This window comes from Pleurodeles waltl, chromosome 7 (assembly GCF_031143425.1).
Source record: "Pleurodeles waltl isolate 20211129_DDA chromosome 7, aPleWal1.hap1.20221129, whole genome shotgun sequence".
In the NCBI taxonomy this organism is placed as follows: Eukaryota; Metazoa; Chordata; class Amphibia; order Caudata; family Salamandridae; genus Pleurodeles; species Pleurodeles waltl.
In genome coordinates, this window is record NC_090446.1 from 1,251,616,934 (window position 1) to 1,251,761,112 (window position 144,179).

At 42.9% G+C, this 144,179-nt stretch overlaps 1 protein-coding gene across 1 annotated transcript; it reads left to right on the forward strand.

The window, feature by feature from the left end:
* The first annotated feature begins 40,215 nt into the window (after positions 1-40,215).
* Positions 40,216-85,996, forward strand: LOC138246134 (myosin-4). The gene is made up of 40 exons (XM_069200405.1): positions 40,216-40,252; positions 40,488-40,533; positions 46,990-47,239; positions 50,993-51,136; positions 51,235-51,391; positions 53,742-53,769; positions 57,171-57,270; positions 57,363-57,455; positions 58,634-58,697; positions 58,779-58,877; positions 59,926-60,029; positions 60,111-60,249; positions 62,206-62,324; positions 62,414-62,563; positions 63,797-63,967; positions 64,599-64,908; positions 65,018-65,088; positions 65,224-65,311; positions 65,395-65,512; positions 65,605-65,728; positions 66,216-66,352; positions 68,454-68,709; positions 71,184-71,426; positions 72,202-72,378; positions 72,459-72,604; positions 72,697-72,787; positions 73,075-73,464; positions 73,971-74,097; positions 75,652-75,770; positions 76,699-76,895; positions 77,004-77,187; positions 77,272-77,437; positions 77,549-77,673; positions 77,904-78,212; positions 78,330-78,533; positions 79,236-79,361; positions 79,448-79,618; positions 79,696-79,800; positions 83,255-83,350; positions 85,733-85,996. Exons 3-40 carry the CDS (start codon positions 47,036-47,038, stop codon positions 85,883-85,885), a joined length of 5,805 nt encoding a protein of 1,934 aa, XP_069056506.1. The 5' UTR covers positions 40,216-40,252; positions 40,488-40,533; positions 46,990-47,035; the 3' UTR covers positions 85,886-85,996.
* Positions 85,997-144,179: the final 58,183 nt, after the last annotated feature.

A 144,179-nucleotide genomic window follows, 5' to 3' on the forward strand; every position in this document is an offset into this window, starting at 1 on the left:
GCCCTCCACGGGGCCCTCATGCTAGGTAGAAAGGGCCCGTCACACCACTCCAGGTTAGAGTGGTCTCCAGAGCCTATGGAGCACCCACCCAAACCTTCAGGGCTGCAGGCAGTGCCATCCCATTGGGGTTGCTCAGGGGTCTGCACAGTATTGGTGCAGGAGCAGGTAAGGAGCAGCAGCAGTAAAGAATTCAAATAGGATGTTGAGTATTGGTGTAGGGGCATGTAAGGAGCAGCAGCAATAAAGCATTCAAATAGGATGTCCAGGATTATGGTAGGTGTTAGAAATGGGGTCTCTAGTTGGCAGTCGGTGACTCAGTTTTCTTACTCTGCCTAAACTGGTCCCTGTACTTGTCAGGAGTGAGACCATACCGAGTGAGAAGGGGCTCCTTCATGTCAGCATAGGTGAGGTTGTACCCCTTGTCCAAAGCTAGCAAAGTATCCCTCCCCTCCTCTGTGAAGTGGTTCCACAATCCTGCTCCCCAATTTTTCTCAGAGACCCCATTCATGTGGATGGATGCCTCATATCCCTGAAACCACCTCTGTATGTCATCTCCCTTCTTGTACTCTCTCCCTACATTTTTAGGAATGTGCACAATTCTGTCTGACTGCACTGAGGAATTTCTGCCACCATCCTGGCTGGACCTGCTCCTCACATCCAGCTCTTTTAATTAAAGCTCATGGTCCTAAAACATCTTTCTTTCCTCCATGGCTCACTGCTCCCTCTGAGCCTCCATTTTTTATCTCTCCAACTCAATCCGGTGCCTCCTGGCTTCTCTCCTGTCCTCCAGCTCCTCTGGAGTCTGGCCTTTTGATCCACCACTGCTGCTTGGCACAGGGGGTACCTCCCCCCAGCAGCTCCTGCACCCTCAGTCCATCTTTCCTAGAATTTGTGTCAGCAGACTCTCCATTTGGATCCTCAGACTGCCCACTGGTAGTTCTGGCTGCTACTCAGGCCCTCAGCGCCTTCTGTAGCTCCTCCTTTTTGGTGAGGCCTCTGATATGAACTTTGAGGTTTTTACAGACTGCCTTCAGTTCCTTTATGGAATAGGTTTCCAACCCATCCTCCTTAAAAACCAAATCCTGGGATGCAACTGAAGATGCTCTTGATTGAGACATGATGTCGTTGGGGTTCACTTAAACTCAAGATAAAAAATAGGTCAAAGAGAAAAAAAAAAAAAAACTGTATGTGGAACATAATGGTCTGCGATATGGTAGCAGTGTACACCAATCACTGTAGGTCAAGTACAAATGCAAGTCCTATCCTACCGCTGCCACCAATGTTAGAAATGGGGTCTCTAGTTGGCAGTCAGTTTCCACCCTGTCCAAGTAGGGATCCTCACTCTAGTCAGGATAAGGGAGATATCCGCTCAGATAACCCCTGCTCACCCCCATGGTAGCTTGGCTTGAGCAGTCAGGCTTATCTCAGAAGCAATGGGTAAAGTATTTGCACATAACACACAGTAATAAGTGAAAACACTACAAAAGGACAGAACCCCAGTTTTAGAAAAATAGCCAATATTTATCTATATAAAACAAGACCAAATACGATAAAAATCCAACATACAGGAAGGAAAATATGAATTCTGCAAGATTTACTCAAAACAACAGGTCCTTGAAGTCGATAGCTCCACCTGGGGTTATCAGGGTGTCGGTATCAACAAAACCAACAGTTCAGGCCGGCAGCAGTGTTGCGGGACAGCTACGGTGTCGGGAAGACCTGCAAACAGTACCTTGGATTTGCAGGGTGTCGTGATCCTTGCGGTGAACTCCGGAGAGCGGTGTCGCTGACGTTGCGGTCTAGGTTTCCGGAGTTGGTGCAGAGGTCGTCAGGCCCTTGAGGTCACATGCGTTGCAAATAGAACTCCAGGCTGATGAAGTCAGGTGCGCTGGCGTGGATGGCGTTGGGGCTGCACTGCGAAGCGGGATAATGCGACGTGTGGTGCCCACAGCTCACAGTGCAGGCAGCGGCTCGGTGACGGCGTCCAGCCATGTTGGTGAGACCAGGGCTGCAGTGTGAAGTGGGGTGGTGCGACGTGCGGTGTACACAGGTCACGGTGCAGGCAGCCGCATCGTCGTTGCTGAAGCGCTGTCTTCGGTAGGCACAAGCCAGTGGTGCGGGACGGGACGGTACTTTGTAACCCTCACAAGCGGTGTCCTTAGGCCACGGTGCAGGCAACGGCGCCAGTGTCAGCAGGAACGTCGTCGTTGGGGATGCCCAGGCCGCGGTGTGAGCAGGCGATGCTGGAGTGCGGGGCCCACAGGTCGCGGTGCGAGCAGCGGCTCAGTGAAGTTGTCCGATGACGGTGTCAGGGAGACCAGGGTTGTGGTGCGAAGTGGAGCAATACCACTCCGTGTGGCGTCGGCAGGTCACGGTGCAGGCCAGTCGCGGTGGGTTCTCCTGTTGAACAGCACAAAACACACAGTTTCCACTACAGCAGGTTGAGGAAACTGAAGTCTTTGGTGTCCCTGAGACTTCTAACAGAAGGCAAGCTCTACTCCAAGCCCTTGGAGAATTTTCTCAAGCAGGACACACAGCAAAGTTTACCCTTTGCACTCTTTTCAGGCAGAAGCAGCAACTGCAGGCCAGTCCAGCAAGGAACACAGCAAAGGGACAGTACTCCTTCTTCAGCTCTTCTCCTGGGCAGAGGTTCCTTTTGATTCCAGAAAGATTCTAAAAGTCTAGGGTTTTGGGTCTTCTTCTTATACCCAGTTCTGCCTTTGAAGTTGGCAAACTTCAAAGAAAAGTCTGAAGTGTTTGCAAGATCCTTCCTTGTCCAGGCCAGGCCCCAGACACTCACCAGGGGGTCGTAGACGGCATTGTGTGAGGGCAGGCACAGTTCTTTCAGGTGTGAGTGACCACTTCTCCCCTCCAGCACAGATGGCTAATCAAGATATGCAGGCTACACCGCAGCCCCCTTTGTGTCACTGTCCAGAGGAGAGGTGTGAACAGCTCAATTGTCAAACTGACCCAGACAGACAATCCACAGACAGGCAGAGTCACAGAATGGTATAAGCAAGAAAATGCCTACTTTCTAAAAGTGGCATTTTCAAACAGACAATTTAAAAACCAACTTCACTAAAAGATATATTTTTAAATTGTGAGTTCGGAGACCCTAAACTCCACATTTGTATCTGCACTCAAAGGGAATCTGCGCTTTAAGGATATTTAAAGGCAGCCCCCATGTTAACCTATGAGAGAGATAGGCCTTACACAGTGAAAACCGAATTTGGCAGCAATTCACTGTTAGGACATATAGAACACAATAGTATATGTCCTACCTTAAACATACCTTGCACCCTGCCCAGGTGGCTACCTAGGGCCTAACTTAGGGGTGCCTTACATGTAGTAGATGGGAAGGTTGAGGCCTGGCAAGTGGGTACACTTGCCAAGTCCAATTGGCACTTTAAAATTGCACACACAGACACTGCAGTGGCAGGTCTGAGCCATGTTTACAGGGCTACTAATGTGGGTGGCATAACCAGTGCGGCAGGCCCACTAGTAGCATTTGATTTACAGGCCCTGGGCACCTCTAGTGCACTTTACTAGTAAATCAAATATGCCAATCATGGATAAACCAATCAACAGTACAATTTCTATAGGGAGCACTTGCACTTTAGCACTGATTAGCAGTGATAAAGTGCGCAGAGAAAATAACCAGCAAAAACAGACCTAAAAAAATAGGAGGAAGAAGGCAAAAGGTTTGGGGATAACCCTGCAAAAAGGGCCATTTCCAACAGTAGGATTCTATGAGCTCCAGTGGGAGCGCCAAAGGGAGCATCTATTTGGCTATCCTGCGTGACTACACCCAACCACATGGAATGTAATGGCAAGGTCTTCTGTGACAAAAGCTAGTGATAGAAGCAACCAATGAGCCCTCAGGCAAACTTGTTGTAGATGATTGTGTTTAAATAAAATTGCCATTTCGAGGGAAAAAAATGAGAGTCTTCATCTTGCAATTCATTCAAAATAGTAAGATTGGAAAAACATCTGCCAAACGTAGTATAATTTCATGGTGGAGTGTTCCTAGTCTGGCTAAGGTGAGTGAGGGTGTAATTAACTTACCCGTTTCTATTTCCTTACATACATAACATTTCAAACAATCAAAGTGAATTTTATTCTGATTGTGCTGTAGGAGATTCCTCATCATTTTTTTTTCAGCTCGTGGAGATTCATCGATTCTGGAAAGTGACTGTGATAAATCTAACTTTGATTCTGCTGGTGGTAACCACGTTTCTTTTGAGTGTGTTAATACCAAAGTTAAAGATGTGAGTGGGTTCAGAAATTAATTTGTTGAAGGTATGGATGTCAGTCTTAATTTACCTTCCAATTTGAATCAGATTAAAGATTAAACCATTGACGGTTTTGGGGTCAATATCAATTTACCTTCTAATGAAGAATCTGATGTTGGTGCTGATGGTTTCATTTCTGAAGGCCCAAAAAGAATAATCAACCTTCTGAAAAAATGTGCTGACTTTGTTTTGTATGTAAATGTATAAGAGGAGGAGGTATGTGGTGATGTGTGATAATCACGCATTGATTCCTATCTTGTTTTCTCAATGTTAATTTTTCATTTAGTTTAAGCTTTCAGTTATGTTTAATTGCTTGTTGTTTTATGGGTTCTGCCTTCTTAACCTCTGTATTGTAGAATGTTTTTTGTTGGAGACACTTATTACAATTAAACCCATAACTCAACACATGTACTTTTTCCTCCTTCTTCTTAAATTTTTTTCTGCCCTTATACATGTTGTGTCTCTGGTTTGGCCTTGGTCATATGACTGGGTGTTTCTGACAGTTATACTTTGTGAATTTCTCCCAAACAGTCACACAATAGAGGTGTTGGGTGTACCTGAATGGGCCATCTACTGGTAGGATGGGGAGCAAAGCTGAGCACAGGCCCACTTGTAACTGAAATGCCTTTGCTCTACTTTTGCACAAACGGTCTAACAACTCCACATTGTCACTCGAGCCAGCTTGCAGCCAGGGTAGGGAAAACAGGACATTGCATGCACTTCAAGGCCACTGTCCATAAGCCTCCCCCAACTTCCGTAACGAGGGCACCAGTGTATAAAAAGGGGACCTGAGACCAACTGTTTAGTACAGTTGTGGACCTGTGGATACTCTGCCAGGAAGAAGAACTACTGTGCTGCTGAATGGACTACCACTTTGCCAGACTGCTGCTCTGAAGGACTGCTGCCCAGCTGAATTGCGTCCCTGGTGTCCTGCTGTTCTGCTAGATTCTGTCTGGGCACAATGACTGGATCATTAACAGTCCTAGGGCCTACAGAGTGACTCACAAGGTCTAGTTTGCTGTCCTCCTGTTCAGAGCCACAGGGACACAAAAGGCCTCCTCCATCTTGGATGTCCACCTGGACCCACCATGAGTGATTACTCACCCTCCAAGTGGTTCCCTTCCAATCCTGGGTCCTTGGAAGTGGTGCTAAAGATGCCCAGATAGCCAATAGCCAAAAACTGTCTGACCGAGGTGCACTGCCACTAGGATCGATTTTGTGGCTTCTACTACTACTTTCTTCTCCACAGCAGCAAATCTTTTTCAGCGGTCCTTCATTAAAGGGGCATCCAACCTCATGGAATTGTCTTCGGCTATAGCCCTAAGCCTTTACCCGCTGAAGACTTTTGACACCCGTTTTTGCAACTGAGTCCAAATTTAGAAATCTTCACCACGGCTCCGACCCAAGTCTATCAGACAATAGAGCTCCTTCCTTGGATACCTCCTGCAGCCTTCACCTGCTGAAGTTTACCTTCTCAGAAAATTTTTCTGAGGATTTTTTTTAAAGTCTGAAGGTAGGCGCTGACTTGGCCTGATCCACGTCTCGTATCTGAGCCGTGCTCCATTTGGGTCAGCCATATTTTTCACCTTTGACCCGGTCTCGTGTGACTGGATGCCCGCAGTTGGCCCTTTGAACATTTAGACACTAGTTTTTATCAAAAAGTTTCAAAATACATCACTCCGGTTCTACCAATTAAATTTTCATCAAATAGTTTAATACAAGTTACGCTATTTTTTGAAATTTGTTTGCGATTTTTCTTGCGTTGTGTTTTCACTTTATTACTGTTTGTGTCTTCCATAAATACTTTATACATTGCCTCTAAGTTCAGCCCAACTACTTTTTGTGCCAAGCTACCCATGGGTAAGCATCATTTAACTTAGTGACTTTTTGTTGTTCTCCCTGCAAGGGATTATTTGTGTTGCTTGACCAGGGCTCACACCCTAGTCCAGGGTTCTGTAAAGTCGGTCCTGGAGAGCCGGGTCCATGTCAGATTTTTAGCATATCCACATTTAGAAAAATGTAGAATTCTGAAACATCTTGTTTCTAAATGTGGATATGCTAAAAATCTGGCATGGACCCGGCTCTCCAGGACCGGCTTTGCAGAACCCTGCCCTAGTCAATCAACAACCCAATTTTTCACAAAGCAGAAATGGTGTAAAGGAGTGTGCAACATCCGTCCTTTGTGAAACTTGAGTAGAGTAAGAGACAACTCATACAGCACTGCACATTTGTTGTTGGCAAAAATGAGTCTTATGTATCCATTATGTGTCATGTGGAATGGTATAACTGCATATTTTCATGTGCATGATTGCAAACTATGCCAAAACTCTTGAAATGGAATATAAATTCCACTGTGTGAGTTAGTTTACACTTTGCTCTGGCACAAATCTATAGTAAATCTAGGTCCTAGTATTTTTGCTTTAGGTGTCACTCGAACAATAACTTGCCTACTATTACAAAGCACACATGATGAAATACCACCAAAGTCCTCCTCCAATTCAGAGTAGATAGTACATACTACCAATCAAAAAAATCAGTGTAAAAAAAAAACATATCTTATTTAAAAGATCGTTGTGTGCAATAATAACAATAACGTCTGCAAGGTCAAAGCATTTTGTAACAAAACTTAAAACTAATGTGACACTTCCAGTATGAAGTTGCCATACAATTTTTCTAGAGTGACCTGAGCTCACAAGTAATTCCAAAGTCTGCAAATTCATTTCACACATACCCACCATCTCTTGTAATCAGCGCCAAAAAGCATGAACACTTCAAGCATTATTTCAAGCTATGGGAAAAACAAATTCTCATCTAAAATCTGATCCAGCAACTACTACTGTAGCTGGCAAATAAGGATGTATCCAAGTGTCAAAAGCCACTAGCTGCTCCTACAGTTAGGAGTACATTCAGGCTCATTTGGTAATGCCTACATTCTCTCACTATTTCACTATTTCCAGATCCCATATTCTTAATATGTATAAATTGGATGTAGATCCATCCTCTATCTCATAAATGCAAATGGGGATGTGCTTGAGTCTAACACTGGCATCAGACCAGATATACCCATGCCCTCCCTCATTAACATATTGCCTATGATGGATACCAGAGCCTTTTCAGGCATGTTCATGCAATGCTGCAATCAAAATTCTTAAATGATGTGTCAGGTATTGAGTGCCCTGCCATCGTTTGTCCACTTATAGAACTCAAGACAGTGGATTCGGTTAAAGCAAGGTTGTGTTTCATAGATTTCCTAATGTCATTCTGTTGATAGTCTGAACACATGCACTGTTTGTAACTCCCATGGCAGCTCAGTATATATAGAGAAATAGGAAAGTGCACTGCACAGTCATTATGCAGGAAAGTTTGTGAACCAACAAAGACTCCAAGACTCAAAAGGTTTGAGGAATAGTGGAAACTATATACTATGGAGACATCCTGGTAACTCAAGTAAACAATTCAAGCTGTAACACCATTCCCACTTTCATCATTGGAAGCATCTATCGCCATCCTGCCAATGTCAATAGGTCAACATTAACATTACTTCTCCATACAATGGGAGGGCTAAAACTATCCCATCCTGATGGAATGTGGATCATCATGTCATGGGAGGTTTCAATACCAACTTATTATGCACAGATGCAAATGAAATGCTCTTCGACCTAGAAGAGGAAATCTGGGCTATAACGCCAATTCGTAAACTGTACCAAAAAACGGATAAACAGGGCAAAGAACTAGTGGACATCCTAAATCAATTAGGTCTATGCATCTTTAATGGCAGATTTGTTTCAGACATGCTGGTCACCTATACCCACTTTTCTTGTTTCAGGCTGGCCACCCTGTATTACATTTGGGTGTCTTTAGCACACTTTCCGCATATAAGCAATGTTGAAGTTGTACCAACTCTGGTAAGCAAACATGCAATCTCGAAATATGATGTTCATGCCCCAAAAACACACCGATCGCAGGTAAGCCACATTGGAAAACAAAAGGGGCTAGAACACAGAAGGACCAATGTTGATAATCTTAAGCCAAATCTAATGCCTCCTTTTTAGGGGAGAATGACAGAGGTAATTGGCAAGAGCAACTGGAGAGTACTCTGGACTGTGCAATCCCACAACATATAGAAGGAATCTTAAGGATCAAGCAATCACCCTAAAGAAAGAATTAAATAAAGCTGTCAAAGCACAGAACCGCAACAAGGTAGGTACCAAGTGGCTGCAGTTAAGAGTTTCACAGACAAGAACAAGATATAGGAAAGACGTCTGTGCTAGAAAAAAAGAGGAGGAATCAATCAGGGTGGCATAAGATAATAAAGTCAAAATACTAGTGGAAATTCTGGACATGGATAAACATAATCTCAGCTCCAAAACCCCAGGTGGCCTCAGCAAACATCACTCCGGCTGAATGGGAGAACTTTATTGATTATTTATATATAGATCATGACACAGCTGGTTATTCAAACAAAATCCAAATAAACTGGTTCCAAGTGGTAAGAGTCATCAACGCCATGTGCACAAATGGCAGTGTGTGGTGCGGGGTTGGGTGGTTATAGGGGATTGGCTGTCAGCCAGGCCCTGTGGCCAACCCATGATGCACAGCAACAGCAGGCTTTGCGCCCAACCCACTATAACTATATACTTCATGCCACGCACAGCCTGCGGCAAGGCCCTTAGGCCAACCCCCTATAACCAACTAACCCCGCATAAGGCTCTGAGTGGGTCTGTGAGCGTGTGCATGGGGGGCTGAGGGGGTCTGTGAGTGGGTGCATGAGTGTCTGAGTACATCTGTGAGTGGGTGTGAGTCTGTGTGAGTGACTCAGCCACAAAGGAACCTTATCAACTTTTTTATCCAACAGTTTTGCACAAAATATCTACCCAAGTGGAGTTCCTTCTGTCTCCTCGGGTAAATGTCCAGTATGTATTCTACACAACAGCAGCGTAATGGAGCATAACGAAATGTCACTGTGACCTTGTTTGCATTTTGGAAATATGATTGTTCCTGGTGCATCTTTATCTAGAAATATGTGATAACATGAATCCTACAGGGAGGCCCCCGAGACTACAAGGAATTAAGGCCCTCATTCCAACCCTGGCGGTTTCAAACCGCCAGGGCCGGGTTACACGGAAGCACTGCCAACAGGCTGGCGGTGCTTCCTGGGCTATTCTGACTGCGGCGGTAAATCCACGGTCAGAAAAGGGGATCTGGCGGTTTCCCGCCGGATTACCCCTGGCCCAGGGAATCCTCCATGGCGGCGCTGCTTGCAGCGCCACCATGGGGATTCCGACCCCCTTCCCGCCACAGGATGGCGGGAATAGGTGTCGTGGGGCCCCTTGGGGCCTACAAAGATTTTCACTGTCTGCTTAGCAGACAGTGAAAATCGCGACGGGTGCTACTGCACCCGTTGCACCCCTGCAAATCCGCCGGCTCCATTCGGAGCCGGCTTCCTCTTTGCAGGGGCTTTCCCGCTGGGCCGGCGGGCGATCTTTTGGAGATCGCACGCCGGCCCAGCGGGAAAGTTAAAATGACCCCTGCGGTCATTTGAGCGTGGTGCGCTCTTTGGGCGGTTTCCGCCCGATGACCCCCTAAATCTCCACCAAACCTCAGTCCTTCCTGTTATCAGTATGATGTCAGTGCTTCTTTGTTTTGTGGAGATGTCCTCATATTCATCGGCGTTAAGAACACTCCGCCAAAATTGGCGGCAAGTGCACTGGGATCCCTTTGGGAAGCTGCCTATCATCCTGGCAAAAGGTGGGAAGACCTTTGGATACTACTAAGGTGGAGGGCCAAGTGGGTGGAGCTTCCAGGTGATTTGCATGTTTGCTTACTCGTAGCAATTTTAAAGGGAGAACCATGGACTCCGTTCTCACCAGGAGAGGACAAGAAAGAACCCACTCGTCAGAGTCACATACAGATTGCGCTCCAATAGATCAGCAATGCATTCACTGCCACAAAGGATTTCAGATCGTTTTTCAGTATGGAATTGCTGAGTAAACACATTTAATAGAAGAGGGGGGCCATGCAGCTCCCCCCAGGCCGATCTTGGCCCCAGGGACCCCATCCCCAGGACCTGGTCTTCTTTCAGTAGGAGATGTAGGCCACACGGAGCCCTTCCCTGGGCCGATTTTAGCCCTGAGGACCCCATCCTCCGGGGCCCAGCCATGTGCTCCTGTTTGCTTTGGTCCTAGCCAGGGTGCTATGGGACAGCAGGGAGACCCCAAAAGCCCCCGCAATCCCAGTCAGCTCCCTGCTTTCTGAAGGACCTGGCATTGCTATTGCACAAAGAGTGCTGCTAAGCATGCAGCTCCCTGTGTGCAAGAGCAATCATTCCATCTCTTTCCCTGCACTCTTCTCTGTGGGCAGGGAAAAACATTAAACCTCCGCTTCTATTGGGTGATAGCACTTTGACAGCTCTCACCCAGAGGCACTTGAGTGTTTGCTCTGACGTGGCGGGAGCTGTCAAAGCACCTGCCAAGTCAGAGCAGATAGCAATGTCCCAGGGGTGGGCACCCCAGGACATAGCAGAAGACGGCCCTGGAGGGTGGAAGCCTCCAGGGCCATATATGGTCTCTCTCCAATGGTTAATTGAGGCCTGGGGAGGTGATGGTCCCCGGAGCTATGGGGGACCTTGTGGGCTCCGCACTAATTTCATGATTTGCCTGGGAAGGTGTCAGTCCGCCTATATATCTAAATCTTGTGTTTTTGAGTGTATTTCTAAGGTTTTAAAAAAAAATCTATTGCCTCACTAGAACGTGCCTGTAACCTTTGCTTTTTAGTGAATTTCTACATTAAAAACAACATTGTTTCTACCATTCTTTTAAATGTATTTCTTAACTATAATGTTCTTGCAAGTTTAGGTTTTTTTGGTGTATTTGTATGCTTTTGTAAATTGTATTTACTCACTATAATATGACATATGTTCTAGGTAAATAAAGTCAGTGCTCCATAAGATTGCTGCACCTTAAGCATGTGTGTTCTCGTAGCACAGGGGTAATCCATTACTTTAAAGCATGATCTATTTCATTTGCCAGAAGTGCTCATTAAGCTTTTTGTTTCAATCTGTCATGTAAATATTACATCCAGAACATATAGTAATGTCAGTGGAGCTAGCTTATAGCCTGACCATCTTTTCCTCTGCACCACTGGTTCTGACAGCTGTTTGGAAGGTCCACAGTGGTGTGGCAGTTGAAGGTGCCAGTCAGATGGTTGCCAGCAAACAATTTGCTAATACTTTTAAGAACGTACCGTTTGCTACCTTGAAGTGTGTTGAAGCCTTTTTGTACCTAAAAGAGTAAGCTTAGTAGGATTTATTATAGCCTTGTCACCCGTTGTGGTGAGCTATACCCGCCATTAAAGGCCTTCTCCAGCGTTAAAGCCCAGAGCCGAAGGTGAGGGCCTTTAACAAGGGTGAGAGCATTTAATGGCTCGTATAGCTCAACACAACAGGCTTTAAGTGTATTAGAGCGTTGGTCCAGCAACTTGCCACCTGCAATATGAGTGAGAAAGAACACTGAGGACTCTCAAATTTACACATGAAAATGAAGTGACAGTCAGGATGACTCCTCTGCGCATGCGCACTTTTTGTCGCCCATGCTGTCATATTGGCTTTTAAATATAAGAGCAGAGACGCGAGTTTCAGCAGAAATGGGGCCGCTTTTGACCTCATGAGCAGCATGCCAATGATTTGCGCATTTTATAAAACAAGAGAAAAGACCACGGCTGCGTTGACCGTCCTTAAAGTTTGCAGAAGGTTCTGATTTCACATCCTACGAGGTGAGTGAGGTTTATTCAGAGCAACGTAAATGGTATACTGCATAAACAGGAAGCGGTGAGGCTGTTAATCTGTTCAGGTATTTGTTTAATATGTGGGTATGGATTTTAAGCACTGTCAAACTTGCTCAGACTTTCAGCCTTCTAATTACTATTTAACTTGATTGAAACATACGCAAAGCTTGCTGACATCAGTGACTTTTAACAATTGAAGTGGATGAACTTAGAAGGGTATCTAATTTGCTTTCTGCTTTCTGTTTGTAGAACTGCTAGTTACGGGGCATCAGCAAACTTGCTTTCTGCTTTCTGTTTGTAGAACTGCTAGTTACGGGGCATCAGCAAACTCCTTCTCTACACTGTTGTTTAAAATTACTGCATTTCATTGGTTGTGTCACCATCCCTGTTCCTGGAGTTAAAAGTGTGGAAGCTGCTCCATGAATTTAAATCCATCTGTAGCTTTACTGCACAGGGTCTTAACCCATTATTTCAGATCTTTGCAGTTTCTTTGACTTCAATGGAATTCTTAACAATCAAATGCTCTAATCAAATATATATCAAACTATTAATACACACAACGCTAATACATTTGTTTTGTAAGACCATGTCTTAAATTTCATTATTATCTGAATAAAATATTTTTGTTCTTGTGTTTCTGGGATTCACTGAGCGGGATCCGCGGACACTCCCAAAACGTATTTCAGGTTTTCAGTCCCGAGGAGGATATGCGGATTAGGTGTGTTTTTATGAAAGTTATAAAAACATATAAGGAGACTATTTAATCAATGTCTAATGTAAAATGTTTTCTAAAACTACAAAAAACCCTTGTTCTATTGAATGATTTTAACTTATAAATTGTTTTATTTCATTTTTCCGGATTCACGGTTACATGACCAATCCACAAATCCCATGTGACACAGCACAAAGGGGATTTCAGTGGGCGCAATGCCTTTCATGCTTGCACACTGGATGTCACTCCAAGTTTTCTTCAGCATTTCGGCGTGGCATTAGAAATCACACCTTCTGATTCAGTGTAATAGGAAACTTCTTTGACAATTTCAAATTTTGCATTTCCATTGTTGTTTTTTTCAATACAATATGGCATCACCTCAAAACACAGAGTAAGATTGCAGAGATGTTTCATCGACAGAAGAACAATCCTTCAGAAAGAAATAATACATTGTTCGGATATTTGTCATCATCCCGCCTGGGGAGAAGAAGGTTGTGGGAAAGATGGTGCAGAAACTCTGAAGGGGCACTTGAAAAAATATCATGGGACAAGCAGAACGATGAAACATCTTAGAACTATTCCTCCTTGCCAGTGAGAAGAAGGTGTGCCACAGGATTCGACAACTATTGCAGCACAGGCAATGCCTAGTGAGCAGATGCTACCTACAGAAAAGGATTACATGATCTCTACCATTCCTGAATGTAGGGATATAGGCAATTTCTGCACAAAATACAAAACAGTTCTCACGCTTGGGAAGCAGTCCATCCCGGCAGTGGCTAAAAGAAGCCATAACTGCTAATTGTTTTTTTGCGTTTCAACAAATGATGCACAAGTTTAGTGCATTAGGTTTCACCACTTGATCTTTCTCATGTTTTCTTAAAAAACATAAAAACATAAAAAAAATGTTTCAAAAACACATAAACACCAAAAGCTCAAGTTGAAAAAAGAAAATGGTTCTTTTTAAAACCATCTTTTCTGGTTTAAAGAAAGAAAATATATGTTAAATATTTGTTTTCAAATATGTTAGTTTGATAGGGTGTTTTATTGTTTGTATGGGTGTGTAAATGGTATGTGAGTACATCTGTAGTTTGTTTGAGAGGCCTGTATCAGTGAGTGAGGGTGTTTGTGAGTGGCTGTATGGCTCTGTGAGTGGCTATATAAGTGAGTGAGTAGGTGTGTGAATGGCTATGTGGTTGCTTGATTGGCTGTATAAGTGGCTGTATGAGCGAGCGAGTGGGCATGTGAGTGGCTGTATTAGTGTGTGAGTGGCTGTGTGAGTGGCTCCATAAATGAGTTACTGTACGTGTGAGTGACTGTATTAATGAGTGAGTGGGTGTGTGAGTGGCTGCTTGGGAAGTGAGTGCCTGCAAGTATTGCACCCAGGTTTTGAGGAATTCAGGATTACCCTACAGGCAGTTTAGGGTGGAAGAACAAGAGATGGAAAACATTACCCACTTCAAGGACAATAGGCCTGTCGTTCAAGTTTGGACTTACTTATTTACTTAAGCCTACTACCCCTCCTAGGGAATAGCCCATCAACCAGGACTTTCCAGCCATCTCTGTCCTTGGATTTATTTCAATCTGACTCCGGGTGTAACCCATCTACTTGTAGTCAGCCTCGAGATCTTGATGCCAGGTTTTTCTTGCCCTTTCTCTTTTCCTTTTCCCTTGAGGGTTCCAGGTCAGGGCTTCCTTGGTAGTGTTTGATGCAGGCTTGAGGATGGTGTGACCTATTCAACCCAACGTCTTTTCATGATTTCTTCATGAGCAGGAAGCTGGAAATTTTGCTGCCATAGGTCGTTTTGCTGATGGTGTTTGGCCAGTGGATCTGGAGAATTTTTCCTCAGACAGGTGTTGGTGAAGGTCTGGACTTTGTTGGTAGTGGTCATTGTTGACTTCCAAGTTTCGGCTCCAAAGTGACGGACCTCTTTTATATTGTGGTTAAAAAGTCTGATCATGGTTTGCAGGGTTAGGTCCTTGGAACTCCAGATCTTCTTCAGCTGAATGAACATAGCCCTTGCTTTGTCAACTCTTGCCTTGATGTAAGCGTTTGTGCTGCTCTCTCTTACTATGACACTGCTGAGGTAGGTGGTCCACTACAAGAGTGACTGCAGTTGTGCTGGCCGTATTAATCTCTAGGATTTTCCTCTGCGGATGTTAAGGCCAAGTTGTGCTGATGTGCCTGCATACTTGTCAGTCTTCTCTTATATCTGCAGATGAGTATGGGAGAGTTGGGCCAGGTCATCTTCAAAGGCCCGGTCATCAAGCTACATCCAGGGTGTCCACCGGATCCATTTCTTCTCCTTGCTGTGGATGTCTTCATGATCCAGTCAATGGCCATCAGCAGGAGAAAAGACAAGAGCAAACAACCCTGGTGGACTATTACCTCACTTGGAAGGCTTCTGCGAGTCGTCCTCCATGGACTATCTTACAGGTCATTCCCCCATAAGAGTTTCTGTTGATTCTTACATGCTTATATGGGACACCGTAATGGGGGATAACATTCCAAAGGGTCTCTCTGTACAAGCTGTTGAATGCCTTCTAGTTGTCAATGAAGTTGACATAGATAGAGAAGTTCCATTCCATCAACTGCTCAATGATGATGCGCAGTGTTGCAATCTGTGTAGGATCTATTCTTGCAGAAGCCAACTTGATGGTCTCGAAATTGAGCATCAACTTGTTCCTTCATTTTGTTCTGGATGACTCTTTTGAACACTTTGCCTGTGATTGATAGAAGAGTTATCACTGTGTAGGTTGCGCAGTTGCTCAGGTCATCTTTATTGGTGATCTTGATTAGTTATCAACCCTTCCAGTCTGATGGCACCTTTTTCTCTTCTCAGGTCCTTCAAAACATTGGGTGTAGCATGTCTATTGATTATTCAATGTCTGCCTTCATTGCCTCTGCAGGAATGTTGTCAGGTCCTGCTGCCTTCCCATTTCTCAGATTTTTGATGGCTTGCCATTTTTCTTCCTTTTGTGGTCTGCTGCAGCAGATTGGCAAGTATTTGTCAGCTGGCTGTGTGTCTGGTGGAGACTGAGACACAGGCTGGTTCAGCAGTTCTTCAAAGTTCTCCTCTTATTTTCGTTGTTGGCTTTCATTAGTCATAATTGTCTTCCCAGTGTTGTCCGTAACAGGTCTTTCTGTCTTGCTGTATCTGCCGGAGAGTTTCCTTTTTAATGCTGTATGTCTTTCAAGATTCCATGGCTTGCTGCTGTTGATGAATCTTTGCTTTCTGCTCTTAAGCTTCTTTTGCTTGCTTATTGGTTTTGGTGTATTTGCTTGACCTTTTATTCTTTTCTGTTCTTGTTAAGCTGGTGTTGACTGCAGCTTTCTCCCTTAGATTTTGCATAGAGTTGCAGTGGAGATCCATTTTTTTCATTGGTGTTTCTGGGGACACAGAACCTCGTGGAAGACTGATGTTACTGTTTGTTTGATCTTCTCCCACTGACTTTCCACTGCACCTCTTTCAGCCTCTAGCTCTTGTAGGAATTGAAACCTGTTACTAGGTGTGACTGATTATTTACTCTGTTTCTGTGCAACTTTAAAGAGGGTGGTATTATATCACTGGTGTTGAGTTGTAGGTTGCATCCAAGCTTTCTTCAGCTTTAGCCTGGCCATGACAAGGTGAGGGTCTGACAACACGTCTACTCCTCTCATCACTCTCACATCCTTCAGGGACCTGTATGGATGAGACTCTGTTGAATGGCCTGATTCATACACATTGCCTTGTGTATTCTTTTGAGTGGGAGTACACTACTGACTATCACCAGACTGTGCAGGGTACAGAACTCTGTGACCCTTTGACCATTCTCGTTCATGTTGCTAAGGCCATGGTTGCTCATGACTTCTTCTTACCCAGTGTTGTTGTTTACAATCTTGCATTGAGGTCCCCCATTAGTATGGTGCTGCCTCTCTCAAGCGATTTCTCCAGGTTGGACTGCAGTCTGTTGTAAAACTATTCTTTTTTTCGCTTCTTTGCTGTGATTTGTAGGTGCATAGCATTGAATAACAATTACGTTGCTCCTCTTTTTATCTGTGCAGAAGATCGCTGTGATGGTACGGAGAGCGCGGACTTCACATCCAATCAAAGCCATGTTGGCTACTGGCCTTAGCATCAGCACTACTCCCAACTTTTGTGGGGCATTCTCTTCCTCTCTTCCAGAATACAGCAGCATTCCTTCTGGGACCAGTCATTTCTGTCCAAACTGTGTCCATCTGGTCTCACTGATGCAAAGCTGGGCAAAGTTGTATTTTTTAATCTCCTCTGCCACTTGGACTATCTTGCCTGCGTAGTACAAGGTCCTCAAATTCCGTGTTCTGATGATGATGGTCTTGGTCACAAGCAGGTGGACTGGCTATGTGGCTTCCAGGGAATCTCTGGCTATCACCACAAGATGTCATAGCTCCCCATAAAGGAGATTCCTCTCTCCCCAAGGCCGGGATGTCTTTTGGTTGACACACTGTTGCTATGATTTGTTTACATGGTGGGGTAGCTAGTCCCACACATAACATTCCTCCTTTTGCAGCTGGGCTTAGAACTGGCCAGGACAGAGTCTCAGGATGGAAGACCATGATAAGGAGGAACAAAAACATCCCACTTAAGGGACAATAGCAGTTACATTCAGGTGTAGAGCATGTTCCTATCCGCCATGCACAATCTGCTGCTGCATCGCCTAAAGCAGCTAGCCGCTTTGTGATTACTGCAGTGCAGCCCTTGGCTTGGTGCAGATGAGGAAACACATTGCCACCATGCAGACAGGTCACCTCATTCATCTAGGGGACCCACCACACCAGCTATTGTAGTGGTTAGAGAGAACATAGTGGTGATATCAAAGTGACTGAGAGAGCAAACTTGAGTCCATCAAAAATAATCCCTGTTTGCTCTTTGACACAGGATCAAACAATGCAGGAACATAAGGGTAACTCAATTTCACCAAACACTTTACTTGGACAGACAACAGTGAAGGTCCATCACCACAAGACCTGATCCATCTATGATATTATGACACAAGTGTTGGATGGCAATGTGGTCACATTGCCGATGATAACAACTAGTGTTGTGTAGTGTGTGGATACCGAACAACAGACACCATAAACTTGATGGTCATGGGAAGTAATGACAACACCAGCAGTCACTTACTCTGCTTTTCTACTTCCTCCCCCTCCCATCCATCCCAGCAGGACAGCCCAGTCAAGCTTTGCAAGAGGCCTACCTGTCCATACTGTCAGGCTGACAGAGGCTGGCAGAACCGTGCCCAGAAAAGGAGAATTTGTGGACTAAGAGAGAAAATGTATAAGTAGTTGAGGTTACAGTGTTGTTTGTAGGATTTAAGTGTGAGTGATGGGTTAGTTAGAGGGTGCCTGAAAATATGGTGATACAGCAAAAGAACACATATTGGGCTGGAGGAAAGGGTTTGGCATGTTTTTACCCAAAAAGTGAATTTTGTTAGAGAGTGTGACATCCTTATTGAGAAAATTATGGACAGAGGTTATCTCAGATGACTAGGGAGGCAAGCAAGGAAAGGGGCTGGGTTTAATCACTGAGGTATCCTGTTAGCGCCACACCCCAGAAAAGCAAGTGAAAACTCCATAGTGTGTGTGGCCAACTATAAGCCAGTCAGCAATGAGGTGAGAAAGATCATAAGACGTCATGGGGGTTGGTGAAGGAACATCTAACCTGCAAGGAAAAACCATTGTTCTCATTCCAACTCAAGGATGCTTAAGTGCAGGTGGCCTTAACCGAGACCCCGCGCAACACTCTTTATGGGGGCTCCCAGTGTTTAAAATGTGTAGTTTGTAAATATAGTTTGAACACAAACATATTTATCCACAAAAACACCAAGATACCATTGAAGAGTTTTTCCAATTACAATACACAGAAAGTGATTTATGTAATTTAGGGCCTGATTTATGAAAACTTAGCTCCGCTTCTCCGTCATTTTCTGACGCAAAAGCTGCGCAAACTCACAAAATATATTATATTTTTATATTTTGTAAGTTTGCGCCACTTTTGTGTCAAAAAATGACGTAGCGGCGGTACTAACTTTTCATAAATCAGGCCCTTAGCGTACTTGTGATCTCATATGTGGGCTAGACTACACAAAAGGTTGAATGCAGAATTCTACAACATAGAAGTTGAATAGAGTGTGGCACAGTTGGAGCACCATTGGCAGAACATTCCCAAAAGCAGAACCATACATATGAGGATATGAAATGGCAAGTGGTGGATCTGATCTCACTGGGATTGTGTGGCAGTGACAAATCTAATGTATTGTTCAGAAGGGAATTGTTCTGTACACATGAACTGGACTGCGTTAATGAAGAACTGAACACTGTAGAAGACTTGACACAAGCAGCATTTGTCTATTATTATTCTTTATTCTTTCTCTTTGGTTTTCTTTGTTCTACTAATATTTCATAATGTGATTAACCCACATTGACATGTGTTACGGATGTTGACTGATTACCATTTATGATATGATTGTTGTTTTTGTTACAGCCAAGGTTGTTTGGATGGTGCTCAGTTTGACTTCCTTAGATGCCACAACTCCAAAGTTCTTTATTATCCGACATTCAGTGCAGAACCCTTTGTTCCTATGTCCTCAATCAGACACGTGCTTTGTCTTTAAACATGCGACAGGCGGCTTTGGTTTGAACAATCCGTAGGGTCTTACCAGGTTACAGTACTAGTCACTTGCATTGTTATTTCACTTAAGGATGCTAGGATTCCATCAGTATGCCTTGTGATGGCTCATGGGAGATTAGATCGCCCCCTTTTGAGTTTAGGCTCCAGGCTCAGGTTGTTTCATACCTGTCTAAGTTTCTCTTCTGCACTTATGTGCGGTCCCTGATTTATTTATTTTTACTGTAGTTCTTTTAACACTCACAGGTTCCCTATTCAAGGTAGCTATTGTTGTGCGTTTTGTTGTGGCAATTAAAAAACATATCCCCTGTTTACAGTACATTCAATCTTTGAGGCCTTTTTATTGTTTAGCTTTTGGCATTAATATTTGTCTAAATTTGCTTTCAGCCATTTGATATATCTCTGGAAGGGAATGAAGCAACAGGCTTTCCCCCAGGCTGCACAAGCAAGTGTTTAAAGCATGGTTGTTGTTTCATGTTCTGGCTATATTGGTCGAAACGTTGAAAATTGATACATTGAACTGGTTTCCTAAGAATCTAATCAAAGGATAGCAACATTTTCATGCAGAAATGTGATCCTTTTTATTTCAATATGTATACCAGCCATTTTTATATATCTGCGCTGTACATATCATTTGCACACTATTACTTCACCTTATCACTTTCACCACACCCTATCACTATTCGAAGCACCTATGTTCACAAATCAGTTCAACTTAGGTTGGATGTTTGATTTTAAAATGAAAATGATTATCTTTTTTGTTAATAAATGTATTTTATAATTTAGCATTTGTAAATTGATTGTTAAAGTTGACGGGGAAGTCTAGGCTGATGCTTCCCTCTGAAGGACTATTCTTTTGTGTTATTTGTTCATCCCACCAGGTCCAAGGGTTACAGGGTGTGCTCCTTAACCTTTACACTATGCACAAAGCCAGCATCATTCGCACTGCAAGGTGGGCAGTTGGAATCATCATATAAGCCATAGCGAAATAGTTGAGTCGGGGTGTAATATACTTGATTGAGGTATTTGAAGTGCAAAAGTTGATGGTAGCCATTCAAAGACACAGTTTGTTCTACAGAGCAACAGTAAGGTCACTGTTTGTCACCGATGTACAAACCTAGGTCCTCCTGCCAGTCATGGTAGACCTTGGTGATGCCAGGCCACTGGCCTCCTGCGAGAAGGCATACAATGTCGCAATCACCTTCAGCAACGACGTCACTTGCCGTGTGTTAGATCTGAAATGCCTTAGGGTGGTCACCCCTAACTTTTTGCCTGCCTCCCTCCACTTTTTGGACTGTTTTTGCTGGCTTTTAGACTCTGCGCACTTTACCACTGCTAACCAGTTCCAAAGTGCATATGCTCGTTCCCTTTAAACATGATAACTTTGGATCATACCCAATTGGACTATTTAATTTACTTATAAGTCCCTAGTAATGTGCACTGTATGTGCCTAGGGTTTGTAGATTAAATGCTACTAGTGGGCCTGCAGCATGGATTGTGCCACCCACTCCAGTAGCCCCTTTACCTTGTCTCAGGTCTGCCATTGCAAGGCCTGTGGGTGCAGTTTCACTGTCAATTCGACTTGGCATTTAAAAGTACTTGCCAAGCCTAAAACTCCCCTTTTTCTACACATACGTCACCTCTAATTTGTGCCCTAGGTAACCCCTAGAGCAGGGTGCGGTGCGGATAAAAGGCAGGACATGCACCTGTGTAGTTTACATGTCCTGGTAGTGTAAAACTCCTAAATTCGTTTTTACACTACTGTGAGGCCTGCTTCCTTCATAGGCTAACATTGGGGCTGCCTTCATACATTGTTGAAGTGGTAGCTGCTGATCTGAAGGGAGTAGGAAGGTTTAATTTAGAATGGCCAGAATGGTAACACAAAATCCTGCTGATTGGTGAAGTTGGATTTAATATTACTATTTTAGAAATGCCACTTTTAGAAAGTGAGCATTTCTCTTCACTTAAATCTTTCTGTACCTTACAATCCACGTCTGGCTAGGTTTAGTTGACAGCTCCTTGTGCATTCACTCAGACACACCCCAAACACAGGGTACTCAGCCTCACTTGCATACATCTGCATTTTGAATGGGTCTTCCTGGGCTGGGAGGGTGGAAGGCCTGCTCTAACACAAAGGACTGCCACATCCCCTACTGGGACCTTGGCAGACAGGATTGAACTGAAAGGGGACCTGGTGCACTTCTAAGCCACTCTTTGAAGTCTACCCCACTTCAAAGGCACATTTGGGTATAAAACAGGGCCTCTGCCCTACCACCTCAGACACTTGCTGGAGAAGAAATCTGAACCAGAACATGCATCCTGCCAAGAAGAACTGCCTGGCTGCTCAAAGGACTCACCTGACTGCTTTCTACAAAGGACTGCTGCCTTGCTGTTGGCCTGCTGCCTTGCTGAACTATTGCCTTGCTGAAGAAGTGCTCTCCAAGGGCTTGGATAGAGCTTGCCTCCTGTTCCCTGAAGTCTCAGGACCAAAAAGACTTCTCTTTTTCAACTGGACTCCTTGTGCGCCGAAAACTTCGACGCACAGCTTGCTCTGTGGTGAAAAATTCACTGCACGCCAATCCGGAAAGCCGCTGCTCGACCCCGCAAGGAAAAGATCGACGCGACGCCTGCGGTGCGACCTGAACTTCGACGCACGGCCCTCCTGGACAACGCCCCCTGACTTTCCGAAGTGAAATCGACGCGACGCCTTCTGTGAGGGAGAAAATTCCACGCACAGCCCACTGGAATGACGCGCAGCCGGACAACAAGCCCCGGATTCCACGCACAGACCCCGGGACATCTGGTAATCCCGCAACCCACAGAAGGAGACTGTCCCCGTGCCGGAAAACGATGCACGGCTTCCCCGCGTGAAAAATAACGGCGCAAGTCCGTGTGTGAAGGGGTGAAACCGACGCACACACCATTTTTCCACACCATTTTTCCATGCATCTCCTCCTCTGCGGCCCTTTGCGGAGATTTTCCACTCCAAACCAGGTACTTTGTGCTTGAAAGAGACTTTGTTTGCTTTTTAAAGACTTAAGACACTTTATATCACTTTTCAGTGATATCTCTACAATTTCATATTGCATCTTTTATCGTTTTGACCTGCAAATACCCAGATAAATATTATTATTTTTTTCTAAACACTGTGTGGTGTATTTTTGTGGTGCTATATTGAGTTATTGTATGATTTATTGCACAAGCACTTTACACATTGCCTTCTAAGTTCAGCCTGACTGTTCAGTGCCAAGCTACCAGAGGGTGGGCACAGGATAATTTGGATTGTGTGTGACTTACCCTGACTAGAGTGAGGGTCCTTGCTTGGACAGGGGGTAACCTGACTGCCAACCAAAGACCCCATTTCTAACACCGTGTTTGATAATAATGGAACTGCACAAGTACAGTCGGTGTGTGACACTGTGCTCTGACCTGAATCCAGTTGTGAAGGACCCTGTTCTCAAAGAAGTCACCCATGTACTGTATTCTGAGCCACTGAAGTGCCGCCACAGCTGCCCTTTCCTGCCCTAATGGAAACCACATACACAACTCCAGAGGGAGCTGCAGGGAGGAGAGCAAGGTCTTGGCTTGCAAAGCCATGGACTTCTTCCAGAGGTATTGCATGGTGCCTATGAGGTCTAATATATGAAAATTATGATTCGGTCTGCCAAGTAGAAAATCAGGTAGTGACATAGGAAGCACCACATCCGATTTTGGCCAGATGTGGTAAGTCCCCTGGTTCATGAAGCCAGCAGTGGGCATTTCATCGCTCTGCAGTAAGCTTTGATGTCTGGGGCATTAAGCCCCCCCCATCGGGTATGGCAGGGTGAGCATATCCCATTTCAATTGCGATTGATTACTGACCCACAACAGGCACACCAGCAGTGCATGCAGAGTCCGGAAGATCGTGCTAGGCAGCAGCATTGGGATGTTCGCAAATAATAACAAAACTCAAGGTAGCACCACCATCTTCATAATGACTATGTGGCCACAGAAAGAGAGAGGGGCAGGTGAATCCACCTATCCATTACCTCAGTAAGGTGATGTAGCACCTTCCCATAATTTGGCTGCATCACTACTTCCAGATCAGTGTGAATCTGAATGCCCAGATTATGCACTGGGTCCATTGCCCACCTGAGCAGGAAACTTAGCTGTATAAGTGTTGTGGCAGCATTAAGGGGAAACATGAGGGATTTTTACCAATGAATTCATAATCCAGAATGACCACCAAAGCAGACGACCTCCGGAAGAACCGGCAAGAGATTATGCTCAGGAGTGTAAACGTAGAGGAGCGTATCATCCGCTTAAGTGGACACTATGTGATTACAATCTAAGAAGCGAATGCCATGGTGAGCGTAGTACCCCTGAAGTGCACAGAGAGCATAAACCACCACTCGACTGAGTTGAATGCTTTCTCTGCATCTAAAAAAATCACTGTGGTGCAACCATCTGGATAATGAGCGTAAAGAATTTCACTGTGTAGGCCTTGTACATTTTTCCCTAGATAAGTTTAGAAAATGCTTCAAAGTTCTTTCCTGCCTAATATTTACAATCTGGCTTAATGGTGAAATCAGATTTTGGATAAAATAAGTGTTGTAAATCCAACTTTTTTGTGATGGTCACTCTAGATATTTTGTTGTGTTCTGGAACCTTTTTTTGTCGGCTTTCAAACTCTGTGCACTTTACCCCTGCTAACCAGCACCCAAGTGCCCGTACTCCCTCTTTGAACATGGTCAAATTGGCTTATTCCTAATTTGCATATTTAGATTGCATGTTTGTCACTAGCATCTGATGTGTACAACCAAGTCCTGGAAGGTAAATGCCACTTGAGGAATGCAGCATCTTTTGTGACATTTACTACATTGCCAGCGTAAACATGGCTGCAGACCTACCCTGTGCATGCTGACTGCTGCAGTATAAAACCTGCAGTACCATCTGCCAAAATAACCCTTTTAAATGGTAAACATCTCCATTTAAACATTAGGACTTACCCTTATGTACGCCTTGTAGGCCACCAGATACAGTGCATGGTATTTAAAAGTGGAACAGGTAGGAAGTTATTATTACCATGTCCCTACAATGACAAGCCCTGAAATCTATTTTCACTGTGGCACACCTAGCTGGCCTGTATAGAAAACCACCAGAATGCAGATTAAAATACTGAAACTGCTAATTTTGCAAAGGGACCAGCAAGAAAAATAAGTAAGCCAGAATGGTTAATAGTTATAAAAAAAATCTAATTCATGGGTGAAGATGTAGTTTAATAAACTTTAAAGAAAAATAACTTTTTGAAAGTGATCCTTTATACCTGGCAGAGCTTTCAGGTAGATAATTTGCATTAGCTGTCCATGTACACCCAGCCAGAGTTCAGCCTTGAATAAGGTCTGAGTGAGGGAAGACATCCCTCCCAGATGCACACAATAGGTTGACCTGAATGGTCAAATATGCTTTCTCAGAGCTCGATTGAGTATGCTGGGTGAGGGCTGTTGATACCATATTGTCAAATTCAGCTTGAGAGGTGTGTTGAGCTACATGTAATACTTAGCCACACTTGGAAGGGTGAGAACAAGATTCCTGGGGTATTCTTGCGTAACTCTGTCTGGCTGTTGAAGTACTCTGCTTTTGCCCTACTAGATTTCTGTCTCTTGGTTTGTTGTTGGTACAGTGCCTGCATCAGACTAGATTTTATTGTTAGATGTGGCAGGATACTAATGATTAAAATAATGTAGTCCCCCATACACCCACAACCCTCAGAGACAAATGTAAGTGTAGACACAGACTTTTGTCTTCATTACAATGCTTGATACCTGGCATTTTGGGCATGTTTTCAAAAAGGCAAACAGGAAGTACTGAAAAAGTGGGTAGGTTGCCCAAGGAACTTCTACTTTATTGGTTAGGAAGTGCCCAGAATTTGTTTCACCCATAAGCCAGTGGCAGGCATAATTGTGTCATATCAAGGCACCTCATCAGAACACTTCTAGGCCCTGAGAAATAAATAGAAGAGAAGTGGACTTGCTCCCTCTGATATGCAGGAGAAATACAAGCTTCAAGCAGCCTTTTACCTAAGTTGTCCAGCTGACCAGCGGCATCTCGACTTAGCTGGACTTTGCTGTTGGCCTCTGCCAGATTCCCTGAGAGTCTCTACATGCCCTCACCTGAGGTTGGGAGGAGCTTAGAAGTGTACTGCTATTGTTGTTTAGGCACCAGAACAAAGTTCTAAGCACTGAAAAATGTTTTCTGCACAGTTTCAGCAGTGCCTATCACAAAAGGCATTCAACCGCAGTTCCACTGAATCGGATTGAATTTAATCTTTGCCCTGCATGGAGATCTCTTCACCTTCGAACAGAAACAGCAAATCCTTCTCAGCATTGGGATTTAGGAGATTTTTTTGCCAAAAATTGAAAAGCTCCAGAGTGGTAGTAAGATCAACCTGCTTCCAGTATCCAATGTTAATTCACAAAGGAGAGTACAGTTTCAGCCTCAAGAAGCACAGATAGGATTTTCAATTCAAACAAGTGACAAAGTGAATTTTTGAATTAGGACTTAGAATTTTCCCCAGGCTTTTTAAATGGACCAACACACTTGTTTTATACTACTTGGGTTCCATCGCAGTCAGCCTAGAACTCCGCCTAGGACCTTGTCTACCTGACTATTGTTTAACTTGTGCGCTTTGCTCTTTTTGCCACTGTTTTCTTGTTAATCTTTAAAAATTCATATCTCTGGTTCCCCTTATTGAACTTTTTGAATTTTTGCATCATTTTTATTTAATAACTGTTTCTTTATTTTTCTAATTCAGTTTGGGATTTTTTTTCCCTAATTTAATTCTGTCTGCTCTGTGCCACTTCTATTGAGGGTTGCTCTCAGGTTAATTCAGTGACTTTAAGCGTTCATGCTGATAAGAGTTGTGATTATTCCAAGCCAATTGCTTACTTTAAGAAGAAAGTAACTTTGTAAATATATACTTGAGGATCCCTGAACCATCTTAAACCCTGTTCCGCCACTCATCATACCTACAGAGCTGGAATGTAAATGCTTGGCAAGGAGAGTTAATGTTCCTGACTCAGAGGATAATGGTCTATCTCTGAGCACAAGAAAGACCAATGGGGCTTAACTGCTGACCAATTAAGAAGGATTTGGCATTCTGGGAGTGGAAAGACATAGGCCCTCATTACGACTCTGTCAGTCTTCTGACCACCGGAGTCGTGGTGGAAGTCCCACCGCTGACGGGCCGGCGGTGTGGACCGCCATATTACGAGTGAGGCAGTTTGGCCTGTCCCAAACTGCCACTTTTCCATTCCCACCGACAGGGCGGTCAGGCAGCTGGGCAGGAGATAAGCATCTCCGACCTGGCGGTCTACCAAAGACCGCTGGTGGTATTACGAGTCCCCTTTCCGTGAGAGATTTCATGGTGGTAGCACCACCACAAAATCCCTGGTGGAAAGGCTACCAGCAACAGGAATTTGCATTCCTGTCACTGGTAGATGACTCCATCCCAAGAGCCCCCCAACCCACCTACCCTTACAACATTCCCACCCCCCGAAACCCACAGTAACTCCCCACGCCCGCTCCCAGTAGCAACCCGTCCACCCCCACAGAATACATGTACTTACCCCCACCCCGAATACCTGTGCTAACTCCCCACACCTGCACACACACACACATTCACACACACCCTCAGACATGCACATCCTGACACTCACTCATTCACACTCACAACATCCTTACACTCACGGGCACACACACAACCAGCACCTTCCCCCCAAATCCATACACACACTCAAACACACAACATCACCTTTCCCCATCCCCTTTCGGACAGTCACCTTATCTGGTTGTTGAGGTGGTCGTCCAGGAGAGTACTGGTCCTGGTGCTTGCACTGCTGCCAGCGCCCCACCAACACAACACCGCCACGCCGTTTTTCAAATTGAAATACGCCGGGTGGTGTTTTGTTGGTGTGGCGGTATCAGCAGTGCAACACCACTAGACCGCCGACCGCCAGTATGACTACTGGCGGTTTTCTGCCTGAAAAATGGCAGAAAGCCATCAGCAGTCGCAAAATGGCAGTCTGAGGACCACCAGCACTGGCGGTCTAGTGGCAGCTTTGGCGGTCTTGGAAAAAGACCACCAAAGTCATAATGAGGGCACTAGCCAGAAGAACAAAGGGCAGCTTTAGTACCATCTATTTTGATTTGGAGATGCCACAAAAGGATTCTCCTATTTACCTACAGGACCCTCTGAGACCACCAGCTTCAGGCACAGTAGGAGGGGAATCCAGATTTGACTTCTTGAGGTAAGGAAGTGACGAAAAAGCTGAAGTTGGGCCTGCCTGGTGGCAACTCTAGCCCCTCATCTTGAAACAGTGGCTCCTGGGTAATGTTACACTAAGGCAAATAAGAAATACTGCAAAAGGAATGGGGGAATGAGAGAAAATTGAGAGGCTGTTGAAGTCTAATTCCAAAAGTAGAATCTCTACTATTTACTGGCAAGTCCATGGAATAAATCTGGCGCCTCCACCACCCCCTCCTTGAAATACTCCTGGACATAGGAAGACTCCATCTGAAGAAGGAGGCCTTGCTGAAATTCTAACTTCTGACTTCTTACTCCTGCTGCAATAAGATAAATCACACAAGGACTCAAGGACTTAAGTACTCTTGAATTCTGCTGGCACCTTTGGGACTGCTCTCCAAAGGTCAAGAGTTGTCCTCTTGTTCACTTGCTGAAGGGACACCAAAAGCGGAAGTACTTGCACATTCAATTGGGCTCTTCTGACTAAAGAGAACCACACCCTACAGGAGACCAGGTTGAAGACAAACTTGCTGCCAGAACCCTGCACTAAGTAGTTAGAGGGTGTAGAAGCTTTCCCAGAAGAAGCTTTCCCAGCAATTGGGGACCAAGGGTCGAATTAATATGTTGGCAGAGAGCAAATTCCATTGCAATGGGGAAGGTGGTCCCTACCCACCAACATAGTGGTCTGCCTACCTGATTTAGATATGGGCAGAACAGTTTGGCCACAGTGGTGACCAAACTTCTTTAACGGCCTGATATGTTAAGGGCTATAGGAAAATTGACTATATGTCTGTTATATAGCTGTTTCTTAATTCAATTCAATACCAGGCACTCCCTGGTGGTAAGGGACAGTATAAAAAGACTAAATTATCCCCTCTTCATGGATTGTGATTCCTATGATGAGGGGGCATATCTTTTGTATTTGAAAAAAAATCATGCCTCAGAATTTTGTTTTTGAAAAAAAGAGAAAAGAGTTTTGTGCAAAGCTTTGTCATGATGATGGAGCCCTGCACCAAACTGCAAAAAAAAATTGATAGGAACCCTTGTGATTCCTGCCAATGCTTTGGAAATGCCTTCTTGGTGGTCATTTCTAAATTTGACAGGCAGCATCTCTATCACAGCAATGAACTAATTTACTCCATCGCTCTGGCAGAGAAAAGGGATAACTGGCACATTATAAATCTGGCCCTAAGTCTGAAGGTAAAATGTTGACTGCAACAATGCATTTGGTGTCTGACCTCTGCTCTAGCATGGTCAGCCTGAAAATGTGCCAAGGTCCCAGTCTACCACAACTACTGTTTTTCCATAGTGTTTCACTATTCTTGGCACATTTTGCCTTAAAATTACAAATCCGATCTCTAGTTTTCCCTTATCCCATTTTTAAGATCTTCACGTCTTTTTGCTCATTTAATTTTTCTCTATTTTTTTAGTTGATTTTTGGAATTTTTTATTGTGTTCTTTACATTAGAATTGCTGCTACATCTTGAACTTAGTGGTACATTTCCTGGAGGTTGCCTGCTGCTTGTTTCATAGCTACCAGGAGAGCAGAAATTCTCTCAGAACTGTTTTTTGACCTAACCAGAGTGAAACTGTAGGGAAGATACCTTCCCAAATGAAAAAGTATATTTCTGTCATCCATGAGTACTACTTCAATATATTTGAAACAGAAGTAGGTTTTACAAGTTACACTGGCAGGTACCAAGCTAAACCAAAACTCTACAGTTTACGTTAACATCTTACAAGTGGTTCTACAAATAAAAAATGCACTGGAATGCATTGGCTGATTACATTTCTGTGAGCATTTCTGCCTAGTAACTATAGCCTCTGTGAATATTCTAAAAAGAAATACTTGCAAGAGTGCAGTGCAAAGTTTTGCACAATAAACATAGGATGATATTGACCATTCTGGCAAGGTTGCAAAGCATATCTGAATGCTATGCTATAAACGCCAGGGAGTTAATAATGATTTACATAGGATTCGGTGAAAATTAACAATGTGACCCCTTACAAGCTTTTCCCGCAGGCCATTTTTACTTTATTCCCCCAAAACAAATCCTTGCTTTATGAGAAACAAAGGAATAATCACTGCCATGAAAAAGCAGCCCATTTCACATTCATTTCTGATGGAAGTGCTTCCACAATACTGGCATTTGTCAGGACTTAACTGTCAAACAGGTTGTTAACCTTAATAAGTGTTGGATCTCTGTCGCGTGGTAGTTGGAGATGGGGGCCACTGTATCTACAACCACCTCAATAGACATACTGACCACATCTAACTGAGCCCTTGTACTTGAAAACCATGTCTCAGGCCTGCCATTGTATGGCCTGTGTGTGCAGGTTCACTGCCACTTCAACTTGGCATTTGACACTACTTGCCAAGCCCTAAACACCTCTTTTTCTCCATATTGGTAACCCCTAATGTAGGCCCTAGGTAACCCATCGAGCAGGGTGTTATGTAAGTAAGAGGCAGGATGTGTACTTATGTGTTTAACTGTCCTCATAGTGAAAAACCCACATATTAGTTTTCCACTACTGTGAGCCCTGCTCCTCTCATAGACTAGCATTAGAACTGCCTTCATATAATTTCACATGATAGATTTTAGTCTGGAAGGAGTGGCCCTGTTATGTTTAGTATGACCAGAATGGTAACAGAAAATCTTGCTCATTGGTGAAGTTGGATTTAATATTACTATTTTAGAAATGCCACTTTTGGAAAGTGACATTCTACTGCATTTACTCCCATCTGTGCTTTATAGTCTGTCTCCCATCCACATCTGGTCTGTGCTGGTTGAGAAGCTCCCCTTATGCATTCCACCCAGGCAGCCATAAACATAGGACACTCATCTGCATTCATCTGCATGGGTCTCCCTGGGCCGGAACTGTGGTGGGGCTCTCTCTTCCATTTCAAAGGCCAATGGCCCACCCTCACACAAAGGACTGATAAGCCCCACAGGGATCCTGGCAGACAGGACTGGGCTGAAAGGGGAACTTGTGCACTCCAAAACCACTCTTTGAGGTTCCCCCACTTTAAAGGCATTTTGGGTATATATGTGGGTCTCTGACCCCACCAGATCAGATACTTCTGGACCTACACCTGGACTCTGTCAGAGACACTGCCTGGCTTTCCAAAGGACTCATCTGGACTGCTTTGCGGAAGGAAAGCTGTCCTGCTTGGTCCCCTGCTGCCTTGCGCTCCTGACTCTGCTGGAAGGACTCTGCCTTCCTCCTAAATTGCTCTCCAAGGGCTTGGATTGTTCTTACCTCCTGATTCTGAAGTCTCAGAGCCAAAAAGACTTCACCCCTTCAGGAAATCCTTGTGCGTTAGAAAATGTATGCAATGCCTACAGAAATCGATGCAGCACCAGCAGTGGGTCTGAAAAATTGCAGCACCACTGACCAGAATGGGGCAGCACTGGACTCGCGACTAGAAAGATGATGCTGCGCCTGCCTCATGGCTGAAAAATCACTGCAATGCCTACTGGATCGACACAGCACTTGCTCCTTTCTACCTGCACATCCAGGATTGTCCCTCAGCATCCCTGGGCATCAAAATATGCCTCCATTGCAGTGAGGAACTGAGTCTGTGCTCCTGAAATCGACACAACACTGTGTAGCCTTGAAAGAAATGGCACATTGTCTGTGCCACACCGGAAAATTAGATGCAGCACCCTATCCTTCAGCGCATCTCCTGCTCTGCAGTCTCCATGCGTTGTCATTTTTTTAGACATCCCAGGTACTGTGTGTTACACAGATACAATCACTGTTTCTCAAGAAATGACACACTTTTTAACCTTTATAAAGAGATGTCTCGACTTGTGCATATTGGATTATTGTTGGTTTTACCTTATTTTCTTCCTATAAATATTATATATGTTTCTAAACCTCTGTGGTGTATTTATATGGTGTTTTCAATGTGTTACTGTATGAGTTATTGCAAAAATACTTTACACATTGCCTGCCTGCTCTGGCCAAGCTACCAGAGGATAAGCACAGGATAATGTGGGTTATGTTGTGACTTACCCTGACTAGGATTGTGGTCCACCATACTTGGACAGGGTGCATACCTCTGCCAACTAGAGACCCGGTTTCTAACAGACCCACACCTATGGATTGTAACTTTTGAGATAACATAGGCAGAATGAAATAGCAGGCTGTAATGGTGCATTTCTTCCCCCAACAAAATAATCAAAGAATACATTTTTCACACTTTTTGGATTGTATTGTATGGACCATATTGGTTTTTGCCAGAATCAAGGAACTGAGTACAGCAAAGATGCGTACAATGTAAAAAACTACAATTAATTAATGGAATACTACTCCTAAAGCGTGCTTCCATGAAGAACCCCAGTGCTAATCAGTTGGATTACTTCAGACCAGCCTTGCTTAAAAGGAAAAGTCTTCGAGTCCATTTAAACCGAGGTTCTGAGTCTAGTTTCCTGAGCTCGAGGAGCCAGCTGTTCCAGAGGTAGGCTGCCAATTGTGAAAAACATGTCCCCCACATCTGGCTCGCTTTACTCATGGAATGACCAGGAGTTTCCTGTTATAGGACAAACAAGCTTGCACAATTGGCTTATTGGAGTCCACGAGCAGGAATTTTAAGGACTTATATAGTGATTTTAATAGTTCAAAGCAAACTCCAGTCATATCCCAAATGTGGGAATTGAAGGAGATGTCTGTTTTGAATTTTATGTCAAGATTTTTAACTGATTGCTCAGGCAAAGGCGAGGCACCCAAAGCTTGTGGCCAGAGACAACCCAAATCAAAATGAGAGGGGTTGGCAAAACCAATAACCTCTGAATGGTCAGAGTTAAGCTTCATGCAACTAAGCAGCAACCAGTGTGCTACTGCATTCAGGCAGCCCTAAAAGTGCACCTGTGGTGGGATGTTGACTTGCTGAATATATAGTAATAATTGTGTGCCATCAGCACACAATAGTGTTGACTTGCTGAATATATAGTAATAATTGTGTGCCATCAGCACACAATACAATTCTAAAGTGCCATGGTTCACCCACCTCCTCCAGAGGATAGAGAATGGCTTAATGCTGAGCCCTGAGGTGCGCCGAATCTTAGCTGTCTGAAACCGGAGGTGAAAAGGTGAGAAATGGACAGTGTGGCCTTGCGCTGAGCGGAAAGACTTTAACCACATGATTGCTTTATCACTAACCCCAGCCATCTGAAGACGTTCTAGCAAGATATTGTGGGACACGGTATCAAATGCACGTGAAAGTCCAGAAGGATGACAACAGTTACCCTCATCCAATCTTAATTTGACAACTTAAGAGACCTACAATAATGCAGTTTCAGTACCATGGTCATGGTGGAAGCCCAACTGTGTAGCGTGCAGAATATTGCTGACTTCTAAAAAATGCATCTGTTGTTTATTACCTATTTTTTCAAAAACCTTGGACATCAATGGAAATAGAGAAATAGGTCTGAAATTATTAAGGTTGAAAATGATGGGAGCAATAGTGCATGTTTCCAACAGGGTGAACATAAGCAGAATGTAATGGTTGATTGAATCGTTTATTACTTTAGATATTTATACAAAGAGCTCCTTTCTTTAATATCCACGGTGGGCATCGATCTAAGGGTGACCCAGAGCTGGCCACCAAAATACCTCCTCCAGAATCTTCAAGCGAGACCAAAAAAAAGGTTTGACACTGCTGCCTCCTAAATATATTTGGAGGAGATAAAGAGTCCATGGGGGTAACTTTCTCTGTGGCAATGGTAGAATGAATATCCTCCACCTTTCTACAAAAATGAGCCACCAACTTGTCCACCAAGGCTTGTGGGTTTAAGGGGGAATTTCTGCTGATTCGCTGCCAGGGACAGAAAAGATTTCACCATCTTCAAAATTTCCTTGGATAAATTGTCTGATTGAGCTATTAAACTGGTAAAGGTCTCCGCTTTTTTTTTTTTTAATCAACATCTGAAAAACTTTCAAGTGGTCCTTATGTATCGCCTTATCCTTTGAGAGATAGTATTTTCTCCAAATACTCTCCAATCTTTTACAAGCTTGTTGTGGAGAAAACCAGGCTGAGGATGGTTGTTTCCTCCTAGTCCCCCTGCTGTTTAGCAAGGCGATATTATCAAAAGCCTGAGTAAGGCATTGATTAAAATAGTTAGTATCAACCTCCATATTACCCATCACCAGACTGTTCAGACTGCCTAATGAGCTAACAAATTCATTATCATCAATTTTATGCCAAGGATGTGATGGGGATTTCCCGATTTATGGCCTCTGCAAAAAATTTGGGGGTGGGGGGACCAAGAGAACAGGATAAAGTAAAGATCTGACAATGTCACCGGATAAGGCTCGTCAGAGTTGAAAGTCGCAGTTTGTAAAACTCAGATCCAAAGTGTGGCCCAATGCATGTGTGAGGCCAGAGACCTTCAAGGTAAGATTGAGGTCACAAAAAGACTCTCTCAGGTTACCAGACACTTTATTGCCAGCGTCATTTGTGTGCACAATAAAATCACCAAGTACAGTGAAATTAAAATAATGTAGGTAGGAAGGGGAAAGGGCATTTAGTAACAACTCATCGAAATTACTAAAATATTCTGGAGAGCAACATATGTATGTCCATGAGAAACGACATGTTATCAGAAATCCCTCTACATTGCCCTATTCAGCAAGGTTGCTAATGAAGTAAAGAGATTGAAAAACAACAGCAGGTAAAGGAATTGAAGAACCACTGCGATTCCCCCCAGTCCCCGCATGGTGACCTTCATGGTCAAGATGTAGGGTGGAGTATCCATTAGCTATGGCAAGGGCAGCATCTGGCCCTGTTTTAGACATTATCATCCAAGAGACTTCAAATGTCCAGCTTATGCATAGGAGGAGAGCTGACCTTAATTAGTCTAGCTCGAATACAGTCCAATTTAGTATTTGTGAACAGGATTATTCTGTCAACTGAGCAGAATGACTGGAAATATTGCCTCTCCTTGTCCCCAGGTAACTTTATGTTAAAATCATATATATTGCATCTACAAGCCTCTAACTTAACTATAGGATCGAGATAACGTGCCCCAGTTTGATCACAGGTTCCAATTGTCTGCAATTGTCTTCGGTTTCCTATGCCAGCTAACTCTTAACCGGCCATGAAGTTGGACACCAGCAGCATGCAGTACCGGCTGGTGCTGGCCTCAGTTGGCACCTGCTGCACACCCACAACGGTGACTGCTTTTTATGGCAGGCGTCGCATCAGCTGCGCCCCTTGATTGGCCTTCAACCACAAGACTGTTCACTAACTAAAATGGCGTCTCTGAGTGGGGCCAAGGGAGCAAGGTAAAATGTCTGCCCGATCTGATATCTCTTAATGGGACAGACTCAGACTTCTGTCAATTCGACTCTAAAAAAACCTAATGTTGTCCTGTAATGCATGTGTTCCCCCTACACAGCCCCCTGACACATTCAGAATATATTAAATTCAAATCGGGCAATTCCTAACATTTTAAATCAATTCACCTAAAACTTAATTAGAAATTAGATATGCAGATCATTAGAAATAAATGTACAAAAAAGCTAAATGGCCAAACCCAGCCTGCTGGGAACGTGCCTGCACAACGAAATACATATTAAGGCAGGTATCGCACCAGCTCCTTCTCTTGGTCTGAAAGCACTAGAAACCTTTCTAACCAAAATCGCGTCTCTAAGTGGGGCCAAGAGAGCTAGGAAAAATGTCAGCCCAGACTGATATCTCTTAATTGGATAGCCTTAGTGTTCTGCCACTTCAACTCTACAGCTCATTTACCCCTTCACAGCCTCCCGACACATCCAGAAGATGTCAAATTTAAATCGGTCGATTCATAACATTTAAAATAAATTCACTTAAAGCCTAATTAGAAATTAGATGTGCAGATGATTAGAACTAAATGTGGAAAAAGCAAAGTGGCCAAAACCAGCCTACATGATATAGTACACAATTCTAACATGGTGTAATGTGTACCCCCCCACCTCATCTAAAATAATCTGCCAAAAACAATATGAACCTACATAGGGAGGATCTCTCTCAAATTTCTCTAACGCTCTATCTTTGCTATACAGTACTGTCATTTATTCTACACACTTTGCTGAATAATGGATTCGCAATGCAAGCTGTATCTGAGGAATAACAAGTAAATATGCAACGGTTTATAACATTCTTAAACATATAATAGTTTATAATACACTTTTGTCACTGTTGTTGCTTTGCTTTTTACAAGTATAGTATGATATTTGGAATTAGGTTTTGCTAAGGCAGAAAAGCCAACTAAACGTTTAAAAAAGGACAATATTGAAAATCTCCACTGACTAATATGTTTCTCTTTAGGTTTTTCTTAGAGACAATTGCAGCTCTTTCTACAGCCTCATGTAATCAAACACTTATTTAATAAAAATATATATATATATTCTGATTTAATTCTGCCAATCACAGCGTACATCCTTGGCCACCAGATCAGCCAAATTCAGATATCGGCTTTCTCTACACTGTGAGTGATCGCTTTTTATCTAACCCCATGCACACATCTGTCAACAAATAAATACATCTTAGGGACAGTTCTGGTAGGCTAATAACTTTGCCAATGTTTTTCCTTTCCATTCGTTATGCTTTTTCAGCCGTCCTCACTTGCCTAATGGATTGATTCTCTAATAGCCTTTTTATACTTGTCTTTTGAGGGCAAGTTCTTTGCCAAATCTGTTCAAGGTACTTACACCTTCTCTTAATGCTCATAAGAAGTTGATTTAATCAAGGTGCTGGAATGTGTAACTTTACTTTAGAAGTCTGAGAGGGTAGAACAACTTTATCCAAGCACAGCGAATTAAGAAGTTGATTTTGTACACTAGAGCTGCCACTGAAGCCTCCAAAATGCGGTGAAAGTGTCTCATAAAAAGTAGAAGGGTATAGAAAACTATAGAGTGGGACACAAAAGGTCAACTGGAGTGTAGGCCCTGCTTAGTAAAGGTACTAAAAAGGATGGAATAATAGTAAGTCCAAGCCAGAGGAGCAGTTGTACAAATTAAAGAGCCTCCAGAGTCTGGACAAGACTACAAGCCGAGGTACATCTCAAATCTTCAAATTAGAGATTGAGGTCAGCCAGTATGACATAATTTGCATATTTAAGAGCAACTGTAGAGAGGCCATTAGCCAGTCTGTATAGAAACTTGCTTCTGCGCCCAGCAGGCGATACATCAGAGTGCTAGACTTGGGAACATTGCTGGACAGTCCTTAGGAAAAGATGATGCATTTACAACCCAGTACTTAGAGGGATTCTGTGCAACCAGTATAGACAAACTTAAAAATGATGGCACCCCCACAGTCTACTCAGATGGTCATGTCTAAAAACAGAGAATCCCACTGAGAGAGCCAAGGTAAAATTCTGGTGTGGAGGATAGATTAAGCCCGGATTCAGTTAGTAAGAGGGCATTGAAGTTGTTATCAATAAAGAGTTGAAGACCTCCATTTTGTGTTCAGGTAGGCATCGGCAATTAATCGTAGCAAAGTGAAGAGTACCCTGTGCATGGCTATTAGGCAAAGGAATGGCTGTTTGATTAAGATCCTTAGCTTCACGCACAAATTTGAACATACAATGGGAACATGCAATATGTGTATCCAGTAGCGTGAAACTGTGGCTGCTGTAATGCTGTGTGTTGTGCCGAAGAGCTGTGGGCTGCTGAAAAGCAGGATACTGGTGCAATAGTTGAGGAAGGTGGGAAAGCCATGAGTCAATGAAGTGCAAAGTCTATGTCCAGGAAGGCCTCTGTGACGGTCTCCATGAAGTTCTCTACGTTCATACTTAGAAACTTTTCTGGAGGTCTTATTTCCTTCAGCTGGTCAAACAAGCAAGCTGATGCAGAATGATGATTCAGTGATAACTGCTTTGGATTCAAAGGCGATCCCCGGTTCTGTTGGTTCTCCAGACAGAAAGTTGACAAAAAATTAGTAACCCCACCTTTTGGAGTGTGGACAGGAGTATACTCTAACACCAGGAAAGGGTTTAGGACCTGGGGGAGGCACTTTGGGGTTAAGGCACACTTTATCAGATGCCAGCAGCAGGTCCAGATGGTATTGGCAAGCTCAGCAGTTGCAGGGAGAACAGCCTCTGGAACCTTCTTGTGTACCTCTGGCTCAAAAAGTAGGTCAGCCAACTGACTTCTGGAGTCACTTTTGGGGTCCCGGATTCCAGACAAGCAGGTCCAGTCTTGCTTGGGGTTCTTCAAACAGCAGGGCAGGCTGTCTTCTGATTCTCCACAGGCCCAGGAGTACTCTCAAGAGGGTAGTGAGGATGGTACTGGGGAAGCTACATTTATGCCCAGTGCCAGCGTTTCGGTGGAGGAAAACCTGGCAACTCCCTAATCACGTGCTAAAACTTCCCATTGTTGACCTTGCCCACTTTTGCAGCACTTACTGTCCGTTTTCCTGTAAACCATCCCACAGTGCCCGTCTCGACCTAAATCCAAAATGACGGAACCTTTATTCCCCTGGTCAAAGCTCCCTGTACCCATCCAGAGGAGAGACTCTGATAATGGACAAACCCTCCCTGGTGGTCAGTCAAAGAAGCTCTCAAACAGCCCAAATCCCACTGGGTTTGGAGCCAAGCTGACTACCAACACAAAAGGGAGGCTGCCTATGTGTTAGCTGAATCTGCCAGTGACAGGGTAGGCATTGTTTGAAGCTCAGGAAGGGGCTGCTCACAGCCCCCAAGTCATCCTGCTAAAGGAAGAACATTTCCCCAAACCCAAGTTCTCCGCCCACTGTCTAGGAACGCTCCACATCTCACCACACTGGAGAAATCAGCTATAACGTGACATTGGACACTGGCAGAAAGGCCCCTTGTGGCTTAGGCATAAAAACCACAACTTTCTAAAAGTGTTATTTCCAAAGTAATAAAAGATCTGACCTGGCCATTAATTTGAATTTTAAAATACTACTAAAATGGGTCCTTAAACCATTTTTCTATGTGCTCTCAAACTGGATTCAGCACTCAGTAAATGTAATAGCGTAAACCAGCGTTAACCTCTAGGAGAGAAATCCTCACCGCAGTGAAATACAACTTTAGAGGTATTTCACTCAAAGGGCATTTAAACATTAAATATACATGCCCTACTTTTTAAAAACCATGCAGCCTGCCCTATGTATCTTTAGGGACTACTTTAGGTGTGACTTATAAACCTTAAAAAGGAAGATTTAGCCTTGGCAAAAAGTTAATTTCCGTTTTGAAATTGCAGTTTAAAACTCCACACCCAGGCTGCAGTTGTAAGCTTGGAGACAACACTACATTAGTGGGCAGCACAATCAGTGCTGCAGCGACTAGTGGTATTTACCAGTCAGGGGTACATGTAGTGCCATATACTAGAAACATATAAGTAAGGTAAATGTGCCTATTCGGTATATGTTACTTTTAAAGTTTTTAAAAAGGAGAGCACCAGCAATGTATCACTGGTTATCACAGGTAAAGAGTGCAGCGTTTTATGGCTAACAAAAATAGGTTCAGAAAAAGAAGCCAAATGTCTGGGGGTTTACCATTGAAAAGACTATCATTTCCAACACATATGCTTTCAATAAAAAATAGAAAAACTAACAGTTGCACCAGTTTGACAATGCCAGACCTATTGGCTTTGCCACTGCCTTGTAAAAATGTAATAAAAGCCATTTAAACGCAGCCACGGTGAGAGAGTATAGAGGAATAGGCCTAGTGCACCCAATTAGTGTGTTTATAATGTTCCTGGATGCTAATGTGTGTAATTTGAGAAGTTCCACGGGGCTTCCTGTTCACAGGGCATTAGCGTGCTGTTAAGGTACTGACCTCTGCAGCTTCAGGTCGCCTTGGTTTACTTTAACACATCTACACTTACTCTTCATGACATTCGGGTTAGTAGAGGACGCAGGGCGCTGCACTGAGGGATTTGTGCACCTGGGGCCTATAGGATATAGCACACTTACACAGGAATAGTACACCAGAGCTGCATATTGCTGATGTAGAGATGTATGCACGGTGTGCATGTCACATGTTTGAATTCTGCAGGGTCCACCTCAGCCCTCTGCAGTTAATCAAATGAGTATCAATGAGTTAGGTGATAGTAAAGCAGGTTGTTTAAGGGTCTGTGTAATTGGTAGTCTGTGGCAGCAAGTGCTATGTGTACAGGGATTATTTTAACCAAATACTTCCTGCTGTAAAACAAGGAATCGCCAGGCTGTCTGCTCAGCACATAGAACGTTGAAGACAGACACTGTCTTTATATATTTGTATATATGACTATGCTGTTCTTTTTGGCTGTCTTGATGCTTCCTTTTATAATAGAAGTGTAACATAGCCCCTGAGGTTCACCTTGGCAGTCTATTTATAGGAGATTGTTTCAGATGGGCACTGTGGAATAACTCTCTAATAATATCTCCTCACACACAATATGAATGAGAATTATGCTGGGCAGGGGAGATTGCCAAATTGTTTTGTCCTAATAAAGCAGGGGGTGTCTCCGAGTGTGTCAACCAGAGATGTCCTATAAAAGGACCCCTGGTATTGTTCTATCCTGAGCTTCCAGGGAGACCCTCGAGGTAAGTGGAGCAGCCGGACATGCGCTGAGGCCATCTTCAATCCGGAGACATGTATTGATCTTCTAATAACTGGCTGCTCAGGGCAGCTGTTTTAAAAGCACTGTCTGCCCCGGATCACACTTTGAATCAGCTCTGCAAGCAGAAGGGCTTTGCCTAATTTGTTAATGCACACATGTTTGCAAGTCCTGAAGAATGTTGTGCATTGGAGTAACAATGCCTCCCATATTTGTTTCAGAGCTGACCAGCCTGTGTTCGCTGCCTCTACATTGGTGGGATAAGAGGTAAGAGATTCATTTTCAAACCTCATGAAATGTGCATGCTATTGCCATCCCACAAATTAACTGCATGGTTCTGTCAATACAAATATATGCTTCAGTGGAGAGGATATCACACTAGGTGGTACTGTTCCATGTTCAACTAACCATTATAATATAAATTGAAAATAATGTAGCACACACCACAAGGTGACTTTCCACCTGCACATCACACACAAAGGATGTCAGGGGGGATCTGGTAAAATAGTTAGATACCTCAGTGGGTTAATGTGACACGTTTCAAAGTCTGGTGCAACCTACAAAAAACAGGACTGAGATCCAATGACTGACATCCTTGGGAGACTAATGTAGACAGTACTTTTGAACGAACAGTGGCAATATCTATTTTTTGTGTATAGAAACAGGGCCTGCTCATCTGCAACACTAAACTAATGAGCAGTCATGTTTGTTAGTTAACTGTCTCAATCTTAAACGACTGATTAAAAATTCAGTTGAAACATATCGAATTACAGCTACAACCAACAATATTAGTATTCTATAATGCTTCTTTCCACAAGGTCTTCTATTCGCCCTCTCTCTTTTGACCCTTTCCTTACTTTTCTCACCTTTCTCTAACAACAATTGGCCTTTTCCCCCTATTCATCAATGCTACAAATATGACCCAAGTACAAAATGCACCAAACACCAGCCCAGTTAGTATATAACAGACAGGCCTTGCCACATGTGCCTAACTCACACCTTCATACACCCAAAAACGTTTGACAAAAGTACTTACTAAACAACACTTTGACAACTAACTGTATAATTTGCCTTTCTCAACAAAACTTGCTTGATAGACCTGGTGATACCCTCATGTCACAACACAGTGCCAAAGCCATATAGTTAGCAAGACTCTGCCCACTCAGAAGCACTCTCCATGCACCACACCACCAAACATCCTAGAACTATTCAGATAACAGTAAATTAAAGATGGTACACTGTCATGCACATATTGCATAGATATTCTCCCAGCTACCAATGTAATCTAGAAGCAATCTGCAGAGGCTTATCAATGGACAAGATAAACAAAACACATCAATTGTTTTTTACTATGGAGTTTTCATTTTAATGTTTATTTTGACACAAATAGCATGAAAGCAAACCTTTTTCAAACAGAAAAGGGTGTATTGAAAACAGTAAGTGCACTACTGGCCTACACAGTTTGTCTATATCAAAAAGAGAACAATATTTAGCTATATTGTTTAAAATATGGGTTTCACATGTAACATGTTTTGTTCTCTTTAAAAAAGTATGTAAGTCATAGATTCTTGAAGCAAGGCAGATATAGCACTGGGTAAATCAGAATTGTCAGCTTTCATGAATATACTATTGTTAAAACAATACATAGTGGTTATGGTGAAGAGACTCCTACAATGTTCGGTTAACAATGGACCCTAATTACTGTTAGAGTGCTATTGGTTGGTCAACTTTCACTGATAAACAGTTAATTACACAACAAATAATAGTGAGCTCAGAGATATTTGTTGCTGCAACAATGAACCCTGATTGCAAGCTTTCATGAAGAGTTTACTAATAAAACAATGGCCACCGGGAAAGCTCTGCAAAACCTGTGTTTATGATGTCATGACCACTAGATTTTTAAATGTTGTCACATGTCACTGTGGATCTCTCTCACTCACATAACCTCACCCACCAACAAACATGCACATGCACGCACGCGCTCACACACACACACACACTCGTGCATTTTAGGAAGAACGGTGTCATGCTGCCTTTCTAAATTTCTATTTATGGCAAAGAAAGCAATGCAACTTACATGAACGTGATGACTGATTTCTTTTCCTACCCTAACTGTATAATGTGTTGTCTGCTCACAATCCATATTGTATAATTTACACTGTATAACGTGGTGTCCATCAAAAGAAGTTCTGAGCACATAACATAATGTGAATCTATAAAGCTTACTTACCCCATTGGCAGTATCTTGGTACTGATTAATAGATGCTTAAGATGCTTATTGTTATCCAACTCATCAGTACTTATTTTATCAACTGAGGAAGATGAAAGGCTGAGTGAACCAGCCCCTCCCCCCCCCCCCCGAAAGGATGTGCTTCGATACAGGTTTCTGGCGTAGAGGCACTGGCTCACAGAACCAAGAGACCCAGCTGTTATAATTTTTCACTTTAATTACAACGATGTACTCATTGAAGCCTTTAGTGCTTCGTGGTACGTAAACTGTTGCGGAGTCCCTTAGACTACGTGGCGTGATGTTTGCTCAGAAGGGTTAGCCGACATTAATTTTTTTGCGAGGGTCTTTCTTAAAGACCGACGAAGGAAGAAAGCACCAGCAGTGGTTCCAAAATGGACAGCTGATGCATACCAGCGCGCCTTACAAAGCAGAGAATGTTGGCATGTCTCAGTAACACAAACCCTTTGACTGGTGGGATGCTCTGAAGGTCAGGAAGCAAGTCTGTCACCCAAACGATGCCGTAGCAGGAGATTCGTTTTTATTCGGAGCTTAAGGATATTCATTTGATGTAGGCTGCACAGAGAAACCCGAGTTGTTGAAAGTTTTCCCCTACAACACACTGTTGTGATGACAATTAGTATTTAAGAAGTGCCTCCATTCGCAGCTCATTAAACGAAACGACCAACCAAAAGATGCTTCAGAGAGGCAAGGAAGGGAGAGGAAAGAAAAAAGTGTGACAGTGGATGTTACCCTACTGCTAATACACTATGGGGCATATTTAAGACCCTCTAGCACCAATATAATGCAACATTAGTGTCATTTTTCGGTCGCTAATGTGGCGTTACAAGGCCAAAAACACCACGCCATATTTACAAAGTGGTGCAATCCATGCATTGGACCACTTTGTAACCCTTTGCAGTACATTATGCCTGCACCAGGCATAATGTATGCAAAGGGGCTGTTCTTCCATTGGGGGGCAAAAAAATGGCACAAAGTGATATAAGCGATTTCTTTGCTTCATTTTTTTTGCCACTTTTGGCGTCTGCTTAAAGAAGGCATTAAAAGGAGGCTTCTATTGGTTACAATGGGCCTCTGCGTGCTTTGCAGGATTAGCATAAAAAATATTACGCTAATCCTGTAAAGTGCTGGACTAGTGGAAAAAATTATTGTGCTAGTCCCCCAACGCCCGCCATGGTGCGCTGTATTTTAACTACCACTTTTTTTTAAATATGCCCCTATATTAATAGCATAAACTACTAACTAAATTGCTCATATATGAAAGGCATTGTCAGCTGATCCAATTGGAATGTTGAGTCACTACCCCACAAGGATGAGAGGCTACATCAGCCTCTCATCTTGGAGGAGCAAGATGATGTCTACGCTACTCTCTATGGAATGCTCCCAGCGTACCCCAAGCTCCCATATTAGTGCACACAGCACCTAAATAAGCAGCTTTATTCTAAATTTGAGGAAAAAGCTCAAGGGGCGCAGTATGCAAAGATGGAGAAGCTTATTGGAGCGATCACAGTCAAACACGTAATTGAGTACGGACTTTCTGATTGAACCAATCAAAGTTACCTTATAGACTATTTCTAAAATGGCAAAATAGTCAACTTTTAACAAGAAATGAAAAATATTAGAGTAAGAAAGAAATTAAAAAGCCAAGAATGCTATTTAAATGCCCTTTAGTAAAGCATAGCCAAGGCCTACACAAAAATAAGCCGAAGATGGAGCACTTAAATTGTTATGTGTGGTGGCAATTATCTGGAGTAACCACCTAGAATAACCCAACCAATGTAAAGCACTCTAACTCTCCTGCACCTCTTTCTGTGTATGCAGTTGGGAGTGGGGCCAATTGGAGGCTAGCTATAACGTTTGAGCAATAGTGAGTGCACCAAAAGCAGCAGTGTGTCCTCCGTGTATCGCAGGCCTTCATCCAGAAAGTATTTCTCTTCGTATCCGCTCTCATCGCACTCCTGTCCTAGCCCTCTTATGGGGCTTCCACATTTACCCTTGTATCTTGCTTCTGCATATAACAGTTCCATCCCTTCAATGTCAGTTGTTATCATTTCTGTGACAACATTTGAAGACGATAACAAACATAAATTCCACTATGTACCAGCAGATTGTTTTTAACTTAATCTCCTTACATGGTTCTGGTAATCAGTTAAATATCTTTGTGTAGGATCTCTTTTAGAAGTGTTCCATTAGGGCATTTATCACTGGGTAGTATGCGGATAGTGTCTCATTGAAAAACCAATATCTGGTGGAAGGTGTCAACAGAAGAAAACAAGCTATCTCACTTTAGGAAGAAAACTCAACCTCAGCATCCAAGAAGCTACACGCACTGTTACCATCATCAAGGGGGCAAGGGCCCAGCAATAGCCAGTCCATCACACAGTCCATCACAGACATGCCCCCAGGGGCACACACCAAACAAGCACACCTCATTACACGTAGTCACACACAGTTCAACAAATCCGACCTACACACTCTCTCTGCCACACCGCTACCTGCTAACATTGTCTATCCACTCAGTTATACTTACACACAAACACACAGTACTTACGAACCATGGCACTGGCAGCCCTGCTCTACACAAATAATTTAACAAAGCATTCCACAGATGACTGTTGAAATCATGGTGACAAAAACATAGGCTTCTCCTCAGAATATAAGTTAAGTTCAAGATATACTGATGTTTAGCGAGTAATCAACTTAAAGAAAGCAGTGACATAAGTGGGAAGGTATTTGTATAGTGCAGACGAGGCCCTTGGACAGCAGCAGGGCATTTTACATGTCAACTGGTAAGCGAGCCAGGCATGAGTGATCACAGAATGCACTTGACCATGTTTACATATATCCCGGGCACAAGAATCCAGTATGCCTCGAGTGGTGGGTTGATGGTTACCGAGAGTAGCAAACCTACAATGATGAGGAGGGGAAGCCAGAGGGTAATTGATTACTTGGTGAGAGGAATATGGAGGAGAGATGAGTTTTGGGCTCTTTCCTGGGTGTTGCTGGGCGCTAGAGAAGAATTTCAGAGGCAGTGTTACTTTTACTATTGGTTCACTCATCCACAGGATGGTGATTGGTTGTTACGCCTTACATCTAAGTCAGGACTTTCAGTGGTGACAAGGCTCTCGTAAAGGGTTAGAGATGGTTTTTCTTTTATATTATGTTGTTTCATAGAGAGGAATTTTACTCCAAAGTCTATTTTTCCAGAACGTGTCATGCAATGTTGATGTAAAACATATCATCCCGATGTTCTTTTTGCTCTTGATACTCTCATCATTGACATGCAGGGGCTCATTCTTATAGATTAATGTAAACCTGGAGGTTCATGACCTTGCATAAATACACAGTTACTCATTTCCGGAATTCACAATCTTTTTCCAGGTCAACCCTGGAAACGTAATGAAGTCACCACTTTCTATGTGTAATCCTGGAAAGAAAATGTCAATTTAATTTTTTGCATGCAATAGTAATTTTTACCTGTATTGTCGCATGCATGACAACATTCTGCAAGAGTGGAATGTGTGCGATTTTGAAAAAGAATTGGGGCAATGTATTTTCTCAACTGACGTATACTGATGCAGATGCAATTTCAGACGTGAGACAGCTAAAATAAAGTCATTTTTAGCTTAAAAATAATGAGTATGCTGTCTGAATCGGGTCTGTTGGCATGTATGTTGCAAAGGATAAAAAAATAGAGCAAGTGCTTACTTTTTTGGACTTTTTTCTCCATTGGGAGAAATATTTTTCTGTATCTTGAAAATGCTGCCCAACATATTTTGTTGTGAGGGAGATGGTTATTCCCTTTCACATTCGGAGGACAAGGATTTATTCCTGTCTCTGGCACGATCAAGGGATTCTGAGGTGTCTCTTTTACTCTGGTGAATGGGCCTCCATCCTCTGTCAAGCAATCCAGGTAACAGTAACTTCCACTGGTGGCTGCCCAGATTTCTTTGGGCTTTGTCCAATTCTTGGAAGAAGTGTCAGCCATCGGTGGAGCTACACAGATCTTGTTGAGGCAAGAGTCTTTGATGTACTTGTTACAGGGACTGTGATTTTTCGGCTTAACTCATTGAGCCTACCACGCCGGTTTCTGAGGTTCCCCAGACAACAGCCAGTACTTTTAACAAAGATTGTCCATTGCCCCTGAGCTGCCTAAGCCCCAGAGTACTGGCCGGACATGCACTTACTAAACGTGTTGTGGATGCATAAAGGGATAGATTGGCTCAAATGTACCGCATCTTTGAAGACCTTTGTATTGCTATGCAGTGGGTGTGGGAAGTCCTTCCTCCATATTTCGCTTCACATAGATACATCTGAAATTGCATCCTTCCCCTTGTAAGGCAGATCATGCATGTGCACTGAGGATGAGAATCAAGCGGGGGTCAGTTGAAGTAGAGACATAGAGGATGAGAGTAAGAACATTGGAAAAAAGTGATTTTAATCTCAACTAACTTTATATTCTACTTTACCTTCAGGGCCTTGATTCTCAGAGTGCTGCGCTATTATCAATAAGCTGCAGCCATGAGTTCCGATGCTGAAATGGCGGTGTACGGAGTGGCCGCCCATTTTCTTCGCAAGTCTGAAAAAGAAAGGATCGAAAGCCAGAACAAGCCTTTTGATGCAAAAACCTCGGTCTTCGTGATTGATCCGAAGGAAGGCTACGCGAAAGGGACACTTCAAAACAAGGAGGGAGGAAAGGCCACCGTCAAAACAGAGGCTGGTCAGGTACGTGAGCACAAGAGCATGTACGGACAAGAGGAAATTGAAGAAAAGGCAGAGAAGAAGTAGTTGCATAGGACAACATAGTGAAAGCAAAAAGGAACTGAAGAAAGACTATATAATATTGTTTATTAAACTTCACAAGGCTATTTCCCTGATATTACTGCATTATTTGCATACCAGGCTAAGCATCTCGTTGCAATCTGGCCTCACAACATTAACCCCCACAGTAAAAATGTACATGAGCTTAAGGTAGCGACCTCACAGAACGCGTTTAGCTGTCACTCTTGTGTTTGTGATTAAGTGCAGATCCATGAAATTGGTAAACAAACATTTCGCCTCATTTACAGTTAGAATTATACTCTATTCATAGTCCCTATCAAACTAGAAACCTGGGCAAAACGTTCATCAAGCCCCAGAATGTGGAATGAAGACTAAGGTCCATATTCTCAAAGGCTTACCGTTGCTTTTTTAACGTTCAACCAACGCTAAACTTTTTGTTGGCATCCACAAACCAACCCAGATAGGTTTTGCATTGGTTTGTGGGGCAAAGTAACACAAAGCAGTGCGAAACGCTACTTTGCGTTACCTTGCGTCAAGAGGGTGTTATATGGGTGATACATGGGCGTGCCCGTGCTACCGTCCATGCTTTTTGATGCTAAGCCCTATTCTGAAACATCATAAGAAAGGGTTTAGTGCCAAAAATTAATGCCTTTGAAAAGCAGATGCAAAACGGAGAAATGTTTTCATTTCTCCTTGCTTTTCCAACTTTGCATGTGCGCTGCACTGTACAGCACACATACAAAGTGGGATAAGCATTTCCATTTGTCTAGACATAGTATTTTGTACAGGAATTGTACCCTTCCTGTACAGACCTTATGCTAGACTCACGCACACACCCTAGCACTATGGCACTAAAGTGTGTTTGTGGCGCTTGGCAGCTGAAATCAGCACCAACGCTAGGGAGAGTGCCATTTCTATGTGAATATGAAATCCCCTGCTCTCTCCTTATCGCGCAATTCAGCACAGCTTTTTTGGCTGGTGCACTGCGCTGTGTGACAGCTTTCAGAAACTGGGCCTTTGTTTCATAGCTGAGTCATGGCAGCACATCCTGCCCTGAAAGCAGACCCTTAGTGTTCAGGGTGGCAGAATGGCCAGTCAGGCCCTGATTTAATAAATCCTGAAAAAAATGTATGTTCAAGGGCACCTTGAAGCTTGATAAATGTGAAGTGTCCCTTAAAATGACACCATGGAGATGCATGCGCTCTTTTATGGGGAATATGATGTACTAGAGGTAATTTCCAAAGAAGAGAGGAGCCAGGAATATTTTTTCAGTATTTGTTTCAAGTGTTAGCTTTTGCTTATAAGCTTTCTTCCTGTTATTTAATCTTATCTTGTTCTGCATTCCTAGACGAGGTAAAAATCATTACTGCTCTGGTATCTGACAATTAGGAAGTGATTTGGGCCAGATGTATGTAGTCCCTAATTGCAACTTTTGGGAGTTGCAATTAAAGACTCCTAAAATTAAATCTACAAATGTATCTCAGGCACATTTAGCGAGTCTCAATGGGGTTGCAAAGACCTAACTCATCAATATTCATGAGGTAGGTCACAATTTGCCAACCCCTTTGGGTTTGGCCGCACTCACAAGGATGGTGGCCTGCTGGGGACAGCAGACCACCATGACTGTGACTGCTTTTAAATAATGAAGCTTTTTTTTAAATGCAGCCCATTTTGCTTAAAGGAAAACAGGATGCATTTCAAACAAAAAAATGAAAAGTTTTCGTTTCATTTTTTCAGAGTAGGCAGTGGTCCGTGGGATCACTATTTGCTCTGAAAAAATATTTACGCTTCCATTCACAAAGGGGAAGAGGTCCGAGGGGACACCTTCCCGTTTGTAAATAGGTTACTACCAACTTGAAGCTGGTGGTAACTCTGAATGTTTTGCAACCACATTCAGGTTCGCAAAAGATTCCTACATGCCAGTGCGATTCGGTATTAGGAAGGGAGGACCTAAACAAGTTACAGAGCTGCATTTTGCCTTGGTACATAGAAAAAATCATTCTTCCAGTCGCAAACGGCCCATTGTGCATCTGGCCATTCATTCTGTAACACCTCTTCAGTTTGGATGGAGGTGATGTAAACAAATACCTTTTATCACTTCTTTAGATATTTAAACTAAACAAGGGGTGGTTAAAACATAGAGAAACTCCAAATTAGTGAACAGATCTGGTCAGATGTATGTAAAGCGAGCCCGTACCTCTCAGTGCTCATGCACTGTCTATACAAGTAAATACATACATTTTCTTTTATGCCTTTCAAAGGAGTTGTTCTAAAATTCACTACATTAAAAGGCATTAGGCTTACATCCCCCACTTCTGGACACCAGACTGATGGTTGCTCTCACAAACCTTTGTCATGTGGCAGCTATGGTGGCCAAGAAGCCAGGACTCAAAAAGGATCTGTATGTAGTATCTATTTAAAAGTAATTGTTCACAAATGCTCTTTTCATCCTATGACTTAAATCTTCAAATATTTGCTCTTTTCACAATGCGTCTCTTCCGTGCTCACCATTGTCAAGAACAGGCAGGACCGCACCAGAGGGGATCATTTGAACCACCACAAGAATCTTCTAAGACCCCAGAGACTGTTCCCAGCAATTACACCATAGTCATCAGCCACCTTACTTTTTATCACCCCTGGCACTTTGCTACCTCCATTCTTTGGCAATGCCTTTCTCTCGTTTAATGCCTTATGTGTGGTTCATCAAGCCTTTTATGATCAGTCCCCTTTGTCTCTTACTTATGAGTTTGGTGAAAGTGCACAAGACTGTTTTTTGTAATATCTAAGTGCAAGAGTGTGCAACTCCTTCTTTTATCCAGTAGAGACAATGGTGGTCATTCCAACCCTGGCGGTCCATGACCGCCGGGTTGGAGGACCGCGGGAGCACCGCCGACAGGCCGGCGGTGCTCCAATGGGCATTCCGACCGTGGCGGTAAAGCCGCGGTCGGACCGGCAACACTGGCGGGCTCCCGCCAGTGTACCGCCGCCCATTGGAATCCTCCAAGGCGGCGCAGCTAGCTGCGCCGCCGAGGGGATTCCGACCCCCCCTACCGCCATCCAGTTCCCGGCGGTTCTCCCGCCGGGAACCGGATGGCGGTAGGGGGGGTTGCGGGGCCCCTGGGGGCCCCTGCAGTGCCCATGCCACTGGCATGGGCACTGCAGGGGCCCCTGTAAGAGGGCCCCTAAATGTATTTCACTGTCTGCTGTGCAGACAGTGAAATACGCGACGGGTGCAACTGCACCCGTCGCACAGCTTCCACTCCGCCGGCTCGATTCCGAGCCGGCTTCATCGTGGAAGCCTCTTTCCCGCTGGGCTGGCGGGCAGCCTGAAGGCGGCCGCCCGCCAGCCCAGCGGGAAAGTCAGAATTACCGCCGCGGTCTTTCGACCGCGGAACGGTAACCTGACGGCAGGACTTTGGCGGGCGGCCTCCGCCGCCCGCCAAGGTCCGAATGAGGGCCAATGTCTCCTTCATCTTTGCTTTAGACAGCTTTTGCGAGCACACTCATTCTCTGAGTTGGAATGATGATAGTCTCATTGACGCCTGAGCTTCGAGTGTCTCTCAGATTAAGTGCCAAGATGCCTCTAATGGGAAAATGCTATGCGGAATAAGTCATACATTAACATAATATGCTTCTTGGCAATAAAATATGATGTATTAATACTCCTGGTGATGGACATTTGTGTTTCTTTGGCAGACTACAACAGTGAAAGATGACCAGATCTTCCCAATGAACCCGCCAAAATTCGATAAAATTGAAGACATGGCTATGATGACTCACTTGAACGAACCAGCCGTGCTGTATAACCTCAAAGAGCGTTATGCAGCCTGGATGATCTATGTGAGTAACGGCTTAAGTACTAAAAGCTTTTGATGACGTGTATATGTTGCAGAAATGCATATGAAAATGTAATATGTTGTGATCATTGAATATTGCAGACTTATTCAGGCCTCTTTTGCGTCACGGTAAACCCCTACAAGTGGCTGCCGGTGTACAACCCAGAGGTGGTGAATGCTTACCGAGGCAAAAAGCGCCAGGAGGCCCCACCACACATCTTCTCCATCTCTGACAATGCCTATCAGTTCATGTTAACTGGTGAGCCATTTACATCATTAACAATAACTTTAAATGTTGTACTAAAGCAAATGTGGTCATGGTGGCTATTTTGTTAGATATAAACAACAATGTTCAAATTCTAATTATGGCCTTTCAGCTTGACTACAACATACTTTCCCTTCTAAGTGCCTAATCACTCTCAAATGCCAACTTTAGAACTGCTTAGAAGTACAATAAACTTTGGTGCTCCACATTTTAATGAAAAATGGATTACACATTTTTACACAACTGGCCTGGTATTGCTGTTCCCGTAGTGTCTGTGTCTGGGAGGGATAGGGGTGAGCTTGTTTTCGGGGGGAGGGCAGGTGCCCCATTTTCCATTACTCTGTTCATGGGCTTCAGTATTTTAGAATGATGCTGACTGTAGAGGTTGGGGCTGTCCAATGATAGCTCCCTCACATCCAGTTACAAATACCACAGGCAAGCGTATAGTTTTTTTACTCAGGAACGAGCAAGCACAAAGAATTCAAAGTTCTTCCTGTAGAATTTTTTCTCAGGTAAGTGTCTAACAAGGCTTTATTATTATTTGACGGTAAGTGGCATACAGTTCATAAGATGATTCCAACAAGTATACTGTTTTCCATCAATCGTACAGTTGAGTTACAAAAAACTGATTAAAGCAGGAAACTCAATACAATGAATCTCCTACTTTACAGAGATCGTGCATTGCTGAAACCAAGACCAATGACTGAACTTAAGTGAAATACCTTGGCATAGACCAGTAGCAAATCCTGAAAATGGGACCAAAGAGCAGGGAGCAGGGTCAATCTAGATCTTAGCATTGAAAGGCCAGTAGGTTTGACATTTTCCGTAGTTTATGCCGCAGAGAGAGGCACAACTCACACAGGAAGAAGTGCACACAGACATATCCACATGTAGCACAGAAAAACAGCTGCAGACGTCCGAGCACAGACGGACCAATAAGCATCCCAGAGTCCACGCACATAAAAACACAGGTACAGGCACTTGTGTACACAGGCAGCACAAAGATGTGATACAGATTCACAGTCAATTTTCAGGATGACCTAATAGCAGTGCTTCGGAAGATTTTGGGTCCTTGCAAAAATAAATGAATTAATTAAAAATGTAAACACGTAAGGATGTAAAAAGTAAATTAACTATCAGCTCACCAGCCCTGACACTAGAATTGACATTTTTTAGTGGTGTGCATATGTGTACAAGCAAATTGCCATCGCTGTCAGTGCCCATAGTCAATGGATGAAATGGGCTGCCATTTTGCCTCATACACTTTGCTGTGGTGAATAGAAGCAATGCATCGATGGAACTGCAACAAACCAATGATAACAGCTCTAAAGATACAGCATTTTAATAAAGCAGATAGACAATCCAGTTCTTTTCTAGTTTCTTTGCTGTCAGGGTAAGAAAAGGAATGTGGCCGGCTAGTCGTGTACAATGTTGCTGAATAACAGGGGGATTTGCCTCAGTGTGACTCATACTTGGAAAACATCACAGTTTAAGCATGATTTACTGACATATTCTACAAATTCAGAGTGGTATATGATACATGCATAGTGTATGATACTCATTCTTGCATAAAAAGCCTGATTTGGCGACCACTCTTTTGACAGTCGGTCTTATTAACCCTTAAATTACGTAATAAAATGTCACACCTGTTCATAGATGAAAACTTTAAAATGATGTGCACTTACTTTTGTTATTTAAGTGATTAGCTACAAACACGCTAATGAGGTGGTATTCATAAACATTATGGAAGGCTTTTGCCATATTTATCTAGACATCTAACTCACAATTAATTGTATTACCAAAGCGGTGCAAAAAGTGTGGGGAGGTGGTTCAGTCTTATGGGTTTTACATGGGTGTGGATACTGAAGGGAGATAAGTATTTGGAAAAAAAGCGAATTCAAAGAAAAAGTAGCACGTTACAGGTTGTTTAGATAGGTGTGTGTCAGCAAAGTATTTGAAACCATGTTCTCAGGACATATATCGTTTAAGGATATGTAAGTCAACATTTATTCCCGAATCCCAGACACTGGCAACTGCAAACATGTGAAACTATACATACGACAAATGCCGTTACTTACTCATGTGTTTGTGATTCGTCAACAATTTGTTTGGGGCTATGATTCTTCTCTGTATATGCACAGCAAACTTACCGATTTAAAATAGGACTTTATTTATTTATTCAATTTATTTAATTGCGGGTAAATAATATAACACTCACGGAAGAGTGATATATAGATCGGCTGACTTTAGCTATCAGAGATATTAAGATTCATTTATACGCACTTCATTGCTAACACCGTCAATTAATACGTCGTAATCAAGAATTCTGTTTTGCCTTTTGCAGATCGCGAAAACCAGTCAATCTTGATCACGTATGTATATTTAATTCCTTAAATATTTTATATGGAGTGCGACGTAGAAGGACGTTCATTATTAATTATGATCCTTTGCTGAACTAAACGTGCTTTAAATGAGTAATTCGTACTTTCCTCTACTTGAACCATTTCAAACATGAGGAAGTGATCTGTTGACCTTTGTGACAAATGTTATTTTACTGACACAAGGAGTTCAACAATGGTAAAGAATATTGGCTTTTGACACGACACAGACCAATTCTTTAGAGGGATAATGAACACTGCCACAATACAAGCATTTCTTTATTTGTTTGTAGTGATGTCAGTGGCAGCCGGTAATTTTACAAAGGAAAAAGTTGGTGGGGGGAGGGAGGGCGCACACGCACACATCCATACTCACACACATGCGCACATACACAGACACATTCACAACACTCAGTCACAAATTCATATACTTTCATTCAAACATGCATGCACCAAACATAAAAAACACATGAAACTTACCCTCACTGTAGAGAGGGAAGTCTCGGAAGTCTCAGGAGTGTTAGGACTGCTGCCTTCCCTCTTTGGCTGAACTTAAGTTGGCCAATGACGAAAGGCAGCAGTACCTCACTGTCACAGAGTGGGATGGGGTCAGAGGGACTGCTGCCCCTACCCCACTCTGTGATGAGGTGTCACTGATTGACACTCGGTCCTGGGTACTTCAGGGCTTAAAACTGAAGCACCCTGGTGTGAGGCAATTAATGATGCTTCCCCTTGCCATGAAGGAGAGGGCTTTGAGGCACTTTTGCTAGGCTGAGGAGGTCACGCCCACAGGTCTGTGACATTCTCAAACTAGTAAAGTTCTGCTCAGGCAGCCAGGAGCCTGTGCATTTAGCACATGTTTAGCTCCTGGCTGCCTCACCTGAACAAGAACAGTGTCTGTCAGGCTTACCTTTGTTCAGCCTGACAGACACTGTTCTTTCCGGAAAAAAGGCAGGGGGCAGTGCTCCTCAACCCACTGGAGTTTTGTATAGAACCGCCATGGCGCTAAGGAGCCAGGGTATTTCAGACACAGGGTTATTAACTCATTCAATTTACAAAAGACGAAAATGACAGCATCTGAAGGGAAGGCTATTTGAGTACAGTAAACAGATATGATTTTACAGACAGTTTAAAAACATAAGGTGCAATTTGAGGTAGGGAAAGTAGTGAACTATATATAGGGGTAGGGAAGGTTACACTATTTACAATATGCAGTATTTTAACCTAAATAAGTGAACATCTAATCAATGACAATATACAAGTTAACAAGTTTGTTTTCAATTTTGCACAAGAGCTGGGCCAAACCCAGGTTCAGATGGATGTGGGACATTGGATGTCACTTGCGAGACCTTGATACAGTACATCACAAATGCTCATGGTTTATCTTAAACTATGTGGAGTGGTGATGTGGTAAACTTTACTTTTTTTTTATCATCGGGATGAGATGATCTACATCATGAAGTATGTGTAGATGTCAGACCCAAGGGCCTAGGGTATGCATGATGATGGAACAGGAACCCCAAGGAAGGGAAGATCCTGATTTGATGCTGCCACCCAGTTCACAAGATATTCAGCAGATTTGGTAGGAGTTTGATTTTAAATGGTAGTGAGCGAGGAGGACTTATGCTAGGTAATACACAATATATTGTTTTATAGTGAACTACATTATGAAGAAATTACCTATTACATTGACAATGTACGACTAGTTTTGTGGCTGTCCACTTGTCATGCGTCATGCCCTCCCAGAGAAGATTATGTTGCAGAAGGGGCTGCGGTTGATGGACCCCATTCTGTAATAGCCATTGTGCATGCTCAGTGCTAGGGCTAAAAAATGTTAAGTATGCTCTCATTTTCACAGAATGTAGCCCCATGCATATGTCAAATTTTTTGCATGAGGGTAAGTGCAGTCTTTGAATACTTACCCCATGTTACCTTTGGGGTTCGCATCACGGAGACTACCTGCTTTCAAGGATGACGCGAGGTGAACTGCTGCTCTATATTTCTGTGCTTCGCATGTTGATTGTTGAAGGCAGCACCAATGTAATAACACAAGATGCTTAATATAAGAGATTTTGGGCCACATGTGCAATAAGCAGGAATTGTCATTTCAAAATTAAGATTCTTACCAAATTGCAATTAGGAAGTCGCAATTACTAATGTGAGAAAACTTACAACTTATAATCAAGTAATTCCTAGTGGGTTGCAAATCGACCTACTCCAGGTATATTCATGAGGTAGGTCATTAGGAATGAGAGCCATCACAGGAATGGTGGTGGGGTCAGCAGACCACCATGTCTGTGATTGCCTTATAGTAAAGCGACTTTTAATTTTATAAAATGCAATCTGTTCTCTTCAAAGGAAACTGGGATGCGTTTAAAAAAATAAAATAAAACTTTTAGGTTTCATTTTATAAGAGTAGGCAGTGGACCCCTTCCTATTTGCAAATGGGTTATTACCTCCTTCGAGATGTTGGTAAAATATGAATGTTTTGCAACTGGAATTTGGTTGCAAAACATTGATGCAAACCACTGCAAATCAGTATTTGGAAAGGACACAGTAAACATACCCCTTCTAAATACTGAATCGCAAAGCCAAATTGTGATTTGCTAAGACATTTGTACTTGCCAAAATGTTTTCTTTTGTGGTCGCAAATGACCCAGTATCAATTCAGCCAATTTGCAACCAACATATTTACAATGTAATAATTTTTATTTTAAAATGTATGTTTGCATGTTTGTTTGTTTGTTCCCAAAATAAACTAACATTTAAATCATTGAATGGTTCCCTTAGTCCTGGGGAGGGAGAAATAGTATCCCCTCGTCCTGGAGCATCTTCGTAAACTTTCAGAAAAGTGTGGTTCCGGGAATATCCCAGCATCTCCTCCTCCTACTATTTACTACATGTGCACGCCCTACAATGTGTCCAGAGGAATCCTAGGAATTCCAAAGGGGTGCCAGGTGCAGGCCACCTTAGTGTGATTTCTGACAAAAATGAGTTCTGTTCTGTTGGATGGATCTCCTGACATGAATGGCTTGTCGCTTTAAATTGATTAGAATACAGGTAGCCATTGCTGGTGGTGGGGTTTAGACCTGCCACCTCCACTCTAGGGTAAACACTGTCCTTAATATGTGAATGTTTCCTAGATCCTTGTTTCTTCCTGAAGAAGAGGCAACCTAGTGAATCTGTTATAAACCACATACAGAAAGAGATTGACACTTTCTAGTATCTATGAGCCTGACTTACTAAAGGTTGTCCTTGGCTTAAGACAGTTTTGTAACTGTTTTAAGGCTACCGTAAAGAAAGAAAAAACTAGTGTAACACAAACTATTCATTGTCATTTACGCAAACTGCCTGTATCTTTAATTTTTCTGATGTGTATATTTCTTGTCTGGCAGTGGAGAATCTGGTGCTGGAAAGACTGTGAATACAAAACGTGTCATCCAATACTTTGCAACAATTGCAACTGTTGGAGAGAAGAAAAAAGTAGATGCAAAGGTGTGTATTGTGTTAACGAATGCAGCAAACATAAGTCCTTCATTGTTTTCTACTGGAAGTGCTGAATTTTGCATGTCTCTATGTTTTATAAGGGTACGCTGGAAGATCAAATCATCTCAGCTAACCCGCTGCTGGAAGCCTTTGGTAACGCCAAGACTGTGAGAAATGACAACTCATCACGCTTTGTAAGTCATGCTTTTAACAGCATTCTGTCAATAATAAAATCAAATATTCATGCACCTTTAGATGTTTCTTTAGTTTATCATGCTTAATATGCAAATACATCTGACACTGACTGCCTGGAATGAAGGATCCTTTTTTATGACTGAGAATGTTCCTTGATCACAATGTTTCCTTCTTGCTTAAACTCTTCTACAACTTCGGGTGAAAGCATTCATGTGATAATGCACGCTACTTTATGTACGGTGTTATTTTCCTGAAACTGTGCATTGTGCAGGTCTAGGACTGTTGTGAATATTTAGATTTGTTTCACTGTTAATTTTGTTTTCCATTTCATCAGAGTTTACATTAATTCTTCCAAAGATCAAAATAAACTGACCAGTCGGTCCACTCCACATTAAAATCTGACATGTCCCATTCAAGACTCATAGGATGTAAATTAGATGCTCAGAAAAGTGTTGGTTGAGGACGTCTGGGCTACTTTCGGGCATCCACAGCTCACTTTTAATTGAAGGAATAAAAATTGCTGTTTTTGGTATTGCCATTTTAAAGCATCAAGTGATGATCTATAAATTCTCTTTGTACTTGTAAGTCCAAGATCAGCTTCAGTGCCTTCAGTGACTAACTGTTCCATCAATTGGCTGCAAAACATCCCTCACCAGGGAAATATTCTTTACTGGCACCTAAGTGCAAAGCAAAATGGCCTATTATTGAAAGGAACATAGGTATTGGCTAAAATTAGTACTGTCAATAGGGTTTACTATGATTATAAGTAACATCTTTCTTTGGGTGGCATACACGTGAATTAAAAGGGAAATGCTTACTGGTCCCAAATATTAATGTACAATAAATAAGCTGCTATCAGATGCCAGGTTGTCAAGGCTCATTACAGGGATCAATTGAAGCAACAGATATCAATAAATGAACACTCATTATGAAAACTGTTGAAAAACTATAATTTTATTTTGAGCTTACCTACTTGTGGTATTATTAGGATATTATACCTAAATCAATACAAAGTTCAACACCATCCTGTTACATGTATTATAATAACTAGGAGCCAGATGTAGCAAAGGTTTTTACCCATTCTGTGTCTATGGGAAAATGTGTTCGTACATATGGCCCTAGATGTTATCAAATCTCAGCTACACAATAACCAACCATTGTACTAACTGTCTTGTAGGGCAAATTTATCAGAATCCACTTTGGCACGACTGGAAAGTTGGCCTCCGCTGACATTGAAACATGTAAGAAACATGCCCACTGCCATATTCTCTCGAGATTGTTGCATTAATATTTTTTTAATGACGTTTATTTTGCGTTGCCAGATCTCTTAGAAAAATCAAGGGTTACCTTTCAACTGAAAGCTGAGCGAAGTTACCATATCTTCTATCAGATCATGTCCAACAAGAAACCGGAGCTCATAGGTATGAATCAATTTGCAAGTGCGCAGTGACGTCAATCTCACTAATATATAGGGAGCATTTCACATTCACATCAAGGCACAGAAGAAAATGCAGGGTTACCAATTATGTGAATACTGCAGGATTTGGAGAAAAGTCTAAAATATCAGAGAAGTGATTTACATTTCACCTCGTTTCTCTTTTGGAATGCTATTATTTTTTCCTGGTATACTTGACCATTGTTTACATGGTGAACTAGAAAATAACGGCAAACATCCGGAAGTCTAGGTTACACAACCATTTGTGTAATGTTGATATTGGCACAGCCGATAAGGAAAGCTTAGAATGTGAATAATAATGTTTGTCATTTGCTGGCCAGTAATGCTATGGAGTGGAGCACGTGGAGCAGAAAGTCATAGTGAAACTGTATGTCTTCTTTGGAGGAGTGCTAAGCTTGAGGAAACTGATACCCATAACTTTATGGCCCACATACAGAGGTTGATTTATGACTGAGAAATATCCCTTCCCCTTTATTATCTTATCTACCAATTGGTTTGGACATACAATTGCAAATAGGTCAATTCTCAGCACTTTGAAAAGTAGAACAATGCTTAGTTAAAACACTGGAATGCTAGATATCCCATTGAAAACATGCAACATATACGTAATTAACAGTTTGAAGCTATATCTTGGGAGTGGGCATATCAAGGTCATTTACATCAATTCAAAGCAGGCTGTAATACTATGCTAGAATGATTTAAGGATTGTATGCCACAATATCTCTGTTGAAATATCGGCCTTCCAAAAATATTGCAACCACAACATTGACGAGGTAAATACATATATAGAGTATAGATTTACTATTCTTAGCTCAGACATCTCCTTGAGTTCATAATTTAGTGGTAGTCAATTGTGTGGATGTGATATTTTGACAGGATAGGTTTGAACTTTCACCGACTTATGGAATGTGAAGTATTTATTTGGGTTGCTGTAAAATGTGTAGCATGAGGAAAACATTGAAGTATTTTTCGCTATACAGTGATTATATCCATAAATGTGTTAATTTGTTTAGATATGCTTCTTATTACAACCAACCCATATGACTACCCGTTCGTCAGTCAAGGTGAGATCTCAGTTGCCAGTATCGATGACACTGAGGAACTCATGGCCACCGATGTAAGTGATAAAACAGCATTGCAATACACCTCTGCTACTCTTCAATAGAGATATAAATCTAATTCAGATTTTAATTTGCAGTCGGCTATAGATATTCTGGGGTTCACGGCGGATGAGAAAGTTACCATTTATAAATTAACCGGTGCTGTGATGCACTATGGAAACATGAAGTTCAAGCAAAAACCTAGAGAGGAGCAGGCCGAACCAGATGGAACTGAAGGTATGATCACACTGTAGTAGGATGATCTGAATTGTTAATTATTTTTTCACTTAGTGGAATTTAGAAATGTAAAAATATCAAACTCACAGTAATCAAAGAATGTTTGATAATCAACACATCAATGCTGCTGTGTGGTGTAGCATCAACTTCAGATGTTGAATATTCAGTACAGAACATTACAATGAGGTACAAAGCTATGACCTGGCTACACGCCACATTTATTTTCTGCACAAAACAAATCCTTGTGCAACATATAATGTATAATGATGCCTCTAGCCCCACATCTTTCAGAAACATAAACAATTAGAAGAGTAAAAGTGACCAACAATATTGTCCCCAGTGTACTGAAAAAGTATGTTACCAATGATTATTGGTGCATCCTATAAATCACCTCGCTACCTTAAAGTAAGTGTGTACTTACAGCGTATGTCCACCCTAACAGGATTGTGGGATAGGTAATTTGTTTTACAGTTCTGTATAATATATAGAAAACACTGACAGATCACATACATGGTATGTGTTACATGGTATGATAAAAACCATCTAATATTTGGCCATAATTAATGATAAATTGTAACTTGAAATTTGATTTAACAATCACCACTTGTTCATACACTAACATAGTTACAAAGAGCCCAACCTGCATACATCTTAGAAAACATGTGACAAGATAATTTGTTCTTACTAGTAGGTCCAGTTATGCCGCTGTCACAGACCACATTGGTATGCCTGTAGAACTTAGAGTGACTTCGGGGTTTGTGGATGACAGGTAGGTCAGCTGACTACAGTCTCTGGACAGATATTTTGCAGGAGCTGCAGCATCCTTAGTATCTCAAGGGGCACATGCCTAAATCTAGGAGGGTCACCCAACTTGGCGATACACACACCTCTGTAATCATGATAGGTTGTAGGTGCACATTACCATGAGAGCATTCTTACTCTGTTAATGAGGACTAGGTTTTTTTTCTCCATTTAGGTCCTGATAAAACACCACTAGATCCCTTTGGACTACTTAGGGCATGAGACATGTCAATCACATCTCTGTAGTGTAGGCAATCCCGCACACAGATTTATTCAACTGTGTTCCTGGAGTATGGGGATTACACATACAGACTCACACTTATGGAATACGAGACCACTATCCATGACAATTCCCACCTCTTGTTTTTAACCTTGACATAGGTGCCACTGTTCAGAGTAAAAGTATAGCATCAGCACCTATAGTCAAATTAAACTCACACTCCTTCCAGTCCTTCTCCAATCACAGACCGTGGAACATTTAGCACCCATGGCACATTCCCGACACCTTTCAACAAAAGACTTCCGGCAAAGAGCTCTCATGTGGGGCCTGTCGGGCATTGCAGCACTGGCCCGACGAGGTGCAAGCCCGATGATGAAGCAATGGTGGGTGAGGGCTCTTGCTCATAACAAGAAATTGCTTTGGGTGACCCCTTCTCCTCCAAATTGGTAGTGAGGAGTTGTCATTTTGGAACAGTATACCTTTTGTATATCATTAGGAACTTAGAATGAGGCCATCAGTGGATCCCAAATGAGAGAATTTCATATAGCCAGTGTTTAGCTATAAATGTTTTGCAGTCTCCACTGTCAGAGATGGTCACGTACTGAGTACATTATTTCTGGATTGTTCATGCACAAAACAAGTACTGCCAGATTTCACCTCACAATGAGGATTTGAGTAGTGTCATATGATGACCAAAAACATTCATCAAGATTGCTCCTTCCACCAGTTTTGTGGTTTACTGAAATAGTTTTGCCATTCCCAACATCTAAGCAAGACAATAGTAGAAAAGTTAAAGAAATTGTTTTTGTAGGAGTAGGAGCCATCTACAGTTCCACAACTAACAGAAATTAATGCTCCAGTAAATGTATTCTTGCATCTGTTTTTGATATAACCAATCAGTGAAGTAAAATTGTTTTCGCTCCACTTTCTTCAAGTTGCTGATAAAGCTGCATACCTGATGAATCTGAATTCGTCTGATTTACTCAAAGCTCTCTGCTTTCCAAGGGTAAAGGTTGGGAATGAGTTTGTCACCAAGGGGCAAACTGTGCAGCAGGTATGACACTACCTCACTTACAGGCTTTGGCTTCTGTGCTGGTTTGTCTTTGGTGCAATCCATTAAGGTCTGCAATTTACTTCCCATAGGTGCATAACTCTGTGGGTGCACTCGCAAAAGCAGTGTATGAAAAGATGTTCTTTTGGATGGTTACACGCATTAACCAGCAACTGGATACTAAACAGCAAAGGCAGTTTTTCATTGGTGTTCTGGACATTGCTGGATTTGAGATCTTTGATGTGAGTAAATGAGGATGAGTCACACATTTTGTTATAAGAGATGCTTTCATAACACTAATGAGTAGTATTCTGCAAATCTGTGGTTTATAAAAATTTTACTAAAAGGAAAAACATTTGTCTACCCTATTAGGTTCTGATCCCCTACTAGTACCCTTATCACAGAACCTTAAAATGTACTATGGGGGGATGGAGAAACAATTTATAAAAGGCTCAGAGGCCAGTGCACAAGAATACTTAGAACCCCAGCGCTATTGTACAAAAACTTTAAACTTTGCCTGGGAAGTCAGGAAACTCGATTCATTGCAGAGGTGAGTGAAAGTGAAAGTTATCACAAGTGGGCTTTTAGCCATGACAATTCTTGCCTCAAGATGTCCCTCTCATGAAGGACAGGAAATCCAGCAGCCGGACATTGTCGCTTGACATCTCCATCAAACATCACCAGATAAATGGTGCTGGTGAGTTGGGCTTTGAGCAGTTACCACAACTTTTATCCACTAAACTTCTCTGTTGTTTTCAAACATTGCGGGCTTCATACTTCACAAAGCTTGCAAAGATTTAAAAGGATGTTACAGGTAACATTGCACACCCCTGCCAGATAATTTCCCCTGTACTAAGAATCGTTTTGACCATGGTATGGTCAGATTAAATCATTATAATTCATAGATCTCTAGGAGTGTCACGTATTTTTTCATGCTCACCAAGTAGACATTTAACATGTTCTAGTAGTATAAGACTTTCTAGTATTGTGGAACCTCCTACCTTTCTGCTCTACATGATCTACCATGTGCTTGAAAATATGTTTTCCTTTATAGGAGGAATAACTGGGATAAATAGAAACAGTAACAAACACAGCCTCTGTGCACAAAATGTGTTCATGCTTCAATGGTCAAAAATATCTCTGTTCCCTCATATTTATTGCAAGGTTTTAATTGATTAATTATATTCAAGTTGTAACCCTTTCTTAGAGTTAGTTGCATCTCCTTTAGAGACATATTTCAGGGGAACAAATAACATAGTAGGTGAAAGGAAAGATGCTGAGGGGCATTGAGCTTAATAGTGTCACATTATTGTTCTACTTTGCTTCTTAATAATTTTCAACATATAGTGATTATTTTAATCCAAACAATTCTGTGATACAGTTCTTAAATGTGTAAGTTGGCATCTTTGAGACTGGAAAGAATTATAATGTGAAATTAATGCTTCATCTTGATATTTCTACTATTGTGCTGATAGTACAACAGCTTGGAACAACTGTGCATCAACTTCACAAATGAAAAACTGCAACAGTTCTTCAACCATCACATGTTCGTCCTTGAACAAGAAGAATACAAGAAAGAAGGAATTGAGTGGGAGTTCATAGACTTTGGGATGGACCTGGCTGCCTGCATTGAGCTTATTGAAAAGGTAAAGTTTGAGACTTCATAAATCTATGACAATGTTTTATTGTATTCCCTCCATCTCATCTAAGCACCCATCATTGCTTAAACGTTGTGATCTATGCTCCAAGTGAGTTAAAAAAACATACTTGCCACCCATCTTTGTTTAGGTTCCAAATACGTTCACCTACTCCCATTGCTGAAAATGATTCTTTTTACACTCATTATTTTTAGCACTCACAGTAGTTTGCCATGTTTGAGAGTGCTCCTGTTTCTTGTATAACATTGTTTAACTAGATCTGCTTTCTCCAAATATTATTTGTAATACCTGAGAGTAAAGAGGTCCTTTACATAGTCAGTGTTTGAAGACTTAAGTCCTGAATTGGCTTTCTTTTCAATGACCTGTAGTAGACCAATCTGCTTTGATTATTACTCATCATTACCCTTTTGTATAATATTCCCAGTAGACATCTACCACTGATCGTTCTTGGAATGTAACATTTCCCTTTCACTAGCAAAATGTAGACAAATAACTTAAATAATGGTGAACATCATGAGGACTTATTACCTGTCTTTCGCATCACTGAAATTCAATATAAGTTACAACACAGAAGTGAAATAAAGTGAAATTACAAATTCATTGCTTTTGTTATTTATAGCCCATGGGCATTTTCTCAATCCTGGAGGAGGAGTGCATGTTCCCTAAGGCTACAGATGTCTCCTTCAAGAACAAGCTCTATGACCAGCATCTGGGAAAATCCAACAACTTCCAGAAACCAAAACCTACGAAAGGCAAACCTGAGGCCCACTTTTCCCTTGTACACTATGCTGGCACTGTTGACTACAATATCACCGGCTGGCTTGAAAAGAACAAGGACCCCTTGAATGACTCCGTTATTCAGCTCTACCAGAAGTCATCAATGAAGACACTGGCATATCTCTTCTCTGCGTATGCAGCAGCAGAAGCAGGTAAACTATGTTAACTACTGCAGTAATCCTCCATAAAATAAAAAAACATAGTGTCAAAATGTGAGTAGCTATACAGCCGTTGCATCAATTGTGTCATTTCTTCAAACAGAGGGCGGTGCAGCCAAGAAAGGTGGCAAGAAAAAGGGATCTTCCTTCCAGACAGTGTCTGCACTGTTCAGGGTACTCTTGTTTCATTCTTCATTCAACTAAATGTTCGATTTAGCGATGTTAGGAAAATAAAATATAGAAGTGATCTCATTAACTAAAGCGTCTGACTACAGCAAATCTAATTATCTTTATCATTCTGCCTTACAGGAAAACCTAAACAAATTGATGAGCAATTTAAGAACGACTCACCCTCACTTTGTGCGCTGCATCATTCCAAATGAAACAAAGACACCAGGTAAGAAACGTGGACAGCGATTGCTAGCAGTAACATTGTTTTTTTCAATGAGGCAAGCTCATAAAGTGTTTAATTCTTTGAAGGTGCTATGGATCATCAACTTGTGCTACATCAACTGAGGTGCAATGGCGTGCTGGAAGGGATCAGAATTTGTAGAAAAGGATTCCCAAGCAGGATCCTTTATGGTGACTTTAAGCAGAGGTCAGTTTTCAACAGCTGCTTTTTACAACAATCAGTATGACTTCTATGATGGGTTTGTTTTTCCTATGACTATTCTCTTTTTACTTGAACAGGTATAAAATTTTAAATGCCAGTGCTATCCCAGAGGGACAGTTCATTGACAGTAAGAAGGCTTCTCAGAAGCTTCTGGGCTCTATCGATGTGGACCATACACAATACAAGTTTGGTCACACTAAGGTAAAAATATAATTTTCTTAAGCTGTACCAATGTATGCCTATGTTCACAAAGTCACCATGTCAGTCAGCTACATCAACTCATGAAGGCACAAAATGCAAGAGTTAAACTAACATAAATCTTGCAAAATTGAGTCATGCATAGTCTACAATGGTAGATTTCAAGGCTCAATTACTAATTTTCAGACTTTTGCTCTGGTATAACAGACCCATACCTAAGTAAGATATTCCTATTTGCTGTCCAAGCATATTTCTTCTTTAATGTCACAGCTTAGTGGATGGGTTTTGTCTGTCACCCTTCAAGTTAAAAATTTGAATTGAAGATCCACCAAACCTTCTACATGTGCATGTTCTCTAAAGAGGCAAAGCAGCACCTCTATGCAATTTCCAAAATGTGATCATTTAAAAAATAAAAATAAAAACTTGTATACATAAGATATAAATTCATTCAAAGTAAAAGTAATGTACTTCAAATGCTTCTTCCATCAAGGTGTTCTTTAAAGCTGGTTTACTGGGCTTACTGGAAGAAATGCGAGATGATCGATTAGCAGAAGTCATCACACGTCTTCAAGCTCTGTGCCGTGGCTATTTGAGCAGGATTGAGTATCAGAAAATGGTACAAAGAAGGTACTTTATTACAAGTTTATATAGTTTGTAAATTTTAAATCAGTCTTCTATGGTTGGTGTTTGTTATTCAGACTATTTATTGATTGTTTTGCATAATTATAAAACTAGCTTTTGAAAACTACAAAGTCTGGAAAGGCCATGTCACTATGAAAGTCAAAATCTAGTTAGGTTGAATAACTTAGTCAAAACTAAACATAAGGATGCTACCTCAGACAGGTCAAATATCTATTAGGTCTCATATGGCTATTTATGAGTTAAGCCAACAGTTGTCAGAGGAATAGTCCTGCAGAGATTTATGGTGATAGAAATACTGCTACAACCATAGGGCGGCTCCGGATTCTGTTTTTTAATGAAGTTGTTGGTAGTATCCAAAACATGACCTCCTCACAATTTAAAAAAAAGTCAAAAATGCATTACACCTCACAGAATATATTTTTTATCTGGTTATTTTTTATTTTGATCTCCTTAAGGAATATTCCTAAAGTTGACTACTTTACAATATTTGGAAAAATTGAAGCACGATTTAGAGGGTTGTGTTTACCTTTGCAGGTGGCCTGCCCAGAAGGGTCACCTACAAAATGTAGAGATCCCCACCAGGACAGTGGTGATTGTTTTGAAAAAATGGCTCCCATAGAATCAGTTGGAGCACTTCTGTTGGTATTCCACCTTAGTATCAATGCTAGAAGATTGTACTACTAGAATATTGTAGACAAAATATTGAGAGCCAAAATATTGTGAGGTATGTTTATATAGGAAAGTATATGTTTTCTTTACTTAACTCTACACCTTTAACCTTGATGTATATACATTCAGGGTACGGAGATGTGGAGTTAAGAATAGTAAACCTATAATTGCCTATATGCACCTACTTCTCAGTATTTTGGTCCTCGATATTTTGGGAACAACATTTTGGTAGCATCATGTTTCTGTATTTATCACAACATGTGATTCTTTTGTCAAACCAGCTGGCTGTCCTGCCATAGCCATCAATCACTATTTTTGAGTTTTACAGAAACAAATCCGCCCAGTGAGCGATTATTTCTGCAAAACACAACAATCAAGAGCTCTGAAGTGCAAAGCTATTAAGTACTGGGCATTCCTACCTATTCAGCTGGTGGCCTGATGACCGAAGGGCTGCCACAACAAAGGTCTCCAGTGCAGGAGTGCCACTAAACCCTATATATTGGCCTTTTTGTACCATCATTGTGTAGAAATCATGCTCAATACACTTCACCTAAAACATTTGAAATAGACCACATAAAATAAATAGGAGTTCAATTTACAAATTATAAATAAAACAGAGTGCAAAGATCCAATATAAACACAATTACACAAAATGTAATAGTTGCGCTACCAGCTACCTCAAGAAGGAAGTTGCATAATGAACTGAGTAAAGGGAACAGCAAAAAAGAGGTATGTAATATGACTATTAAATAGTATCAATAAGCCCAAACACAAAATATGCAAATTACCCCTTCCTGATAATTAAAAAGGTAGAAAGCTGGAAGAAAAGAGCAAGGACCACTAATGAAAATGACTGGTCTTTGATATATCTCATGCAGTTATTTTGAGGGTTTAAGGAAAACAATAACAACGAAAAGTAAAGTGATTAAATACATTTGTAAATGAAAGGAAATTTGAATGAATCATCAATCAAGGGAAATAGTCTTATTTGGATATGGTAAACATAACAGTAGCAAAGATCATAATTTAACCAGGTTGGCATAGAAACTGAGGATACATGAGAAGGTGAGAAAGACTCAGATGATGCTAATACACTTTAAAATCATGTTTCACAAACTGCTATAGATAGGTTACCCTATATTAGCCATCCTTCTGACTTTTAGGTAACCACAGTGAATGGGTGGAAAGATTTTGAAGCTGTGATACCCAGTTATTTAAGGAAGTGAAGGTAAATAGTGATACAAAATGTGGTCGGAAGTTTGATGATGTGATGGGAAGAAACTTTCATTTAATTTTTTTTAGGTGATTTGCCTTTTAAAGCTTTACAATAATTAACTGCACAGCATATTGTATAAATACACACTGAATGACAAACAGTTTGCATGATGAGGTTAATGTTAATGTGTTTATCTCGCAGGGAAGCTCTCTTCACAATACAGTATAACATTAGATCATTCATGAATGTCAAACACTGGCCATGGATGAAGCTATACTTCAAAATTAAACCTCTGTTAAAGAGCGCAGAATCCGAGAAGGAGATGGCGAACATGAAGGAAGAATTTGAAAAAACTAAAGAAGCTCTTGCTAAGTCAGAGGCAAAAAGAAAAGAATTGGAAGAGAAAATGTCTTCTATAATTCAAGAAAAAAATGACCTTCATCTCCAAGTTCAATCAGTATGTATAAGCCATCTGAATTGAAAACTATGTTGATACACATCTGCATAATCACTACACATCAAGTTCATCCTTGTAGACTGTAAAAATATCATTATAACTTTCCATGTTAAATGATCTAATTTCAGGAACACATTACATGTATATTATAGTAATGTTTTTATGGACACAAAAAGATTTAGAAACGGGGCTGTTTTAGAGTGACATCACAGGAATGATACATGTATTGCCTTTAAATCAGTGTGGACTTTTAACTTTGATATAGGAAAGAGAAGGCTTAGTTTTGGATAAGATGCCCACCACCTTCTCTTTTCTACCCTGGCAAACACAAAGTATCCATAGGACCAACTTCAAGGGCATAAAGGTTTGAACAATCAGCAATGGGGGCGACCAGAATAATTCATATGAAAAGTGTTTGAGCTCTATTGTCACAGTTCTGAGTCTTACCACCATTCACATGACTATTTCCCAAGTGATTTATACTCTTCACAGGGAAGGGAGTATGGACAGGGAATATGGACAGTCATTTGTTATGATCTTTTAGTACTGATATTCCACAAAAATGCCCTCTGCCTGACTTCAACTGGCACTGGTAGGCTGCAGACACACCTTCTCACATCTACCAAATCCTATAATTAGCAGCAGGAATGATCAGTACCTAGGATTGCAAAGTGTAAACAAACTAAACCATACGTAGGGAGTTAGTGACAATACTAATAGCACAAACAGTGAGACACAGTCTTGACTTAATGAGCATGATGCTGATTTTGAACAACTTACTTCTTTCAGTGAATACAGGAGATGGGAGTGGTTTTGTAGAGTCAGGAGCTCTACTATATCGAGCTTCTTTATTTTTTTCCATTTGCAATAACGTGGGCTATGAATTTCTAATAAACTCCCAAATATTCATATACATTTATGTGGCAAACTACACTGAGGTCTGTGTTTATGATCTATTTGATATTACATACGTTCATATTCAGAGACGTGTAACAGAACCTTTAGAATTATTATCTTAGATACCTCGTACTTTTATGTAAGCAGGCAAATTAAAACAATGTTTGCTTAGATTCACAGAAAGAAACTTTGCAGGCAGGGATCAAGGAACTAATGGGTATTGACATAAGACCTGCAACAGTTAATGAGGAATAAACTAGGAAGTGCTCAAAGTTCTTCGGTAGGAAGCATTGTTTGTATGGGAGCAGTACTTTTCTTGCTCCACTTGGTTTATGGCTAAAATCTTTTTATTCAAATCACTGAAGAGTAACCTGGAAAGGTGATGTCAACCAATGAATTCAAAGCACACACCCTAAAACTGAGCAGTATGATGTCGCCTAAACATAATATTTCATATAAACAGCCCGCATGTATTCCCAGCTGCCTTAATCAATACCACTTCAAGGACCACAAAAAATGTAAAAAGCAGAGAAACAATCAGCAAAAATAACAAGAGAAACAAACACAGAGGTTTTGTGGATCTCATTCATTAACAGGCCTTTTCCATGTACGTAGACTCTATGCCTTTATAAGATATGTAGAGATTATGAAAAATGTTTTTGCGTAGTACATTATAGGACCAAAATATTTGTGTGACTTTCCAGTGAGATGTATTATACGGTTTTAACCATATACCAAAATTGCACTGTATTTAGGGCCACATGAACGAAATTCAGGTTTTGCGACTCGCAATTTGCGAGTCGCAAAACCTTATGTACAACAGTGTCAATGACACTGTTTGCGATTCCCAATGGGGTTGCAAATGACCTACCTCATGAATATTCGTGTGGTAGGTCGCAATTTACGACCCCATTGGGAATGGCTGCCCTCACAGGGATGGTGGCCTGCTGGAGGCAGCATACCATGTCTGTGAATGCTTTTAAATAAAGCAGTTTTTTCTTTAAATGCAGCCAGTTTTCCTTAAAGGAAAACAAGATGCATATCAAAAACAAAAAATGAAAAGTTTTCTTTTCATTTTTTCAGAGCAGGCAGTGGTCCGCGGGACTACTGCCTGCTCTGAAAAAATGTTTTCGCTGCCATTCACAGAGGGGAAGGGGTCATAACTGCGATTGTTTTACGACCGTGTTCGTGGTCACAAAACAATCATACATGGGACTGCGACTCGCAATTATGAAGGAAACATCCCTTCCTAATTGCGACTCACAAACCCTTTTTGTGATTTGGTAAATAGATTAACGAATCGCAAAAATGGGTCTGTATTACCAAATAGCATTTTTCAGCCCGATTTGCCGTTTGCGACTTGAAAAATGCTTCATACATCTGGCCCTATGTTCTTTATTATTTAATATATTTCCATAAACATCCAGTTCTTTAACTATTCTAAAATTATGAAAGTCTTTGCATATTTCAGAATACTTTATGAACTAAATTTTTAAATGTACGCCTGATTTTTATATACCAATTAGATAACCTTAGGTAAAGACTTACTGAAAAACCTGCATCATTTTTCTCTGCAGGAATCTGAGAATCTTGCAGATGCTGAAGAACGGTGTGACCAGCTCATCAAAACAAAAATACAACTTGAAGCCAAAGCAAAAGAACTGAATGAACGCCTGGAGGATGAAGAGGAGTCCAATGCTGAACTAACAGCAAGGAAGAGGAAGCTAGAGGATGAGTGCTCTGAATTAAAGAAAGATATTGATGACCTTGAATTAACATTGGCCAAAGTTGAGAAGGAGAAACATGCTACAGAAAACAAGGTAATATATTACATTCACTTGCAGACACTTAAGGGTCTCATTATGACCCTTTCAGTCTTAATACCACCAGGGCCGCGGTGGTTGTCGGACCGCTGCCAGTTGTTGCAGTCTGACAGCCACATTACGACCGTGGCCGTTGCGCCATGGTTTGACTGCCAGCACCACCACTTTTCCTCCACTGGTGCTGACTGTCCTAATCTGCCAGGGCAGTGCTACAAGTCCTCTCTCTGCCGGAAATTACATGGCGTAAGCCCCAACATTTAAAGGCTGGCAGAGATGGGGTGCAGGGGGCCCTGGGGGGGGCCTGCACTGCGTATGCACCTGACATGGGCAGTGCAGGGCCCCCTCCTGCCAGCCCCGTCACGATTCTGACTCTCTACTTTGCAGACAGTGAAAATCACGACGGGTGCTGGTGCACCCTACGCACTACAGCATTGCTGCTGGCTCTATTATGAGCCAGCGTCAATGTTGTAGGCCATTTCCCCTGGGTCAGCGGGCGGAATCTCTGTTTCCAACCGCTTACCCAGCTGGAAACTCTTAATGGGGCCCACTGGAAGGGGACCTCTCAGGCAGCAACCAGACTGCAGGAGTTTGGCAGACGGCCTTTTCTGTCCGCCAAACTCATAATTACCCCTTAAGTATGTCCTTGAGTGTCGTCCAAATAACAAGGACATATGCCGCGTTGTTGGTGGAATAAATACATATATACTTACTATCACATTTGCTGTCATTTGTTGTAAATAAGCTCCTCAAATAACCTTAACTATTTCTTAAGGTAAAAAATCTTACTGAAGAAATGGCAGCTTTGGATGAGAATATTGCAAAATTGACAAAAGAAAAGAAAGCTCTACAGGAGGCCCACCAACAGACACTAGATGATCTGCAGGCTGAGGAAGACAAAGTAAACACGCTTACCAAAGCCAAGAGCAAGCTCGAGCAGCAAGTAGATGATGTGAGTTGAGTATTCAATATAAACTGTGACCCACCTTTTGAATTCTGGGCAGATAGATATTAATTTTTATTTCATTGCAGCTTGAAGGGTCTCTGGAACAAGAAAAGAAACTCAGGATGGATCTTGAAAGAGCAAAAAGAAAGCTTGAAGGAGATCTGAAATTAGCTCAGGACACAATCATGGATTTAGAAAATGATAGGCAACAACTTGACGAAAAACTGAAAAAGTATGAACCGCACTGCATGCAAATGACATTTGTATTATTGTTATATCTTTCTCAAGTTGCACTTGTGCTGATGTATCTTTCTCTTCAAAAAGGAAGGACTTTGAAATCAGCCAGTATCAAAGCAGAATTGAAGACGAGCAAATTCTTGGTTCTCAGTTGCAGAAGAAAATCAAAGAGTTACAGGCAAGGAAAAATATGATTTAATTGCTGTATACTCATATTACAACAACTATAGTAGCATTTTTTCAATAAAATACAAAAAACTACCAGCAAACACTATAAAGAAATATAGCTCAACTATTGTTGATTCTTAAGCTACATCTGAACACTATCAGTAATATGAATAGAATGTGTACAAGAAAATATAAATATTCAGCTAAATAAAGTATACAAAATGAAATCACATATCTTACAAAAATACTCGGCATGTTTATGATACACAGTCATATTGGATGATTTTCACCCTCTAGGCTCGCATAGAGGAACTTGAGGAAGAAATAGAGGCAGAACGGGCAGCTCGAGCTAAGGCAGAGAAGCAGAGATCTGATCTCTCCAGGGAACTTGAAGAGATCAGCGAGAGGCTGGAGGAAGCAGGTGGGGCCACCTCAGTTCAGATTGAGATGAACAAAAAGCGAGAAGCAGAGTTCCAGAAAATGCGCCGTGACCTAGAAGAGTCAACTCTGCAGCATGAAGCTACAGCAGCCGCTCTGCGCAAGAAGCATGCAGACAGTGCAGCAGAACTTGGGGAACAAATTGATAGTCTGCAGAGAGTCAAACAGAAACTGGAGAAGGAGAAGAGTGAACTGAAGATGGAGATTGATGATCTTGCAAGTAACATGGAGACAGTCTCTAAAGCAAAGGTGCGTTTCAAAACTAATGATTGAACCTGCCAGGACATTTTTGGACAAATATTACCATAAGCCTCAATAATGCAATGTACAGTGATTTATTGTTAGCACAGATTCCATCAGGAGGCAATTTTGTTATGTTATTAGAGTAACTGGAAGCAAGGGATGCAATGCATTATTATATCTAAATAAATTCTAAAGAAGTGAATTAGCCCTTTGAGTCACAAATTCAATTCAATTGGATCTGTTCTGGTGGAAAATGTAGAGCCTATCTTTCTGCCTATGACTGTTAAAACGTGGTGTGATTAAAATTCAGGAAGTTCTACTGTCAATCAGAGTATGAAAATTAGAATGTGTGTTATATTTGTATATATTGGGAGGTACTTTAATATTTGTTTGTATCTGTGTGCCACATTCAGTACAAGAACCATTATTCATTTATGGTTTCAAAAGGATTCATTCATTATATTTGTTTTTTACAAATGTTTCATGTTATATCCATGCTATGTGTCTCATAGGCTAATTATGAAAAGATTTGTCGGGCACTAGAAGATCAAGTTAGTGAACTTAAATCTAAGGACGAAGAACACCAAAGACAGATCAATGACATATCAGCTCATAGAGCTCGACTACAGACAGAAAATGGTAAAACACATACATACTAATTTTTCTATTGCAATGTATTTCAATATGAAGCGCATTGATGCAGCTGTATGATTGGTGTATACTAGAAGTGCTACTTAACACAGGATAAGCGTGCAAGTGTGTGAACCAATGTTTTATCTTTGGCTATTGTCTTTAGTTGGTTGTTTTTAGCTTCAGACACATGATTAGCTCTCCTTGCTTAGCACTTATATAAGCAGTTACTAATCTTCCTTATCAGGAAATGTGCATTATTAAAATAATAGTCCTGGGCATATTTGGAGTAGAACAGAGGCTCATGCAATGAAAAGCAGTTTCCATCTGCCCATTCACACATCTCCTGGTAGGAAATCTCTTCACTTAATTCACTGCTGCTAAGGCCCTAAGCATATTGATAACTCAGAGTTTGGTACAACCTATCCGGAATATGGATCTAAATGTAAAACTCAAGGGTGCTAACACTCAATGTGAGAGTTTGTGATCATGTCCAGTTATTACGAAGTGGATGCATTTCTTGGTAATTTGCAACGCATGCTGATTCATGAGTGTCCTTTATTTCATGTTTACTGTCTGACTATTATTCAATTCTGGGGTTTTCAATGTTCCACCAATAGCTTTTATCAACTTTTGCTGTAATTTTGTACAGTGGAATCTCACTTGCATCCAATTTTTGGCAGCCCACACTTCCACCTTCATGGTCTCTGTTACAAAACCATACTACTTCTAGTCTTCTAACTGTTGATATACTTGAAAGACCCTAGCTTGTTGCTGTGTGCATTTGGTGGAAGTTGTTAGTTTGCCTCATTTGTACTCCATTGGCACTATTTTTGTAACAATGCTTCACTCTAAATACCAACTTGTGATTATGCCAATTTAGAAAAAGATACTGATTGTTTGGACTCATGATTAGAATCCCTTACCATTGATCCATCATGTGCCATATTACTTTCAATGGTCACTAACATATCTTGAATTATGGTATTGCTTCATTACCTTTTAAAGTATGAACATCTGTAATTTCATAGTAAGCAGTACATTTGTCTTTCACGGCAGGAGTCACTCTATACATAGTTGATGATGGACTTGCAAAAGCATTAGAAAGCATGGTGATATCAGTAGACATGATATTGAAGTTAGCACACAGAGTGCATGAATGACCTAATGCAAATTGTGAACTAGGACAATGTGATTGTCTTAATGAGGAAGCTTACGTTTAGCTGTCCTAACCACTGCATTGCCCCCTGAACTTTTAAATGTTATTATTTTTGTGTATTAAAACAATTGTTCATTGAAAAGCTTCAAAATTAATAGAAAATAATTTACAGGTGAAAAGCACAATGTAAACATAAGTGCAAGCAAAGAAATCTCTTAAAATTGAATCACTCATAGGAAATTGCAATATTTGTCATTGTTATTAGGGAAATATGATATTACTATACCCAAGTGGTTCAGCTAGGTCCCTAAATAAATACAGTACAAGTAAGTAGAATTGGTATTTGAATAAATTGACCATGATTACATGGTTGACTCATCGTACGTTTCTCTTCCTTTTGGCAGGGGAATTTTCACGTCAGCTAGAAGAAAAAGATGCACTGGTCTCTCAGCTTTCAAGAGGCAAACAGGCCTTCACCCAACAAATCGAAGAGCTAAAAAGGCAACTTGAAGAGGAGACAAAGGTATGATCTCATGAGTGTGATTTAACTGAAGGACAAGAAATGGATACTGGAAACAGGAAGGAAGAAAAGGAAGAAGGAATTGCAGTGAGAGTGTGTTAACATTTCAGTAATCCTGAGACATAAACCCACACACATGTTTTTAAAGTGTTAGCTTGAAGAAAATGTATGGACAAAAAACAACAAGATCCTTTCTTAAAAAAAGACAGTTATGAAAATCAATGTGAGAATATATATAAAGCAACATTTTGCTTGTGAAAATGGCAATACGTCTAATCTGGAGTTAAACGAGTCAAACAAGGAAACAGCGACACAGGAATGCAAAAAATGGTTAAGATGATGTATTTAAGGCAGTTTATGCTTTGCCCGTCTAAGCTATGATGACGCAGTGTTTTGTGCAGTGAGTGAAGAAACACAATGCAAATGATGCAGATAAATATAATTCAAACAAATAGGCTTATTAATTGAACAAGTAGTGAGTATGATTTCAAAGATCAAAAAGTCCAGACTGCCATGGCAATCACTGCATGTATCAAATAATCAAAATAATTAGGTGATTGTTGCATTTACTTCATTTTCATACAAAAATATTTAATGAATTCATTAAATCATTAAAATCACAATAGAGTTATCTGTTTGGCATAATTTGAAAGGCGAGTATAGCATTTATGTCCATAAAGCCCCTCATTAAAAATAAAAAAATCTCTTTGGCAGGCCTGCGAGAGAAGTGCAGCACTAGCTGAGTTTATAAGAATATATTTACCTTGGATAAAGTCGTATTGCATTTTAAATAATTGCATAAGTACATCAGAATAACCCTTTGTGACTTGCTCTACCATATATGCCTTGCATTTAAAATAGGGAAGCTTGTTTTTAGAAACTATGCTGTTATAGCAATTCAATGAATTCACTGTAACCATTACTTTTACAGGCAAAAAATGCTCTTGCACATGGATTACAGTCAGCCCGCCATGACTGTGACTTACTGCGCGAGCAATATGAAGAGGAGCAGGAGGCAAAGGCTGAGCTGCAACGCGCCTTGTCCAAGGCCAACAGTGAGGTTGCTCAGTGGAGGACCAAGTATGAGACAGATGCCATCCAGCGTACAGAAGAACTTGAGGATGCAAAGTAGGCCTCCTTAAGTTAAAATTTCCTGGCCAAATATATTTTTTATTGTGTTTGCATTTGTTTAAATAGTATCTCATTGTGAAATTTTACAATTGAATTTTCCTTCAGAAAAAAACTTGCCCAGCGTCTTCAGGAAGCTGAAGAACAAATTGAAGCTGTAAATTCCAAATGTGCCTCACTTGAAAAGACGAAGCAGCGGCTTCAAAATGAAGTGGAAGATCTTATGATTGACGTGGAAAGATCCAACAGTGCCTGTGCAGCTCTTGACAAAAAACAGAAAAACTTTGACAAGGTATTACTGAACCAGGTTTCAGCTTTTAACAGGTTGTCGATTGCCTAGTTGTTAAATTTATATAAATTGTAAGCTGTATTTTAGATTCTTGCAGAATGGAAACAGAAATATGAAGAAACTCAGGCAGAGCTTGAATCTGCCCAGAAGGAATGCCGAAGCCTGAGCACAGAACTCTTTAAGATGAAGAATGCATACGAGGAGTCCCTGGATCATCTTGAAACTCTGAAGCGGGAGAATAAAAACTTACAGCGTAAGGATCTTTTTTATTTACATTAAACACAAGTATACTGTATCACTTAGTAGTATATTTATTGTCATTTCATGATCATTAATTATATTTGGTTCTTCTTTTTGAAAACAGAGGAGATTTCTGATCTCACTGAGCAGGTTTCAGATGGAGCAAAATATGTCCATGAACTGGAGAAAGCAAAGAAGCAAATTGAGCAGGAAAAGGGTGAAATTCAGACAGCTCTTGAAGAAGCAGAGGTATTTCATACTACCCTTCTCACATCTCACATCAATTTACTATAAATGTCATATTTTTCCAAGCAGTCCAAATTCTGCTGATACCAGCTAAAGATCACTAAAATAAGTTAGAAAACACATAACATATTTCTTAAATTTATTTTTAATGATCGTGAAAAGTGGTGTATATTTTCTGGATTCTTCTGTTAAGACTATGTGTGCATTTTAATGATTTTATCACTTAAACCTAGGCTTCACTTGAACATGAAGAGGGAAAAATACTACGCATACAGCTAGAGTTGACACAAGTAAAATCTGAGATAGATAGGAAGATTGCAGAAAAAGATGAAGAAATTGACCAACTGAAAAGAAACCACCAAAGAGTTATAGACACCTTGCAGACCACGCTTGATGCTGAAATCCGAAGCAGGAATGATGCTGTAAGGTTAAAGAAGAAGATGGAAGGTGACCTAAATGAAATGGAGATCCAGTTGAGCCACGCCAACCGCCAAGCAGCAGAATCCCAAAAGCAGCTGAGGAATGTCCAGGGCCAACTTAAGGTAGTCTTTGCTGTTATATTTTGTATTTTGTTAACATTTTCTTGAGTCACATCTAAAGAACAAAATTATTATTGATTACATTTTGGAGGATGTAAAAGTTAGGTAATCTTTTAACAGGATGCACAAATTCATTTGGATGATGCACTGCGTGGTCAAGAAGACTTGAAAGAACAACTGGCCATGGTGGAGCGCAGAGCCAACTTGATGCAGGCAGAGATTGAAGAGATGAGAGCTGCCTTGGAGCAGTCTGAAAGGAGCAGAAAGGTGGCCGAGCAAGAATTGCTCGACACAAGTGAACGTGTTCAACTCTTACATACACAGGTACAGAACTCTAGAAGGCTATTGCAAACACAGAAACACATGCAACCAAATCTCTGAACAAACATGTGAATATATCTCTCTGTACCATTGACTAATAACTGACATTTACTGTTGACATTAGTATACATTTTTCTTGTAGTTGGATAGAGACACATACTGTAAATTGTGGAACCATCCAATTCCCTTACACGATTAAAGCTAATTTTCAAGAAATGGAGCTGTCACAAGAATATTACTTATGTTATGATCAACAAATTATCTGAATATTAATCTGACCCGTACCAATTATATTACAACATAATTTCAGCTTGTGTAGAGATTATTGTAGACTTAAGTGTGTGTAGATGCTTATATAAAATTTGCCCTGAAAGGGAGATCCGACCATTGGACAAGAATGTGCCTCCCAAAAGCTCAACACATCCACTCTTTGTTAAGGGTGTCAGGCACTGCGTGTATCATTGCCATCATCAGCTATTCTTGGTGGAGAGACAAGGCAGATAGACAAACACATATTTTTTGACACTACAATCATCATATTTTTTCTTTAAAAACGCTTGCATTTTGTGGCCTTTAATGGAATTAGATAGTTAACTTCTGGAAGTTAAAAAATGTGGGTGTTTTGAGATGAACAAGGATATTACATAGTTAGCAATTTTTTAAGCAAGGGTATAAAGGAAATAACCTATTACTATTTTTAAACAGAACACAAGTTTGATTAACACAAAGAAGAAATTGGAAACTGATATCGCCCAGCTTCAAAGTGAAGTAGAAGAGGCCATTCAGGAAGCACGCAATGCAGAAGAGAAGGCTAAGAAAGCCATCACTGATGTAAGTTTAATGCACATAGGCACTCAGAGTAGCATCCAAAGTAGAAGTTGCATCTCTTTGTTCTAATTTCTTGCCTGATCCAATAGGCTGCTATGATGGCTGAGGAGCTGAAGAAGGAGCAGGACACAAGTGCCCACCTGGAGAGGATGAAGAAGAACTTAGATCAAACAGTGAAAGATCTCCAGCACCGTCTGGAAGAGGCTGAGCAGCTGGCACTGAAGGGTGGCAAGAAGCAGCTCCAGAAACTAGAGGCCAGAGTGAGTATATCAGCAATAGGATTATGTCTCTGATAACCACTTGATTTAATCACTCTCTATTTAAATTTTAAATTTAGATTCGTGAACTGGAAAATGAAGTTGAAAATGAACAAAAACGCAGTGTGGAGGCTACCAAAGGCTTACGAAAATATGAAAGGAGAGTTAAAGAACTTTCATATCAGGTACACAAGTATTCACAAGTCTTGATTTTTATGTGGCAGACATCAATAATGTGCAAATTCAATTCGTAAAAGTAACCTGATATTAAAGCAAGGTTCGGATCCTGAGAGGCATTTTCTACTCAGCTTTTTAAGTTTGTTTATTAGTTTTTAATATAGAGAAAACACAATAACAAATAGAAAACAGAATATAGTCTATATTTTCTAAAGGGAATATGTTTTGTAAAACAAGAATTATATTGTTTCTTGAAAGAAAGAAAATTCTAAGGTCAGTGTTAATGGGCAACTCTAAAACAAGTTTTTAGTAACGTTGTTTTCTCTCCCATTATAGTTAAATTGAGTGGACAGGGTACTTTGGAAGTTACTTAGTGTGTGAAAATACCTGAACGTTCCACTTGGGTAAAAAAATCTACCTGAAATATTTGGGTGACCGCCCACCTTAAGCAAACTGCTGTTCATGAACAAAATAATGCTATTCATGTTTGGATTTGTAGTTTCACACAAATTACCTGAACTGTCTACACTGTAAATTTCTACCTAAAGGGGCACTTGCGTTACAAAAAATTACATAAGTGGTACACCTTGGAGAAAATTTCTCGATGAAATTCCCAAATATGGCTGATAGCGTAATCTTTGTAATTTCACATAAGGTTTGTTATGTGAAATTAGCAAGATTACACCAATTACGCCTGCGTAATTAAAATGTTGTCCAGGCCTAATCAATACATAACTTCCTACTACTGCTTTTTCCACAGTGTACTAATTGAACATATGTATATCGAACCCTCTTATCCAGTGGTTCCCAACCTTTTAACTTCTGTGGACCCTCACTTTATCATTACTGGAGCCCAGGGACCCCCACTGAATCTTTATAGGAATCCAGGGACCCCCCACTGAGTCATTACTGAAAGCTAGGGACATAGGGCCTGATTCTAACTTTGGAGGATGGTGTTAAACCGTCCCAAAAGTGGCGGATATACCACCTACCGTATTACGAGTTCCATAGGATATAATGGACTCGTAATACGGTAGGTGGTATATCCGCCACTTTTGGGACGGTTTAACACCGTCCTCCAAAGTTAGAATCAGGCCCATAATCTGTTAATAATATGTAATTTTCTAACTGTCGCGGACTCCCTGAAGATGCTTCGCGTACCCCCAGGGGTCCCCGGACCACAGGTTGGGAACCTCTACTCTAATCACGTTGGAGGAGTTTCACTATAATGTGTGTGATGCACACTTGACAATAGTAATTGCATCCACTAAGTAGCTGCATTGTAAGTTAAATATATCATAACATTTTTAATTCCTTTTAAGCATATCACTCAAAGATATTGAGGAAGGTGGTGGAGATTAAGACTAGTATATATATACTTAGCTTACAATATAGTATTAAGTATTAGGTTGAAGTAACAAAAGCAATATTATTGAATGTTGATATTCTTGACCTCACTTTTCCAGTGTGTTGGTGCAGTCAGTCATGACATGTTTTTGATTCCTATGAAACATGTTTTGAACATGAGTAGCAGGTCTAGTTTTTCAAATGAGTTGTGTGGCACATTCTACCCCATTTCAACAAAAAAGTATATGATGAAATACTATTTGATGCATATAAACTAACGCCCAGTAAATTAATTGATACACTTGCATTCCATTGGTGAACATTATATGAAACAAGGTACTTTCTCCTTACTCCTTACTTTATGAGGCGTCTATTTGTGGACAAGTTGCTTAGACATGCTTTCTCCCTATTAGCTCAAAAAGAAACAATGAACCAATAGCAGCCCTAAATCATGGGTCCATAGCTTATTATTGCAAATGGTCCCTTGTGGAAAAGAATAAAATGTATATGTGTGCTTTTGTCACTCTGTGGTGGCTCTTAAGGTCTTTACAACAAATTAAGAAAGAAAGAAGCAGGTCTACCAAAAAACACCATAATAAACAGGAGAAAGAAAAGGCATGAGTTTGTTTTATAACTCTTTAGGATGAAACTGGACCTAGTGGCCTCATACGGGTCATAGCATACGAAGTATATCATAGAAAAACGTAATTGGAGGCTGGGAGTATGGTGCACACACCTACAGTAGCCAATCTTTAACTTTAAAAAAGTAGATCACTTCAAGATTATAGTGGGTGCTCGAAATGCAGGAGAGCCACACTTCTTTAGTCAGAAAAGTTCACCAAATTATATAAGATTTCAAGCACTGCAATAATAAATCACTGTATAGTACTGTAATAGATCTCCCATCAAGCAACTCTTTATTCTTATGAAACGAGAATGTGCCACAAAAATCTTACAAAGATCCTCCAAAGAGGTTTCACAGGGTTCAATTTCAAAACAAGAAACCCATAAAACTCCAGCCAAAATCAACACGTGTTTTGTCTTGCAGTAGAATGTCAACCACTTTGTCTCTCTAGCACAATAGTAAATGAATCATCATCACCTAAAGTCAAATGGAGGAATAATGTAGAATTCCACCCATCTCAAAACATCACTGGCATTAGTATTGATGGAGAGTTCTCCAAATGAGTTTGTGGAGTACCATGAGCTTGGGTTGTCGGCATACGATCCTGAATTATAGGGTCTCAATTACAGCTCACTCCGCACCTAACTCATGGTTCCCCATCTTATTTAAAGTTAGGGGAATTGTTTTATTTCTCATGGCAGAACGTCAGCTTGCTAGACTAAGGAAACCCTTGACCCAATGACCCACCCACCACAGGACCACCAGGCCACTGTGGCCATACCCTTGTCTGTTTAGTGCGGGACCACCACCAAGCAAGACATGACAAACTTAGGCAGGGAAAACAAACAATAGTTTATAGGCAGGGAGAAAAATCCTGCAGCATGAATGCCACTACGTATTTAATTTTCTGAAACAAACTCCTACTTTGGAAGTTTACTTTTAAAAAACAAGAAACGTATGCCAAGAGTGTGGCAGATGCAATGAAGGCACAAAGATCCCTGTAAAAATGCAGGGATCTCTAAATATGACAGACGGTCCTAGATTGGGCTTGTGGGGCACTTCACAAATAATAAATGAGGCCTAGGATTTGTTGTTGACACTTACTATATAACACTAACATGTCTTCTGGGGACCTCTATGAGAACAGGACCTGCAGTTTTTTCCAAATTAAACTTTGGCAACAACCACCTAAAGGGGAATGGATTCGCTCCTTCCACTTCCATTGAGACATAGCCATATATCTAAATTGAAGCAATCTCACTAATGCAAATTATTTGTTGATCTATTGTCTAGCCTTTTTCAAACCTGACATCTAGGCAGTTCATTTTATCAGCAGCAGATAGTCTGTTATTTGGAAAGAAAGAGCTATCCTCTTGTCACTATTCCTCTTGTTAGACCACGTCAAATGCCTCACCGATCATGCTTGTCTTCCTTTGCCTCCTACACTATAATATTTTCCCAACCTGTGCTTTCTATTTTACCCTCTCTAGTCAGAGGAAGACAGGAAGAATGTTCTCAGGCTGCAAGATTTGGTCGATAAGCTGCAACTCAAAGTAAAAGCTTATAAACGACAAACTGAAGAAATTGTAAGTGGAATTTTAACATATGTTAGAAATGAATGTCTGTTTTTGTGCTATCAAATTTCTAATGAAAAAATATTAGATTCTTAAAATAGTCTCCAATTGGACCGTGTATTCCATCAGTACATTTGTTACAGTCTGCAGATGATTTAAATATGTTTAGGCGAATCAAGGCAACAGAAAGGTAATTAAAGGATACGGCAAATGGTTAGTTAAATGGATCACTAGTTAATGCAGTAAATGTTACAGCTCCTGATACATACATATCAGATTAGAAACTGTTGTGTTAGCTATCTGCTGACAATATGTTGAGAAATGCAACTGGATGGCTATAGAAAAAAATGGATATACCACAGTTCTGATGTGGCTTATTCAATGTGGCCATTAACTCCAAGTAAAAATGGCTTCATTGGTTATCACAGATGTGTTCACAACTGCACTAATGAGCCCCAAAGTTGAGACGAGAATGCTAAGCAGGGGGGCACAAGTATTACCATTAGGAGTGGAAACTTTAGACAGTACTGTAATCTGAAATGAACAGGGTCAGTGTGTGACGGAAGGAACAAAGGAAGGGTGTAGCCAGTGGAGGCAAAGCTAAGATTCTGGGGCGGGGGTGGGGGGCATGACTTGGTCTTGGGAAATATTAAATAAAATTGTGGCAAGAAAAATTGGTTAAAAGGCAAAGAATGTAGAGGTAATGGAGGGAATCAAAGTTGCAGAGTGTGCCAGTTCCACACTAGAAAGGTAAGTGAATTGGATTATGATAGAGGCAGAAGAATGCTGTTGGAGAAATTAGAGATATTTATAAGGGTGCTCCAGATATTCTTTAAACATCTGCATCAAAACTGGCAGATTATTTTTCCCTTAGAGAGTTCGTCGATAGTCATCGAATATTATTTTGGAAATAAATGAAATAAACGAAAACTCTTTACATTTTACATCCTATTTTTGAGACATGCTTCACTCATTCTTTACTTGTCACTTGTCCATGAATCCTTCTCTAACTTGAGCTCTAAGTGCTCTACGTGTAAAAGTATAACTTGTAGTCATGTTTTCCAAATATATAACCTTTTTATAATGTATGTAAAGGCTGCAAACATGTGAGCTTTATACACTGAAAGCTAATGAGTACACAAGAACACCTGTTGGTGGCAATAAGGGAATGTTTAAAAAAACTATAAATGATCAAAAAAACACTCATTTTAAGTAATGGGAAAAAGTTGATCACTGTAAATTTGGAGTTGTGATGGAATTATTGCACAGGTTATTTACCCCAAAGGGGGGTGTTCACTAATTAACTCCTCCCACACACACACAATTCACATAGATAGATTTCACCTGGAAAACCTAGGTAAAATGCTGAGAGAAAGTCCAAACATACCTAAATCGCCGTGGCAAATACCGATCTGCGTAACATGTTTCATTGCCGTCTACAAAACTAAGACTGATAGTGATTTTCTGCACCTAATAAATACCCTAAAGAACCTACTCGCATGCAGAGCCTTGGGGCCTGATTACAAGTATAGGTGCTATTTAGCGCACCTGATAAATAACAATACCACGGGCTACGTTAATAAATAGAGCCAATGACGAGTTGGTGAGGAATAACATCCAGATTTTGGTGTTTAACCACCACAATCTTCCTAGTACAAGAAATACCATACACAGGTCACTTGTTAAATGTTGGCAGGTTTGACCTGTCGAAATGTAAGGAAGTTAGGTATTTAGTGCATCCGATAATTATCAGATGTGTTAAATACCTTCTAAATCCTAATTCCGAGCAGTGCTTGAACAAGGGTTCACGCACTGGTCAGAGTGTAACGATTAAATTATTATTAGGCCCTATATATTAAAAGATACCATAACACTAATGATCTGAACCTTTAAAAAAAATCTAAAAATCCTTACATTTACATCTGTGAAGTTAATTGCCAATTTTGTCAAAGTTCGCACAAAATAACAGGAACACACCTCCGAAACGAAGATGCTTTCAAGTACTATTCACATGTCTATATATTTGTGCATGCATAAAAGTGGACAGGCAGTTTTTAAGTATGTGAGAAAAGTTTGACTGCAATACAAGTAGTGTTTTTCTTTTTCTTTCGATGAAAACAATTGTGCTTGTGAATTAATTCCATCCTCTAGAAGCCCACAGACTATTATTGTTTTGACTTGGTGTTCACAACTTGGTTCTGTCCCTAGTCATACTCCTTATAGGAGTAAACCTCCGACTGTCGCCAGGAGATTAACATATGACTTTGAAAAGATTGGGAATCCCAGTAAGCACGTAAGCACTCGTGTGCCAATGTCATTCAGGCTGTGTCTCTGCAGGTAAGGACTGAAAACCATATAATTGATAGACCGCATTAATGTGTGGTTTCTTTTTAGGAGGAGCAATCCAATACAAACCTTTCCAAATATCGCAAGATTCAGCATGAGCTGGAAGAGGCTGAAGAGCGCGCTGATATCGCAGAATCGCAGGTTAACAAGCTCAGAGTTAAATCCCGCGAGATAACCAAGATTGGCAAAAGTGAAGAGTGAAAGAGTTTCAAAGCTGGCAGGTCGCTAAGAAATTCACAAAATGTGACATTCCTTGTGACCTGTAAATCCCCTGTACAGTAGCAAATAAATAAAACAATTCCCACGGAATAATGAATGTTTTCTTTTTATTTCAACTGAGATGGCAGGCATAGTTCGCAGAGTACGTTTGCGAAAGAGTTATTGTTTTTTTCTACATCAATTTCAATGAACATGAAGTCTCCATGTAAATATTCCTGTCAACGTTTCGTGCAGGTTTTCATATTTTGGGAGCTAAAGATGAAGCACACCTTAATAGCAATATAAGGCAGACTTGTGATTCAGCTCTGGACACTATTTCTAAATCCGGGGTCCAATGGATCCTTCCTTTCTCAGTTCCGAGGGGTGAGGAGACATACATTAAATGTTCTCATTACAATTGCAGTCTAACCTATTGGCCACAAATTAAATCTCAGAGACCAAATCAAATTCAGAGGGCTTTCTTACAGACTCAAAGTCAAGCCTACATAAATGAGCCTCAAAACCATAGTATAGATATACAGAATCACCAAAGGGGAATTAAAGCATTGCACAACATTGAATTTAATCAGCATGTGCAGAATTAGTATTTCAATAGTGATATGCAAAAAATTTGTAAAAGCATCTAATGTATTAAATCCAGATCCAGATTTTCCTCCCTAACCATTAAATCTAGAATCCTATCTATTGTAATATTTATGGGTTTCAGAGAAATAGGTCAGCACAACTGAACTTCTGTAGAAGTTTCTGTCAGGAAAGGTGAGAGCAATGCTTAATTTGTAAACTATTAAGTCCAGGTTCTCAAATTTTTGTAAGAGGCCACAGCCACTTCCCTCGGCTCCATCCACTTCCTCCACTGGCCCCACCTACTTAGTTTATTGACTCCACCCACATCCTCAACTGACACCGCTAAAGCCAGATGTAATACCTGATCTGAATTTCAGCAAATGAGCCTTCCTCAAATTAGGTTTTGGTGGGTGGTTCCCCTGCCACCACTACCTTTTCAAAGAAATAAAATCAAAAGTGCAAATAAACACAATTTTGGAATAAACTGGCTAAAATGATTAATGCATAAAAAAGGGAAGAAGGTCGAGCACGTACACCAGGGTGTATGTCTTTATCCCCTAAAATACCTGGTCACACCATGTCCTTTCGCACAAATCACTTAAAACCTTGGTGTGTAGCTCTTTCATATGACAGAGCAAGCATGTTGACAAGCATGAAGAATAAAAATAAAATCTCTGGTGCTGCAAAACTATACACATCACAAACCTGCTGGACATGTGTTGCAAATAGATATTAGAAACACTTCAAAACAAGTCAGTATAAAAAAAAGCTGCAGTAGCTTGGAACAAGTAGAAAGTGGAAACATGCAGAAAGAGATTTTAGCTTTTCTGTATCTAAGGACTGCAAAAAAATAAACATATTCTCTATACTTTTTTTTGTAAACTATTAAAATAAAGCAGAAGAAAGAAAAGCAAAAGATGTAATCTGCTGCTCTGGATGGACTTTTTGCAGCTATGCAACAATACTGCTCCTCTCACATCTTTGCCTGGGAAAGGTGTGAAGAGATATAAAGGGGACTGACATCTGAGACTATCTCAGGAAAATAGACCTCCTCAGCTTTAGCTCCCTCCTCATTTACAGCACTAAATAAACGAGAGAGTCCAGGCAAGAAAATATCAGCGTAGGATCACACAAATTGGCTAAGCAGGGAATCCGTAGTGATCTCAGGTTTTCGATTTTCACTGGAATTCAGCAACCAACTGGGCATGTTTTTCTGACATCAAAGGGTATGTATGATGAGATTGTAGCTAAGGTGATAGGCAGAATTTATTTTCTTTTTGAGGGGCATCGTCATTGCCGTCATGCGCAATAATGCTACACCTGTGAAGAAGACAGCTTTGGGGGAAGGAGGACACCGCACAGGCTTGTTGTGTGTAAAAGGCTGCTTTATTGGAAACAGGTTCACTCACATTTACTTATACCCTAGGCCTTCCGCGTCACAAAACTAAAGCCTCACTAGACATAAAATTTCCTACTACCTCTCTCTCCCCAACCCTGCCCCTCCCAACCCCCTTCCCTTATTTTGAACCGCATGTCCTCTTAACCTTCGGCTGTAAATCCCCTTGTCATAATCCAAACGTTCACGTTACTAGTCTCCTAAAGTCCAACTATCTGTCCTAATTTGTCCTGCTGTCTTCCACTCCCTTTCCACCTGCAAGTATGTTGTCGGCCCTGCCGTCCTTCCCTGTTGTCATATTCCTGCGATCTGGCCCAATCCCCCGCCACCAGGAAAAGGTGCGCTCCCGCCTTTTCCTGCCCCCCCTCACCGTTTAAACCTCACGAAAAAGAGCCTTCAAAGCTTCCTTCAACTGCAACAGGTAAAGCTCCATGCCCACAAAGGACAAGAGCACACCATCATCCCTGAAAAACTCTTTGTCCTCAAACCTCAAGTCACCGTGCTCCACACATGTGATACCATGAGTAGCACAAAAAACTCTCATCTATTTGTTTATTTTTCTTCTTGCCTTTTCTATAGCCCCTGGCTTCCGAGCCCCTCTCCAAACCCTGCGGGGTACAAACGCCGTCCACACCAAATGGCAGCCATGCCAGCATCTTTTTATCTCCAATAAGTCACCCTTCATGTCTTTTATGACGTCCAGCCCAGTCCGCCGAACTAAATCATTTTCACCTAAATGTAGGAGCAAAACATCTGGACAAAACCCCTGACCCTTCAAGTCCCTCAACGTCACCAACAACTGACCCCAATGCATCCCCCCTTTTCCTGACCACCTCACCCTATATCTGTCCCTGTCCAGCCCTAAGTTGTCCCCCATTGCTGTAGCCCGAGCTTGACGTTGCGCCCACTTCACAAAGGAGTGTCCAACGACCCATATTTGGAGAGACTGTACCTCTGGGCCCGGCACAGAACCTGTGATAAAAAGAGAGGACCATGTTACTATAAAACAGGCAAACCCGGCCCCCCTTTCCTCACGTAATGCCTAAACGCGTCCGACTTCCATCTCCCCAAAGCCATTATCCGACTGTCTGCCCACCCCATACACCCCGCTTCTGTCGCCATCCCGATCCGAAAGGAATGAGTACCGAACAGTACTTCATTCTGGCCAAGCATCCGCAATGTCATAGCTCACTCCCGGGACGTGTCGAGCAGTAAAATGAATATCATGACGTAAACAGTGGAGCACAAAGACACGCAGTAAATGTAGAACCTACAGTTCCCTTGCAGACTGCCTATTAACCAAATGCACCACTGCTAAATTGTCAGCGTGGAAAAGGGCCAGCCGGTGTTCCCAAAAATGTCCAAAGACGCAAACCGCAACAATGAGGGGGAACAATTCCAAAAACGCAATACTCCGCCCGCCCCGCGTCCATGCCGCCTTCCACGACTCCGCACAGTACTTGCCGTCCCAGTAAACGCCAAACCCTGACCTGCTGGCCACATCTGAAAAAATTTGAACGTCCCTGTCCACAACCTCCCAAGACTGCAAAGGGATACCATTGAAACGCTCCAAAAACATGCCCCACATCCTCAGGTCCGCTTTGACCCCGCACTCAGCCGCACATGATGGTGCGGAAGGTGCTTGCCCACCAGGGCCATGCCCAGTCTCCTACAAAATGTCCGTCCGGCCCACAAGACCCGACACGCAAAATTGAGATGTTCGAGCAACACTTGAACGTCCCTCACTGTCACCTTACGTCTCCGCCAGTGTCCTCACCATGACCGCTTTCTTCTCGAAGGGCAGTCTTGCCACCATAGAGTGGGTATCCAACTCAATGCCCAGGAAAGTCATTGCCGCACAAGGCCCAACTGTTTTCTCGGGGGCCAGGGGCACACCCAGGTCCCCCATAATCTCCTGAAATCGCCGCAGAACGACCGCACATAGGTCCGACTCTGGCGGCCCCACAAAGAAGAAATCATCCAGATAATGCGTCACAGCCTTAAGTCCTGTTGCTGTGGTAAAAACCCACTGTAGAAACGTGCTGAAGCACTCAAACAAAGCACATGAAATGGAGCATACCATGGTGAGCGCCCTGTCCACATACCAGTGGCCACCAAACTTGATGCCCAGCAGTCCGAAATCCCCAGGATGCACTGGCAGCAGTCGAAAGGCCGACTTAATGTCCGTCTTGGCCATCAAGGCCCCTTGTCCGAACCCTTGTACCAACTCAATGGCCACATCCACTGAAGCATATGACACCTTGGTCCGTTCCACCAGAATGAAATCGTTAATCGAGGACCCCTCCGGCCATGACAAATGATGTATGAGCCGGTACTGTACCGGCTCCTTCTTAGGCATGACCCCAATGGGGGAAACCGTGAGATCCTCCATCGGCCAGTCCGTAAACGGCCCTGCCATGCGACCCTCGTCTAGTGCCTTCCGAAGCTTGTCCCGCACAATGTCCTCTTTCCCAGTCACCGACCGCAAATTCTCAGACCACCGACGCACCCGTGGCCCTTCATAACCCAACGAAAACCCATCTGCAAAGCCGCGTAACAAAAGTGTAGCCGCGTGTCTGTCCTTGTACTCGCGCAACCATGGGTCCAATCTGTCCAATCTAACCGTCGTACGAGCTTTTGCCCAAAGGCCCCTGTACTGCCCGATAACGCCCTGTCTGCTGATTCCCCGTGTTGTTTCCCCCTGACTGCTGACTCTGCCCAGCGCCGGTGGCCCCTTGCGTTGCTGGGGCGGTACAGTGTAAGATCGCGTGTCGTCCCATGCAACAAGAGCATTCGTGCTGAAATTTACAGTATTCACGGGTGCACAAACCTTTGTTGTAGTCCCAACATGCACCCGTCTTGGTGGAAGTGCTCCCGGCCTCTGGACCTTCCCTTTCTCGCACTGCCTGCCCCACCTTGAGCGCCCCGCTCTTGAAAGGGCCGGTAGGTAATAGGTAAGCCACTGGCCGTATAAACCGTCTTACCAAATTTCGCAGGCCCCCTTGTATGTTGCCACAGATCCGAATCGATCTCACCCCACTTAACTTCCTTGTCAGCCACCATTCTGGCCCAAAACTCCTCGTCATACTGAACCCAGGTGTAACCACCGTAATTAAGGTACGCCTCCTGAATGACATCCATATATTTGAAGAGCACCACAGCCCTTTCAGGAAAGCGATCACAATATACACTGACATAAATCAAGAACGCCGCCGTCCAATTCTCGATAGTGACGGCACCCTAGGGCGCTTGACCAGCTTGTTCTCCTCTTCCTTCGAGCCCTCTTTCGCACTGATCTCCCGATGCAGCAGCTTTAGCATCTCGATGTACTCCCCCTTCCAAATCTTTTCCTTATTGGCCAACATTAAGTGGGCCCCTAACGGTTTTCGCCGTCCCCATATATGGCAATTTTCTGGCATTATCTACCCCGGCATCAGACTTGTCCATCCCCAACCCCGCTGTCTTCTCCTCCTTCACGGCTGAAGGTGCCCCTTTGTCCTGTTGTATCCCCTTGTCTACCTTGTCCCCTTCACCCTGCTCAGGCCCGGGCCCGACACCGACGTCCGCGACATAGACCCCTTTATGCAACCACTCCTGGGCCTCTCCTACCTTTGCTTCTACCGCCCCCGAAACAGACCCCGCCATGCGCTTCTTACCTGCCATCAACACTTGAGGCCGCTCCAGTGTTCTCCTCCGTAACGGAACTTGCTGCCTGCGTTCCTGTGCCGGGACCTGAAACGACTGAACAACATTGTTAGACACACCCCCTCACTCTCCACCATGCCCCCTCGTCATCCTCCCGCAGCTCCCCTTCCTCCAAACTGTCCTCATCATAGTCCAGCTCTTCTATCATATTAAACCCCTCCTCCATCCCAGGCAGGATGTCCCCAAAAGCTCGCGCCTGCCCCAGAGCCGAGGCTGTTGACCGTTGCTCAAATCCTGCAAATGCCGTACCAGGTTGACACTCCCGCAGAGAAACCGGGACCGGGGCGCAGAACCCACTCCGCCCCCCCTCCCTGCAGAAACCCCCTTGGTCGCAATCCCGCCGTACGCATCTTCCAGAGACGTCCTCTGGATGGCCGCACTTGGCCCCGCCAACACTTCTTCCTGGGGTCCTCGGGCCGTCCTTGACCCACCCAGGTCCTGCTGTAGCTCCTCACCCTGCCACGAAAAGCCCGGAGTGCCGGTAAAATCTACCTGCCATGAGCTCCCCTCCCAGGCCTCCCAGTCCCTGAACTCCTCAACCTACCTGTCCTCCCCCCCTTCTGCTGAGTCGCCTTCTAGCCCCCAACCTCTCCCCCTTCACTGGAACTCGCCTGATAACCCTCCGTGCATAAGTACGGCGAGGAGGGAGTACCCGCAAGGTAATACCAGGCATAATGTGGCGCAAGGCGTTATTAGGTAGCACAATGCGTGCTTTGCGCCACCTTGCAAATCTTGCACGGCGAGCTTGGCCTTGTTGGGCCACATTAGCTAAAATGCCACCATGAGCGTGAAGGAGAGACACAAAAAGAGAAAGACGTTCTCTCGCATTTAAACGTATCAGCAAGGGTGTAATTATCCATGCAACAGGTTTGGTGGTCAAGGTGGTAACAAAACCACCCCAAGGAAGGACAAACAAAAAGCATTTACCAAAAATAAAAAAGGATTTTTGAAAGGCAAGTCCACGAATGAGTGAAAGTGATGGCCGTGAGGTGGGCATGGTTAAAAGCCCACAGATAGATTACTACAGGTCGAAGCGCCTGCGCGCTGGACCTGACAATGTCTTTTTTGTAAAGTGCCTGGCCGAGCCCCTTAGAACTGATCTGGGCCTCGGAAGAGGTTCATAGAGTGCTGGTTAGCAGGATGTATAAATGGTCAGTCAGGATTGGCAATTTCAAACTCCTCGTTTGCAACTAATTTTATCACACAGAAGTTGGCGCTTCAACAAAAAAATGTTTCTAGTCTTTCATAGATAGCGATGTTATGGTGTGGCCTTGGTATTTAAGCCTTTTATTGTGTGTGTTAAATCACTTTTATAATCACCACATTCTAGCAATAATGCATGGAGATAATCAGGGTGAGGTCTCTATGTGTGCTGGAGGCACATAGCCATGAATAAGCTTACTCATCAACCATCTTTTTAAGCATAGCAACGTAAGCCTACGTGATGGTTATTTATCTGCCTACCTCCACCTATCTGCACCATTCACTGAAAAAGTACAAAATGATGACTCATGTTTACGTCTGCAACATAAATCATGAGCCATCCTGCTAGCTGTACCGTAATACCACCACCTGCAATACAAATAATCATTGTTCCTTCTAATGTGTGAGTGTGACCTGCTGTGTCACCTCACACACATTGTGCTAAAATGAGTGAACTTACAAGTTTCCCCATCTTCCATGTCCACAATACCAGGCTCAAGAAAAAGCAGCGTTAATTATTGACTTTTAATTAATCTGATTCTGAGGCCTGCAGCTGCACGGCACGCTGCTTGAATCTTCAACTGACTGACTAGCGCAGCACTACGTCCTTGCAGTATGCTGGGGTGAGTGAAAAGTGAAGATAGTGGTCTACATTGGTCGGTTGGTCCGACTCGGGACACTTGATGATTCAACGTTAAGGAGGGATGGGGTGGGCTAATAAGCTATTTTGGCTGGTCACTGGTAGCGCTACTCTGATTGAATATACCTGTTATGGCAGGGACCCAGGCAGTTTCTGGAGGTGTGTGTGGACAGTGTTCCTCATGATAAGGCGAGCGGTGTCGAATTTTTAAAAGGTTACGCTGCCACACACAGATCCAAAACTAGCCCAATCAGTGACCACTGCAACACTGACTGAACCCAGGCATGGATTTACCGGCTTTTCACTAGGAGACAGTGTGAAGTACCAACAATTTGAGATTCATGTGGTACATGTTGCCACCTTGTAAGTTGGCGCTCAGTTATGTCACTATACCCGCCCATGAGAAAAAAGTGCTGGTGCAAAGCACCGGAAACCACCAACACAAACTAAGCACTGGGGGAGAGTAGCATGAAGCCACATAGAAAATTAAAGTGTGAGGTCTTTACCTTAGGGAGGTCTGTTCTGATCAAGAGGCAAGGAGAGTCTCTTTCTACCACTAGCTAAACAGCACTCAAATCTTTATCCTTCCAGGAGCTTACATCAAAGCTAAGACTTTCAACTGTAAAAAAAGTTATAAATCACACGTTTTTTATTGGAATCTTCATCCTTTCAGGTCTCTAGTTTTCAACCTTGATGCACCCATACACTCTGGAATTTCAAAAGAGTTACAACTTCCAACTCAGGAAACTCCTTTTGTCCTTGGTAACATGTCTTTTAGGCTTTCTGATCACTCCCTTACAATAGGCTCCTTGTTAACCTTGAGGCATGTACCATGACACCTGCAGCTTTAGGAAAATATGCAATAAAACAAGTTTTCATGTTGAAGGTTAGAAATACAAAAATAACTTGGGCCTTCTCTCTGGCCAAGCTAAAATAAACATGGATACATGAATACACTTTTAGTTAAAATGATTTTCCACACTTTTCTCTTAAACACAATGAGTATAAAATGGTTACGAAAATAAGGTTTCTTCACTTTATACCAGGTATCAACTGTTATCAACAAGAGGTTGAAGTTAGTCTCATCCATTCCCTTATTTGTGAATTCACTACTAAATGTGAAAACAATGTATGCAGAGTATTTTGCAACCTAATTGGTGTACCTATTGCCCAAAGTCACATGATCATCTGCAAAACAATGCGCAGGGCACCTGACCACTGCGACTTGCTTGGGCAATTGCAATGCATCAAGAAGGTCTTTCACTTGTTCGCCAATCTGGATCGGAATCCAGAGGACGTCATAAATCTTTGCTGGGACCACAGTTGTCCAAAGTCATGAACAACACCAGAGCCATTTTGACTATCGGTAAAGATTGTCACTTTCAATTGGTCAGAAACACAACATGCTCTAGTAAGAGCAATCAATTTGGCCATTTGGGCAGTTAATATTCCTTAAAGCCAGGAAGCTTCACCAACTCCAGAAAGAGTACAGTAAGCATAAGATGCTCTCAAACGCTCTCCACTGTCTCCCCAACATGAACCATCAACATAAAGAACATAATCAGATTCAGATAATGGTTTATCTCATATGTCTGGTCTTGGCTTGGTGCACAGTTCAGCAACATCAAGACAAACATGGCCCTCTTCACAATCTTCATTACGTCCCTGACTCGATACTGGCAACAGAGTAGCAAGATTCAAAATCCCACAGCATTTAATAGTCACAGTTTCTGTGGCCAAAATGACGTAATCAAGCAAATGCTTGCTAAATATTGGGTTCTGGTAAACAGAAGCCTGACAGAGTGGGGGTACATACACAGTTAATTGGTGACCCATAACAATATTCTCACACCTCTCAATACTAGTGGTGACTGCAGCTACCGATTTAAGGCAGCCACGCAATGCAGAAGCAACAGGATCTAACATGGCAGAAAAATAAGCCAGAGGACTTTTGGCAGTTCCATGCATTTCAGTTAGCACCGAGAGAGCATAACCCTCCCATTCACTGCAGAAAAGTGCAAAACATTTGTTATAATCGTGCATCTCTAGAGCAGGGGCACGTCAGAAACGTTCTGTCAACTCCAAAAAAGACAATCCTTATCACATGATAACAGATTGGATACATCCTTTTGTGTCAGCCTCTGTAAAGGCTTATCACCAGAGAAAAGGTGGTTATCCACTGTCTACAGTAGCCCCCTGTGCCCAAAAACATCCTGACTTCTTTCTATGTGGTTGGCAAGCTCATTTTGAATAAGGCTGAAATCCTGTCTTGTGACACTTTTCTCATTTTCTAATGTGGTGTCCAAGATATTGGACTTCTTTTTGACAATATTGTAACTTTCATTGGGATACTTTATGTCTGTTCCCAGCCAGGTTGTTCAGTAACGCAATGGTATCCTGTTTACAAGCTTCTTGAGTACTCAACACCATCATTGGATCATTGATGTACTGGATCAGGATTGAATTGTAAGCCATGACCAAAGATTTCATATTTTCTTTAGGATCTGATTAAAAATCGGTGGAAACTCAGTACAGCCTAGTGTGACTAATGCTAATACCCTGTTTCGGAGCCAAAATGCATAAAGGAACTGACTGTCCTCATGCATTTGTATCGAAAAGAAGGCTTGACACAAATCAATTACAGTGAACCACTAAGCCTTACATGGAATCTGAAACAATATTACAGTTGGATTCAGTACCACAGGGTAACAAGGAACAACAATATTATTTATTTTCCTAAGGTCCTGTACAATTCTATATTTGCTGCTCAGTTTCTGAAGACGCATAATGGGAGAGTTACAAGGACTCCCCATTATCTCCTTTAGAATTCCCTGCTGTATCATGGACTGAATCACAGGAGTTCAGCAATCATTTCAGGGGTCAAATTGAACTGTGGTGTCTTGTGAATTCATCATTAGGTTTAACAGTATTTAGAACAGATTTTGCACCTTTTACCAGTCTGATGTCTTTTCCCGAAAAATCCCACACTTCATGTTTCACATTTGTTTTTTAAATCTGGGGCAAATCATCAACTGTTAGCAATGTCAATAACGTGCAATGTGATTAGTTTTTCATCAGCTTAAATACAGCATCCTCACCTTGGCTTTGTACTTCTATTCCTCCTGGAGTCCAAATGATAACACAATTCTGTTTTCATAGTAAACCTCTCCCCAAGAGATTCACTGGACTACAATCAGATATTATAAACCTGTGTTTATCCTCAAAAGGTACTATTTTCACTGTGATTTGGGTAGTTTCATGAGCTGTCATGTGTTTACTCTATACACCAACAACTTAGATTGTTTTTCATGAAATGTGTAGGTCTAGAACTTCTAGTGTTCTTAGAGTAGAACAGGTAGCACAAGTATCAACTAAGAATGACACAAGATAGCCATCCACCTTGCTTTCTAAAAATGGCCCACTTTGATATATCTCCAATTCTACGCCAAGTACACAGTCTTCCTCCCCTCTCAGGCATGGTCAGGCTGACTGATCAGAGCAATTTCTCTCATTCGAATCAAACACAGGAAACAGATGGAATGGATTATTATCCTGTGTCACATTCACGTTTGTCCTCGAACCCTGATTCATATTTATCTTAGCCCAACGGCATTCTGCTGTGGCATCAGAGGCTGGGGGACTTGCATCATTGGAGCTTGGGGCACATTAACATCTTGACTCCTGTGTCATTGTACACCCTGCATCTGGTCGGGATTGTTATTTTTAGAAGGCACAAATTCTGTATTTTGGATCTGATTAGGGAAGTTGATCTTTTTAGACTATTTACATCCATTCCTGTACCAGGATCTGTAGGGCTTCCTTGACCTCTACTTTGCATTGGATTTTGTGGATGTTGATATACACCTTATTATTGTCATATCTCACATTCTTGGTGTGGTATTTCCAGAGATATGTTGCCTTCACTCAAACCAAAAAAACAGGCGCTTTGCAGGTGGAGAGGCAGTTTCCTCCTTGAAGAGAATTATCCAAAGAGCCAGGTCTTAAGCTTCTTGTGAACTCGAGAAGTGATGAGAAGGCTCTGTGGTGCTGTGGGAGGTCATTCCATGCAGTGGGGGAGGTGTGTGATAAAGCAAGCCCACCGGCTGTTGTTTTATTGATATGTGGTATGTGTGCGAGTCAGAGTCTAGCTAAGCTGAGGTGTCTGGGAGCTACATGGAAATGTATGCAGGTGCTGAAATAGGTTGAACCATTGTTGTGTACTGCTCTGTATCTGTGAGTGAGCAGTTTAAACTCATTGTGTTTGTGTATGTTGTCTGAGAAGTGTGGTGATGGGTGTTTGGCGAGATAAGCTGAAGACAAGCCGTGTTGTTGGGCTCTGGATGTTTTGGAGTCTGTCCTGGAGTTTTTTTTAGGGGTTCATGCATTGAGTGAGTTGCCATAGTCCAACCTGCTGGAGATCAGGATGTTTTTCTGGTGTTTTTTGGAAGCTATTTGAAAATCCTGAATAATACTTTGAGGTTGTGGAAGCAGGTGGAGGTGACTGATTGGACTTGGACTAACTGTCCAGTTTGTTGTCCAGGATGATAATACCAAGATTTCTGGTGTGGTGGTGAGGGTCAGGATGGGGCTGAGATAGGTAGGCCAGGTGAAGTCTCAGACTACATTTGTCTTCTCTGTACTCAGTTTGAGACAATTGGACTTTATCCATGAGGTAATGGCAGTCATGCACATGGTTAAGTTAGCTCTTGTGGTGAGGGTCAAGGAGATTATAAGTTGTATCTCATCCATGTAGGAGAGTATGCTGATATCATGAGATCTGCTGAGGTCCTCTTGTAGAGTCATGTAGATGTAGAATAATGACTCAGGGATAATCCATGGAGAACTTTGAGGACGAGGTTCTTGGGTTTAGAGGTGTAGGGAGGTAGGTTGACATTCTGGATTCTTCCTGTGAAGAATGAGTGAATCCAGTTGAAGGTAGGTCTTTGGATGCCTGTGTTATGTAGTGTTGATTAGAGTGGGGTGGGAGACCATATTAAAAGCTGCTGAGAAGTTGAGTAGTATGAGATCTGCTGTGTTTTCACAGTGTTTGATTATCCTGATGTCATCTCTGGTTTCAATGAGGGCTGTATTGGTGCTCTGGTTGGGTTGAAAGCCTGAATGCATTGCTCCTAGCAGCTGGTGTTCGTTGAGGCGTTGACAAGTTGTCCTTAGATTCCTTTCTCTATGATGGCGGCTAGAAAAATTAGGAGGAATTTCAGCCTATAGTTTGGTCATTATGGTCACCAGAGGGTTTTTTTAATAGCGCTTTGACCATCACATGTTTCCATTTGTTCAGGGAAGTCTCAGTGGTGCTGACGTTGTTTAGAATGTGGGTGAGGACTTTGCTTATAAGGGAGGGTCTCAGGTTGTAGATATGGTGAGGGCATCAACTTGTAGGTGCCCTGGAGTGGATAGCCCCCATGATGTTGATTGTTTCCTCCGCTGAGCATTTGCCAAGTGGTAAAGTGTTTTCCCTGAGGTTGCTGGTGGGTAAGCTGAGGGTGAGGTTGTTGATGTTTGGTTAAGAGTAGAAATCGTTAGAGATTACTTTAATCTTGTTGTTGAAGAAGTTCAAGAATTTGTCACAGAGTTCCTAGGATGTGGTGATGTTGTTTGCAGTACAGGTAGTCGATGTGAAGTCTTTGCCAATTGAGAATATTTATTTGCTACTTTTGGAATTGTTGTGCATTCACTCAGTTAGGGCTTTTTTCTTGGGTTCTTAGGGCCGATTCATAATTCTCCTTGTCATTGTTGAGATGGTTGATCTATATCTAGCTGTTTTCAGTGTTGTTTTGTTGCTTGGAGATCCTCTGTGTACCATCTGTCTTGTTTCTCAGTTTTTTTCTGTGTATTGTGTTTCAGTCATGGTAGGGAGTTGGTGCAGCTTGTTATCCACTCGTTCAACTGCCTGATGTTGGTGTTGAGGTCGTTGGTGTTGTGTGGATGATTAGATTCAAAGATTTTGCTCCATCCGCTTCTGGCCTGACTGGTAATGACAGGCTTGGCTAGGCAAGGGACATTGATTCTAAAGTGGAAAATGGTGTGGTTGGCCCAGGTGAGGGGAGTGGTTGTGCTGAATTTGATTTTATTGAAGGTGGTGAAGACAGGTTTGAAGGTGTGCCTGGCCAAGTGTGAAGGTCCATTTACATGATGTTTCACTCTCTTGTTCTTTAGGAGAGTGGCTCCATTATGGTCATTTCTATCTTCTAGGTGGAGGTTGAAATCACCTAATAGGATGTAGTTATTGGAGTTGATGGTGGGGGGCATGAAGTCGGCAATCTTTCTAGCAAAAGTAGCTCTTAGTCCTGGCAGTCAGTAGATGAGGGTTCTGGTCAGGATGAATGTTCCTGAGGATTTTATCTTGAAGTGCCTGGTGTCCGCTGGACGTGTGACGAGGTTCTTGTTCTTGCAGGTCCTGCCTTGGCCCAGATAGGGGCAACTCTTTCTGGTAGCCATGGTCCTGCAGGCGATGGGAACGCCAAGGGCAGTCCGTGCCCTTCAGAAGGAGTGCCAGAGGGAAAAAAAAAAACTTAAAAAGGGGAAAAAAAACTCAAAAAGCACCTCCTGAAATAAGAGCAAAGGATTAATAATTTCAGAACACAAGGCAAAAAGAACAGGAAAAAACTGTAACAAGAGCGGAATCAGTATCTGATGCAAAGGAGAAGGAGCGAAGATCATTATCCAAAAGGAAGTGTTGCAGCGCAAGAAGAAAAGGAAGCACAGCCCTTATATACCCACAGAACAGGAAACGACTGGCAGGAAGTAAAAGGACACCATATTGGAAAGGGAACAATACACAGAAAGCAATAGACAAGGCACCATTGTGAATAGGGAACCAAGGCATGCTGGGAAAGAGAGGGGAATCATGGGTAAAGGAAAACATAAAAATGGAGAGAAATGTAGAGAAAACGAGGGTGACAGCAAGAGAAAAGGAGCAAAACAGAGGGTAAGTGGGGGGGAACGCAGGAGTCAATGGGGGCGCGCCGCACCAGTACAGAAGCGAGGCCCTATGCCTAATTTGGGGCCTCGATTAAGACAGGAAACGCTGGGGCGTGCCGCATTCTATTGCCGCGCGCCGCGTCTCGGTTCAGTGAACTTGCTGTTTATCAAGTGTTGGTGCAACTCTCTAAAGCAATTATTCAACATGTGCTCCCATAACACCAAGTTACACCACCCATCAACATCCTCACATTGCTTCCTGTCACCCAACCATTCAGTGCCTTTCCAGAGTACTCCACAAAATCCACCCAGTACTGCTGCCTAATGAGTCTAAGGTCCTTGAGCTTGGAGCAACCAGTGTTGGTGGTCTCTAGGTTATACAGGGCTTTCTTACTGGATTTAGCTCATGACACACCCCTGTCAGGACATCAGTGGCAAGCCAAACACTTTGACTGACTCGTCACCTACTTCTATTAATCTGGGATGAGAATGCAGTCAGATGCATTCTGCAGATCCTGTGTAACCTCTCAGGCTAGTGGGAAGTTAGGAGTAAAGCAGAAGCTACCCCTGGGCCTCTGAACCCCAAGACTGCCCAAGGGAGCAGGTTCATTGTGGTCTTGGTGGACCATGCCACACAGTACCCAGAGACCATTCCTTCGAGGACACTGACTTCACCTGCAGTGGCCAGGGCACTGATGGGATACTTACCCATGTGGGTTTCCAAAATTATGTTGTGTTTGACTAAGGTTCCAACTTCATGTCTGTCTGTCCATGTGGGATGAGTGTGGGGTACCCTACAGGTTTCCCATCCAATACCAAACTCAGAACAATGGTCCACCTTTACTAAAAAAAAAAAAAAAAAACTCTGGATGTAGTGAGTTACATGTTGGTACTTCAGTCTCAGATAAAGTGCTTCTGCAAAAAGGCCACTGAGAACCTGGAAGCCATGCAGGAAGTGAAGAAGCTTGTGACTCTGATAGAGTACCAACATGAAAAAGAAGTGTTGGTAATAGAGCCTGTATAGCCAAGAAACGTAAAGGACTGGATGACTGGGCTCTATGAGGTGATAACGGATAAAAAGGGCATAAGTTGGAGGCGATCTACATGGTGTATCTCAAGATATCTAGGAACCACTTAAGGTTCCTGCATGTCAAACACCTCAAACCCCACTTTGAGACGTCTGAAGATAACTTTGTTCCTGATGATGGATTGTGATGTGGAGGAGAAAAGAGAGCTTCTCCCTGGCCTCCTCTCTTCATGAGAGCAAGAAGAGTCAGTGGAAAGAATTGTGCTCTACCCTAACCCTAACCCTAGAGCAACAGAGGGACTATAACCACTTGCTGGGGCAGTTTGCCTTTTTTTTTACCACCAACTCCAGGGTTCACCACTTGGTGTACACATGATGTTGACACAGGGAACAGCATGCCTGTCAAAAACAAAATTAACAGGCTGTCTGACAAAGTGAGAGACTGTATTAAGCTTGAGATCTCCAAAAGGATGGAGCTAGGGTGATTGAGTACTCCAATAATCCTTGATTCAGTCCACTGTTTCTAGTACCCAAGGCCACCTCCTTCCCTCGGGCACCACACCAAAACTGTGGTTCTGTCTAGATTATAGAAGGATCAGCTCAGTCAATAAGACTGATGCAAACCCTATCCTGAGAACTCATGAGCTCATTGACCAGTTGGGGATGATCATGTTCCTGAGTACATTTGATTTGACATCAGGGTACAAACAAATTGCTATAAATGAGTGGGGCAAGGAGTGGTCTGCATTCTCCACTCCAAAGGGTCACTTCAAATTCACAGTGATACCCTTTGGGAAAGAATAAGGCTATCACCTTCCAGAGGGTGGCCAACCAGGTACTGGCTACGTTGGGGGACTGCTGCCTATTTGGAGAACACTTCAGTCTTCATCTCTAACTGAGATGACCACCTGCACCACCTCTGGGAAGTTCCTCATTCTCTACAGAAGGCAGGCCTGACTATCAAGGCCAGTAAGTGCCAGATAGGGCATGAATCTGTGGTGTTCTTGGGCCACCAAGGTGGCAGGGTAAGCTACAGCTTAATCCAACCAAATAAATAAACCCTCCTGGTTTGGGAACCCCCCCACAATCCAGACAGAGGTGAGAGCCTTCTTAGGCTTCACTGATTAATACAAATGATTTTTTAGGGGGTATAGCACCATTGTGCCCCACTGACAGAGCTGAAATCCAAGAAGCAGCCCGAAAAGTTGATCTGGGTGCAGGCGTTTCATAAAGCATTTGGCATCTTGAAGCATGATATGTGCACTGCACCAGTGATGAAGGCATATAGGGGGTCATTCCGACCCTGGCGGTCATGGACCGCCAGGGCCGGGGTTGGAGGATGCACCGCCAACAGGCTGGCGGTGCATCAAGGGCAATTCTGACCGCCGCGGTCAGAAAAGGGAAACCGGCGGTTTCCCGCCGGTTTTCCCCTGCCCCTGTGAATCCTCCACGGCGGCGCTGCAAGCAGCGCCACTATGGGGATTCCGACCCCCTTCCCGCCAGCCTGGTTCTGGCGGTTTTCACCGCCAGAACCAGGCTGGTGGGAACGGGTGTTGTGGGGCCCCTGGGGGCCCCTGCAGTGTCCATGCCAATGGCATGGGCACTGCAGGGGCCCCCTAACAGGGCCCCACATTGATTTTCAGTGTCTGCCTAGCAGACACTGAAAATCGCGACGGGTGCAACTGCACCCATCGCACACCAGCAACTCCGCTGGCTCCATTCGGAGCCGACTTCCTCGTTGCTGGTGCTTTCCCGCTGGGCGGGCGGGCGGCCTTTTGGCGGTCGCCCGCCAGCCCAGCGGGAAAGTCAGAATGACCGCCACGGTCTTTTGACCGCGGTACGGTCTTCTGGCGGTTCCCGCCAGGCGGGCGGCTTCCGCCGCCGGCGGGGGTCAGAATGACCCCCATAATGTTTCCAAACAATTCACTGTGCAGAAAGACACTTCAGAGTATGACACTGGGGCTGTACTCTCACAGCTAAAGGATGAAGGCTTTATCAAAAGGATGCTACTTCTCAGGGATAATAGATGGAGGACAAGAGGAAGGATAGCCTTTGCAGTGAGCTGGGCACTGAATAGGATAAGTCCATACTTGTTTGGGGGACAGTTCCTGGTTTAGACATACCTTAGACCCCTCTAGTGGCAAATGTAGCAGTGGGGTGAGAATTCCAAATTTTTGAGGTGGGCCATCTCCTTACACGGAATCAACTTTACACCCTGCACTGACCAAACCAATGATGATGGTCTTTCCATGTTTTTCCACACTACCAAAACGTGAGATGAGGATGAGTAGTTCTCCCTACTTTTTGCTGGGGGGACACATGTTAGACCTAACATCCTTGGCATGCTATTCCCCCACACTTTATCACTTTAATACTGTTTGAGTATTGCATAAATACTTTACACAGTGCCTTTAAGTTAAGCCTGACTGCTTTTGTACCAAGCTACCAGTTAAGGTTGGGCTTATTTAGTGACTTTTGTGGTTTATTCTGACAAAGGATTGTGTTTATTATTTGAGTGGGGCTTCCACCCTCCTCAAGTAATAACTCAATGTCTTACAATTTTGTAGAAATTAATGTGATTACATAGCAATCTTTTCATAATTGTCTTAAATGTATGGGCAATCAATTTTAAAGTAAGTTCATACTCAAAGGGTCATGAGAACCTTTCTTTTCTTACTACTTACAATTGCAAATTGTATTTATATAGACCTTGCTACCACTGATGATACATTGAAGCGCTTTGCAGAAAGTAGCACGCTACTCCAGAACCCAAGATAAGAGTTAAATAGTTAGAAGTTGTAAGAAATTGTGATGTTGGTTGAGGGGCATGTGGCCCTTCTAAGCAACAAAAGTCACTAAATTAAGCTGTGCTTAACCTGTAGTGTGGTCAGTTTTACGTATATTTTGCGCATTAGCTTCAGGCTTTAGGCCTCTGTGCACTTTGCCCTAAATATATTTTATTCATTTGCTACCAGCTTAGAGCCTCTGTGCACTTTACTCTAAATGCTTTCTATTAGGCTTCGTACTGTTATTTTACAGAATAGCCAGTTCTACTGTGTTGTTTTGTATTCATATCACACTGTTTTGCCTACTTCAGCACTGGAGTTCTTCATAACATATTCACTCTGTGCTTCAGTCAAGGATACAGTCTGGTACATTGCCGATAGACGTGGTAGGAGTTTAGACTTGCCATTCCTGCGTAGGGACATTTTGTGATCACGATGACATGTTAGTTATAAAATCGCTTCCTTGTCCCAATACATGCAAGAGGGAGATTCCGACCAGGGAACCACAACTAGACGCTGACTGCCTCGTTGCAGATGCTGAACCAGATCACAGGCCTTTGCTCAGGTATGAGTGTGTCCGTCTCCCTAGTGATACAGAAAGGCAAGCTAGAAGCTTAACATGCTGTGCTCTAAATAGAACAAGCAGAGGGAGAGTAGAAACGGTTAGGAATTATGATAGCTTTGTTTCTATGTTTTACTCTCCTGGTTACTATATCAATCCTACTATGTTGTATTGTTCTGGTTATTGCGGCTCACGCCTTAATATCTAAAATACAGTCGTTTTATTAAAACATTATATAAAACTTATACTGTCTTTGTCATTTGTATATGAGACCATATTGTGAATGAGAGAGTTGGTTTGGATCTGAGTGACCACGACTTCCCTGAGAAGTTCCAAAGATGTCATGCGCTCGGCTGCCCAATCATTTCTTCCCCGTGGGAGAAATGAGGCACTGCTAGTTAGCCGGAGCAACAACCGGATTTAGGGTGACAGAGTTCCTTACATGTGGGTCAGACTCAGTCCCCCACACCGTTATCGATCCTGCTGCCTAGAAATCCAGTAGTCTCATTTAGGATAATGAGAGCCCACGCGACATGGCGGCGCCAACGTTTGGTCTGGCTCTAATGTTTGGGTCCGACTGACTCTCTCGGTCTCGTATATATTTTGACTCCTCGGTTCCGTATGCGGAGACGTCCGTGGGGCTGAGGGTTTCCGCCACCACTGGTTGGGTACATCCTATTACTTAGTGGTTGGTTGTTCAAGCTTGAACTTTGAAAGGAAAAACCCCGATATTGGTGTGCCTTCTCTGTCCTAGAGCTATTTTTTGTTATTCTAATGGCAAATCCAGTTGTAGTAAATATACCACTTAATATGCGATTTCCGCTCACGGGTCATCTGATAGCACATGGACTGACGGTCCAGGGGGGTCCGGTCACTTTTGTGGTGGACGCCCATGCAGCCTATAGAACTGAACTTTTTTATTCTTGGGTCGTATTTCCAGCAGCTGATGGGGGTACAAATACTTTTCACGAATATACAGTTGCGAATGTCCCTGGACAATACAGGGCTTATGCATACTTAGAAATACCTTTATCTTATCAAGAACACCATAATTGGCTTGATGGCGCCCTCCCACACTCAGTAACACCAGTAAGGTTAGGTCCGTTAAGTAATGATGGTCCGACCTGGCCTTTATTGGCTACATATACACCATATCCTGGAGTAGTGAATGTGGCAGTGGCTGAAGTGCGTCGTTTATATATGGAATTAACTGCAACATACAGACGATTAGTTCAGTTTGTGATGCAGACATTAAATACTAATGCAGGGCGTGCTGCTCCAGCACGCCCACATGCGGTGGTACCGGGGATCAATCCGGCCACTGTACACTCAGTGATGGGCAAAGTACCGGCTAAACGTGAGGAGACTCCGGTTTGGCTGGCGCAAAAAATTAATACGCTGGAAGCAGTATTTCCCCATACGGGACCTCAGGATAAGCATAGAATTTTGACGATGTGTTTGCCGTATGGGATGGTTCCTACGGTGGATCTTTGTAATACTTGGGGCACGGTGTTTGCCGCACTATATACTACAGCACACGGTACGCCGACTTTGGCTAATTTGCCGGAGGTGCTTAAACAAATTCAGGATGAATATGGGGCTGCCCCTGCCTTAGATTTAGGCATGCAATTGATGGGTAATTTTGATGCGGTTTCTTCTATTATTTTGAGTAATCTCAAGGAGGAGGCTGTAGCACTAGCAGTGCGAATGCGTCTTCAGGACGTTCCGCAGATTAATCAGGAGCGGGAACTTCCGAGAATAATAGCTGAAACAAATTCTAGTATTGGTCGTGATAGCCTAGGGGCTCGACCGCAGAAGCCACAATTGCAGGGTAAAAATAATAAGGATAATTCTAAGCAACAGCAACCTGAGGGTGCGAAAAAGCGCTGGGATAAGAAACAGCAAACACCTAAGAAAGATGGTGGGCAGTCTCCGCAACCGGAGACCCCACAAAATAAGTATAATCTCAGGAATAGGGATACTTTGAAGACACCTGATAGATATCAATATACTGATACGCGCCAATCTCGTTCCTTTCAGGACTCCTCGGAGAAAAGAAGTGAGAGAGGTGGGCGGTCAGAGCGGAGGACGGAGTACGTGAAACCGAGACAGGATTCACAACGCTCAGCGGAGGTTTCTATTAAACAAGAAGAGAAACCGCTGCAACAAAAACAGCAATTTAAAAAGAAGAAAGTGGCAGCAGTCTCAGTTAGACATGCCGCTCAAGAAGAGAGTTCTCTTGACGAACGAGACATGGGCCTTAGCACTGTTAGACAGCGCGGCAGAGGTCACAATAGTTCGCCGGAGTCTTCTAGAGCATCTGGAGGTGAAAGCAACTGATGACTTCATACAAGTCGAGACGGCGGATATGCGAGTCTCTGATCCTGATCAAGTATATCTTGTGACTCTACGATTAGAAGGGGACATTGACTGCATTGTACACGCCATCTTTTGGGACCATGTGGTGAAATCATATGATGTCCTGTTGGCTGAACAAGATTGGCCACCTGACTTTGTTCGCGACTGTCCGGTTGGGGAGGAGGTTATTGTGCCTTCCTTTTCACCGCTTGTTCCGAGAGAACTAGCGGAGTCCTATTGTAAATCATGGGCTCTAGCACAAGCCCCCGCCCTATATAGGAATAATGTGGGGTGGGATAAATAATCACCTTATCATGTCATTCCAATTAAAGGCGAACCTCAACCACAGCCGCAATATCCTATTAAATTTGAAGCAAGGGCATCGGTTAGGACAATTCTTACACAATTGGAGTACCAAGGTGTGATTGAGCCTTGTGTCTCGCCGATGAATAATCCCTTATTTCCGGTTGCTTAACCGGACCATTCCTATAGGATAGTGGTGGATTATAGACATTTGAATAGTCATACACGCACATATGCCATACAGAATTCACATAGCGCTGCGCTTATGAATAATATAGTGCGTAAAAAATACAAAACAACCTTGGATATCTCGAATGGATTTTTCTGCCAGAATATAGCACCCGAAAGTCGGGACTATACCAGTTTCAGTGCGTTTGGCTCTCAGAAAAAGTTTTGTCGTTTACCTCAGGGGTATAAGAATAGCCCAGGACTGTTCTCGGCTCGTGTGACTGAACTTCTACACGAGTTGGACCCTGAGGCGTTATCATATGTTGATGACATTTATTTGACGGACGATGAGATTCTCCAACATCTCAGATGCGTATCGCGCATTGTTGTGGGTTTTGCTGATATTGGCTATAAGTTTAATTTTAAGAAATCGAAGATTGCCTTCCTCAGTGTTATTTTCCTGGGATATGAGTTATCGAGTGAGGGCAAGAGCCTGGCGCCACATTTTTGGGAGAAATTTGATTTATTGCAGCCTCCTAATACGGTTCGGAAGCTCCAGTCATTATTGGGGTTTCTGAATTTTGGCAGAACTTACATTCCTGATTATGCTACACGTATAAAACCTTTATATGAACTGATTCGCCCGAATTTTTCAAGTAGATTTTGGACGATTGAGCATACACACATACTGTGAGAGTTGCAGAATGATCTCTTAGCGGTTAAACATTTACACACACGGGACAATAAAACTCATTTGGTCATCAGGGTGATTCCTGGGGCTGTTGGATTTACGTATGTCACCTTTAATGAAGGGGAGACAGTCCCGATAGCATACAAGTCCCACTTGTATTCTGCTGCAGAACAACGTTTTGCACAGACTGAGAAAATTCTCACTGCAGTACAGATGGCTGTGATCAAAGAAAGACCGCTAGCCCAGGGCCAACGCATTATTGTCGTTTCCCCAATTCCGGCCTTAGAGGCTGTTACAAAAGCGAGTGTTCCTAATTCGAAAGCTTTACACCCACAGTGGATACAATGGGCTACGTCTTTGACGGCCACTGATGTGGATTACATATTTGACCCTAAGCTGCAGACTCAAGAATTTCTTCAATATGAAATAGAGTACCCAGTTCCTGCTGGCACATTGCCTATTGACCAATATGAAGTGGTCATGTATACCGATGGCTCTGCGCAACCGGCGGTTGGGACTAAACAGCAGTATTCTGCTGCATGTGCGGTGGTGAGCGGGACTATGGAGGGGGAAGTCTTCTGCCCCCGACATACTTATACTAAAACCTTGGGAGATTGCACGGCGCAGCTGGCTGAGCTCAAAGCTCTTTTGTTGGCGTTGGAGCATGCAGAGCCGGCGATATTGACCTTGCTGGTCTGTGACTCCTACTACTGTGTGCAATCCTTCAATGAATATCTGCACTATTGGACAATGAATGGGTTCAGAGATTCTAAAGGCAACACCATTAAACATAAATTGTTGTGGGGTAAGGTTGCGGGTCTGAAAGAAACGCTTCCTAAAGTCCATGTTGTACATACACTTGGACTCCAGCGCGTTGGAATACACGTTGCTGGGAATACTTTGGCTGATGAGGCTGCAAAGTCGGCAGTGGCTATCGCCACTGTAGCCGCAGTGACTCGTTCGAGTTCAAAACCAGACATAGAGATTTCGGCTGCCATAAAAGCTACGGCTGATGGCACGCCATTTCCTAAAGGATTCCCTTCTAAATATAGTTACTGCTTGAGTGGTGCACTAAATGCTGTTGTTAATATTCCAGGCATTGGTGTACGTGAGTTACCAAATAAGATTGAGAGACCTCGATTAATTTCTGCGGCACATGAAGGGGTGGCATCTGCGCATGCTGGTGTGGCTGCCACGATTTCACTTTTACAGGCCCGTTATTGGTGGCCTGGTCTCTATAAGGAGACAAAGCAGTATGTCCTTTGTTGTGACGTCTGTCAACAAATTAAAGCATCGTCGGCTAGACGCCCGCAGCCGACGCCTCTTCTGATATCAAACAGACCATTACAGTGTGTGTACTTGGACCATTGTGGTCCGCTGACACCAGATAGTGCATACAAATACATATTGGTTGCTGTAGATTCGTGCTCCAGATTTGTGTGGGTCTGGCCACAGCGCTCGGCTGACGCTCGGACTGTTATTAAAGATTTGCGTATCTTTGTCGATACATTTGCAGTTGCGGCTTTTCATTCGGACCAGGGCCCTGCTTTTGCCTCTAAGGCATTCAGGGACACCATGGCTTCGTTGGGGGTCCAACTCCAATTCTCGTCTCCATTTCATCCCGAGGGAAATTCTGTCGTGGAGCATTTAAATCGTGATTTAAAGCAATCCTTAACAGCCAGGGTTATAGGTACGGGTCGTAGTTGGCTAGCCCACTTGTATGGAGTACAGAGAGCACTTAATAACTTGCCTAGAAGGTCACTGGGGGTTGTACTTCATATGAGTGCCTGTTCGGAACACGAATGTATGTTCCTGATCTAGATGGTCCTGGTGTGGAGGCGGCAGATACGCCCTTTGACATAAATGATCGTGTCGCTGTTTTGCAGGATTTACAACAATTTCGTGAAGATAACTCTTCTGCGAGTGCTGCCTCCTCTGGAATTAAGGATGAGCCAGTAACACTTACTGGTTGGATACCCAGGATTGGGGATCTAGTGTGTGAAAAGGTCGCAGTAAAGAAAGAATTTGGTCCTTCTTATCGAGCACCTGTCCCGGTGTTGGGGGTGAGCGGCACGAGAACTGTGATTTTGCCGCCACTGCAAGGGGCCAAAGGAAATCGTTTTGTTTCCATTGATAATGTCAAGTTACAACATGTGGCCGATTCTGCACAGCAGACCAAGAGGGACACCCAGTAGTTCCGGCATCCCTCTCACTACTGGGGAAGAAGTCCCGCTGCAGGTGATTTGCACCGACCCTGTTTCCTCTCCGAGCTTGGGGAGGGTGGAAGATGATCTTGCGATTGTTCCACAGTCAACGATTGATATCGATTCTTTTGCTCAAGTTGCTGTACGTTCTACTGATGTTTCTGAACATGTGATTTATAGTGTACCTAGGAGAGAACCTCCATCAGCTTCCTTGTTCACTGTTGCACCTTTTGCAAGAACTGCCTCTGGCTGCTTCAACGACACGGATGCGGCTGTATCCAGCTCTTCGTCTTCGCTGTCTTCAATCCGAGGTCCACGTAAGCTACTCAGTTGGCTTAAACATACATATTTTGTTATTCCTTGGAACTATTTGTGGCTTTTTATGGCTGTAATGACTCTTTTTTTATGGTTGGGATTTGTGGTTACTTTTTTTCTAGTAATACATGGTCATTTTCTTCCTGATCGATCAGACATTGAGCACGTGGAGACTGTGTTGAGACCACATTTTTCGTCTCATATGGTTCGAAGAGACTTGTCCAATGTGAAAATTTCTGCAATACCGATTCCGGATGGGATTGTGTGGGATAAAGTAATGTTTGATATATATGGTCCCACTGAATTGATTCAAATACCGTATGTCCTTAAGTTATCAATGAATGATATTGTTATTCCAGGCATTGTTTCTGATGATTGGGATGTGAAGACAGTAGATTCTATGCTAAAAGATTTGCAATATTATACTGTCTATGACGATGAAGATGCTTACCAATTTAGAGATAATCATGGTGATATGTTTTGCTACACCTATTATGGACACCACTTTATTCACAAAGCGAGTAGCCCTAAGTCCATCTTTAATTATGTACAATGGGAACATTGCTCAACTCCTCCACAAGGGAGTTCGAAAACGTATAATGATAAATTTGCATATTTTTCTGGGCATGATCAGCGAAATGCTAAGTCTTACTATTTTAAAGTGGCACCGTATTCTAATAAGCAAATCTTGTTGACCGATACTAAATTACTATATTCAAATTCGTTTGTATCTAAACTTTCGGTCGAAGGATATGAATACTGGTTGAAGACTGTTGACTTGAAAAGTGTTTGGGGTACGAAAAATTGGCAGATGCAAGGCAGGGATACATTATTTCGAGCATGCATTATCCCTGTGCAAATGATTTTCCTCAATGACACAGTACAACAGACTAGTTGTTTGGGCTTGGCGTCGATTAGAGAATTGACTTTGCCTAGTATACCTGTCCCTTCTAAATTAAATAACTGGCAGCACTATGTGAATGCTACTTTTAGTGAATTTACGCATTGGGTCCAGAATGGTACGCTTAACGCTTCATCGTTACATCCGGGCGGGTGGTTATTGTGGCCTGTAGACACTAATCAGTGTCATCAACGTTTTGTTACCTCTTCTGGGGGGTTCAGGACTAGTAGGGCAGACCCTCGTTACATTTCACCAGAACATGCTGATATAATAACTACATACAGTGTGGGGAAACTTTGTCAACAATGGTTGAAGTACTCCACGCTGGATGCGGTTAAGTCACACCTCGAGTTACTGTCTAATGGTACTGATTTACAAGATTTCTTATCAGGTCCCAAGGTGCCCCGGAGAAAAAGGTTCTTATACGAAGTGTATAATGAGTTTTGGAAACTTTCCCAGCAGGAGGCTGCAGCCCGGTTAAGACAGATTGATCAAGAAAATCTGCTGCAGACTTTGTCTGTTGTTGATAATGGCATGCATACCCTTTCTGACCGTGTTTACACGATTGACAGCATTGTCTCTTCTGCTATTGACATTATAAAATCAGACATGTCTTCTTTATATCATGGGCAGAGTCAGACACGATCTATCATACAGCTGGGTTGGACTCTTCAGTCCTTGAAGGCGGGTCGCGTTCCATGGCAGCACATTCGTGCCAGAGAGATCTTTATCTCCTTTAATTTAACTCGTCAACAACAATTGATGGCTAAAAAGGAAGCGACGTCTGTTATGTTAAATATTGAAAAATTGGAGAAACTGCCTTTTACGGTGGCTGAGATTCTGTCAGCTGAGTGGTTGATTCATGGGGTTATTAATTTGCCTATCTCCACTCTGCAATTTACTTCTTGTTTGAAGCACATTCCGGTGGGTAGATATGAACTATTGGGTGACAGTTACATACATGAGGTGTGGGAACTTCCTTTTCAGTACAGATGTGTTAATGGTTTGAGGGAGGTTTTTCTTAGCGGTAGCGAATGCGAAGCTTCTGTTAGCCATTCCATGGTTTGTAAACAGCTGTCCTTGCACGGAGCGTGTAATGCTTCGATTGCTAACTTAGCTTGTTATCTGAAGGGAGTTCCAGTCCCGGTAATTAAAAACACTTTCCAGGTGCTTTCTAACGGCAGTTACATTGTTCTTAACAGCGAACGCTGCTGTGGCATGCGTGCCGAAATAGTTTACGTCGTTGTCGTCAACAAGGCCGTTACGTGCTGCCGGAATGTGTTGTTTCCCACTACTGAATTTAGGGAGGTAGCAGACATCTGGCCTCATATTGCTACTTCCAAGGTTGATTTCGACAAGTTGAGTCGGCTGAAAGCTTTATTGTTTCAAAAGCATGTGGCCCTTACATCTGCTAGCGAGACCTACGCACTTCAAGTGGCAAGGTCATCGGCGGAGATACAGTCCCTTTTGAATACAAACTTTCCGAGTCATTTCGGTGAACTTGTGGGACGTATATTTAATGCATCCAGCACTGCTGGTATTGCTCATTTTTTCAAAGCCGTTGGTGTTGGTTTCGTTCACACCTTCTCTTCCATATTCGGTTTGATACCCTCGGCTATACACTCTATTTTCGGAAGCATTTTTGGGGGTTTCCCAATTACTTTGGCTTTATTGGCTGGAGTTTTGCTGTTGTTACTATTTTTTCGCAATGGCTGTCCCGCTGCGACGAGGTCCTATATTGCTGCTCCCGTCAGCGCAGCTGTGTCGTGAACGCATGATGCAGCATTTTGGAGCTACACTCCTGGCTCATTTGGAGTCTGACTGGTCTTTGTCATTCAGGCCGGTTTTGGATTGTGTGCAACCCGTGTTTCGATGCCTTTGGTGCTCGTTTGAACATGCACTGGCTTTCTGTCTCTCACTGCAGCGCTCTCCAGTGGTTGATCTTGATCTGTTGATGTTCCCGATTAGGGCTCATTCCCAGACTTGTGCACTACGGTTGCGTTTGCTTCGTGAAGCGGATTATGAGATTCCCTTCCTGGAGGAAGATGGTTTTGTCTCTTTCCTTGGCACTACACGGGGTGCCGCCCTAAATGGTTTTGGGGCTTTGGAACACACCTGCTCCATGGTACTTTGTGGCGTGGATCTTCCGATATTGACATATCTCGAAGTGGAGGAGCTTCTACGTTCTATTGCTTCTGTCTGACAATTGGATTTTTTTTTCTCTCTCCCGACTAAATTGACATTATATTGCAATTCGCTCTATCGTCACATGTTTCCTAAATTTATGACTTTATTGTCTTCTCATCTTGTCGAAATGTTGTGTTTAAATTTAGGTTATGTTTTTAATGTTATTAGAACCACTTGCTACCGACAAGGGGAGGGTGTAGTGTGGTCAGTTTTACGTATATTTTGCGCATTAGCTTCAGGCTTTAGGCCTATGTGCACTTTGCCCTAAATATATTTTATTCATTTGCTACCAGCTTAGAGCCTCTGTGCACTTTACTCTAAATGCTTTCTATTAGGCTTCGTACTGTTATTTTACAGAATAGCCAGTTCTACGGTGTTGTTTTTTATTCATATCACACTGTTTTGCCTACTTCAGCACTGGAGTTCTTCATAACATATTCACTCTGTGCTTCAGTCAAGGATACAGTCTGGTACATTGCCGATAGACGTGGTAGGAGTTTAGACTTGCCATTCCTGCGTAGGGACATTTTGTGATCACGATGACATGTTAGTTATAAAATCGCTTCCTTGTCCCAATACATGCAAGAGGGAGATTCCGACCAGGGAACCACAACTAGACGCTGACTGCCTCGTTGCAGATGCTGAACCAGATCACAGGCCTTTGCTCAGGTATGAGTGTGTCCGTCTCCCTAGTGATACAGAAAGGCAAGCTAGAAGCTTAACATGCTGTGCTCTAAATAGAACAAGCAGAGGGAGAGTAGAAACGGTTAGGAATTATGATAGCTTTGTTTCTATGTTTTACTCTCCTGGTTACTATATCAATCCTACTATGTTGTATTGTTCTGGTTATTGCGGCTCACGCCTTAATATCTAAAATACAGTCGTTTTATTAAAACATTATATAAAACTTATACTGTCTTTGTCATTTGTATATGAGACCATATTGTGAATGAGAGAGTTGGTTAGGATCTGAGTGACCACGACTTCCCTGAGAAGTTCCAAAGATGTCATGCGCTCGGCTGCCCAATCATTTCTTCCCCGTGGGAGAAATGAGGCACTGCTAGTTAGCCGGAGCAACAACCGGATTTAGGGTGACAGAGTTCCTTACATGTGGGTCAGACTCAGTCCCCCACACCGTTATCGATCCTGCTGCCTAGAAATCCAGTAGTCTCATTTAGGATAATGAGAGCCCACGCGACAAACCCTCTGGTAGTTTTGTGTAAAAGCAGTCAGGCTTCACTAAGAGGCAATGTGTAAAATATTTACGCAGCACTCAAAGAGCAATAATGGGAAACAGTGGCAAAAGAAAATTCTTACACCAATATGGGGAAATAGAGCACAATTTTATACATTATGCGATATCGAAATGACAGAAAATGAATCAGTAGAACCGAAGTTAAGAAATGATAAAGATTAAAGTGAATAATAGCGCCAAAGAAAACAACTTGTCATCTCTAGGCATCTGGTTACACGAGACTGGGGAAAAGTTGAAAGTTAAGGCTGACCTCAATGGAGTGTGCTTTGAATACAAAAAATATATTGGGTCCAGTTTGCCTTCAGACTCAGAAGAAATTTTGAAGAAAATTGTCTGAGAAGGTTAAATTCAGCAGGGTAAGGCAGCTGGAGGTGTACGAGGAGGATGTGTTGTGGTCATCGAGGAGCTGCTGGATAAACTTGCATTGAAGATTTCTTTGCTTGGACTTAGCTTCCTTTTTGGATGTCCAAAATCTCTAACATGAGGAGGCATAGACTGTAGCAGACGAGAGTTCCACATGGTTGGATTCTCCTTCTGCGAGGACCAACTGAACATGATTTGCTGCTGTGAAGAAGATCATAGTCGGAGCTCCAGGAAGTTAGGCTGATAGGAGATGCACCTTGGATCGAAAGGCTGACTGAAGATGCACCTTGGGTTATTTGGTGTGCATGGGTCCCTGTTTCCTCTTGGTTTTCAGGGCACGTCTTGGCTGAAAATGTTCTAAGTCCCATGTTTTGGTTTCAGGCTATCTGGGCACTTTTAACACTACTTCTGAGGCTCCCAGACTGCAGGGGCACCACTTGGAGGATCAGGACGCCCCCAGGCGGGGTACAGGTGCAGGTTCAAGATGTTTTGAGTCTTTTCTGTCCCTGTGGCTCTGAACAGGGGGACAGCCAACATGGAATCACTTTAGTGGTTCTTGGTTCAAGCAGAAAAGCAGGTCTCAAGCAGCAGGGTTGTCCTTTAAGGGCACAGAGCAAACTTAATGCTTCTTCACAGGCCTTTTACAGCAGCAGGGCAGCTCTCTGAAATACACATCATGCCTCAGGCAGCAGGGCAATCCTGTGAGAGTCCTCCACAGGTCAAGAAGTGAACTGAAGAATGGGTCTGCAGGTCCTATTTTTACACCTTTTGCTAGCTTTGAAGTTGAAGAAACTTCAAAAGCCCTTTCCCTCCACAGACAGTTCAGGAATTTCCTGCCTCCTTGCCGTGGTCCCAGAAAGTCTTGAGTCACAAAGGCTAGTGTGAAGTTCTTTGTGTGTGCTCTCAGGCAGTTCCTTTGAAGTGCAAGTGGGGCTGTGCACAGCGGTACCTGTTCCATCCTGTCAGGATGCCGCATCTTGCAAACCCTGAGTCCCCTTTGTGTTACTGTCTGGGAGGAATATACAAAGGCCAAGTGCAACTACACAAAGTTATGTCACCTAGGCTACAGACACCAAATGGTTAGGACGAGAAAATGCCAACTTTCTAAAAGTGCCATTTTTACAATTGTGACTTAAAATCCAACTTTATAATTTAGACACCTAACATGACATTTTAGCTTGTTCCCAACCACAAATTAAAGGTAATAATGTAACCCAATGTTATCCTGTGAGGGAGGCAGATCTCACAGGAGTGAACATTGACTTTGTGATTTTTTCATTACCAGGACATGTAAAACTTAAAAGCATATGTCAAACCTTGGAAAATACAATACACCTTGCCCTATGGGCTGTTTGGGGCCTACCCTGGGGGCGTATGTATTAAAAATTGAGATTTAGGCTTTGGAAATGTTTTATTTTGCCAAGCTGAACTGTCAGTTTAACACTGCACACAAGCTGTAGTGGCAGGTCTGAAAATGTTTTAAAGGGCTTCTTAAGTGGGTTGCACAATTTGTGTTGGAGGCCCGCTAGTAGCTTTCAATTTACTCATTCTAGATATATGATGTACCAATTTACTTTATTATGGACTTATAAGCAAATTAAATATGGCTATCAGGCGTAAACCAGTTTTGCCATTTTTTAGGGCATGAGCACAAGCACTTTAGGACTGGTTAGCAGTGGTAAGGTGCACAGTGTCCTAAGGCTAACACAAACTAATTCAGCAAAGTAGGAGGGGGGAAGGCAAAATCTTTGGAGGAATAGCACTCTAAGGCTGATAAGTTTAACAGTAGATGTGTAACATGTGCTTCTTTTGTAACTTGTGGATTAGTTGTCGTGGGTTTCAGTTTGTGCTCAGAAGGTCTCAAGCATTTAGACATGTTTTGAGCAGGAATAGGATAATGAATTGGATTAGAAAAGGGAATTGTGGGTTGCTATTGAAAGTAGTGGCCATGTACACCTGTTAAGTTGGTGAAATGGCTAACAAATAGGGGAGTTTGAAAAGGATTTTTGGGAGTTCTTAGTAGTCCAAGAGGTTTGGAATGAGTCAGAGAGAGGAGGGATGAGATAAAGGTTTGTTAGATAGCCACTTTATTACTGCCTCTGGTCACATTACTGTAGCAACAATGCCTGCTGCTTGTGGCATTTAGCATAGTAACTTTTTATTCTGCTTCATTTTTTTTTTAATTGGCCACATTCCTGGTGATATTTTCTTTTATTTATCTGGTTGTCCTTTTGCCTTGGAAAGCATTATTTTTTTTAGCACGACATTCTCTCACTTTGTGCTTTCCTCGAGGCTGCAGCAATATAGGATTTTTGGCACAAGTGGTACACTGCGTCACTAATATTCACAGAAACACACATAGTTTTACACAGGGACATTTTCTCAGCACCTCCGCTGTTTTATTATAAAAACATTTCCCTGTCCCACACCCATTAGAGGGCAGTTCCAGCCAGATGACCACAACTGCATGCTGATTAACTTTGTTGCAGCTGCCTGTCGAGACCACCTATTCCCTGGCCTACTTGGGAATGGTGTCTCTATAGACAACAGGCATACTCAGGTATGGGGGCCGATGTCTTCCCCGGGGCAATCTGGAAGGGCGGATTAGGGCTTATCCTGCTGTGCTCTAACATAGCTTAGGTAGGATTTGCATATATTGTGCATAGTGACAATATGGTGGGACTTTTCCTGTGTTTCACTTCCCTTGTCACTATTTTCCTTCTAGCGTGATTCATCATTCTAATAATTACATTACGTGCCATTTTATCTAAGACACCGTGGACTCAATAAATCTTATTGAACCATTTTCCACTTCTGTTTGTCTTTGTATCTGATCTACCACAATTTCCCTGAGAAGTCATCTTCTTATGCGCCTGGTTGCCACAAATCTTCCCTGCTCTTGGGCAGAGATGAGGTGCTGCTAGATGGCTGGAAACAGATTAGGCTAACAGTTGTTACATGGTGTGGGATTGGACTCAGATCTCAACAATTCAGGTGATGCTGCTACCCAAATCCAGCAGTCTCATTAGGATAATAAGAGCCCACGAGAGAGGTTAAAGTGGTGTTTTTAAACAAAATAACTGAAATTAACATGTACATTTATAGAGACATACCCACATATCTGAATATGTACTGGAATGTGTGAATACATTTACACTTGCCACTTAGTAACATTTTAGTGCCAGGCAGAAGCCCTCTATATACACAGCCAAATGTACATAGAAGCAGCAATATTTACATGGCGTGATATGCATATGAATGGTGATGCTAAGCATACAAAGACTGTTCTTTCTTTCTTTGTTTCTTTGTTTCTTTCATTCTTTCTTTCTGTCTCTCTTTCTTTCTTTCTCTCTCTTTCTTTCTTTTATTTGTATCACCCCCATAATAAAGTATCTTTTAGAACATTACTGAAACAGCAGGAGAGTATGTTATAATTCAAAAGATATAAACAGAATAAGGAAAGTAAGTTGGAAGAGCATATTGGAACAGCTGTTATTTAGCTCTCTGGAAAGGCCTGTGCACTACAAATACCTATATGTTTCACTACTCATTGGGATGGCTAACATCAAAGGAAAGTCCTCAAAAACAAGCACTGCTCCATTCTACTCGATTCTATTCAGGTGCTATATAGTTCTTGACTGAAAATGTCATTTGCCAAGGTCCAGTATTCCTCATAAGCAATTTAGTATATTCATCAAAAGAGTAAGACAAAGATTAAGACCAAAACGTATTGAGGAGTAATTGGCTTAGTTTACTAAACCAAACCCCGTACACTACCAAAAAACATTGTGACCGATCTTTTACAACTCCTTTTCTAATAGAAAAATCAGGGGCTGTGATCACAGCAGGGCAGCTAGAAGAATATTACCTATCTGTTAAAATGCATTCTCACCCTCCACCACTTTCTTTTTGTTTATCTATTTTTCTTTCCTTATTTGCACTCTGAAGTAACAGGAAGGGCATAAATACCACCACATTAAAAATGGCAAAAACATAAAGATATTTAAAGAAGCTTATGGCAATGTCTGCAATTAGGACTAATGGGCTGACCACAAGCAACTAATTATAGTTATACTTTCGAAGTCCTGCTACACAAGAGAAGATGATTATGCAAAACAAACTAAACACAAGTAAACAATGTACTTCGGCTTCTTGCAAATTGGGGGTGCATCAAAATACATTAAAATGGACATTCAAGGAAAAATAGAATGTTGTTTTTGCACCACACAGAATTAGTTTATGTCCATTTAGAAGACGGTTTGGGTTTATATTTAAACATAGATATCTGAATTTAAAATGTCCAAATATGTGCCACCAAATGATTCAAAATCAATAACGCTTCAAAAATTTGGATTACTGCTTGAGATGGTACCTTTTGGAACTGATGCAATTTCAAAAACTAGACTCCTATTTGATTTTACTATGCCATCAATTCCACAGAATCAAAGTACAATATCTTGTAAATACCTGGTTTTAGTTTAGGGTCCTAGTATGTAGGTCTGTAGCTACAAGAGCCATATATTTTATTAACTAGGTTGAGATGGTTGGTGCAAAGATTTGGGTAAGAAGCTCTGGGGAGAAATTAGAGGACAACAGGCAAACACACAAAGCTGCCACAAATTGAGAATTGCCTTTGCTCTGTAGTACAGGAAAGCCTATACTCAGCAAATTGTGCAGAGAAAAGACTACATTAGCCCAAGCAAAGGTAGTCTATTAAAAGAGCACGGATAGCTGGAAGCCTTAGTTGGTCAAAAGCAAATGGAACCTGTGGACAAAGATAGTAATGCAAACGCAAATTATTACAACTCAATGGCCAGATGTAGAAAGTGGTTTTAATAGATGCAAGTCCTATGACTCAGTAAACCAGAGGGTTTGTAAAGGCTAAAACTCTCTTTCAAATGTTTTAATCCCATTTAATGAGTCCGAAAATTATTTCTGAATTGTTAAATGAGTTTAAGAAATAATGCCAAATTGGTATCTGCCATGGGTGTGCTTAGGGCATCAATTCCAATTCCATCTTAATGGCATGCATTACTCTTTTGTGACTGACTTATAGTTGCAAAACAATATTTTACCATCACCTCAGAGAATTGGTTACCTATTCCCAAATGGGGAAGGGTGCACAAGGGGCCACTTCCCCTGCGTAAATGTTGACAAAAACGTTATTTGGGAATTGGAAGTGGTCTATAGTACCATTGCTTACACATAAAAATGATTGTCAAACTTAATTTTCCTATAAGGAAAATGTACTGCATTAAAACATGATTGCTTTATTTAAGATATTTTGGTCTTCTGATCCAAGCAGACCACCCTCCCTGTGATGGCAGCAAATCGTATTGAGTCGCAATGTGCAATCTACCTCATCAATATTTATGTGTTAGATCAAATATGAGCCCACAATGGTTATGTATTTTGTGACACTACCAATTAGTACCAATGTCAAGTTTGCAAAACCCCATTGGACATTTGGTAAATTTAGACATAAATTGAAACCACTTTCATTGAATGCAGTGTTTGTACATCTGGCCCAATATTATTATTAAAACACACCTAGAAGGTAAAACACCTGAGTGGGGTCAAACAGAGCCCTAATGCAATATAGATGGGAACTATACAATGCAATGCCTACATTTGTGAACAGAGCATGGCCACATAAATATATGGGAAAAAGACATGTGTGATAAACATCATACAGCAAGCAGAAACTCATCTGCAAAAATTCAAGATTTTCCTGCCCTCATTTAGGTTTTTTCCGGTTGGAAAATAGTCAGTGCTACTGAGCCGAAGCTGTCACATGAATACACAAGGGTGAGTAAGCGATCAAACATTGCTAAACAAAAAATTAAACATTGAATGGCAACCAAAAGCAGCTCTGTCAATATGTTTATGGAAGCACTACTTGGCACAAGGTGAGCATTGCGAAGAAGTCTGTAGCAGTTTAGGGCACTAAGGGATTCTTTTTATGATTTTTTTCTAAACAATGAGACCGAACAGGTCATTGTCTGGCACAACACATTAAAAGCATTACCTAGATGACATATTGTCACAAAGGAAACAAATATCGGTGGTGTTAGTTCATTTAAATCAATGAGGACCACAGGTCCCCGAATAAATTCTCTTTCTGTAACTGGGAAACAGACTGACATGGAGTAATCCGAAAGCTCTTTCTCAAAAGTTGTAAGTTTTTAAAGGCAAATCTAAAGGGAAACTCATGAACTATTTGAATATTTCAGATTCTGGCGTATCACTCAGCAGCAGCAAATCTTTGTCGATAGAAACATTCCATGTCAAGCAGGCAAAAACATTTGTAGCAAAGGAGAAGTAGTGGTCCTCTGATAGACAATACCCCTTCGTTCTGAAAAATACTGTCATAGTACGATTGTATGCACTTATCCACACTGACACATGTTATATCCCAATATTTATACATTCATGGCTTTTCACAAGGATCCTCAGCATCGTCTGGCACCGTACACTGTATTCTAAATACTGAAACATCTTCAGAGCACGGATGTATGTCAGAATATTGATGTCAAAAATATCCTCTGACATAAATCCCATTGCTTCAATATCATTTACACAACTATTTTCTATTATTTACTCCAATGGTGAGATCTTTTTGTAAGTGATGTTAAGGACATAGGCGGTCAATCTGACCGCGGCAGGCGGCGGTCACCGCCGAATGACTGCACCGCGGTCAAAAGACCGCGGCGGCCATTCCAACTTTCCCGCTGGGCCGGTGGGCGACCGCCAGAAGGCCGCCCGCCGGCCCAGAGGGAAAGCCCCTTCAACAATGAAGCCGGCTCGGAATAGAGCCGGCGGAATTGAAGGGGTGCGACAGGTGCAGTGGCACCCGTCGCGATTTTCTTTATGGGGCCCTGTTAGGGGGCCCCACGACACCCGTTCCCGCCATCCTGTTCCTGGCGTTAAAAACCGCCAGAAACAGGATGGCGGGAAGGGGGTTGGAATCCCCATGGCGGTGCCGCTAGCAGCGCCGCCGTGGAGGATTCCCTGGGCCAGGGGTAAACTGGCGGGAAACCGCCAGTTGCCCTTTTCTGACCGCGGCTTTACCGCCGCGGTCAGAATGGCCCAGGAAGCACCGCCAGCCTGTTGGCGGTGCTTCCGCGGTCCCCGGCCCTGGCGGTCATGGACCGCCAGGGTCGGAATGACCCCCATAATGTTCTTGGCATATGATTTGCATGAAGCATATTCTGGTAGTATATCAGAGAGCTTCCACAATGCTACCAGTGCTGACTAATGAATTTTCAAAATAGGGGCTATGTATTTCCCACCAGAATTATACATAGACAGCAAGTGAAGTAAACGGGTCCAACTTTCTTTTTATTATAACATTTTTTTTAAAGTATAGGCAAAGCCAATACAGCCAATAAAGTGCAATTTTGTCATGTATTGGCTTTGCCAATGATTTTGTAGATGAAGCACAAAAAAAAACCAATGCAATGATATGCCGCGTGCATAAGCGTGTTCGTGTCATGGTGCTATGCACAAAGGCGTGATGACGTGTATGCCTAATAAAAGGCTTTGTTTATTTATGTATCCATTTGGAGTAGTAAATGAAAAAAATAATTTTCACTTGCGAAAAAGTGCGTTTCTTAAAGTGATGGTCACCAGCAGCCAATGGAAACTCCAAAGTACTTTTAAAATTGCATTTTAAATACAGGAACCCATGGGAACATGAACTAACAATAAAAAAAAAAGAAAAGCTCAGGTGATAGAGAAGTAAGCAACACAGGGCACTTGGGGTTGTTGAATGATGGTGATAGAGAGTGGAGGGAGAGGAAGCAACCTAAAGCGCAGGGCTTGTATTTGGAGGAGAAGCAGCACATGAGGGCAAGAGTTAATCAAGCATTTGCAATGCAATGGGTCTCGCGTTTGCTCGAGTTAGAGCTATTGGCGTTGTAAACTACTAACCAGACTTTTCTTGCCACGTAAACTGAAAAAGAAAAGTAAAACAGTTTCACATAAGCAAGCTGACGGCCACCATGAGCGCGAAGCAGACACACAAAAGGAAACAGAAGTTCACTCGCAGTCAATTGTATTGGCAAAAGTACAATTATCCATGTAACCAGCAAAAGTGCAATTATCCATGTAACAGGGTCAATGTCTTGCAAAGCGCACAACTGCTGCCTAGCGAGATCGCGCTGCCTATGAAATAAAAAATAAAAAGTAGTCCAGAAACCATATGGAAAACATGGAGCCTCGTATGTTTTCAGTAGTTGGTCGGTGCGCTCGCGGAGGTCTGCACACCGGAAAAGGCATGACGTATGCATGCCTTTTCACAGATGAAATCGAGCAAATTTTAAAAGGCAAGCCCACGAACCAACCAAACTGATGGGCGTGACATGGGCATGGTTAAAAGACCACGGAAAGATTACAACAGGGACAGAGCGCTTTGCATGCTCAACCCTAAAAATATGCACTCTTTTGGAGTGCTGAAAGACCAAGAAAAAAGTAGTTCCCTAAATGTGAGCAGGGACGGTACAAACAGGAACAGGAAGACAAGCCTTAGAATAAAAAGCAAGTGAGAATAACAATAAAGTCAACCAATATTTAACACTGGGCAGGGCCTGAGCTCACTGTTAGTTTTTGGTATGGCTCACATGAGGCTTTTGTTTACATAGAGCTGTCCTCAATGCTTTTTATTGGATAGAATTTCTTAACGCAGTGTAATGATGCATCATATGAACCACTGGCAGAGTAGGAGGAGCCTTGTTTAGCCAACATGGATTACCTGGATCAAAAGCCTAATAATTTGGTCACAGAGGGTGTTTGACAAGAACTAGACTGATTGGGTTAAAACCTCTGGTGATTTGGCACTTACACCCACAATCACCCACAGTCAATTCAACTGTTCAACCCTTGAAACACACAAGCACCATAAACAATGTAATTCATACTACAATCAATAAAAGCAAGTAATAATTTATTAATTGCTCAGTTAATTAAAACCATAACACTAAAATTCAAACTTAACACTCATTTCACATTAAGAAATATTGCCACCAGGCAGACCTTCAGTTCCTAAGGTACAGGGTGTACCACCTGCCCTAGTGCTAAAAGACCATTGCTACTGTACAAGTCCAATTTGAAATAAAAGCAGTGTCAGGGGGACACTCGAGTCCTAAAGTGCACATGTGCCAAAATGTTTTAACTGCCATATAGTTCTAAATTGTAAAGTCACAGAGCACCTCCGTTGTTGTTTTGGCACAATGGCAGGGAGCAGGGTCCTGTGTCTTGCGCTCTTGGATGGTTGTGCCTGTCAGAGCACGCTCCACTCCCTCCAAATATCTCACCATTTGGGTGATCAGTTTTTGATTAGCTGAATTAAGACAGCTTAGGATTGCATGTCTGCATGTGCGAACCTACAGCTATACCTATAAGGGGTGCAGTAGCCTGCAGCGATCCCTCAAAGTGCTGTTGCATTGCAGAACATATGAGACACAGTTGTGGGCGCTAGCCTGCACTGCCGACAAGTCCCATCTTTTCCAGGCCAACAACATAGACTCTCATCTTTGCCCACTCTGAGGACCTCCAAATGGTAAAGCAGGCATTTCCTCTTAATGTGTGCCTTTTCTTGAGAGTTGTCTTATCTTCAATTTGTGACAGGTATTTTGTTATTTTTTGTTAATGATTTAAATAGCTTGTGGTTGAGCTCCAATGACAATAAATTCTCCATGCCTAGCTGCTTATGGAGGTGTCAAGATATTTTTGTGCAGGAGATCGGGGCTTCATTGTTATTTCCTCCCATATTTTGTAATTTATGGTGTTCCCGGCCGCATCCTCGTTTTGTGAGAAAAGTTGATATAGGCTGCAAGCCTTACAAGAAACTTTTTAGGCAGGCCTGACTCCATCCTTATATGTGCTGGTGAAGTGTAACTTTGAAGCTTGAACATTTATCTGTATATACTCATTATGGTATCATCCATGATCTTAGAGTCTCTGCCACAGAGGGCAACACTTCCATAGGCTAGTGTGGGGGCCACTTTGGCTCTGAATCCTTCTAACAGTGGGCTGAGTGTATATTTGTTCAATTTGGATGAAAGCGTCCGAACCCCCAAGGAGAGGGCAGTCCGTTTCTGTCTTATCTCTTCTTTATGTTTAGAAAATGAGACATGGCAGTCTAACAGGAGACCCAGGTATTTATAATTAGCAGTTTCTTCAAGCTTATTCCCGCTTAATCCCCAGGTTATGACCCCCTTCAGGGATCTCTTACCTGAGATTATGACTTTGGTCTTTTCATGGTTAATTTACAGCCCTTTCTTAAGGGAGTAATCTTCTGTGGCTTTCAAGAGACATCTCATGCCTACCCTAGTCCTACTGAGTAATATGACATCATCATCATATAGGAGGTTCGAAAACTGCATCATCCCCAGTTGTGGTATATGGGAATTGATGGAAGAAAGTGGTGTTGAGAAATCACCCATAAAAAGATTGAATACATTTTGGGCCAGAACACCACAGCCCTGTTTTAGGCCTCTCGTCGTTGGAATCCTCCTAAAGAGGTTTAATCTGTGGCCCAGATTGATCATAACCCACGTTCTAGTGTACAGGTTCTCAATGGCTTTCAAGAGTTGCGGTGGACTTTGCCAGCTGTTGAGTTTCCACCAGAGCCTACTTAGATTGATACTATCAAATGCTGCTTCAAAGTCGAGAAAGCAGAGGTATAGTGGAAGATTTCAGCCATTGAAGAGTTGAGTGTGAGAGATAAGGCCATGATATTGGTTTCCGTGCCTGTGTTACCAGGGAACCTAGTTCCGTTTGGGGGACTTATTGACTCTTGGCAAGCCCAATCACTATGATGTTCAAAGAGGACCCCGGCAAAATATTTTGCTCCATTGTCAATAATCGCTATTAGTCTGTAGTTTCTAGGGTCAACTTTGTCCCCACCTTTGTATATCGGAGAGATTATGGATCCTCTTCAGGATTGCGGGCTTGATTTGCCAGCAAAGGCATGATTGAAAAGGGGAGCCATGGCTTCTGTCCATTTGGATGGGTCTAAATTGTAGATGGCCTGAGGAACCCTGTGTGGGCCAGGGGCCCCCATCTTCCTCCTTCTGACTATTAGTCGTTGGATTTCTGCTGGGGTGACATCATATTCACTGACAGCACTCCTGGCTTTATGAGGGTCTGAGTAATCAGACTGGCTGACACAACCTAAAACTTTAGGGGGAACGTGGTCCTCTTTGCTTTTGTTTTGATGAAAGTGATCTTTGAAGGACGCCCAATCAGCTTCCGAGGTGTTTGATTCCAATGTAGGGCTGTGTGGGTTATTCAGGGTGTTTACCTTATTCCAGAATTTACTAGCGTTGTTGTAATTAGTGACGCAGGTGAGTTTGGCCCAGAATTCCTCAGTGTGTTGTCTCCTAATTCCCCTGATTCAGGTTTGATTTTGCTTGTCTCATGTTGGTGAGATAGCGTTCTTGTTCTGGAAACCAACAGACCAGCCTGAGTGCTTGGCTGATGTTCCTCTTTAGCTGCTTCAGACTGCGTGAGGTGTGCAGCTTCTTTATGACAGTAGTCCTAGCTACCTGCAAGCATTGCTGCATATACCCATGGAGTATTCTACAATGCTTATGGTCATGTGTCATTAAGCTGATTGTATATTTCCACCTACATACAAACTACATGCGATAGACCAAAATGTTCCATTATAATCTAAATGCAACCAACACCCTTTCAAACATACATCTGAAAGTCACCCAGGAACTCACTGAAAGTCAGAACACTCCAGTAACCTCAATGGAAATGAACTGTTATATAAATGATACACATGGAGTAGATATTTACACAACAATTTGGAAGTAGTTTAGGCATTGCAAAGGGCATGGAAGTGGAATATAAATACAAAAGAAAATATGGATGGTCAGTATATGAGAAAATGTGGGTCCATCATACCAAAAGTGCCCACACTAGACTACAAATGAATTCCACTAAGCACAGCCTTCATTATGCTAGCCATGAACAAAATCAAATAATTACTGAATTTTCCATTAGGGGCAAGTCTTATTATTTTGGCAGAAAGTAACCCTGTTCCAGCAACAGCCACAGTCCCAGTCGAATGAACCACAAAAGTCACTCACTCAATTAACCTGTTAGCTTGGCACAAAAGCAGTCATGCTTAGCTTAGAGGCAATGTGTAAATTATTCATACAGCACACCAAGTCAGCCAGTTGAATATGATAACTATTTTAGTAGAAAGTCTTTGTATGCATTTAACCCCTTCTGTGCCCAGGACTTAATGGTTACGTCCTGAGGCACAGTGCTGCTGCGCCCAGGACGTAACCATTACGTCCTGTGCACAGAGCCCAGAGGGAGCGCTAGCGCTCCCTCTGTGGGGTTCTCCCCCACCCCCCCAAGTCAGGGATGGAAGGGGAAGCCCTTCCCCTCCCACCCCCGACCCCCCCAACTCCTCCTGTGACGTCAGAGCGAGAGCGCGCGCTGATTAGTCACAGGGTCTCCCCCATCGCGCTGGAAGCAGAGCTTCCAGCGCGATTGAAAGAGAAATGCTTTGCATTTCTCTTTCAATCCCATGGGGGAGGCCCCGAGAGGCTTCAAAGGGAAGGAAATGTATTTCCTTCCCTTTGAAGTCTCTCACAGGGTTTCAAAAGCCGGATTGCTTGCAATCCGGCTTTTGAAACCCCACTAGACACCAGGGATTTTTTTTTTTCAATGAAACTGTCAAAAGTGAGCGACCCCTTGGGCAAGGGTCGCTCCCAGGGGGGGGCATTTTTTTAGGAAGGCCTTTTCTGCCCCCCCTGGGGGCAGAAACCTCTAGGCACCAGGGAGCTTTTTTTTATTTTTTGTGATGTTTTCTTTTTTTTTAGGTGGGGAGCGATCCCTTAGGCAAGGGTCGCTCCCCTACGGGGCAATATATATTTAGGCCATTTCTGCCCCCCTTGGGGGCAGATTGGCCTATTTTGATGAGGCCAATCTGCCCCCAAGGGGGGCAGAAACCATTAGACACCAGGGAGGTTTTTTTTTGCGCGAATTTCACGCAACGGGAGTGACCCCTTGGGCAAGGGTCGCTCCCAGGGGGGGCATTTTTTTGGGAAGGCCTTTTCTGCCCCCCCTGGGGCAGATCGGCCTATTATTAGGCCGATCTGCCCCCAAGGGTGGCAGAAACCATTAGACACCAGGGAGTTTTTTTTTTTGCGTGAATTTCACGCAAGGGGAGCGACCCCTTAGGCAAGGGTCGCTCCCTGGGGGGGGGGATTATTTTAGGCCATTTCTGCCCCCCTGGGGGGTAGATCAGCCTATTTTGATTTGGCTGCTCTGCCCCCAAGGGGGGCAGAAACCACTAGGCACCAGGGATTTTTTAGTTTTTTTGTTTTACAGATGGGGAGCGACCCCTTCGACAAGGGTCGCTCCCCTGGAGGGGCAAAATGTATTTAGGCCATTTCTGCCCACTTTGGGGGCAGATCGGACGATTTTAGGTCAATCTGCCCCCAAGGGGGGCAGAAACCACTAGGCACCAGGGATCTTTTTTTTGCGCCGTCACGCAAGGGGAGCAACCTTGTAGGCAAGGGTCGCTCCCCGGGGGGGGGGGCAAAATAATTTTAGGCCATCTCTGCCCCCCCTGGGGGCAGATCGGCCTATTGGTATTAGGCCGATCTACCCCCAGGGGGGGCAGAAACCTCTAGGCGCCAGGGCAAAATTTTTTTTTGTGTTTTTTTTTTGGTGTGTTTGTTTTTTTTTAGAGATGGGGAGCGACCCATCAGGCAAGGGTCGCTCCCCTCGGGGGCAAATTGTATTTAGACCATTTCTGCCCCCCTTGGGGGCAGATTGGTCGATTTTATGTCAATCTGCCCCAAGGGGGCAGAAACCACTAGGCACCCGGGATTTGTTTTTTGGCGCCAATGTCACGCAGGGGGAGCGACCCCGTAGGCAAGGGTCGCTCCTGGTGGGGGGGTGAGGGTTGGGGATGCAAATTTATTTTAGGCCATTTCTGCTCCCCCTTGGGGCAGATCGGCCTATCATTAGGCCGATCTTCCACCGGGGGGGCAGAAACCTCTAGGCGCCAGGGCAATTTTTTTTTGTGTGTTTTTTTTTTTGTATGTTTGTTTTGTTTAGAGATGGGGAGCGACCCATCAGGCAAGGGTCGCTCCCCTGGGGGGCAAACTGTATTTAGACCATTTCTGCCCCCCTTGGGGGCAGATTGGTCGATTTTAGGTCAATCTGCCCCCAGGGGGCAGAAACCACTAGGCACCAGGGATTTGTTTTTTGGCGCCAATGTCACGCAGGGGGAGCGACCCCGTAGGCAAGGGTCGCTCCCGTTTTGGCAAATTTATTTTAGGCCATTTCTGCCCCCGGGGGGGCAGAAACCTGTAGGCGCCAGGGCAATTTTTTTTTTTTTTTTTTTTGTGTTTGTTTTTTTTTTTAGAGATGGGGAGCGACCCATCAGACAAGGGTCGCTCCCCTGGGGGGCAAACTGTATTTAGAGCATTTCTGCACCCCTTGGGGGCAGATTGGTCGATTTTAGGTCAATCTGCCCCAAGGGGGCAGAAACCACTAGGCACCGGGGATTTGTTTTTTGGCACCAATGTCACGCAGGGGGAGCGACCCCGTAGGCAAGGGTCGCTCCTGGGCAGGGGGGGTTTGGGTGGGTGGGGGGGATCAAATTTATTTTAGGGCTTTTCCCCCCACCCCCCAGGGCCGGCTGAGCTAGAGGCCAAAATCCACAGGTAGGCACTTTGCAAAAAACACCTCTGTTTTCTGTGAAAAAATATGTTGTGTCCACGTTGTGTTTTGGGCCATTTCCTTTCATGGGCACTAGGCCTACCCACACAAGTGAGGTACCATTTTTATGGAGAGACTTAGGGGAACGCTGGGTGGAAGGAAATTTGTGGCTCCTCTCAGATTCCAGAACTTTCTGTCACCGAAATGAGAGGAAAAAGTGTTTTTTAGCCAAATTTTGATGTTTGCAAAGGATTCTGGGTAACATAACCTGGTCAGAGCCCCGCAAATCACCCCATCTTGGATTCCCCTAGGTCTCTAGTTTTCAAAAATGCGCTGGTTTGCTAGGTTTCCCCAGGTGCCGGCTGAGCTAGAGGCCAGAATCCACAGGTAGGCACTGTTTTCTATGAAAAAATTTGATGTGTCCACTTTGTGTTTTGGGCCATTTCCTGTCACGAGCGCTAGGCCTACCCACACAAGTGAGGTATCATTTTTATCGGGAGACTTGGGGGAACGCTGGGTGGAAGGAAATTTGTGGCTCCTCTCAGATTCCAGAACTTTCTGCCACAGAAATGTGAGGAACATGTGTTTTTTTAGCCAAATTTTGAAGTTTGCAAAGGATTCTGGGTAACAGAACCTGGTCCAAGCCACACAAGTCACCCCATCTTGGATTTCCCTAGGTCTCTAGTTTTCAGAAATGCACAGGTTTGGTAGGTTTCCCTAGGTGGCGGCTGAGCTACAGGTCAAAATCTACAGGTAGGCACTTTGCAAAAAACACCTCTGTTTTCCTTCAAAAATTTGGATGTGTCCACGTTGCGCTTTGGGGCGTTTCCTGTCGCGGGCGCTAGGCCTACCCACACAAGTGAGGTATCATTTTTATCGGGAGACGTGGGGTAACGCTGGGTGGAAGGAAATTTGTGGCTCCTCTCAGATTCCAGAACTTTCTGCCACAGAAATGTGAGGAACATGTGTTTTTTTAGCCAAATTTTGAGGTTTGCAAAGGATTCTGGGTAACAGAACCTGGTCCGAGCCACACAAGTCACCCCATCTTGGATTCCCCTAGGTCTCTAGTTTTCAGAAATGCACAGGTTTGGTAGGTTTCCCTAGGTGGCGGCTGAGCTACAGGCCAAAACCTACAGGTAGGCACTTTGCAAAAAACACCTCTGTTTTCCTTCAAAAATTTGGCTGTGTCCACGTTGCGCTTTGGGGCGTTTCCTGTCGCGTGCGCTAGGCCTACCCACACAAGTGAGGTATCATTTTTATCGGGAGACGTGGGGGAACGCTGGGTGGAAGGAAATTTGTGGCTCCTCTCAGATTCCAGAACTTTATGTCACAGAAATGTGAGGAACATGTGTTTTCTTAGCCAAATTTTGAGGTTTGCAAAGGATTCTGGGTAACAGAACCTGGTCCGAGCCACACAAGTCACCCCATCTTGGATTCCCCTAGGTCTCTAGTTTTCAGAAATGCACAGGTTTGATAGGTTTCCCTAGGTGGCGGCTGAGCTAGAGGCCAAAATCTACAGGTAGGCACTTTGCTAAAAACAGTTCTGTTTTCTGTGATGTGTTCACATTGTGTTTTGGGGCATATCCTGTCGCGGGCGCTAGGCCTACCCACACAAGTGAGGTATCATTTTTATCGGGAGACTTGGGGGAACATAGAATAGCAAAACAAGTGTTATTGCCCCTTGTTTTTCTCTACATTTTTCCCTTCCAAATGTAAGAGAGTGTGTAAAAAAGACGTCTGTTTGAGAAATGCCCTGTAATTCACATGCTAGTATGGGCAACCCGGAATTCAGAGATGTGCAAATAACCACTGCTTCTCAACACCTTATCTTGTGCCCATTTTGGAAATACAAAGGTTTTCTTGATAGCTATTTTTTACTCTTTATATTTCAGCAAATGAATTGCTGTATACCCGGCATAGAATGAAAATCCACTGCAGGGTGCAGGTCATTTATTGGCTCAGGGTACCTAGAGTTCTTGATGAACCTACAAGCCCTATATATCCCCACAACCAGAAGAGTCCAGCAGACGTAACAGTATATTGCTTTCGAAAATCTGACATTGCAGGAAAAATTTACAGAGTAAAACGTAGAGAAAAATTTATGTTTTTTTCACCTCAATTTCAATATTTTTCTTTTTCAGTTGTTATTTTCTGTAGGAAACCCTTGTAGGATCTACACAAATTACCCCTTGCTGAATTCAGAATGTTGTCTACTTTTCAGAAATGTTGTGGTTTCTGGGATCCAGCGTTGGTTTCATGCCCATTTCTGTCACTGACTGGAAGGAGGCTGAAAGCACAAAAAATCATAAAAATAGGGTATGTCCCAGTAAAATGCCAAAATTGTGTTGAAAAATTGGGTTTTCTGATTCAAGTCTGCCTGTTCCTGAAAGCTGGGAAGCTGGTGATTTTAGCACCACAAACCCTTTGTTGATGCCCTTTTCAGGGAAAACAACCACAAGCCTTCTTCTGCAGCCCATTTTTCCAATTTTTTTGAAAAAAACGACATTTTCACTGTTTTTTGGCTAATTTCTTGGCCTCCTTCTGGGGAACCCACAAAGTCTGGGTACCTCTAGAATCCCTAGGATGTTGGAAAAAAAGGATGCAAATTTGGCGTGGGTAGCTTATGTGAACAAAAAGTTATGAGGGCCTAAGCGCGAACTGCTCCAAATAGCCAAAAAAAGGCTCGCCACAGGAGGGGGAAAAGGCCTGGCAGCGAAGGGGTTAATATGACCCTTGTGTAGAGAAAACGCTGTTTTTAGAAGTAATCATTCAGCATGCTGTAGACTGAATACAATGTATCACAGAGGCTCAAAGACCACACTTTTATATCTAATAATTTGTGATGACCCATGAGGAAGCTCCCTGGCCAGCTCCTCCAAAAAGATTGTAGCTAGTAGAACTCCTTTCTTTCAAAACAATAAGGGGATGTGAATGTTGAGTAAAAGTGTTTCTACTCCCCTGTAACTCATGCAGCAATATGTCAAAAGAATGCAACAGAAAACCTCAAGAGAATACAATATCTCAGGGCTATGACTGCAATCAGGGCTGCGTTTCATAGTCAGATGGCAGCCTAATACGGATAATTGGAGAGGGATTCTGAAATCAGACAGACTCAAGATGGTGTTAAATGTATGTATTAAAACCCATGGACCTGGACTTCAGTGTGGTTTTACAACTGGAAAATCAGGCCTCATGCAGCAATTTATTAGTCTGTGGGGTTTAAGTCATAATTGCACTGCACAGGGTGGATTTACTGCATGGGAGCAGAACATTTGCATGCAGGTTTGCTGTGTAGTAAATATCCAACTGCACTGCATGACCTGTAATTAGGGCCTAATGTTGAGGAAGACGTAACAGTTTATGATTAGCACCACTTTAAGAGATTCTTTTGCAGTCACCGAGCCTGTACATTGCAAAATCATAGGCTTGGACACTGCAAAAGAGAGAGTCACAATCTACCTATGCTATTCCAAAATTAAATTAGTAGGGGGCATCAAAGCTGTGTGCACCTTCTATTTGCTATCCAGTTTCCAATGCATCAAAGGTTTGTGACAGCAACTGTGGTTGCAAATCTAGATTTGTTAATGATGCCCAACGTAGGGTGACAAATGGTTTGCAAAAGGATATCTGCCATTGAAGGGCAGCTTCTCCTATAAGAATTATGAAAGGTGGCTTTTTTTTTTTTTTTTTTTAAATTTTTTCATTTTATTGTATTTTGTTCTCGCCTCCTGATTTTTAAAAAAAATGTCTTTATTGCATTTATAGTGAATATATGACAAGGGGCATAGTAGATATACCTGTGTCTCACATATTTGCAATTAACTTCAATTCATAACAGGGAACATGCGGGGTAACTAGACACAAGCAAAACAGCTCCACATACCTACATTACAAAATTCAGTAAGATTGTTGTGCAACTCACAAGCGCTCAAGACACTGACCTCGCACATCCGTGTCCATTGCCTTTCATACAGTATAGGGTCCTGTAATCCAGAGTGAGTGTCTGTTCGGCTCATTCATATATAAAGGCATGTAACATGGTTAATCTGAATAACTATTAACACCGATCATCATTACTTGCAACAGGGGAATCAAAGCTGTTCCGACTCGAGCACCAATAGAGCGGAGAGACCCACTAACATAAGTTCCCATCGCGCCGCAAGGGGATACTAGCATCCTCATGTCGGAGAGCTGTGTACTGTGCACCCGCTCAAACAGAGAAGGAAGGTGCCCATGCCTCATATGTCGGTGGCTCATGAGACCGCCACTTGCGGGTTACAAGGCGTTTGGCTACCACGAGACCCAGATCCAAAAAGAGAGATGTGGCCTTCAGCTTCATGCCCCTAGGAAACAAGCCCAGGATGCACACTTCCCACGTCAGTTGTAAGAGCCAATCTACACAATGCATTAAGTGCTCTGGGATTAAGAACCAGTAATGGCTCAAAGTGGGGCACAACCACATCATATGCAGAAGGTCTGCTCATATGCTTTGACAGCGCGGGCAAATGGCTTCTGTACAGACAAACTATCTGTTAATTTTTTACGGTGTGAGAGAAGCTCTTTGAGTAACATAATATTGGATGAGTCAAAACCGCATATCACGTGGGAAATATTTGGGAGTTTCCAATATCGTTACCCATTCTTTGTCTGTGAAAGGCCCCCCTCTGTCTCCCTCTCAGCGCGCTCGAAGGGCCACTAGTGGTCCGGATGTATGCAGCCGTAGAGAATCCGCTAACCAGGGTACAATATGCCTCCCTTCTACAAAGACATGCATATGCTGCAGCATGTAGTGTGTCTGGGGTTCCACTGTGATGTGGCCCCATGCCTGATTCAAGGCCCACCTGATAGAGCCATACGAAAGAAAAGTACCTGCGCCCAGTTTGGTAGTCTCCCTCAGTGCATCATAAGTTTGGAGGGTGCCATCTGTGCAAAGATCTCCCAATGTGTAGACGTCTGCGGCGTGCCAATCAGTGAATTCCGCAGTCGATGTGACACATGCACCTCAGGGCGTCCTCAAGAGTGGAATGGCTGGTGCATAGGGAATAATATCCCTTGTAAGGTAGCAGCAACTACGAAAGCAACAATAGGCTAATTTCAGCACTAGGGGCGCCGGGATGAAATAAATGAAGTAGTTTACATCGTGACCACGCAGGCCAATCAGTGGCCGTATCCGCCAGCTGTCTTGAAGATAACCAATGGGCCACCCACTGTAGCTGCGCAACTAAGTAATAATGCTCCAAATTCGGCAGTGAAAGACCTTCCAAAGTTAATGGCCAATACATTTTAGAGAGGGCTACTCTACAGCGGGATGTGTTCCAAACTAAGTTATGCACATCACGCTTCATGGATCGTAAGAAGGAGGTCGGTATGTAGTGAGGTAGGTTCACAAAATAATACAATAGTCTAGGCAGCACTATCATCTTGACAGGTGCCACCGTGCCCATGACTGTCAGCGGTAACGTCTTCCAAAACGCAAATTGATGGCGTAAGCCAGACGCAGCATTCATTAGGTTCCCATCAAACATATCAGATTCAGTGTGATATACCTGTACACCAAGGTATCTGAAGGTGTGGGTTGCCATGTGAGGCCAGGTGCAATAGAATTTAGGCCAGAATTGGATACACTGGGCGACAATGGGAAAACACAGGACTTGGCCCAGTTAACCCACAAACCAGACACCTTTGCATGAGTGTTGAACAATGGTATTATATCGCCGGGGAACTCCACTAGGTCTCTGATATACACTAAAAGGTCATCTTAATACGGAGAAAGCACATGATTTCCAACTCCCTGCAGTATTTACCAGGCCCGGCCTGCTCTGCGTAGCGCAGCTGCCAATGGCTTCACCGCAAGCACAAAGAGTAGGGGAGACAAGGGGCAACGCTGCCTCGTGCCGTTCCTGATGTTAATGGGGGGGTTGACAGAAGGCGCCCTGTTTTGATTCAGGTCGATGGAAGCGTATTCAGCAATTTCACCAGCTGTAGTAAACGGGGGCCAAAACCATACTTCGTCAGGATGGGAAAAAGGTAACGCCATTCCAGCGAGTCAAATGCTTGCTCCAAGTCGATTACTAAACAGCCCGCACGTGGCCAGTGACAGGGGGCAAACCTTAGTATCCAGAAGAATCTGAGGTTGTTAAGGGATGTCGTGCGGCCCTGCACAAAGCCGTTTTGGTCCTCAGGCACTAATGCAAGCACCAGAGGGGTGAGTCTCATTGGGACAACTTTGGCTAATATTTTATAATCTGTATTTAGGAGTGCTAATGGCCTGTGGGAGTGTAGGCTGGTTGGGGCTTCGTGTGGTTTCAGAAGGGAGACTGGGGTGGCGTCCCTTAATGAGTTGGGTAAGCGTGACAATGCTATTGCTTCGTATAAAGTGAGCAATTTAGGTGCTTGTTGGGTTGAGTATACCTTATAGAATTCGGTCGGTAGCCCATCTGGGCCAGGAGTCTTACCTTTTGCCAGAGAACGGATAGCCTCCTGTATCTCCAATATCAAAGGAGGAAGGTCCAGCTCCGTACACTGTTCGGCCGTAACTCGGGGCAGATGCACCTCAGCGAGGAATAGCTCAATGTCATTGAGAGAGGGATGGAGGTCAGTATCATATAAAGACTTATAATGTGTATGGAATGCTGCATGTATTGAATCTTGCGTGCATAACAATTCACCTGACTGTGCTCGAATCGATAGTACCGCTCCAGGAGAAGTCTCCTGGCGTATCAACCGGGCGAGTAGAGCTCCGGCTCTGTCAGCTCTGGCGTGCATGTGGGATGAATGTGCTGTGTGATTGAGGCATCTCAGATGCTCTAGGAGTTCTGAATAGGTTTTACGTATGGCCTGAAGGCAATGATTTTGTATCACTTCCGATTCATGCTGCAGCCGCTGCCTTTCTATTACTAACACCTACCGCTCAAGCTGCCTGCGCACCCCAACATTAAGCCGTATGCAGTGCTGCCTTAAATACATCCCACTCTATTGCCCAAGCCGATGCCTTGTCTTTATTAAGTTCAAAGTAGCTAGTGATCTGCTGACCTATTGAATCCCGGGAGGCTGCATCCTCCATATGGGGACAGGAGACTGCGCAGTCCCATCCAAGTCTAGTTGAAGGTATTGAGGGTTGTGATCGGAATGAGTACGACCCAGATAGTCAGTCTGTATGACCACCCGTATCAAGCCGGCCATGCAGAGGAACCTATCAAGTCGGACATGTAAGCCATGATTAGCCGGATAAAAGGAGTTTACCCATGCTGCAGCATTATAATGATGCCAGATATCCGTCAGCTGCCAGTGGTGGAGCCAGGTCACTAGTGCGCGGCATTGGATATAGCGGTAGTGCGCTCCAGTGGTGGAAATGACCTAGCTAGATGAGGGTCTAAAACACAATTAAAATCCCCTCCAAAGAGTCATGAAACATCGCTCCACTGTGCTAGTAATCGGTTGAGCGCATGGAAAAGGGAATTTGATCTGTATTGGGAGCATAAATATTGCCAGTTTACCCTGAATGAATACATACCACCTATCAGTATCAGTGACCTGCTCTATTAGTTCGAACGGGACCCCTGGTTGAATCCATATCACGACTCCCCGCGCGTAGGACGAATAATTCGTAGAATACACCTGCCCCCGCCATTTCCTTCTGAGCGCCTTTGCCTCTGAACTTCTTAGGTGCGACTCTTGCAATAAAAAAATATGAGCATTACAGTGCTTCAAGTGAGAGTATATGGCGTATCGGAGCACTGGGGTGTGCATGCCATGGATATATAACATTAACATGCACCATTTTGCGAAGGAAGAACAGGGGGAGGATCTGCATGCATGCGCCATGTAGCTGGGAGTGTCAATAATGCACGTGAGGAAGCAGAGCAATGTTCAGTAGGTAACGCCTTTGTTTGCTAGTGCTGCATGGGTAAATGGGTGGGGGACAACAAGTAACACAGGTCAACAGTACCATATTGAATACCAAGAGAGCTACACACCAAAACAAGTGGCCACCCAAACCGAAGAATTATAACTAAGGCAAAGACAATTGGCCTCACAATAGGGGCGACCAGCTGAGAGCTCACAACATATAGTTACAGAGGGACAGCACTACATTGCACTCAACAGATAAACAAGTGTACACAGCCATATAAGGAGTTTTTTTCTACATTGACAGCGGCTGTACTTGTATGAAAAGACATGAATTTAACAACAGTTAAAGTTAGATGATAGTGTCTGACGTCTGTGGGGTTATGTCTGGCGGGCCATGAGCACTTTGGACAGACAGCCAAGTAACAACTAAACTCTCTCCATCTGAGGGCACAGAGCCTGGACTGCCCGGACTGGAGCAACGCCCTTCATTGGAGAGTGCCACCACCCACTGCACAGCTTTGCGCTGCTCCTGAATTCTCTGCTCCAAATCTGGGACAGCAGGAGGCCCCACACCTGGGTGGGCCTTCATCCTTCACCTTCCCCCCCTTGGTTTCACCACACACTGCTGCCCCCCCAGCTGTCTTGACCGCATCGGGTGGGCTGCCCCGCCATTCGGGTTCTCTACCCAGTGCCATGCCTCCTCAGGTGTAGCAAATAAGTGCATGGTCCCAGCGGCTTCCAAACGGAGTCTGGCTGGAAAAGGAGAGAGTACGCCAATCCCAGCTCCCGAAGACATCGCTTAACTGCCAGGAAGCTATTGGGTTGACTCTGCACCACAAGTGTGGAGTCGGGGAAAAACATCACTTTGGCACTGTCCACCCGCACCTCTGCCAGGGAGAGGGTCTCCTATATCACCATGTCCCTATCACAGTAGTGAAGGAAACGTATCACCATCGCCCGCGGCCCGGTACTCTTAGTGCTCATTCAATGGAGAAAAAACAGGAGGGCCGTCTTAGGGGAGAATAGTTCGCAGCCAGGTGTCGATGAATTGTATGGGATCCAGCCTCTCGTGCCCTCCAAGCAGACATTGTTCCTGTGGGATCTGTCCTCCGTGTCCTCTGCACGCTGCTCCAAGACTTTCACTCTGTCCGTTATCTCCCTCAGTGTAGCATCCAACTTATCCGTCCTGGGTGGCAGTGCTGTCACAGTGTATTCCATCACCGTCACCCTGTCTGACAGTTTTCTATGATTTGCGTGTAAAAGACAAAAGTCCAATGACACTGCATCTATTTTGGATTCTAAGGAAGTTCAAGTGTTGTCAATGGCAGACAGTACTGCATCTAGTTTGTCCTCCACAGCGCTGGAGTGCTCCGGATTAGCCATGACTGTCATTGGATGTGGCGGGGACTCTCGATGGTGTGATGCCAGTGGCTGCCCCCCGTCCGCTGGTTACCCATGGCCCACAGCGCAGCACCATCCTCAATCCGACACGTCAGCGCAATGGGTCCTGTCCTCTCTTGTCTGCACTATGTGGAACCCGTTACGGAGTCGCAGCACCAGGAGGACCATTCTGCTGATAGCATACTCCACGTGCAGAAAGAAGGATTTAAGTGGCGATTAACGAATGCGCGTTCCAGAGCCCATCACTCAATGGCAGTACATCCAGCCTCCGGCAGGCCACGTGCTGCGCTAACGGTAGATCCCAGGGCCTCCATCACATGCAGTCGCCGCAACTCGTGCCTGTTCAGTTGGACACATCCAATGCCGACCTCACTCAGTCCAGTGCCCCAATTCACAAGGGCATCGATCCCACGGTAAAGCAGGTCACGTCCTTAGCATTAGCCAAATGTACCAGTGACAGTTATTGCCCTATAACTCCTGCGTGGCAGCCCCTCTGCCAGGGGGAAACCCCCAAGGGGCCAGCAGCTCACTTCGTCCTCAATTGCCTTTTTTCTTGTGCTTCTGTTCCGTGAGGCTCAGGGGTTACAGAGGAACCCTGCTTCCACTCTCCTCAGCAGGGGGCCCCTGCACAATCCATTGCCCAGCACTCCTCGCCACCCGAGCGCGACACTCAACGCGCTCAGGCCAGCCAAATGGCTCTGCAGTACTTCACCGCCCAGGGGGCCGTCCAGGTCTGGTCGGGTGGTCTGGCGCTATTCGGCTCCGATGACAATACCACGAAGCACCACAGTCAGCACACCTTTCTTCCTCTGCAGGCCGCTCCCTCTCAGAGAAGCACCACGGCCCCCAGCAGTCATCTGGGGACAGGTGCGTGCCGGATTCCGGTGCCACGGCCTCTCAGTGTTCACACAGTGACGCTGATCCCGAAGAGCAGCCCCTGGATCGGGTGTGATACCAGGAGAAATGAGTGGTGGTGCGGAGCTCCTCTACAAAGCGCCTGCCATGTTGGCTCCACAAGCCACGCCCTGACTACCATGAAAGGTGGCTTCATAGGAAACAGTTGTACCAGGAACCACTGCATTCCTCTTTTTTAGGTTGAGCACAAGCATTTTGACCTGTTCTAAGTATTGTAGGCTTTTAACCACGCCCACCCACACGCCCATCACATTCACTCATTCCTGGGCTTACCTTTTAAAAATCTTTTGTTATCCTTGGTGAATGCTTTATGTTTTTCCCTACTTGGGGCAGTTTTGTTACCGCCTTGCAGACTGCCCCTGTTACATGGATAATTGCAGAATTGCTGATATGTTTGACTGTGAGTCCAATAAAAACTGGTATTGGTCATAAAAAAGTCAGTGAATTTGATCACTGCACAGATTTCCAAGTGACTCTCTTGGAGTACATAATCCCACTGATATCCGAAGGGGACTGACTCTCAACACTGGACCTGCAGGGATGCATATTTCCAAATACTGATTTAACTGGAGTTAGCAGTACCCTTGGCCTGCAATACAGTACTATCATTATTGATTCAGAGCATTACCATTCGACTGTCATCTTCACCTAGAGTGTTTTCGAAGGTAATGGCACTATTTATAGCATGTTCACATTTAGAAGGTATTCAAATATTTCCCTACCTTGATAATAGGCTCCTATCTGATTATTCATTTTCAAAGGCAGAATCCAGTGTGAACAGAGCATGTACGTGTCTAGAATCTCTGGGATTTGTCAACAACTATCAGAAATTCATTCTTCAGCCCACTCGGAAAAATACTTTCATTAGCTTTAGATTTTTCTGGACCTTTCATCTTATATCTCCTTATTATCTCTTCTTGATTGTTCTAATTAATTATTTTACCAATTGGATATATTTAGTTAATGTTGATTCACCTCATTCAAACAATGTGATTGCATTTTTAGAAAACATTTTCTTCCTGGAAGGTCCACTGAAGGAACTAGTTATGGACAATGAGCCACACTTTGTTTCTAGAGAGATTAAACACTTCTTGGAGTCACAAAATTTAAAATATCTCTAGGTGGCTTTGTACAGTCCAGCTGTTAACGATCTGGTTGAGAGAGCTAATTGGTTTCTTAAGGAGGCCACACAAACTGCATCAACTGGAGGGCTAAATGTCAATTCCTATCTTAATGAAAAAGTATGAGCGTATCTCACCACTCCCCACTCCTTCACAGGTGATTCACCATTTAAATTTGAAGAGATAGGAATCCTAAATCTAATTTAGTGCCAAACTGGCGTGGTCAGTCACAAGTTGAAAATGTGCCTTTTCCTTGAAGGATGTACGTGAGAGAGTTTGTTCTTGGGATCTACACCTCCGTGGGGTTGAATTTAAAGAACATAGAGGGTCCGTTGCAGACCCTTGGCCCCGAGGAGCAAAACCTTGGAGTAAATGCCAACTCTAACTATAACAGGTGAATTTCTATGGTTTTGTATGGTTAAAATGTGAGCCTAACTATAACGCCCCTGTAACCTTTAGTTTTCCAAGAAAATGTCTATTTTATATTTTAATACTATTTCCTAACTATAACGTCTCTGTAACCTTTGGTTTTTTGCAGTGAATATACATGTATGTATACATATATGTCCTTTAAAAAAATGCAAAAATCATTAAATAATGTTCCATAAACATTTACTTTCAAATATTAACAGTAATGTAAGTTTAAAACTAGCAAAAGTACATAAACCAACAAAAACACATAGCCTAACTTAATGTTATCATTAACATCTAAAAACACTTTTATTTAAATATGAAATAACTATAAGTTCTTTTTACATATTTACAATTTATATATTAACATAAACATTTAAAAAACGTTTACCACTTTAAATTAAATATACAAAATAAATATAACAAATCCATCTCTCAGCATTATTTTTACAGTTAAAAAATATGATATTAACAGTAATTAAAAAAATATAAAAACATATTTTTGAAAATATAAGTGATTAAAGTATTATATGTATAATACATATATTTATATAAATATACATATATACATCAAATTCCAATTAAAAATACATTTTCTTACAAATAATATAATCATTGCCAAATGCAAAGTACGAATGTTAGAAATTAGGTCTTTGGTTGGCAGTCAGGTTACCCCCTGTCCAACCAAGGACCCTCACTCTAGTCAGGGTAAGTCACACACAATCCAAATAACCTGTGCCCACCCTCTGGTAGCTTGGCACTGAGCAGTCAGGCTTAACTTAAAAGGCAATGTGTAAAGTATTTGTGCAACAAATCATACAATAACACAATATAGCACCACAAAAATACACCACACAGCGTTTAGAAAAATATATAATATTTATCTGGATCTTTGTAGGTCAAAACAATAAAAGATGCAATAAGAGATTGTAAAGATATAGCTGGAAAGTGATATAAAGTGCCTTAAGTCTTTAAAAAGCAAACAAAGTCTCTTTCAAGCACAAAGTACCTGGTTTGGAGTGAAAAATCTCTGCAAAGGGCCGCAGAGAAGGAGATGCGTGGAAAATGGTGTGTGCGTCGGTTTCGCCCCTTCACACATGGACTTGCGTCGTTATTTTTTATGCGGGGAAGATGTTGCATCAATTTCCGGCACGCGGACAGGTCTCCTCTGTGGGTCGTGGGGTTTTCAGACGCCCCGGGGTCTGAGCATGGAATCCTTGGCTTGTAGTCCGGATGCGCGTCGTTCCAATCGGCTGTGCGTGGAATTTTCTCCCCCGCGGCAGGCGCTGCTTCTATTTCCTCTCTGGAAGTCGGGCAGCGCTGTCCAGGCGGGCCGTGCATCAAACTTCCGGTTGCACCGCAGGTGCCGCGTCGATCTTTTCCCCGCGAAGTCGAGCGGCGTCTTTCTGGTCCGGCGTGCAGTGAATTTTTCACCGCGGAGCAAGCTGTGCGTCTAATTTTTCGCTGCACAAGGCGTCCAGTTGCAAGAGAGAAGTCTTTTTGGTCCTGAGACTTCAGGGAACAGGAGGCAAGCTCTATCCAAGCCCTTGGAGAGCACTTCTGCAGCAAAGCAAGAGAGCAGCAAGACAGCAGGGCAACAGCAAGGCAGCAGTCCTTTGTAGAAAGCAGTCAGATGAGTCCTTTAGGCAACCAGGTAGTTCTTCTTGTCAGGATGCAGGTTCTGGTTCAGGTTTCTTCTCCAGCAAGTGTCTGAGGTGGTAGGGCAGAGGCCCTGTTTAATACCCAAATGTGCCTTCGAAGTGGGGGAGACTTCAAAGAGTGGTTTAGAAGTGCTCCAGGTCCCCTTTCAGTTCAATCCTGTTGGCCAGGGTCCCAGTAGGGGGTGTTGCAGTCCTTTGTGTGAGAGCACGCCCTCCACCCTCCCAGCCCAGGAAGACCCATTCAAAATGCAGATGTATGCAAGTGAGGCTGAGAACCCTGTGTTTGGGGTGTGTCTGAGTGAATGCACAAGGAGCTGTCAACTAAACCCAGCCAGACATGGATTGTAAGGCACAGAAAGATTTAAGTGCAGAGAAATGCTCACTTTCTAAAAGTGGCATTTCTAAAATAGTAATATTAAATCCAACTTCACCAGACAGCAGGATTTTGTATTACCATTCTGGCCATACTAAATATGACCTTCCTATTCCTTTCAGATCAGCAGCTACCACTTCAACAATTTATGAGGGCAGTCCCAATGTTAGCCTATGAAAGGAGCAGGCCTCACAGTAGTGTAAAAACAAATTTAGGAGTTTTACACTACCAGGACATGTGAACTACACAGGTACATGTCCTGCCTTTTACCCACACAGC

What these genes read in the sequence shown, in the direction of transcription:
- LOC138246134 (XM_069200405.1), top strand. Translation starts at nt 47,036, where the DNA reads ATGAGTTCCGATGCTGAAATGGCGGTGTACGGAGTGGCCGCCCATTTT. An exon ending in TATGGTGACTTTAAGCAGAG is followed by an intron (nt 65,513 to 65,604) that starts GTCAGTTTTCAA and finishes TTACTTGAACAG; the next exon opens with GTATAAAATTTTAAATGCCA. An exon ending in AGAAAATCAAAGAGTTACAG is followed by an intron (nt 72,788 to 73,074) that starts GCAAGGAAAAAT and finishes TTCACCCTCTAG; the next exon opens with GCTCGCATAGAGGAACTTGA.